The following is a 120288-nucleotide window of genomic DNA, read 5'->3' as shown; positions in this document are numbered from 1 at the left end:
TCCATTTTCCCTTACGATCCTCATAGGGAACGTTAATTATTGTATCATCACCTACAAATCTTACAATCTTTTTCATTGCATTATATTAATCCAGAGTAATCGGGTAGAATCTTTTTTACAAAGAAAATATCAAATTTGACTCCTCTTATCAGAACATATAGCAAATATATTTTCCTCCGACTTTATTACACTTCATACTGACATACTCTCGGAATACACATTAACAAATTAATTCAATGAAACTTGACTGTTCTTATAAACCCGAAGATAAAACATTACACGACATTTGTCGAAATGGTCCCTACGAAAATTATCATTTTATCAAAGTATTTTAATATGTAAATATTACTTCTATGAATTGATGAACGGATTAAGTTGTTAAAAGGATTAAAACTTTCGTGTTATTGATCTATTCATATCCGATTTTTGACTTCCTGATCTTGTTATCCTGGTATAATACACTTCCGTGATCTATCGTAGCCTCCTCAAATTTGGTGGCTCCTCAAATTAGCACGAAATGTCCCTCACTATACTACTGTTTTACGTTATTACGTATTTTTTTTTATATTTACTGAAAATTTCGGTAAAATTGATAGGTATGCGGACTCCTGTGCTTGAATAAATCTTATGCAAGAAAAGAACGGCGAACGAGTTAAATAACCAGAACTTTACACATTTGAATGATTTTTCATATTTATGTGAATTTTCGTAAAACATAACTTATTTGGGAAAAAAGAGAGATAAGTATTTAATATTGGTAAAACTTGTTTTTTTTTTCAGTATAGAAAACAACGGAAAACGGAAATTTATCCCCCCCCCCCGGTGAAACTCCTCTTTACAGTGTTCAGACTTGGGGTATTGGTAATGTGTAATGGTAATGCATTGTAATCATTACATTTTTTCAAAGTAATGGGATGTAATGTGTAATGGATCCATCTTTTCATTACAAATAATTGTAATGTAATGCATTATTTTTTTTTTAAATGTCAGTAATGAACATTACTTTTCAATTACATTTTGTAATTTAATCTCTTTTCGTCATTGAATCTAAAACAAATCAAGGTGGCACAGAGAGGTTTTGTTTATTTATAATGCTACAGTTTTAAAATTAAAAACTTATATCTTACCATTTTAAAAAAAATGTTTATTCAATGGTGATTGCTAGACATACTAAATAATTGTTTTAATAGAAAACTTCCTGACAGGACAGTTATAAAATCAATTTAGGACAGACAGGGAAAAAATATTGAAAGAAATCATTAGGTTCAAAAGATAACCACAAAACAAGTGACATCAATACATGTATACTGTGACTACCAATTAAGATACAAACTATATTTTTCAACTTGAATCTTTTTCTTTTCACAATGTTCATTCTGGTGAAATGGACTTGGTAAGCAAGATTCAAGATCAGTATGATCTTCTTGAAGATACAAAGGGAAAATAAGGCCAAATTTAAATATTGATATTGTACATCACTCATTTTGTTTTTGGTAGCTTATAGTCACCTCTAACTTTAAACCCTATATCTAGATACCGGTAATTATGCACCTTTGATTGTGTTAAATTTATATGCCTGTCCTGCAAATTACAAGTGCTGATTCATTGAATTATTAATACATACTCATTTTACAATTATAATATTATCTGTTAATTAAATAACACTTTTCATACAACATATAGTATGAAATAGTTATCAGTTATTAAAAGAAAAAAGCTAATTACAGAAACTGAACAAAACTATTCCGATCCATTTGCTTTGTTAAAAAAAGCTTTTGAATTATTTGCCTGCAAGGGAATCAGATATTTTGTATTTGAGAGGAAATACTCCTTTCTCCTATTTATTCCTTCCTCACCTTCACCGTTTAAGAATCCCTGAATCCACCAATTTTGTTTTATTATTGTAATATCCTTGTTATCACAGGGTTATTCAAGCATGCGTATTAAAGATATTTAACAAAATATGCAATATCATCTAGAATCAGTGGCAGTTGGCAGTAAGCAACTTGCAGTTGGCAGTAGTATATAGAATTCCATACTTTTCTGAGTGTAGAAATGAAAAAAAAAAACATCTCGTTTAAAATAATCAATTTTAAACACATTTGTCTATTTTTTAGGCCACATGAGTCACCCAGGTGACCTATTGCTATCTGTTTTCGTCAGGCGTCGTCGTGATGCCTTACATTTTCAGCTTCTCTGGAACCGCTCAACCAATTTTGGCATAGAGCATCTCCGAGTGCAGGGAAACAAAAAATTTGAATTTCATGGCCCCTACACCCCTGGGGCCTGAGGAGTGGGGCTATAACCCTCAAAATTAATCTTTAAAAATCCTTCTTCACTCCTGGACTCAAGTAGTTGAACTGTTTCCATGTTGTAATAAGCATTAAGCCCTCTACCAAAATTGTGAAATTTATGGCCTAGATCAGGGCCAGAGGTTCTGTAGTTAGGGTGGGGACTAATGATCATGTAGTGAAAATGCACAAATTCATTAAAAAATCTTTTCTTTCTCCCGCTGTATATTTAGCAGATAAAAGTGCATGGTAATGATGAGTAAGGGTGCCTCTTCCGAAATTGCGAATTTAATGGCCCCTGGATAGGGGTTCTGGTGTTAAGGCGGAAGTCTTATGATTATACATCTATAGTGAAAATGCATTAATTCTTTAAAAGTCTTCTTCTCTGCTCCTGGGTATTAAGGGGAAAAAGCAAGTGCATGGTTATGATAAGCAAGGACGCCTCTTCCAAAATTGTGAATTTCACGGGCCAAGGGTCAAGGGTTGGGGAGAAATCTATGAACTATATAGTGAAAATACGTGGTAATGATAAGCAAAGGTGCATCTTCCAAAATTGTAGATATCATGGCGACAGGATCATGCAGGGGTTTTAGTGCTAAGGTGTGGCTCTCTTATTATATAGTGAAAATGCATTATTTCTTTTAAAAATCTTCCTCTCTGCTCCTGGGTATTAGGCATTCAAACTAAGTGCATGATTATGATGAGCAAGGGCACCTCTTCCAAATTTGTGAAATGCATGGCCTTAAGGTCAGAGGTTTGAGTGTGAGGGAGGGCTCTAATGATAATATAGTAAAATTCATTTATTCTTTAAAAATATTCTCTGCTCACGAGTATTTAGCGGATAAACTAAATGCATGGTTATGATAAGCAAGGGTGACTCTTCCAAAATTGTAAAATTCATAACCTCTGGGTCGGGGGTTCTGGTGTTAGGGCGGGGCTCTATATAGTGAAAATGCATAAATTCTTTAATAAATCTTTTTCTCTGTCTCTGGGTATTAAAGAAACAACAAAATGCATGGTTATGATGAGCATGCAGGATGACTCTACCAAAAACTCAAAATTCATGCCCCCTGGGTTAGAGGTTCTGATGGTGGGCAGGGCTACATGTATATTGATTATAAAGTGAAAATGCATTAGTGTATTAGCACCTGGCAAGTACAAGCATAAATAGATCTGCTTAATGATTTGTAACTGAGTACTTGACTGATTTGTAACTGAGTACTTGACTAACTATTTTGATAACTCCTGGCCATCATATTTCTTTTGATTTTGACCATTATATCATTATCTATCTTTTTGTGTGTGTTTTATACTTTTATTGATCCTTTGCAGTGTATTATACCTAGGCCCTTTGGCCTCTTGATTTTATAAGAATCTAGTCTTGCTTAAGATTTTCGCCTAAGAAGACTACAAAGAACCCTACACAGATCGAAACTTCATTATTGAAGTTTATTGAAGTTACATGCATCTCTGCACAAGTCTAAAACATATAGCCAATTTCAAACCCATTTTTAAAAGCCGCCCTTTTCAATCATCGTGAAGAGAATATAACATTGTCATCTTCAAAACAGTTAATTGGGGAGGTGGGATTAAACTGCGCAAGGGAGTAGCAATTCGGGTTTACAATATGACGAGAAACCAGAAGAAATGATCACATATAAAAAGACCGCTAAAGGTGAAGCTATACTCGTCATATTGTAAACCCGAATTGCTACTCCCGGTTTGTTCCCATTTCGCCTTAACCGTAAAATTTGCCATTCCCACTTCGCCTTAGTACCTTCTGGGGTTTATTAAGGCGAAATGAGAACTTTTGTAAACATATAATTATGCGCATAAGCATTGTTTGCATTGCATATCCGTCCACTCGCACATTATTTTACTAATATGTATCTTTGAGAATAAAATTTTGAAATCCAGATGAGTTGTACAACTCAAGGGTGATAAAGAGTCACATTAATCGTGACGGATTGGAAGAGAACAGTCTTCTCGGAAGGGGGGGGGGTTATCTCACCAAGGACAAGAGCGAATCACTTTATACCACCCAAATGCAGTACGCCGTCTTCATCTCCGTGGTGCCCGGCGATCCCTTTCTAATTAATTAACAAAGATTTTCTATAGATGTGTTATATCCTTGCGAGAGGTAGAACGATTTTTCCCCCAGATTTTCTAGATGTGTTATATCATTATAAGAGGTATAAAACGATTTATCTTAAACATTTTTTAGCTCAAAACATTTTCATTGAAATGGATTTAAATTCTAGATATTATAGTATTTGTTCTATACTCAAGGTGGTGAATTGGTGTGTTCCCCGAACGTCTACGGGATAAAAACAACATCTAATTATCATACTCAATTAAGGGGCCCTCTAAGGGGTACGGGTAGAGTTAACTGTGCCTGCATTTATTGAAGGAGGAATTCTACAGCAACATTTTTTTTTATATCTTTAATGCATCCCTTTTGAAACATGGTTTCAGCATTGAAAGATTGATATATTTATTATTTTACTTGATTTTTTTCAGATGAAATGTATAAATCTTTGAAGATTTTATCCATTGGTTTAAAAAAATACTAAAAATAGTGTGTTTAATTTTCATAAATAATTTTTTATCAAAAATAAAAACGTGTCTGAACTTTGATGTAAATAAAACGGTGCTAACATACAGATATTGCTTCCAAACAAAGAGGTAGCTACATGTATATATGGTTTAAATAGTGAGAGAAGGGACAACCTCCCAAAGAAATCTGACAAGTAAAATTAAAATAATAATAAAAAAAAAATCTTGAAAATCCTATTTTGTGTGTTCGTGTGTGGGGAGGGGTGGAATTTCTCTGTCTGTAGATTTTTTTTCAAGTGCTGAAATTCGCCAGCGCTCGGCCTTACAGCAACAAAAAGTAGAGGGGGACCAGCATCTAAATGAAAATTAACATGTTAAATCTAGAGAAAAGTCTATACTACAGGAAAAGTTTATACTCAGAAAAATATGCCCCCTTTCGTCCTTTTTCCCTGGAGTTGAAGAATTCCAATACTTAAAGTAATTTGTATATCTATATATGCTGTTGTACCCTTCTTCTAAAACAAGTTTGGATAAACAAAACATCTAGAATATGTGTTTAGTAATTTTTGTGTATTTTTCTTTGAATTATAGAAGAATTTTCATCAATTGATATCTTTTCAAAACCCCTGGTAATACGTGCATCTGATGGCACTATATCTTAAATTAAGAATATTTTGAAAAAAGGTAAGGTACGTTGCGTATGTCCTTAAACAAAGCTTAAAATGTGATGCAAGTAATGCTTCAAGTGCCAAGTGTTAGGTTAAGAAATAATGTTTAAAAATAATGCATAAACATGCAATCTATTAATTTACATGTCTTGTGCAGTAATGTTTCTTTTTCGAATTTTAAATAAAAATGTTTATTCTATGAACACTTTTCTGTGCCTTCAATTATAACAAGTATTTAATCAATAAATATGTGCTTCATTACACAATTTTACCAGTAGATTTTAAATTTAGACTAATTTGTTAAATCAAGGTAACACAGGTAAACTCTACCTGGACCCCTTAGAGGGCCTCTTAACTGAGTGTGATAATTAAATAGTTTTTAGCGAGTAGACGTTCGGGGAATAAACCCTCAAGGTCATGCCTTAAAGGCCAAGGTCAATGAGATTGAGTCATGGTGTTCAGACTTTAATTTTGTACCTGTCAATTAATTCAAACTAATTAAATGGTGACCTAAACGAATATCGAGTTTTAAACCATTATTACGGAGTCATTGAATGGAATGATTCCAACCTGAGTATCTTGATGCATATAGCATAAATTTGTCACTGAAAAAAAGTCAATCTCACTCAAGTTGACAAGGAGATGCTGGAATTTGATGCAATTCTCATCAAGTCAAATTAAATTTTCTCTCATGTTAAATGATAATCTTTGCATTATATCAGATTTTATATTGTTAAAAACATGTTGTTCAGTGTCATGAAGTACTAATTTAAGGGTTATGACTAGAAAGAGAAAACACCCGTTTTGCCAATCTCCCTTGCAGAGTTGTTCTCTCTAACACACATAACGTATTACACATGATATCCCAATTGTTATTTCAAATTAAACTAATAGTTCTAGATCTATGTAGTTAATATCTATCTTAAAGGGCAAACATTATCACAGACATTTAATAATAATGAATTAAAACAAACGCACCATTTCTCGTGCTTATCATTGTAACGACGGAGGTGAATGTAAAGTGCCGTTTTGCCCCCACCTCACCATCAACACCCTTGCACATTCACAGACATGCACTTGAGGGTTTTTTTTCAAATTCTCTTTATTGATGATTTAAAACGTTGGGTCCTTGTGGCTGTAAAATCGTGAAATTAGGGAAAATGTTGGGATTCAATTATAAACACTTGTGTTTCTGTTGTAGAGCTATTGTATTTGCAGTTCTAGGCTGTTAAAATATAAACACGTATGTTGGAGGAAGACACTGAACTAAGTACAATTGACTCTAAGATACATTAATCATAGGAGACTCACGTCTTTTACGATGAATGAACTATATCTAATAATATATCTACTTAAAAGAGGAAATGTACTACTTGACTAAAGCTGTGACTGAATCAACACAAGGAAGACCATCGGTACATCCTTACCCAGATCAATTTTACACAACTCAGTTTGATTATAAGATGCAAAGTTCAAGCAAACACTAGACCCCAAAAATTGAAGTACAATTCTGTACGACAATATATATCACTGAGATTGCCAGGCCCGTTGCTTCGGTTTCAAACGTGAGGGGGGGGGGGGGGCTTCCCCAAAATCTGACAAAAAAACCCTACACTGACCAAAAGTGGGGGGGGGGCAACTTCCCAAAATTATCTGACAAGTAATAAATAAATAAATAATTAATAAATCAAAAAAATTAAATAGAATTAAAAAAGCTTATTTACTGTCCAAATCCTGGAATTTGCCTGTGTTCGACCTTTCAACATCAAAAAGTGGGGGGGGGGACCAGCATCTAAAGGAAAATTTACTATAGCAAAAACTATACTCAGTCTGATTGCCAAGTATCCGATGGTAACAAAATATACATTTCAAAGTATATTTAGTACCGAAACTTTGAAAACCGCGGCAGAGAATTCAAAATTATTGTAAATTTTCTAATCCAATCACTATATACATGTATTAAAAAGGTATACTTTTCTTGGTGAACAAAAGGATTCTCTTTCTAATATATATATATATATATATATATATATATATATATATATATATATATATATATATATATATATATATATGTATATATGGATTTGGTACACTAGCTGTAAGATCTGTACAATTTTTAGTAGGTAGAATTTCTGTACAATCATTATAAGATTTAATTAACCTCTACGTATTACAAAATTACCAAACATTAATGGATGGAAACGGTGTCCTTTAAATATAACTAACAAAATCGTCTTTTGTTCTATTTCTAATTGTTTTATTTTCGTCTTTACATCCCACAATGAAATTAAGCAAGCAAATATTTGCTGTGTTCTGAGACAAAAGACCTCCTTTTACGAGTTTATGCTTAAAATAAAAAGATCGGTGAAAACAAACAAACGTTAATTGAACTTGTACTGGATTTGGTACTTAATGTAAAGTACAGAGTTCAGTCAAAGTCATTTTAAAGAGATTACTTCATTGTTTATAGACGTATAATCACAGAAGGTGGACCTTTGACCAAATACGGCTAGCGAGCCTCTCTACTTCCCACTGTTCATAAAGTTTGTATCACATGACAGCATAAACACTTTTCAGAATGTATATATATAATCTCCTTGAGCTCATTGTAAAATGCGCCAAATTTTTAAGCTGAGTACATATGTTTCCTGCTACACTGCCCCTCTCGCTCTCCATTCATTAATAATTCCTGGGAAATGAAAATCACATTATTTTTTAATGTAACGGTGTTTTGTTGTGTCCTATGCGATTTGGACCCAAAGGAATTTCCTAATAGTTTTCAGGCTCTCGAACAAGAGTACTGCATGAGCACCTACAGGTGTGGAGGGAACGTCACCCTCCCGGACAACTGTCGGTGTGACACTGATTGTGTCGTGTACGGGGATTGTTGTCCTGGAGATGTGAACGAAAAACCGGAAAAAGCCAAAGTGATTCCTAAATTCACGTGCGAGTATCGAGAGGATATTGACCCTGAGAACTTCATATACATTGTCAATTCGTGTCCCCGTGGTGCTGATACAGAACTAAAAAACAAGTGTGAAAATGTAAGCGGGAGTGATGTTTTTGAACGTATTCCAGTCAGTGGGCAAAAGTCGGGATTTCTATATAAAAACATGTATTGCGCGTTGTGTAATGTAGATAATTACGTAATATGGAACCCTGGGATCCTATGTAAATGGAAGTATACTTTGCCAGAAAAATTAAAAGTTTCGTTATTATTAAATGATACCAATTGCCGTGTAACTTATTCCCCTCCTAAGGGAAACTTAACGCAAAGGACTTGTTTTCCTATCACAACGGCAGAGAGTTGCCAAAATGAAATTCTAATGACGTCATGTAAATTCGGAAATTATGCACCGGTATTCGGATTGAACATAGCCTATCGAAACACCGATTGTGCAAGATGTCAAAATTTTCCTGAACTTAACCTGACATGCAACTTTAAGTCTTCACAATTGATTCCTAGTAAAACAAAACGAAAAATTTACAACTTCAGTTACAGAGTTCTATTTGATTTGAATAGTAAGCAGGAATTGTCAGAGACGCGATTCAGATCTTCAGTACAGAACGAAAGTACAAGCCCCCTATCCTCCATCTGCGACAGGAACCATTTGCTGGATCCATTTACCGACCAGTGTTACAAGATTGTGTGCAAACCTCCATTTATTTATCAAAATGGTAAATGTTTATTGAAGGAGGGATTCACAAACGACCCAAACATCACCTCGTGCATCTCTAGGCTTTTTCGCCAGAATGAGTTTAAAAAAGTAAATTCTTCTTCAATTTTCGTTTTTTCTCTGAGTAGAACGATCACTAATTTTACCTTGGAGAAAAATGAAACAGTTGCATACGTTTGCATAAACGAAAGCAAAATTGATGATCCATTGATCAACACGAGACTGACAACCGATTTTTCAAAAGAGGAAAGCCTTTTGTCTTTCATTGGTGGAATTTTGTCTATAACGTGTCTTTTTGTATGCCTTATTGTTTACTTTTGTTCCTCAAAATTACACAATGTACCTGGTAAAAATCTCATGTGTCTAATGGCATCCTTGCTCGTGGCTCAATTGTTATTTCTACTGGCGCCATTTATCTTTGAGATAAAAAATCAAAGTTTATGTGAGGCCCTTTCAATTTTTACACACTTTTCCTTTCTTGCAGCCTTTTTCTGGATGAATGTCATGTCTTTCGACATATTTTTCACGTTTTCAAAGGGTTTTATAAATTTGGGTGAAAGGGGAAGTACCTCGAAGCGTTTCCGATTCTACTCGATCTATGCGTGGTTAGGTACTTTCATTGTTGTTGGGACTGCGACCTTGGTTAATTACACTTCAGATTCCAGCCTCAGACCCGCGTATGGCAGAGGCTTCTGTTGGATTTCAAACAGCCGGGGTCTGCTTGTTTTCTTCTTGGTTCCTATTGCAATTCTGTTGCTTTCAAATATCATTTTCTTCATTGTGTCTGCTAAAAGCATACACACTTCATCTAAGAAGACGTCACGAGTTCTACAGAAAAAAGATGCTTGTAAGTTATTTATTTATATTAAGCTTTCGGTTGTGATGGGGTTAACCTGGTGTTTTGGATTCCTTGCATCAGTAACAAACCACGTGGTGACATGGTATTTGTTTATCTTCTTTAATACTTTACAAGGCTTTTTTATTGCGGTGTTTTTTGTTTGTACAAAAAAAGTATTTCGAATTGTACGAGATGGTGCCACTTCTTTTTATTCAAACACCAGGTCCTTCACTTTGACAAAATCTATGAATTCTAAGTCAGAGAGTGAAGAGTATAGGAACCATGTGTTACGGAAGTACAAAGCTACAGAACCGATCTGATAGAAACATATCCTGGAGGAAGTGATTCCAGTATTTAAAATGTATTTTGAACTTTAAAATATGTAAATGAAAACAACTCCAAAGTAAAAATACTTATTATAGTCATATTTTTTGTTATTCTCGCAAACATGTTGTGATTTTTCTTTGTTATTAAATAGAAACATAACTTTGTTTCTTAATGAACAGTCTTAATTGTAAATCATGGACATGCATCGAACAAGTCCAAACAGTCCAAGCGTTTTTCGTCCTATGATTTAAAAAGAAATATTTGATTTTTAGATAAAATATGAAGATAATGAACAGCAATCAAACTCAAAAGTCCACTGAACAATACAAATTGGGAGCAGAGAAAATACAGACCTCTTAAACATGAGAGATGGGATCAGGTGTCATGGAGGAGTAAACATCCCTTAATTTTAATAGCAATGGCAACAACTCTAATAATTCGTATGCCTTTTAATTTAACAGCACCCTGCCAATATTGAAATTTTATATTGATTATTTGAAAATTTAATGATAATAATGGCTTACTAGTATATCCATATTTATTCATTTAATCATTTGCTTTTTTAAAATTTGACCATATAGACAGTGTGATTTTAGCTTAAATTAATCTTTATATTGATTGTTAATACACAAATCACCCTTGCAGATCAACAAGGTAATGGTATTCTTTAATATGGATTTTTAATGAATGTAAATAGAACATAAATAGTGCTGTAGCTATAGCTTGCTGAATTCGATCAATTCTTACAAAAGCCATAGTGCTGCTGTAACGCGCCATCTGGTTAGAGACTGGTATTCTCTATCCAGAGTTGTCGTTCCCACATACACCTCTGTCAATATTCTCCTCTGTGAATTCTTGGTAATATTTTAAATTATGAAAAATAATATTTCAAATAGTTTTAATAATTGTTTTAATCTATCATCCCTTGAAAGATTTTTTTCTCAAAGTTTTAAATTTTTAGACCGCAAAACAAAATACCCCCCCCCCCCCCCGTTTTAAGGGATAACAGATTTAAAATAAACAAACATCATCTTAATCCATAATTATAAAAACTAATAGCGATTTAATTAAGATTTTTTTCACCGTTTGAAACTTGTAGAAGAATCTTGAACAGGCCCGTACTTGCAGAACTTGCAGAATTTTTGCACGGATTTGATATACTTAATTTCTTAATCCTTTTAAAGATGGGTTCGGGAATCAGAATGTGGATCCATTTCAAGTTTTATGGTCGATACAATGACCTTGTCAGCACATACAACCTATCATTGAGTCAAATGCTGACTGACGTTTTTCAAACTAATTGTTAGGCCATTATTTATACACCGAACTGTCTACGGATTTTTCAGTTTTCCCCCTATCATGACAAAGAGAACATGGCGAGTGTGACCGATCGGCAGGGGATGCTCACTCCTCCATGGCACCTGATCCCACCTCTAAATTTTTAGGTCCGTGTTTGCTCTGCTCCAAATTTGTATCGTTTCATTGGACTTTCGAGACTGAATACTGATCGTTATCTTCTTATTTCATCCAAGTAGTACCAGATACCTGATATGTCTATACTAGAAAGGTAATTTTGACCATGTACCCGGTAGTACCAGATACCTGATATGTCTATAATAGAGAGGTAATTTTGACCATGTACCCGGTAGTACCAGATACCTGATATGTCTATACTAGAAAGGTAATTTTGACCATGAACCCGGTAGTACCAGATACCTGATATGTCTATACTAGAAAGGTAATTTTGACCATGTACCCGGTAGTACCAGATACCTGATATGTCTATAATAGAGAGGTAATTTTGACCATGTACCCGGTAGTACCAGATACCTAATACCGGTATTTCTAAACTAGAAGGGTAATTATGACCATGAAATAACATCGACTCGTAGAAAAGCAGTCAATATGCACCCCCCCCCCCATAGATTGAACATAGATAAATATTGAAATATTTCCCCCTACAGTACCACCATCTTAAGAAAAGTTCAATTTAGATCTTTTTGGTTTGTTTTTTAAATTCACACTTTCTAATGAAAGAAGCTAAAAGACTCGCATTCTAGCATCTAAACATGATTTATACCGGTATTATGTAAATAAAAATGAAAAATGTGAAGTTATGTTTTTCGAGCATATTTTAAGAAAAATTATGGATATTTATTAAAAATTATATATAGTAAAAATTGCGTGTAAAAAATATGATATTATCGTGATATTTTTAGGGAAAGTCGTGATACGATGACCAAACTTAAAATTAAATGGATGATGAGAATAAGGATGCATATTTAGATTATGATTAAGATACCATGTGATCCATGTTTTCTGGACGAATTATCAGAAGGATGTTTTTACACTGTTTAGTAAAGGTCCTACCTTGACCAATGTACACTTGTAGCATCTAGGGAGATTTTACTGTCAGTCAAACTTTTGATTTGTATTTTCTGGATAAGTAATCAGGTAGGCTAGATTGTAATTATAAGCTTTGCCTATATAGACCATACTTGCAGGGATGAGGTATCTAGGGATGCTTGCTACCAATCCTTCCTGACTCTGACTATGTTTTGTTGATGAGTGATCACGTAGTTGGGTAAATTGATCAGGTCCATTCCCAAGGAAATGCAAGTCCTATACCTTCAGAGCAGTGTGTCATAAATTTCGCGTCTTGAGATACATTTTACCACTCATGTTTCGGATGATGCTTGTGACCTATACATTTTCTGAATGAGTGATCAAGTATATGTTTTTGAAGTTCGTAAGCAATCTAGAATAGATATCCTGCAAATCTTACCTTGACTAGTTATTCATAGATCGATGTTACATCTTGTGATGCATATTGTCAATCATGTTTTGGATGGCATCTAATCCACGTGCACTGCATGGAATTTAATGCATTATATTGAGTATCTGCATGTATAAAAATCATGTGTGCACATGTAATCATGTGTGCACATGTGGGCTATGCTTTTTAACTCTTGCAAAAAAATAATAATAAATAAATAAATAAATAAATAAATAAATAAATAAATGAATGAATAAATAAAAAATTAGAAATAATTTAAAAACTACATGCAGGAAACTCTAAAGTCCCGTTTATATTCACACATTATTTTTGCACCCGATGTATTCTAGCGCATGTATAGCGTATATTGACCTTCTGTTGTATCCATAAGTCTAGATATTATCTTAAGTATCAGTTGTTAATAAGTACTTAATAAGTACATGGGGCCGGGAGGCATTCATCGTCGCAAGCCACGGGTTTTGTATCCATTCTATTTCCACAAACCGGGTTTGTGGAAATAGAATGGACACAAAACCCATGGCTTGCGGCGATGCATGGAAGCATTGAGTTGCAGAACTATTAGAAAACCTAAACAAGTACAATTCAATTCGTTTATTGACCAATTAAGGGCCCTCATGGGGCAAAAAGAAAGAACATTGTTAAAATGTACATAAAGATTATGATCATACACACGAAATACAATATACATATACATAAGAGGGAAAGAATTGCTTGATTGATAGAAAAGACATACAAGTAGGGGAATACCCAAAATATATTTAAGACTTGTTTTATAGGTATATATACAGTACATCATATATATATGCATACATTACTAAACCATATACTTGAAAGTATCATACTTTTACATAATTAATAAAAAAAAAAAAAAAAAAAAAAAAAAAAAAGTTACATTCCTAAAATTTATGGTAATGTTTTTTGTAAAAATCTTCCAAGAGAGTTTAGTATATCTAGTTCTTCGCAATTTAGAATCCAGAATATTTTTTGTTTATCAGGCAAATCTGTAAAATGTTTTACTTTAGATGAGATCAGGTTAAATAGGTCTTCTTTTTCCTTTGTAAATTTGCTACAGTGAATAAGGAAATGTTCTTCATCTTCAATTTGATTAAGCGTACAATTTTTACATATTCTTTCTGATCTGGGTGTGTTATTATATCTGCCTAATTCTATGAAAAGTCTGTGCGCTGATACACGTAATCTACATATTGGTTTTCTGTATTCAGGTTTTAATAAAATTAGATATTTTTCCAATCTAAAATTGTTCTTCAGAAATAAATAAGTGACAAGTTTGCCCTCTTTTAGTGTTTCATTTGAGTGTTGCCAATCAAGTGAGTATTTTTTATTCATGGATTGTTTTAATGAATTCATAAAATTACTCTTAGTATAGGACATTATGTTTGGGATATCAAGAATTTTTAGTAATTTTTCTATTGAGGAGTACCAAGTTGTTTTTTGGGCGAAATGAAGTTCCTTACTACATATAAATGCATCTTTTAGTAAAGGGAAATCTGAATTTAAATTTTCTAATCTGTAGCAATATTTAAGTAACATGTTGATAATATCATAATGCAAAGGATATCTACCTAATTCTGAAAGAGAGGCATGGTTCGTACTTTTCCTATTCAAACCTAGTATAGTTTTACAGAACTTGATGTGTAAATTTTCTCCTCTAAAGTTTTTATAGCATAGTTGCATCAATATTTGATTAGATTGCTTTATTTTTGAATTATTAACATTAAATATTCCCCATATTTCTGAGCCGTAAATTAATATAGGCTTAATTGTGTGATCAAAGACATTGAGGCTAGTGGATATCCCAGGATTTAAGCTAAGGATGTCTTTTCGTAACTTGAAAAAAGCTTTAAGTCCCTTTTTGTATAACTCATTTTTTGCCATAGAGAAAGTCCCCGAGGCTGTGAAATAGATGCCTAGATATTTATAACTAGATACACATTCAATATTGAAATTTTTGTAGTGAAATTTATGATTGATTGTTCTCCCAGCTTTGTTAAATATAATAATTTTCGTTTTATTAGAATTTACTTTCATACCCCAATCATCACAATACTTTTCTAAAGAATTTAGCTTTTGCTGTAGTCCTTCAGGTGTTGATGAAAAAATTACTATATCATCTGCATACATCAAACAGTCTATACTTTTCGAGTGTAACATGACAGAGTCTAAACAGCCTTGTAAATATGATGGCAAATCATTTATAAACATTTTAAATAAAGTTGGACTCAAGTTATCTCCCTGACGTACACCTAATTTGATAGGAAATGAAGAAGTAAGAAGATTTCCATACTTGACACATGCTTCACTTTTCATGTATACATATCATTTACAATGTTATAAATTTTATTTCCAACATTGTATTGCAGTAGTTTCAATTTCAAACCATTATGAACAACACTGTCAAATGCCTTATGAAAATCATGTATTGACATAATACTTGGAAGTTGCCAACGTCATACCGATTTTCATACAGTTTGATATAGTGCATGTACAAGGCCGTCGGTGCTAATGCATCTCCTCATAAAAGAACACTCGAAAATCATTGGGGAAATTTGTGGATTTTTTTCGATGAACTTAATCAAAGCGCAATTTACGGCAAATAATGTCAGCAGCTTTGAGGAAAGAATCAAAAACTTGTCCAGATTCCAGATTAAAAATAAAAACTAGAAGTTCCAGTTCTTCACAGAACAATATTAAGGGGCCTTTCAATTTTTTTTTAAATTTTATTTTTAATTTTTTTTAAGGTGGGGGTGGTCTAATTCTGTATACTCCTAATAATCAATATGAAATAAAATACGCAATAAAAAATTAACTATAGTAAATTAAAAAAAAAAATTAAAAAGCACAATAAAATGAAATTAAAATAAATATTCGAAAGTACAACTCTTATTTCGATGTTAGTATGCAAAAGTATGCCACAGGTTACTAAGTTTACGCAAGTGGTGCCAGCTTAGAAATCTGGGGATGTATAGGAGGTGGAATGGGCCGTTTTTAGGGCAAAAAAAAAAGGAAAGGGTCTGGAAAAAAATATATAGCTTGAGGACGGCCCTGGAAATACGACTGACATTTACACAACAGGAGTAAAATTTGCATATGTGTGAAATTTACACCTGTGAGTAAATGGGCACACAAGAACGGGGCTTCAGTTACACGATACTCACTCAGTGATTATTCCTTTGGTTGTATATAATATCTAATGGATGTCACTCATTGGTCATTTTGGATTTTTTTCATCACAAATTTTGCATTCCGACGTCTAGTCTGAAATATCTGACGTTTTCCTGGCTTTTTTACTATTTTTATATTTTACGTGCCTGGCTAACACGTAAAATATAAAAATAATAAAAAAGCCAGGAAAACGTCAGATATTTCGGACTATCCGACGTCTTGTGATAGCTACTGTAAAAGTTCTGAGCCAGAGGTGTTTCGAACACTGATGTATACTAGAAAGAAGTTCAATATAGTTAATTAGTTTAGGATATTTTTGAGGTATAATTAATTAAAATGAAAATAAAAACTCAATGTCTGATTAAAATGATACACGTTCTAATAAAAAAAAAACTTCCTTAAATGGCAATATCACATAGTTTTATCAGGGACCATAGTATATAGGTCCCTGGTTTAATGATTTTTTTTTTTGAGTGGGGGCACTTGCCCCCCTGCGACTACAAAAATTCAGGAGCTTTTAAAAGGGGTACACCATCTTATTATTTTTATTTTACTTTCACATCAATTTCTGGTCGTAAATTATGCTGGTATTATGTGTATTTTTTAATTATAAACTAAATTTCTTTTCGGGTAAAATCATTAGAGTTATAGCAAAATTTCATGTGGTTATGAGTGGACAGAGTGAAGATTTACCTTCAGTGCCCTTCCTCTTTGTTTATGGCTTTTCGGTGTTTAGTGCCCCTCATCCGGGTTTCTTTCATACTTGAAAGCGAGACTTAGCGCGAGGATGCGTGACAGTTTTCTCGAAGTTTGAAATTTTAGCAAATTGTAGGGAAAATATTGGTAAGACACAATAATAAATCATATGCATGTTTGAATATAATTAAGGTAATTAATTTTAAACTGGGTGAAAATACTATTTGATGTAAATTGATGATAAATATTTATTTTTGCAGACGACAATATTGTGAAAGGGTTGCATCTGTATTTATTATAAAAATTCATTCTTTTCGTAATTATTAATGTATTTAGAAGGCAGAAATGGAGCATTTCAACGTCTCTGTTTCTGGATGTATGCAAATATCATGATGTAGCCGTGTAAAAAAAACTTTAATTTGCTCCAAAATCGTTGTGTTTATATTAGTTATTTATAGATTCTATAATAACTATAACACGAGGTGCTTCTATTCCTTGTTTGGGTTATAGTTGTGTGAGTAGTGGGAAAAATATGTGATAGTAGACATAAAAATTAGCCAGATAGATTAAAAGTGGTCAGTCATTACAGAGCTGGGTAATGCAATGTAACTGTTATGCAATTTATTGAATAAAAGTGATATTCTGTCACAGTGTGAAAGAATATAAGAAGTGCGGCAAAACTCAAGATTTTCCTTCCCTTCTGGCTTCATAAACAGTTTCTAAAAATATACTCCATGGTCTGTTATAAGAAGAGAGAGTAAATAAACCATCCTGACAGAGACTTCATCTGCCAGTTTTTCCCAAGTATATTGTTGAAATGCATATTTACAATGTTTTCAATCTCTCAATCGCCTAATTAGTTATGACATCTCAACCATTCAGCAATGATGCCGCAGTCTATGACACTGTGTTGCAAAAAGACTGAGGCAAAGAGAAAAAGAAAAATGTAATAAACAGAAATTTTTATGTTTTGTAGTAGCTGCAATAATGTAGCCCTCTCCGATTTTTTTATCTGATATTTTCTGGAGAGGGCTACAATTCCACAACATCTCTGTAATGGTGCAAAATATATTTTTTAAATACGGGCGAATGCAGGCAAAATAAATTGTTTTTACATTCAACTTACTTCTAAAAAGGCGAAATTTTTATTCACTGTCACTGCCCGTTAAACGCGAAAACCAGATAAAATAAATCTGCTCGTTTCCCAGTCGCTCTTATCAGAAGCCATGACAGTTCTCGCGTGATGCACTGAGACTTGCGCTTGAAAATTATAAATTACTTTGTAAAGTAGTTTTTCGGGGTTAGGCTACTAAATGATTGTGCTGTATGGCATCACTAAATATTGATAAATAAAACTATTCCATGTGACATTTTTTCGTAAACAGCGATATTTTTGCTTAAAATAAGGTAATTCCTACAGAGATCCGCTCCCTAAAGATCCCTAGTCTCATTGGCTGTCCCAAAATAAGATCGATCAAGGTCAGTAAACATGGCGGATAAATTCAAGTTGTGATGTTGACATACACGAAAAATAACCGATATATGGATTGTTCTGTGTATGTTTGGATTGATTTATGTTTTGCATAACTACATTTTTGGAGTTCAGGTAAGAAATGTTAATTAAATAGCCATTTACTGATAATTTAATCCGAAATCCGTGCGGGAGTGAATCACTCCCGCACTTGCACCATTACGGAGATCCTAAGGAGTTGTAGCCCTCTCCCAGGAAAAAAAAAAAAAAAGGGAGAGGGCTACATTATTGCAGCTAGTTTTGTAGTTGAATGTGGATTATTTTTAATGTGTGAGAGAGGATTTTTGATATTTTCACTTGTGCTTAGCACTTGTGAAAATATGAACCAAAAAATCCTGTCCCAGTGTCCCACTCATGAAAAAAATTCCATATCCAACTACAAAACATTGAATCTCCTCTCTGAATTTTGTAGACACAGATAGAAAGTTCTAATGTTAAAATGATAATGTCCTACTAACCCTGTTTCATAATAGAATGGGTGCTGTGTATTGACAATTAGCAAAATAAACAAGGGCGATAACTCAAATAAACTATCAACAATAGAGTTTTGAATTTCAACATGGCAGATCAATTTGAAATGGAAGAAAAAAAACATTGAGAAAATGTGTTGAAATTTCCATTTAATATGTGGGTTAACTTTTTGAGTGGATGGTATCCAGATTCTCAAAAAGGTTTGTTATAATTGATTTGGTGTTTATTTTCAATACCATTTCACTTGTTTCCCCCAAAATTGTTTGGGAGCAATTCTGCAATTTCCAGATTCTCAAAAAGGTTTGTTGTAATTGATTTGATGTTTATTTTCAATGCCATTTCACTTGTTTCCCCCAAAATTGTATTGGAGCAATTCTGCAATTTTCTGCTACATTGAATATGGGAGCATCATATCTGTGTTCAGAGCCTGTGAGCTGTCCTAAATACACAGATTATTCTAGCTATTCCATAGAATATTTTTCCCCTTTAAATGTGCTGTTTAAGGAAGTACACTATATTTTCACATGCATATATGATCACATGAGCGATTAATAGAATCAATAAAAAGACACAAATTCCAAAGTAAGCTGAAATTAGTATTCCTTGAAAAAAAAAGGTTTAAGAAGTTTTTAAAACAGTTTTATTTTATAGATAAAATATTTTGTGAATTAATGTAATATTGTTGGTACATGCATTACAGTAAATTGCGAAAAGGGGGCGGTTATTTTAATGTCATATTTTAACTTCAAGAAATCTTTTGAAAAAAAAGTTTAATTCAGAGAACCACTAAATATTTGTCTTACTCTCCTTTACCATAAGATAATCCACCCAAATTATGCTCAATGATTTATTTTTCCACTGAAAAAAAGTAGAGAATACACAAGGAGAACAAATAGTAGATAACTCTCACTTTCAGAAATACATAATGTTTAGATGGTTTTAAGAATCTTTCACTTTCCGAAATACTTTATATAGGAAATACCCAATAACACTAACAGTTTTATTTTCACTTTCTTCAAATTCTATATGTTTCTAGATATTTGTAATCGCAGTATGGGGGGCTCTTATTGCTCGACAATTGAAAAAGTCCTAGAGGGGCACTTACAGGGTCATGGGTGGTTAAAAGGGATTTTACAGTAATTGGAATTAATATGGTCATTTGATCAATTTTGAAGTAATTATCAGTAATTTGGTGTGCTGACTGGTGAGGTAATGTCTTCATTTTTGAATGTCAACTTTGATGTAAGAGTTTATTATAAAGATACAGAGATTAATTTTTGCCAAAGATTGTGAGTAACATTACATATAACATTAGTTTGATTCAAGTTTTTATTGCTTAGTGAATGGCAACAGGATTTGGAAGAGGCGGGCGAGGTGCAGCTCTTCTGCAGGCACTAAATCAGCCTATCAGAAAGCCAGGAGAACAAGATGAGGTGAGTGAAGAACAAACTTATTTTTTTAAACAATATTTTATTATGATTATACATAACTGGATTGAACAGCAGGCACTGCCTATACAGTACAATGCATTTATTATCAAACTTTATTTGTCAGGCCAAAACTTTATAATAAGCGACTTTTATAATAACCATAGTCGGCTGAAATTCATGTCAGACGTCTGACATGAAATGACGTTTGTATAAATTATTGGATGTATTTATATTATACATGTTATGTTACATGTAATTTCAATTTTTTGTAGTTTTTTTGAAAATCATTTCTCAATATTTACTTACTGTTTAACTTTTTGTAATAAAGAAATTCACTTAAATAAAGCTTAATACTCTTCAAACTCTCTAGAACTAAAAGAACTTCGACCTGTCTTCTAGATCTCTTGGCATCCATCTTGTTTATTTTCATTTTGATCTACTTTCATTTTTAAATATATGATCAATTCAAACTACCAATATTTCATTTTTTTATTCATTTCTTTTATTCAACTAAAGTAGACATAAAAAAATCACTTCTTAATTAATGGGGCAGTTTTATAAATGTAATTTATTATGAACATTGATCAGGCAACAAGCGTAAGAAAGCTTGGGTTAATCAGGGACCAATATATACTAACGTTAGTACATAGGTCACTGGGTTAATTGACACAAAATTTAGTTTCAACACATTTGGTAAAACACATTTATTATCAATGTACAATTCAGGATTTTAACAAAAGAAGAAAATAAGATTGCGAATGGTTTTGTGTTGTTATGTAATCTACTTTGTAAAATAAACAAACTTCGTATCAATCACTCAGGTAAGTGCACTGAAGTGTGACTAATCTCCCCAATCAAGCTGTTGTGTATAGACAAGGGACAGTGCATGAACCACAGGTGTAGATAGGTGTTATCTTTTGTTTTGTTGATTGTCCCAAGGTGTGAAAAAAATATTACGGACGATAATTTTCTATTATAGTAAGCGAAGTGTACACTTTTATCTATGATAATAACAGACGAAATTTACAATGAATTATTAAGAAATGGTTTTGTGTTTCAAATATCTATGATAAAAAAAAGAAGTATGATATAAAACCGGTATGATAAAAAACGACTTGTACTGTATAAGTCCTCTCCACAATACAGGACAAACTTACAAATTCAAAACAGTCAGTTGCTAAAGTACAATGGGGAATTTGGTAAAGTAAAGCACTTTTCATATGAAGCACAACCCTAAATGGGAAAACAAACTTCAAAGTGTGGAAATAAAAGCTAAAATTTGTATATTTAGATCCTTGCATTCTTTGTCAGGGGATCAGATGCCTACTAACCGAAGCAATTCAAAATTTGCTGAATGCACAATCTATGTAAGAAAATCTCTGATGTAATGTGTAAAAGTGTTAAAATTTGTTGATGAATGATTTAAAGGAACTGTCTTAAAGTCTTTATTTATGGTTTAGAAGAAGCCAGCACCATCAGGTGATGCCCCAGCACCTCCTCCAGCAGTACCCACCACAGTTGCTGGTCCAGGAAGTATACCTGTGGGCAGAGGATCAATGGGGCGTGGGGCTTTTTTACAGGGCCTTCTGCAAGGTGCTACAACTCCAGCCTTGTCTAGAGGACAATCAACAGGTAATGCAACTTCTATTCCACAGAAAATGAGGCCATAAAAAAATGTTGAGTCACTCATTTTTATACGCCCGTCTTTAGATGGGCCGTATTATGGCATTCATGTCCATCCGCCTGTCTGACTGTTAGCTTTTCTCGTGTCTGGCTTATAACTTAAATACTGTTAGGCCTAGGATTATTAAACTTTGTCAGCTGATACTTCTTAGGTAGAAGGTGTGTTGGGCACTAAAAGTAGTTCGTTCTGACCTTTAATTAAGATGCTTTGGCCAAATATTGAAAAATCCTGTCCGGCTCATAACTAGAAAAATTTAGACTTAGAATCATCAAACTTGGCCAGTTAATGCATCTTAGGTAGAAGGTGTGTCGCAACCTATTTCAAGGTCACTGTGACCTTTAAGTTAAATTTACTATTGAAATTACACAGTCCCAAAAAATGTAAAAGTGTTGCAGTATCCTTATTAAAAAATGTTAAAATCAAGAAAATACTTCTTTTTTTTATGCCCCGCCATGAATATGGCCAGGGCATATAGTGTTTGTCATGTCCGTCTTCCGTCCTTCCATCCTTCTGTCCTTCCGTCCTTCCGTCTGTCCTTCCGTCACACTTTGCGTTTAGCTCTGTTCAAAGCTCAGTTTCAAAGATACCATTCAAGATATTTTTATCAAACTTCATATGCTGATAGATATTGATGAGAGCTATGCAACTGCATCAACATTTTTTGACCTTGACCTTTCCTTTGACCTTGACCTCACTTTTCTTAAATTAGTGTTTAGCTCAGTTTTAAAGATACCATTCAAGGTAGTGTAATCAAACTTCATATGTTGATGCATACTGATGTAAGCTACTCAACTGCATCAACATTTTTTGACCTTGACCTTTCTTTTGACCTTGACCTCACTTTTCTTAAATTAGTGTTTAGCTCAGTTTTAAAGATACCATTCAAGATAATGTAATCAAACTTCATTTGTTGATACATACTGATGTAAGCTATTCAACTGCATCAACGTTTTTTGACCTTGACCTTTCTTTTGACCTTGACCTCACTTTTCTTAAATTAGTGTTTAGCTCAGTTTTAATGAAAGCATTCAAGATATTTTTAACAAACTTCATATGTTGATACATAATGATGAGAGCTATTCAACTGCATCAATATTTTTTACCTTGACCTTTCCTTTGACCTTGACCTCACTTTTCTGAAATAAGTTTTAGCTCAGTTTTAAAGATACCATTCAAGATAGTGTTATCAAACTTCATATGCTGATACATACTGATGAGAGCTATTCAACTGCATCAACATTTTTTGACTTTGACCTTTCCTTTGACCTTGACCTCACTTTTCTTAAATCAGTGTCAAACTTCATATGCTGATACATACTGATGAGAACTATTCAACTGCATCAATATTTTTTGACCTTGACCTTTCTTTTGACCTTGACCTCACTTTTCTTAAATTAGTGTTTAGCTCAGTTTTAAAGAAACCATTCACAATATTTTTATCAAACTTCATATGCTAATACATACTGATGTAACCTTTTCAACTGCATCAACATTTTTTGACCTTGACCTTTCCTTTGACCTTGACATCACTTTTCTTAAATTAGTGTCAAACTTCATATGCTGATACATACTGATGTAAGCTATTCAACTGCATCAATATTTTTTCACCTAGACCTTTCCTTTGACCTTGACCTCACTTTTCTCAATTTGTGTTAAAATGTTGCATTACTAATATACCCTCGGCGGGGCATTCATGTCCTATGGACATATTTCTAGTTTCATTATATACTTTACAGCAATCCATAACAAATATAATGTTACAAGAGAAAATTCCACCTCTCCCATGGGTGTAATTATCAAGCAATTCAAGGAGAATTTTGATAACAGAAAATTGCATGTCAAATTAGAGAGAAATTAATGAGTTTAGTGTGAGGAGCTAACTGGTAGAGCATCTCTGATCAAGCAGGTGTTATCTATATCTCTTGGGAATTGGGCAGAGGAATCAGCCATGTTGGATTAAATAGTTTTTGTGGGCTAGCCTAACTTTTAAAATGAATTTGGTGAAAAGTGATTTAAACTAATTTGATATTGTATAATAAACTAATTTTATATCGTATAATAAACTAATTAATTAAAACTAATTATACTGTTGGGGGGGGGGGGCTAATATTGGAATTAGCATGCCCCTTGTCCATATGAATTGCAGCTTGAAGCCAGTCTGACATTGAATCTTAAAAAACGAAAGAAAACATCAAGTATTTAAAAAAAAAGTTTTAATTATGGTAGATAGTCCCTACAAATCTAAGAGTCAAACAGAAACCTTATTAATGTTGCATCAAGATTACAATTTTTTTTTCTTTTTATAAATCTTTGTTTTCAAATTTAATTTTAGAATGACATAAATATGCATTTTAATTGAACTACAAAGCAGATAGTGCAGATCCATTCATCCATTGGGAGTAATTAGTGGACATGCATCCAGTTAAAGATTAATTAATAAGTTCAGTGTAGGAAGGCTAGCTGTCTCAATCATTTCTCTTATGGCATCTCTGATCAAGCAGTTCTTATCTGTATCCTTTGGGAATTATACATAAGAACTGCTGGTCAGGCCACAATTAAAATATTGTTGGTTTGGTGTCGCCGACTTAGTCTTTATACGATTGGGTCGGGTCGGTAGGTAGGGAAAATATTTTTTTTTATTTAAATTTCAGAAATGGTACATGTTGTTAGTATCCGAATGTCATGGGTTTCCAATAGTTTAACAACAACCACAGTCCGAATTGATTTTCAGTTTTGTCATTGATTTTCAAAACCTATTAGTTTTAAACCTTTAATACAATACCGTATATACTAGCCTATAAGTCGGTTTTTTGGGATTTAAATTTTGGTCCAAAACTCTATGTCCGACTTATAGGAGAGTCATAAAAAATTGGCATTATTTTGAACGGCAACGTAGTATTTTATAAACGTATCTGACGATTATTGTTGAAAAAAGTCTGGATATAGTATATCATTTTTGTATTCTAAGATTATGCATGAAGTACAAGTATTTACATATTTCAATAATTTAATTTTTATTTTAAGTGTGCATTACTTATTTTTTTTTCATCTTTAAAAAAAAAAATTACTTAAACCAGGTAAAAACATCATTAAAACACTGATTTGAAATTGTCAGCCGGTTCTTGCAAAAAGTTGTACAGACTTATATGCGGGTCAATGGCAAATCCCTCCAAAATAAACTAAAAAATTACATCCGACTTATAGGCGGACTGACTTATAGGCGAGTATCTATCTGCCCACACAGATTGCTACTCAAGGATCTGTAGGAACACCATTCAGTGTCATCTCAGGGTGACCTTTCAATTATCCAATCAAACGTTTGCTTCAATGAATTTAGAAGTATCTTGGAATTCAGTTACAGAAGTAAAATCCCCACTGATACACGAACGGTAAATCGTGACCTGGTTTCCGTAGTCTGTCAAAAAAAAAAACAACCACAGCCTTTTCTGTATACAGAAATATATTAAGTATTTGCTTTTGCCTTGATTTTTAGCTCTTTGTTATGTAAGATCTTCTCCACAGCTTCTTTCACTTCTACATTCATTTTCCTGAATGTCGCATAAGTACCATCTCTGATTAGTCAAAATTTTAATGAACATTTTTATTAGAAAGGTCGCCAGGAGATGACCCTGAATGAGGTTTCTTCAGATCCTTTTGTAGTGATCTATGTGAGCGGATCAGAGGATCTGATTTTAATCAGATTGTGTTGCATCCTACTTAAAGGTCACTGTGATCTTATATTAAGGTGAAATTTAAGAAAAATATGTTTTTAAGTTACACCATAGCAGTAACCGTATTAAAAATTGTTAAATGAAGAAAATGCCTTTTTTTCATGGTTAGGTACACAGTATTATATAAAAAATATAATACTTCTATTGTGTCAGTAGCAAGAGAAATTCCACTTGTCTCAAGGATGTAATTATCAAGCAATGGTGTTTCAAGGAGCATTTTGATAAGTCTGTCGAATTAGAGATTAATTGATGATTTTAGTGTAAGAATATTTCTGATCTCTATATCTCTTAGGAACTGGACAGAAAAATCTGGCATCTTAATTGCAGTTGATAGTATCTGTCAAATTAAATAGTACTTATTCAATATTGGCTAGTCATTCAAAATTCCTTATTAAAATTAATTTAATATTGTACAATATAGTGTTTCAATTTTAATCTTATATCTCAAAAACAAATTTTAGAGTGTCATGTCTCATTAAGATGACAGTTTTATAGTCTAAAAACAAAAATAATGATTAGTGTTTTGATGTTTTATTAGGTTGTAGCATTGTTCATTATTCATAAAAAATACAATTAACAGAACTGCAGATGGCCATTTGTAAAACTCTTTAACACAACCAGTTAAGGAATATTTGATGTATTATTCATTCTAATTAATTACTACAGCACAGGAGAGGCACTTTTATTAAACATTAGGATAGAAAAATTATTAAAATCTTTGTATCAAGGTTGACTTGACTTTTTCCTTGCACTCTAATCTGTTTATGAGGATTGAACAATATGTAAGGGGCATATCATGTGCTGTGGTGGTGCACTTTATTTTCATTATAACCTTGACATTTCCAAGGTATTCAAGGTCAATTACCTTAAAGGCTTCAAATTGTATAAATGTTTTTGCTAAATGCTTTATGCTTAATAGAGACATGTTTTTGATATCAGAAACATTTAAATACCAACAATTAAGCATTTATTTACATTCAGTTTTTAAAAAATTCTTCTTTCTGACATAAAACCTTTTTTCTCTTTAGCACAACAACTTACTCTTCCTGCTTCCGGGGGTAGAGGAGTTGCAAATCTTCAAGCTCTAATAAAGTAAGTTGAGAAAGCAGAGGTATGTATGTTTAAATTACAGATTTAGTTAACATGTTTTAAAAATCCAGGGTCTAGAATTACATTTTCCCATAGCCCGGAATGTGGAAAATTGTCTTGGAAAGTAAGTTATTGTGCCAAACTAACCTGCCTGTGAAAGTAAGAAAACATAGGAAAAAAACCTTAATATCTTACTTGTAACAAAACATGAATAAAAATCTTAGCAAAAAATGATCAACTACTTCAGCAACTTGAATCTACGTATTAAACAGAGAAATGATCATTTATAAACACCATTTCACTACCGGAAATAGGATTGGAAAAATAAAAACTAACCTGATCAACACTCATAATTCTGGATTGTGAAATGTTTCTTAGTAAAAATATACATGTGAAAAAAATCCTTTTCTCTGTTTTGATGAAAACATTTTACCTTGAAAAATTAAACAAACAAATATGTAACGAATTTTAACTCTATTGGTTAGAGACTAGAAGAGCTGATACAATAGTAAGATGTCCATTGTCTGTCTCTAAACAGGTTTTCAAAACTGCTCCTCATACAGTTTTAAGTCCCAATTTCAATAAGACTTGTTACACAAGTACACTGTACTAAGATTACATAATTTTTTTTTTTTTTTGATTTCAGCAATGATGCCAGGCCAGTAAAATGCTATTTGTCTTGTTTTATTTTCTTGTATAAGTGAATTTTTGAGTTGGGCAAGTAAAATTTCAGGCAACACTTTCCAGTGAGCAAATTGCTCATTCTAGACCCCAATCACTAATCTGTGTCTGAGATTTTTTCCCCCTGTGACTGCCCTATAAAGTTCAAAATTCAGCAATCAAGTATATTTTCAAGACATGTTTTTTTTTTTGTATAGACTGAGAAAAGTGACCTGTCACATGAAAATGTACTAACTTGGATGATTAAAATTCAGACGATACAGTATTGAAAGATAACTCCAAATGAATTTGGATGAACCATGGCTCACAAAGGGAATTTTCTGTTTCAATCAGTCTAAAATCTACTATGCAGGGCTTATTAACCTTCTCATCTAGGTCCGATAAAAGAACCCTGTCCCAATTGAAAATTTGTTCTTTTTCCCAAAATTTAGGTAAAAATTCCCAAATGACAAGCAAATTGAACATTTCAGTGCTTTTTATATTTAAAAAAAACTTGAATTTTGAGATTTTGGTGATTCTGAAAATGTTAATAGGGAATAGGCCTTCAATTTTACTCTTTATTCAACATTAAAACTTAATATTAGACATCAATATTTCCAAATTTTGCCACTTGTTCAATTTAAAATCCCCATTTGAAAGGGTACAAGACCCTGTACCAGAAAGGGTCAATTAAGCCCAGTACTTCTCATACAGTTTTGGTTTCATTTCAATAAATCATAGAACAAGTTCAGAAAACATCAAGATACTTAATTCTGGAAATGTATAATTAACAAGCTAATTCAGAGAACTTATGTTACAAGCATTCTTTAGAAACTTTAAGAGTAACCCAATAGAGCTATGGTTTTGTGAGAACGTTTGAGTGTATTATGTGTACGTCACATTACATCTTTTTTTTTATTTCCACCAGAAATGCTGGAAGAGGAGGGGGCATAACAGTACCTTCACCAGCACCACAGATGCCACAAGTTAAACCACCCCCACAGCCTCCAGTCAGTACCTCTCAGGAGTCCACACCTACTCCCTCAGTCACATCTCAGTCAGGAGTGGCACCAAGCAAAGGTTCTTCAGATCCTCCTAGTAGCAGACTCAGCAAGATGGCTCTGGATCGCCCACCTGTTGTACATAAATCAGGCACTGCAGGCAAACTGTATGTTGATAGAAATAAATTTATCTCACTCTGAAGTATAAAGGGGTTTTGATAATGTCATTTATTAAATGGTCAATGAAAAAATACATGTATATAGGTTTTTAGCTCTGCTGGTCAGAGACCAGAGATTTCATTAAAATTCTTTCAAAACGCTGCCTCTCCTACAGTTTTGGTCCAATTTCAATAAGACTTAGTACACAAGTACACTATACTAAGGTACATAATTCCATTTATTATACCCACAATCTGAAGGAGAGGGGGGTATACTGTTTTACCCTTGTGTGTCTGTCAGTCTGTAACAATTTTTGTCACAGTTTTCTCAGTAACTACTCATTGCAGATGCTTGAAATTTTAGCACAGTCTTTGTTTATGCATACCATATGGTGGGATTCATTTCTGTTTGAATCCAATGTTAACTTCTTGTTTATCCTTGTGTCTGTCCGTACCAAATTTCCATGCAGTTTTCTAGGCAACTACTCATCGCAGATGCTTGAAATTTTAGCAGAGTGTTTGTTTAGGCACAGGGTTCTCCACATCTGAAAATTTAACCAATGAGGAAGCTGCACGAAAGTGAATTGCGATTGAAAGCAGAAAGGAATGTTTGAGCCCATCTAGATTTCAAAATCAATGGTTGATTCACAGATTAATTTATTTACCATGGCAACAACAGAAGTTAAAATAAAAAAAAAAAGCAGAATAAGTTTATTAAAATTGGACCAACAGAATGGAAGATGAACATTTTGATAGAAGTTATTCACAGAACGATTTTTTTGACCACTGTAACAATGATCAACAACCATTTACAGAATAAATATTGCTCTTTTTACAAGTTTTATTGAAATCAGACCAAAATTTTTGCAGTAGTATTTTTAGCTCACCTGAGCCAAAGGCTCAAGTGAGCTTTTCTGATTGAAATTTGTCCGTTGTCTGTCGTCATAGTCGTCGTCGTCGTAAACTTTTCACATTTTCATCTTCTTCTCAAGAACCACTGGGCCATTTCAACCAAACTTGCCACAAAGTATCCTTGGGTAAAGGGGAATCAAGTTTGTTCAAATGAAGGGCCACGCCTTCTTCCAAGGGGAGATAATTATGAATTCATGAAAAATTAATGGCATCATTTAAAAATCTTCTTCTCAAAAACCACTGTGCTTGAAATTATGGAACTTATATGGAAGCATCCTCAGGTAGTGTAGATTCAAATTTGTTCAAATCATGACCCCCGGGGGTAGGGTGGGGCCACAATGAGGGATCAGAGTTTTACATAGGAATACATAGGAAAAATCTTTAAAAATCTTCTTCTCAAGAACAGCAAAGCCATTATGGGTCTTATTTATATGGAAGCATCCTCAGGTAGTGTAGATTCAAGTTTGTTCCAGTCATGACCCCCGGGTGAAGGGTGGGGCCACAATGGGTGATCAAAGTTTTACATAGGAATATAAAGGGAACATCTTAAAAAAATCTTCGTCTCAAGAACAGCAAAGCCATTAGTCATGTTAAAATGGAAGCATCATCAGGTAATGTAGATTCAAATTTGTACAAATCATGACCCCCAGGGGTAGGGTGGGGCCACAATGGGTGATCAAAGTTTTACATAGGAATATAAAGGGAACATCTTTAAAAATCTTCTTCTCAAGAACAGCAAAGCCATAAGTCATATTTAAATGGAAGCATTATCAGGTAATGTAGATTCAAATTTGTACAAATCATGATCCCCTGGAGAATAGAGGGGCCTTAACAGGGGATCATACAAAGTAATATAAAGGATATATCAATCAAAAATTTCTTAAGAACAGCAAAGCAATTATTTGTCATATTAATTCAAAAGCATCCCTATGAAGTTAAGATTCAAGTTAGTTAAATACCCCCCCCCCCCCACCCCACCCCCAAACCAGTTTTATATTTAAACTTTTCAAGACTGAACTGATTTCTGCTTTTTCCTAGCCAGAGTGCTCAGGTGAGCAATGTGGCCCCTGGGCCTCTGTTAATTTTTTTAATGCAGACACAAATACACGAACAATTGACATCTTATTATGGTATAACTTTGAAAACTTACTTATGATAATATATTTATCATGACTAATATAACCAGAGACATAATTCTGCTTTAAGTCGCTATCCTATGTTTACTTCTCCACATGCTCCGGTGCTAAAAATGTAGAAGACTTTATATACAAATTGGAGGTAACTCTAAAACATTGATGAACATGCAAAGACGTATTAAAAGAACCAAAAAAAAAAGAAAGAAATTTAAAAAAAAAAAAAAAAAAACAGAAATGGGAGGGACATTTTAAGGGAAGAAGAGAATTATACATTTCCTTTGGTCATACGTCATGGCCTGCTGAACTTATCTGAAACTGGTCATTACGAGACGTCATTACTGCACACTGAATCTTTATTTTTTGTAAACTATTTATGACAAATTTACATGTACAGAGAATTTAATCCTTATAAGGAGATCATCTACTCCTAAATTGATCATCAGTTGATTGTCCACACTGAATCGTCATGCTTCACGGCGTGTTTTGGGCTGTTGTGGAATGTGATACGGAAAAGGGTACATGTTTTTTTTTTCTCTGTGTACGTTTATGTGAATCAGAACTCACTCTGGCTCAGAATCTAACGTCACAATTCCCAGTAAATTGATGAGTTCTTGCATGTACATGGTATACATTTATGCCAAGATGCAATGTAGTACTATATTGTGATGTTTCCTTGTTTTTCTCTTCAACTTATGATTTAGTTGTGTTTTCTATTTTGCAGAATGAGTTTATCAGGAAATTACATCAGGATCAAATGTGAGAATGCAGGAGTGTATCAGTACCATGTATCTTTTTCTCCAAGCATTGACTCTAAGAATATGAGATTTAAACTAGTGAACAATGTTCGGGATGTCATTGGGTTCACTAAAGCATTTGATGGATTCATTCTGTATTTGCCACATCGCCTCTCAGATCAGGTGAGTTGGCGGTTGCATAAACTGAGGACACGTTTTAACAAGAATTAAAAATTTCAGGCAATTCTTAGACAGTTGAGACGTGTGAAATATGTCATAGAATTTGGTGTTTAGGAAAAAAAATGTGCATTTGTTTTTAAGGGAGTATTACTTTTGCCAGTCTAGTTCTCAGTCAATTTTGGGAAATTTTCTGTTTCTAGGAGACAGTGCTGCAGAGTAAGCGGCCAACTGATGGCGTTGATATAACTATAACCATTAGATTAACGAAAGTGATATTGCCAGAGCAATGTGTTCCTCTGTATAATATCATATTTAGAAGGTTTGTTATTTTTGGAACATGTCTTAATTTGATCTACAGATTCTACAAATTCAACAAATTAAGCTAATTAAGCTAATTCGAAAGTAAATCCTTTGGAAAATGAATTACTTGCTTAATGAATATGTTTTGTAAATATATATATACAGGGTATCCTGAAAAGAAAAATAAGTGACAAGTTGTAGTAAACTTTTTCATTGATTTTTTTTAATCTTGTAAAGCATATTTTTTTTTCTTCTTTCAGAGTGATGAACATTCTTGAAATGGTTCAAGTTGGTCGTTATTACTACAACCCCAAAACGCCATCTGTTGTTCCACAACACAGGTAGCTTATTATTGACCTGTCAAAATGTTCTCTCAGATCTTCAGGAAAGAAATGTAGAGTTGTTTAATTATGCAGTGGAAGATCTTTGTTTGTGCAGAGAATGTTTTGAACCAATCATGTTCATGTATTTGTACATTGTGTTTTCAGAAAGTCAATTTTGTTTTTATGCCTTGCCATGAATATGATGAATATGACTGGGTTATATAGTGTTTGTCATGTTCGTCTTCCATCCTTCCAACACTCCATCTATCCATTTGTCACACATTGCGTTTAGCACAGTTTCAAAGCAACTATTCAAGATGACTTTATGTAAACTTGTACAATGATACATATTGGTGAGAAGAATTCAACTGTGTCCTTTTTAACCTTGACCTTACCTACATGTATGACTGATCTTACTATATTATTTTGCATTTGGCTCAGTTTCAAACTATTCAAGATATTTTCATTAAACTTCATACACTAATGCAAAGTGGTGAGAGCTATTGAACTGTATCATAATATTTATAACCTAAACCTTCCCTGTGAGATGACCTCACTATTCCTCATTTACCCTTGTGTTAGATCGAAAGAAGCAAGGTACATTTCGTTTCATGTTGCATTACTAATGCACCCTGGGTGGGGAATACATGTCCTATGGACATATTTCTAGTTTTTATGATGATTTAAATGTATTCATTGTAGGCTGGAAGTCTGGCCAGGGTATATCACATCTGTGTGCGAAAATGAAGATGGTCTCATGCTCCTAGTAGATGCTAGTCACAGAGTTTTAAGAACAGAAACTGTACTCCAGTTGATGTAAGATCTGTACAGATTTGCAAAAGTGTAAAGGAGTAATGAATGTGATGAAGTGACATATTACTAAAGTGAAAATATTCATATGTGTGTACCTATGTATTATTTACAGGAAAACGTGTGTGCAGAAAAATCCTAATGGCTTTCAGGATGAGTGCACACGGTCTTTAGTAGGAACAATAGTCCTCACACGTTACAATAACAAAACTTACCGCATTGATGACATTTTGTGGTCAAAAACTCCACTCCACACCTTTAAGACAAGCCAAGGATCAGAGCTCTCCTTTGTAGATTACTACAGGTAATACATATTGTGTCCTAGTAATTTTTGTAGACTGCAAAATTGCAAGTAAAAAATATTTCTGGTTTTGAACTCATACATGTATTTCAGGCATTGTCTAGCATTCTTCATTTTGGATTAGGTTTAAAATTTGTAATAAATGTTTGTAAAATTCCATTCGGACATTTCTAGCACACTTTAGATTAAGTTGGGAAGGGCTTTTTGTTCTGTGATTGGATTCACTATATGTGACCCAAATTAAAGTTACTCTCTTACATGGGGTCTAGAGACAATCTAACTTGGTATAGTATGATAAAGGAGTTCTGTGAGAATTTAAACAAAAAAAACTGGTATACAGTCCAACCTCATTATCTTGAACTCTATGGGACCAAGAAAAAACAGATATTGGAGGATTCGAAATAATCAATTCTTTAAGTACATGTATTTTACCCTCAATATTTAATATTGAGGGTAAAATACATGTACTTAAAGAATAAGCTGTTGGAACTTCAAATCACTTCGACATATCCATGGTGTTTGAGATATCAGTGTGCGAGATACCAAAGTTCAACTGTATAGTAAAGTATAGTAGTGGAGAAGGGATGCACAACCTTTACCTCTACTGGTCAGAGACCAGAAGAGCTAATGCGAAAGCAAGGTGTCATACAATTTTACTAGTGTTGTCAATGAGTACCCGGTTATCGGTTAATCGTCGAACGATGCGAGTATCGGTTAGTAAAACTGCTACCTGGTTACTCGGATATATTGAATTACTAGGAATAATGTATTTTTACTTAAAATGTCTCATTTTATTTACCATTATTTAACGTTAGTCTAGTCTAGTAAGACCTAGCGTTTTACAAATGCGATCCATTTTTTTAAATTAGTATTTCACATTTTATCTAATTGATGGCTTTGATTGCCAAGGGGTATACAAGTTTTAGGATTTGATTTAATTATAATTACCTCCCATACACCTGTGCTAGTCCGCAGTACAAGATTAAAGAAGATGCCGCCACATGCATCGAAAGCATGGAAATATTTTTAGAAGAATTGCTGAATATGAATCCTTGAGGTGTTAATTATGTGAAATGGAATTAACATACATTGATTGGATAATTTTAAAATACGCTTAACCATCTCAGACTGACGTTTAACTTTGAAAGCAGCAATATATAAAACGCAAAACAGCCAACGATTACGGGGTGTTCGAGATTAAATTTATTTAGTAGATGTTTTTTGTTTGTAATTATAAATAAAGTTCATTTGCAGTGCATTTGTGTTTTGTATATACTGATATACAAATGATGAGATAAAAGTAGAAATTGTAACAATTTTATATACAATATGCATATACTGCGAACAAGAATGTTTTGATATCTCAAGAAAAATCATGCGAGTAACCAGTTACTAAAGATCGTCCGATTTGACAACACTAAATTTTAGTGTTAGAGTCACTGTAACCTTTAATTAAGATATGACCAAATATGGTAAAACCTTGTCAGGCTCATAATTGGAAAATTATTTAAGATATCATTTGTTGAAGTGAGCTTTGGGAATAGATATACCAATATTTTTGTCTTCTAGGAATGCTTATCATAAGGAGATTACTGATCAAGAACAACCTCTACTGCTGCATAGACCAAAAAAGAAACAATTGCCTGGAGTAAGTAAACTGTAATAAGATAATTAAACCCATATAATAAGATAATCAAACCAATTTTCACTTTTTAAGTTTTGACCCTGCATTCTAAACAATGTTTCAAGGGTTGTCCTGCTAAATTGTAGATGTTACACTTACCTAAAAAAAATAATTATGACTGCATTCTCTTCAAATCTTATTAACTGTTAATGACTTAAATTTATACATTATTAATTTCAATCCAATATTTCATCAAATAAAAAAGTGACAAAGGAATTTAGTCACCCAGCTTATTGAATTTAGCGTTGTATAGTTCTTGGCCGAGGTCACAGAAATTTCTACAGCTTGCAAATGTATTTTTGATGGCAATATACTAGTACCCTTTCAGTTTAATACATTTTGAATGAAACAGTTAAGTCATTATATTCGAACCTCTCTGATGAAATTTGCTGGACTATGGGCTTACCACAGCCAACCCAGTCTACTATTTCTCTTTTTCAGTTTTCTGACTAGTTGAATTGCAGTAATAAGGTTTCTATCTTTGTGTTTAGGTGGGGTGCTTTTTCAAATAGTTAAATATTAAACCTTTGATGCCACTTGTAAATAAATTATTTGGAAACTGTTTGTTCTGCATATTATTTGTTAGCATTGGTATTGACATCGTTTGAAGTTAAACAGAAGTTTTTATGGCATTCCTGTGTGCTTTACGATCACGATGAGTTGTCATTATGTCCTCCTTTCCACTATAAACATGAACTATGATTTAGTGGGACAACCCTCAGGGGCTGACAAATTCCATTGCCCAACGCCTGGGGCGAGTGAATTTTTAGGGTTGGCAAGTGAAATTCTATCAACCACTTGCCCGTGGGCAAGGTACTTGAAATAAAATAAAATCCATATGCAAGTCATAGATCTTAAGCTTTGTATTTTAAAGGTTTGCATGATCTACTCAGTACATGTATTGTCTTCCATTTTTTTTAAATACATGTATATATAAATATGAAAATAGTTTATGGTGGGACAAGCAAATATTCAGGTAGGGAAAGTGAATTTTGACCATGCACTTGCCCTTGGACAAGTGCCTAAAAAAATCTATTTGTCAGCCCCGAACCCTCACACATGTATACAGTAAAATACAATAACAGCAAACAAACTTGCAATGAATTCACACTAACAGTAAAGGGATTTACTTCCTGTAGTTTTAAAACATACTATGAATTTATTTGTTTTAATGAAGTACATTTTTAACAAATCAAATTTGTTCATCCCTAACTTTTGTAGCTATAAGCATGTTTTAATGGGAAGAGAAAGGTGAAAGGGGGGGGGGGGGGGCTTGGCTTTCTATCATGTTTGAATGAAGAGAAATGGATTTGCTTCTCTGAAATAAGTTTACTTTTAAGACTAATATTGTAGGCAAATTATATGAATTTATCATGATATAATAAATCATACATTACACTCTATATAAAAGATTTGATAGCAGGCATAAGTACAATATAATCAGATATAGAAGAAAATTCTTATCACACATAATTGTTTACCTTTATAGGGGAAAGTGCCTGAAAAAAGTGAAGCAATTTGCCTTATACCAGAGTTTTGCTATTTGACTGGGCTTACTGATGAACTGAGGCAAGACTTCAGAGTAATGAAGGTATGCTGACTCTCAGATTATCTAGTCTTGATGCATTTATAGTTCAAAGGTTCAGTGTTTAGAGTGATGGTTCTGTTAAATAATTAAATGTCAATTTCATGTAGGATCTTGCCTCACACACCAGAGTTACACCAGAACAAAGAGTGGCCACTATGAGGAAATTTATTAATGCTGTCAATAGCAACCCAGATGCCAAAAAAGAACTGACTAACTGGGGGCTGAGCTTTGCTGAAAATACAATAAATGTAAGTGTCATGGAGGTAGTGCAGACATATATATACATCACAAGTTAAATATGATGTCAAAAAATGAATTTAACATTTCAGTGAACTTGAATGAAAAAAGTGGATTTTACACCAAGAATTTGATTAGAAAATATTGAGCACAGGTCTGCTCTGACTTGATCTTTTCGTATAATATGTAGAAGGATAATGTGATTGAAATATGTGGTAGTAGCATTCCTAAGCAAGTTTGCACTCTATAAAAACTAAAGACAAAATTTGAATGTTTCCCCTCTTTTTAATAAAATAACGGGAAATCTCAGTAGTTAGTGATGTCACAGAGACATAATGCCTTTTTTTCCCCAATCAATAATACATGTAGATTTTATTAATCCAGATTTCTTCATACAATTTATAAAATTGTGCATATGTCTCAAGATTTTCAAAATATAATTTTATGGGGGCAGGGATATGCCTGTACAGTATATAGTTCTTTTGATTGAGCATTGTGAAGGAGTAAGGTATTGTACCTTTTGTCCTGTTTAAGTGCTTCATATAAAAGGAAATAATTTATTGGTATCTACTTTTATTTGATTGGTTTTAACCAGTGATATTTGTTACATTAAAATGACTGCATTTAAAACAAAGTAAAACTATAAAGCAAGTCCATAGCAAAAATTGCTAAAAATTGAATGCGCACTATGGCACTGCCAATTGTTGATTTGAAACACCATTTTTCACTTCAGTGCGACATGGCACATTTTGCAAGCCCTTCTCAATCACTATGAAGGGAGACGTATATTAAACAAATATTTCTCAATTTGATTTTGTTTTACAGATTGATGGTAGACAAGCTCAGCAAGAGAAGATCATCTTTGGTAACAATTACACGTGTATGGCAGGACCCCAGGCTGACTGGAGCAGAGATGCTACCCGCAACAAGGTCCTCACTCCTGTTGACCTGAAGAACTGGACTGTGATATTTGTTAAGCGTGATGCAGGCAAGGCCACGGAATTTATAAACATGATGCAAAATTGCTGCCGGCAGATGGGCATTCAGTGTAATAAGCCTACATGCTGTGAGCTTCGTGATGATCGTGTGGACACTTTGAGTGGGAGCCTTAGAGATAACATCAATCCATTGGTACTCTATGCCGCAAAAAAAAAAATCAAAGATAAATATTGGTTTCTTAACTTTTGTGCTTTTTAATTACCTTTATATTTTACTGATGGGGAAAAAGATTAGGCAAAGATAAGAGTTTTTTGACTTATTTTAAAGGTCCAGTGTATGGTGGTTATTTGTCCAACATCCAGAGATGATAAATACTCCGCCATCAAGAAAATATGCTGTGTTGAAATGCCAGTCCCATCTCAGGTACTTAATGTTTTTTACATCATTTTGTTTAAGCAAAGTTAGTGCCCCGTCATGAATATGGCTGGGTATATAGTGTCTGTCTTGCATCCTTCAATCTGTCTGTCCATCACAAAGTTTCAAAGAAAATGTTCAAGATATTTACATCAAACTTCATACTAAGATACAATTTGGTGAGAACTATTCAACTGTGGTAAAAGTTTCTGACCTTGATCCTCCCTATGACCTCAACCTCACTATCCCTAATTTTGCATTAAAATAATTTTCAAAGAAACTATTTGAGGTATTTTTATCAAAACTTATACACTGATGCATATTGGTGAGAATTTTAAACTGTATCATAATTCTCTGACCTTTACCTTCCCTATGACCCTGACCTTACCATACCTCATTTTGTATTTACCTTAGTTTCGGAGAAACAATTTAAGATATCAGAATTTGAAACTTGAGAAATTTTATTAGTCATTTGGTTTGCAACTTTCACATTTTTGAGGATCATTTTCGATTTCTATCGGACATAAAAACAAAGAGACCAGTCAAACCTCATTATCTCCAACTTGAATGGAACTTGAATGGGCCAAAAAAAAAACTTCAAGATAGATATCCAAGGATTTGAGATATCGAGGGTAAATTTCTTACAGAATAAGGGGTTGGGACCTTTAAGTATAAAAATTCCATAGGTTGTTTATTTTTAGGTCACCTGAGTCACTCAGGTGACCTATTGCTATCCGTTCTCGTCCGTCGGTGTGCGTCGTGCGTTAACATTTGAACATTTTTAGCTTCTTCTCTGAAACCGCTCAACCAATTTCAACCAGATTTGGCATATAGCATCTATGGGTGAAGGGGAACAAAAATTGTGAATTTCATGGTCCCTGCCCCCCTGGGGCCTGAGAGGTGGGGCTAAAACCACCAAAAATAATGCAATCTTTAAAAATCTTCTTCTTTACTCCTGGACATCAAGCAGTCAAACTGTTGGCATCATTGTAATAAGCATTGAGCCCTCTACCAAAATTGTGAAATTCATGGCCCCAGGGTCAGGGGTTCTGGCCCCAGGGTGGGGCTATATAGATCATATAGTGAAAGTGCATTATTTCTTTGAAAATCTTCTTCTCTGCTCCTGGGTATTAAATAAGGTAATTAAGTACATAGTTATGAAGAGCAAGAGTGCCTCTTCCAAAATTGTGAATTTCATGGCCCCAGGGTCAGGGGTTCTGGTGTTAGGGCGGGGCTCTATAGATTATATTGTGAAAATGCATTAATTCTTTGAAAATCTTCTTCTCTGCTCCTGGGTATTAAATAAAGTAACTAAGTACATAGTTATGATGAGGAAGAGTGCCTCTTTCAAAATTGTGAAATTCAGGGTCCCAGGGTCAGGGGTTCTGGCCCCAGGGTGGGGCTATATAGATCATATAGTGAAAGTGCATTATTTCTTTGAAAATCTTCTTCTCTGCTCCTGGGTATTAAATAAAGTAACTAAGTACATAGTTATGATGAGCAAGAGAGCCTCTTCCAAAATTGTGAAATTCATGGCCCCAGGGTCAGGGGTTCTGGTGTTAGGGCGGGGCTCTATTGATTATATAGTGAAAATGCATGAATTCTTTGAAAATCTTCTTCTCTGCTCCTGGGTATTAAATAAAGTAACTAAGTACATAGTTATGATGCGCAAGAGTGCCTCTTTCAAAATTGTGAAATTCATGGCCCCAGGGTCAGGGGTTCTGGCCCCAGGGTGGGGCTATATAGATCATATAGTGAAAGTGCATTATTTCTTTGAAAATCTTCTTCTCTGCTCCTGAGTATTAAATAAGGTAACTTAGTACATACCGTATAACGGGTATTTTCTGCGGTTGGAAATTTTTGCGATTTAACCCCTAAAAGATAGCAAATTAATTTCTGCGTTTTCAATTTCTGCGGTTGCATTATACCGCAAAAAATTATTTACTGGGTATGATCACCAAACTCTAAGAATTATCAGATAGCTGCCATGTTTACATTTCATGAATTTATTGAGACATATTGATCAAAGGTGCATGAGAACTGGTATTAAGCTATTAAGCTTAATAAAACTAATATCTTTTAGTTAGTCTTTGTAAAATTATGTCAAGTCCCAATTGAAATGAATTATTACAGTATCAGTCCACCCAAACAACAATAAAAATCTTTATTCTACATTGTTACAAACGTTTTATGCGATCTATTAAAATATTTGAATATATAGATAATTAATGCATCCGAGCCATATTCTAAAAATACACTTATAGTTAATTGCCATCAAAATTAACCTGGTGTTTATATTGTAAGCTCAAACAAACAGTTGCATAATCAAGTAACCTAAAGTTGACCGTTACAATCACAGGTGTCATGTGCAATGAGGCGTAACTAATCCTGTCAGTCTTATGCATTAGGTGAAATTCACGAGACAATCAAGCCACATTGTGTATACAAGCAGTAATTGTGGTCTCAAGATAAAACACAAGATTGAAAAAAAGTGTTAAAGAAAGAAGGAAAAGCTACTATGTGTTGTTTGCAGCTATCGGAGCTATCGGAGTTTGGACTAATAATTGCGATATCTCTTTTAGTCATTTACTTGTACATCTACGAGGGTTGTTCAGAAAGTTCGTGGACTAGCGCCATAAAATTAAAACCGCTTAAGATACATCAATGAATTTTTTAACGTTTAATTAGCATCATCTTTCTTATTTATATTATAAATTATACACCATTAGTTTTATTTTTTAATAAATTGTTGATGTTTTTGAAAGCATTGGTATGTCCAGGCTGTGCAACCTCGAAGATTACGTTTTTTCAACCTTAATCATGTAAATGTAACTTAGAAAAATCTCTTTTTTTTTATATGAACATTCGTCTTTCAAAAATCCCGTTAATTCACTCATGTGGTATGACACAATTGTACCGTAAAATTTGCAATTTTTACCCCATTCTGTAAGTTCTATGAAATTTTATCGTAAAATTTATATGAAATGTCCAAACAATTATGGGGTTGTAATGACGTCAGAAAGGGGGGTGGGTTTCTTTTTCCAATATTCTATAAAGTTTCACCCTCTGGAAAAACCGGCATAGACCTAGGAAATATTTAAATGGGCTAGTGAAAAATAAAATGCATTCAGAGTACTTGTTTTTAAACGCCGAAAAAGATTAGAGAGACGAGAGATATCCGTATAAAATAAAGAGATAGGTACAAGAAAAGATGTTTTTGTATAAAATTAATAAATTGATATTATCTACAGGAACGTTTTGATTTAATATGTTTTGGACAAATCCTGACATCTAAAATCTTCGAATTTCGATGACACCCGAATTTTCATGAGTCTGCGGACGCATCGTTTTTAAGAAGGCTGCATCCCAATTAATTTTGCTGCGTCCAGTACGCAGGTTCTTGCATTAATGAGAATCCTGTGACATACGCACAACTTATCATACTTGCATGTATAAATATATATCTGAAGAAATATTGAAAAATATTTTGCGATTGTAATTTTTGCAGATTTGTCCTATCCGCAAATTCCGCAAAAATTGGACAACCGCAGAAAATACCCGTTATACGGTAGTTATGATGAGCAAGAGTGCCTCTTCCAAAATCGTGAAAGTCATGGCCCCAGGGTCAGGGGTTCTGGTGTTAGGGCGGGGCTCTATAGATTATATTGTGAAAATGCATTAATTCTTTGAAAATCTTCTTCTCTGCTCCTGGGTATTAAATAAAGTAACTAAGTACATAGTTATGATGAGGAAGAGTGCCTCTTTCAAAATTGTGAAATTCAGGGTCCCAGGGTCAGGGGTTCTGGCCCCAGGGTGGGGCTATATAGATCATATAGTGAAAGTGCATTATTTCTTTGAAAATCTTCTTCTCTGCTCCTGGGTATTAAATAAAGTAACTAAGTACATAGTTATGATGAGCAAGAGAGCCTCTTCCAAAATCGTGAAATTCATGGCCCCAGGGTCAGGGGTTCTGGTGTTAGGGCGGGGCTCTATTGATTATATAGTGAAAATGCATTAATTCTTTGAAAATCTTCTTCTCTGCCCCTGGGTATTAAATAAAGTAACTAAGTACATAGTTATGATGCGCAAGAGTGCCTCTTTCAAAATTGTGAAATTCATGGCCCCAGGGTCAGGGGTTCTGGCCCCAGGGTGGGGCTATATAGATCATATAGTGAAAGTGCATTATTTCTTTGAAAATCTTCTTCTCTGCTCCTGAGTATTAAATAAGGTAACTTAGTACATAGTTATGATGAGCAAGAGTGCCTCTTCCAAAATCGTGAAATTCATGGCCCCAGGGTCAGGGGTTCTAGTGTTAGGGCGGGGCTCTATAGATTATATAGTGAAAAAGCATTAATTCTTTTAAAATCTTCTTCTCTGCCCCTGGGTATTAAGTAAAGTAACTAAGTACATAGTTATGATGAGCAAGAGTGCCTCTTCCAAAATTGTGAAATTCATGGCCCCAGGGTCAGGGGTTCTGGTGTTAGGGCGGGGCTCTATTAACTATCTAAAGAAAATGCATTAATTCTTTGAAAATCTTCTCTGCTCCTGGGTATTAAATTAAGTAACTAAGTACATAGTTATGATGAGCAAGAGAGCCTCTTCCAAAATTGTGAAATTCATGGCCCCAGGGTCAGGGGTTCTGGTGTTAGGGCGGGGCTCTATCGATTATATTGTGAAAATGCATTAATTCTTTGAAAATCTTCTTCTCTGCTCCTGGGCATTAAGGTGATAAACTAAGTACATAGTTATGATGAGGAGGTGGGCCCCTTCTAGAATTGTGAAAGCCATGGCCCCTGGGTCAGGGGTTCTGGTGTTAGGGCGGGGCTCTATTGATTATATAGTGAAAATGCATTGATTCTATGAAAATCTTCTTCTTTGCTACTGGAGATTATTTAAACAAACTAAGTGCATGGTTATGATGCATAAGGATGCCTTTTTAAAAATTGTGAATTTCATGGCCCCAGGGTCAGGGGTTCCGGTGTTAGGGCGGGGCTCTATAGATTATATAGTGAAAATGCATTGATTCTATGAAAATCTTCTTCTTTACTACTGGAGATTATTTAAACAAACTAAGTGCATGATTATGATAGGCAAGGATGCCTCTTCCAAAATTTTTAAATACATGGCCTCAGTTTTTGGGGTTCTTGAGGGGGGGGGGGGGGCTCTATTGATTATATAGTGAAAATGCATTAATTCTATTAATTAATCATTAACTAATCCTGTGTGCTCCCTAGTGTTGAGCTGATAAATAAATTGCTTAGCTATGATGAAGATGGGAGCTTCGAACAGAATTTTTAAATCTTGTGGTCCTAGGGTCAGGGGTTCTGGCATAACAAGGAAGGGGGGGGGGGCTTTTGATAATATAGTGGAAAAGTGTTAATTCTTTGAAGTCCATAGTTATGATGATGAGGGTAACTCTTCCAAATTTGTAACTTTCTTGACCTTTGGTCTTGGGTTCTGGTGTTAGGGTAAGGCTTTGTTGAGTCTGTAGTGAAAATGCATTGTACCTGTGAAATTCTTCTCTGCTTCTGGGCATATCGAAAGCAAACTGAGTAAAAGTTTAAATGATATAAGTAAGCGTATTTCTACCAGATTTTTGAACATCTGGACAATTCGTCTAAGCATTCTGGTCCTGGGCAGGGCTCTATTAATTTGTATTCTACAGAGAGAAGTTATTCCCCTTTTCCATTCATCTTTGATAATTAATCACTGTAAATAATGTTTTTGAAAGGTTAATAGAATAAGATAATTATGCAAGAATGTTTATTGTATAATTCAAAAAGTACTTTCTTAGTTTTAATAATCAGGTAGACCTGTAAGTAATAGATAAATAAAAACGAGACAAAAATAACTTATTAAAAGTTCTTCAAAGACCATAAGAGAGGTCAATGCTAGAGGTCTTAATATGGGTTTAAAAATAGTACAGAAGCACTTGTCTGCATGTTGATAATATTAAGTGGAGGACAGATTAGAACTTAAGTTATGAGTTGATACTGAATACTAGACTAATTATTTTGTTGATCCTGATCTTCCTACTTCTCTTGCTTTAGGGCGACAAAGCTTCATCTGTCAGTGTATTTAACTTCTAAATTGTTGTATTATACTCAGGTGACCGTTAAGGACCTTGGGCCTCTTGTTTTATTAAGTTGCAATATTTTATTTTTTTCTGTTATCTGTTGTTTAATTTGTTATTTTGAATGTATACCAACATAGTTATATACAGCTTAACTTCTAAATCTCAAACACGGATATCTCGAATACCCCGGATATGTCGAAGTAAGGCCGCGGTCTCGACGAAATTTGCTTTATAAATGATTAAAATAAACCCCTCTATGTCGAACACGGTAATGTCGAACACCCCGGTTATCTCGAAGTAAAATTGTGTACCCATTCATTAAAATCACATACGTTATCTCGAAGTCAGGATAATTTTCCGCTCTGATGATCAAGTCCGTTAGGTAAACTGAATGCTCTATTGATAACACCCACCTGTCTGTCACGCTCGGGTTACCTGTGTTCCTGTGATCAACAAATAATAGCGCGATAATTATACAAAGTGTATGTATGGCTTACCTTGATTTTAATTATGCAAGCCAAAGGTTGTGTGTATTAGTCTTATGCATACACGTGGATGACACGTTGTTTTGTGGCTTGGGTACGTTTATCTTGATAATCGCTATTTAATGCTATGTGAAATATGCGCGCATACAGAATTTATTTTTCCTGTATGAGCGTGCAGAATTTACAATCGTCTATACACACCATCATGTGAGCGTGTGTCTCAGTGAAAACTTGTGCTATAGTGTCCTGTGGTTCAGTGTTGTTCTATTGTTAGACAAAAGTGCGTGATTTTTCTTTTGCATTTGATTTTATTATGGTAAAATAATTTCTTTTAACTGACTATACATATATGAACATGGTTTTCTAATAATAGAAAATGTATATTTCGTTTTCTTTATTCTGACAGCGACCGGTTTTAAATTTACAATGCATAGATGATATCCGGTTATGTATACATGGGAAACGATGCTAGAGGTTGACTTGCCGCGTTGGTAGAAAGATTATACTTCTGTGCATATTATACAATGTTTTTATTTTGTGAATTATAAAGAGGATGTAAAAATCTTTTTATTGCTAAATACATGTACATGTATATATTAAAGAAATCGCATACAGAATTTCAAACAAGAAGGAATTTGACATGTTTTTACTATTACGTACATGTTCACAGCACTAAGTTTATCAGGGTTCGACACTAACTTTTTTAGGGTTTAGTCCGGCCGGACTAGTGCTTCTTTACTTTACTAGTCCGCATGCAATTTTATGAGTCCGTCAAAAAAAGGAAAACATCAATATTTTGTAACATTAATTTAAAAATAAACATTTCAATATACGTTTTTTTAATACTTTTATTAAAGAAACAAAGCATTTACTTGATAGGGTTTATTCCACAGCACGGATTCGTTGAAATCTCGTGATCAACGAATACGATCGTATTCCCGATCTCGTTCTTTTTCTCTTACATTACATCCAAAATGTCTGACATCTTTCTTTTATGTGTCATATAAATTATGATCGCTAAAACGTTTTACTTCATATCAATCAGTCGAAAAATTAAGCGCTCACTCGAAATTGTCTAACTACCTGCCAAGAAGCTAGAAAGCTAAAAATAAATGCGGGGTTTTCCAGTAAAAGTTGTGGAGAATCGGACATTGGTAAAATATTCATATTGTTTTCCAGGAATTTTTATTGGTCCGTTCGTACTAATTAGCCACAGATTTTATTAGTCTGAATAAAAATGTATTAGTCTGAGACTAACGGACTAACGTTAGTGTCGAACCCTGTTTATTTGAAGTTCATTTGAATTATAACCCTCGATATGTCGAACCCCCGGATATCTCGAAGTTCATCAACGGTCCCGCCAACTTCAAGATAACAAAGTTTAACTGTAGTAGATTAAATTGTATTGTATATCATATTAAAAATGTGCCAAGTTTTTCAAATCATTTATTGAAATCAGTGCCATGTGTTGTAAGACTACGGCATCCTAACTTCCAGACCAGACACGCCTTAAACATTTGACACCCTCTCTTGCATGTAATAAAGCACTCAGTCAATTGCTTGTATGAACTATGTGCCATGTTTCCAATAATTTTTATTACAGTAATATATTACCTGTTTTGTATTCAAGAAGAACTGAAGTGAAATTTGTAGGTCTTTAAGATGAGACCTTATAAACAGAGGCCCCATGTTACAGGAATCAAAAACAAAACACAACTGTACTAAGTGATGGAAATACACGTATATGAAAATTATCCCTTCATATCTTCCATTATAGTACAATTGATTCAGACAATGCTTTTTTCATGTTGCATTACAAATGTTCCTTGGATGGGGTTCATGTCCCATGGACATATTTCTAAATCTTAATAACCTGTCTGTTGTAAACCAGAATTCAAACATTTACGTGTATATGTATCATTCTTGTATCTTTTATGTTGAAAGGTTATCATAGCTAAGACAATTGCTAAACCAGACAAGTTGAGGAGTGTTACACAGAAAATTGCACTACAAATAAACTGCAAGCTTGGAGGAGAGCTGTGGGGATTAGATATTCCAATGGTAATATTAAGTTTATGAAAGTTTTCATTTTTTTTCTGCACAGGTGAATGCTTTCCTCTGATATCTAAAATATATTACATATTTTTTTTAATTCAACAAGGCACAGTAAAACACACTTATAGCGAATATGCTTTCAATGAATCTATGCTTATAGCGAAGTAATTTTCAAAATTAATAGGTATAATGAATTACATTTTGAACAAAGCACCATAAGCGTGTTTCAATGTCTTCTTTTTTTTTTTTTCAAATAGTCCAATCTGATGGTAGTTGGAATAGATGTTTACCATGATAAAGCACACAATAAGAGATCAATAGCCGGGTTTGTAGCCAGCACTAACAAAATGTGCAGTCGCTGGTACTCTAAGACAGTACTCCAGATGCCTGGTCAGGAGCTCATTGATGGACTCAAGCTTTGTTTGACTTCATCCATCAGGAAGTATCATGAGGTATTAGCTAGTTATTAAAACGTCAAGGGTCTGACAGGATTTAGCAAGTTAACTGACCCCTGAATGTCACCCCTTATCTTGGTGACAATAAAACACAATAAAACTGAAACAAAAGCATATGGAAAATTTTTAATTCATTGCTGACGAAAGATTGAGTGGTATAGACAGTCATTTAAACTTTGTTGGAATTTTTTTTGAATGAAAATGCTTAAAGTTTTAGCTAGTATAGAATAAATTCATTATTATACCCCCGCTCCAAAGGAGAGGGGGGTATACTGTTATACCCTTGTGTGTCTGTCTGTCTGTCTGTCCGTCTGTCTGTCTGTCCGTAACAAATTTTGGTCGCAGTTTTCTCAGCAACTACTCATTGCAGATGCTTGAAATTTTAGCACAATCTTTGTTTAGGCATGCCATATGGTGGGATTCATTTTTGTACGAATCCGATGTCAACTTCCTGTTTATCCGTGCGTCTGTCCGTTCCATACATAAAAAATTTTGGTCGTACTTTTCTCAGCAACTACTCATCGCAGATGCTTGAAATTTTAGCACACTCTTTGTTTAGGCATGCCATATGGTGGGATTCATTTTTGTACTAATCTGATGTCAACTTCCTGTTTATTCATGCGTCTGTCCGTACAACACATAACATACAACACATAACAAACTTTGGTCGCAGTTTTCTCAGCAACTACTCATTGCAGATGCTTGAAATTTTAACACAATCTTTGTTTAGGCATGCCATATAATGGGATTCATTTTTGGAACAAATCCGATGTCAACTTCCTGTTTATCCCTGCATCTGTCCGACACATACATAGCAAATTTTGGTCGTAGTTTTCTCAGCAACTACTTATCGCAGATGCTTGAAATTTTAACACAATCTTTGTTTAGGCATGCCATATGGTGGGATTCATTTTTTTACAAAACCGATGTCAATTTCCTAATTATCACTGTCTTTGTCTATAACCGAACTTGTGTATTCACATCAGAGCGGGGGTATTATTAGTGAGCATTGGCTCACAGACTTCTTGTTTTAATTACCAATTGGATCGAAACTTTTCTTAGCTACTACCTGGTACTTGCTACAAGAAGAGCATAAACTTGTAATATCTCAAATAATTTGGTGATCAACATCCCAGACAGAAACAAAATTGTTTTGTGGAGGAAATAATTGAAAATTTTTTACAGATATGTCTCCATTAAGATTACGTTTTCACAACGCATTTCCTTTGCAGTTCACAGATTCTTCTTGCATTTTTAGGTCACCTGAGCCAAAGGATTTATGGCTAAATTTTTTCAAAACAGTTGTCATTAATTTGAATACTGAGAGGTTTAGAATCATTAAATCTTGTAAGATGATGCATCTTTGGGCCATAAAACATATTTATTAAAAAGTAGGTCACTGTGACCTACTTTTTGTACTTAACAGGCATTCGATTTCAAAGCATTTAAGAGGCATTATTTGGACATTTTAAGGCCTATGATCATAAAACTTTGTAAGTTGATGCATCTTGGGTCCTCAAAAAAGGTCAACTGAAAAGTAGGTTCCTGTGACCTACTTTTGAATTTATATGACTATAATTAAATATTTCAGGTACTGATTGGCTTAAAATCATCGACCTTTGTCAGTTGATGCATCTTGGGTCTTCGGAGTAGGTCGACTAAAAAGTAGGTCACTGTGACCTACTTTTGAAAATTTATGGCTTTAATTAAATATTTTGGGTACTAATTGGCTTAGAATCATCAAACTTTGTCAGTCGATGTATCTTGGGTCCTCAGAGTGGAACAACTGAAAAGTAGGTCACTGTGACCTACTTTTGAAAATTTATGGCTTTAATTAAATATTTTGGGTACTAATTGGCTTAGAATCATCCAACTTTGTCAGTTGATGCATCTTGGGTCCTTGGAGTACAACAACTGAAAAGTAGGTCACCGTGACCTACTTATAAAATTTTATGGTTATAATTTTAAAAAATATTTTAGGTATTAATTGGCTTAGAATCATCAAACTTAGTTGATGGGTCCTCAGAGAATGACAAGTGATAAGTAGGACACCATGACCAACTCTCAGGTATTAATTGGCTTAGAATCATCTTGGGTTCTCAGAGTGTGAATTGGAATTTCAAGGGTTTATCTAAACATACAGGATACTTAGAGGCTTCAAATAGAAGTGATAGGTTGTACAGTTTATCAGAAGAGCAATTCAAGGCCCATGGGCCTCTTATAAATTCATTGATTAACATAAAATGAGATTTTCTTCATTTGTTCATATTGATCCCATTGTTGAAAACAGTTTCTATTTATTATACCCCCGTTCATATGGTGGGATTCATTTTTGTAGAAATCTGATGTCAACTTCCTGTTGATCTGTGCATCTGTCAATAGCATACATAACAAATTTGGGTGACAGTTTTCTAAGCAACTACTCATCACAGATGCTTGAGAACTACTCATCACAGATGCTTGAGATTTTGGCACACCCTTTGTTTAGGCATGCCATATGGTGGGAATCATTTTTGTACAAATTTGGTGTCAACTTCCTGTTTATCTGTGCATCTGTCTGTATCGAGCATAACAAATTTGGGTGGCAGTTTTCTCACTGACTACTCATCGCAGATGCTTGAAATTTTAACATTCTCTTTGTTTAGACATGCCATTTGTTGGGATTCATTTTTGTACAAATCTGATGTCAATTTCCTGATTATCAATGTGTCTGTCCATAACTAAACTTGTGTATTCACATCAGAGTTGGGGTATTATTAGTGAGCATTGGCTCACAGACTTCTTGTTAAATTTTTTAAATATAGCTGAACTTCACTCCAGAGTGTATTTGGATATTCCAGATTAACCATGTCTTCCCAGAGAAGATTGTTGTCTTCCGTGATGGTGTTGGGGATGGAGATCTGAAGTATATTGACCATGAGATTCAGCAGCTACAGCAGTGTTTTGGAAACTTTGGAGGAGAGTATACTCCCAAGCTTTCAGTGGTCATTGTACAGAAGAGGATTAATGCCAGGATTTTCCTGAAGGTATCAGCTCCATTCCAGTACTCAAGAAACTAATGCAGAAGTATACCCCTCCTGCAAGTATTCAGTTCTACATGTACATTTGGTATATAGAATTAGGATATGTCTGAAGTAAAATTGGATCAGTATAGAATTCATCATTTCTGTTACAGGGTGACAGGAACTTTGACAATCCACCACCTGGCACCATTGTTGATCACACAATAACTAGAAGAGATAAGTAAGAATTATTTTATATATTCTTCTTCTTTCTGTTGAACATAACGTGTGCACAGTATTTTGTAAAAGTGGTTCATAAGATTTCCCTTCTTTAGGCAAGAGTTTCTGATGGGCCATTGTACTCATAAACCTTTGGCTTATGATGACATTTAAAACTCTCAGAGTTGTTAATGTCAGGTGTGCTAATTTCAAATCTTACCCTATACCCATAGGTTTCATTGTTGACAAAATTTGTTTACAAATTGAAGTAATTGTTGAATATGCAACTAATGATAATTTGGTAGGATCCTGGGTTATCTGCAATGCAGACATCAGATCACATATCCATATTAAAGTAAAATGGCACCACTGCTATTAAAAGAATGATTTATATGTTATCATCATTGTTCATGTAAACTCTTAATTCCATAGACCTTTTAGTCAAGAAACATCCCAAACAGAGATTAGTACATGTATATTGTCATAGATCAGTAACTTTGAAATACACTCACTGATTTGTGGTATCAAATAAATTCAATTGCATCCTTACAAGTAAAAATCCTTAATTTTTATAGTACAATTTATAATTTTTATCTCACCCAAGCTGAAAGCTCATGTGAGCCTTGCTGGTCACATTTTGTTGGGCGTCTGTCTATAAACTTTTCACATTTTCAACTTCTTTTCAACAACCACTGGGCCAATTTCCACCAGACTTACCACAAAGCATCCTTGTGTGAAGGGGATTCATGTTTGTTCAAATGAAGTGCCATATCCTCTTAATTAAGGATATCCAATCCTCAGGCAGGAAGGATAACTCTTAAATTTATTATTTTATTTTAAAAGTCTCAAAATGAAGCTTGAAATTGATAACTTTTCGTGCAACAATTTTCATTTTATGCATCTTAATATGATTCAAGGTTCTTTGAAGTCTTAGAAATGGTCTTGTAAAAAGTTGACATTTGTATCCCACAAAAGAAAAAAAAATGAATTCATTTTCAGAGAAATTGAATTTCCTTTAGTCTAGCATTAGTTGCGACTGCTTATTAGTATGGTATGAAATTAGATGTGATATGTGATGTCTAGCAATGATAGCACAAGCTTTTTAGCTCTTCTGAGCCAAAGGCTCAAAGAGCTAATGCTATGGCCATTTGTGCGGTGTGCGTAAACTTTTTAGAATATGGGCCATAACTCAAGAACCCCTTGGCCAATTATTGTCAAATTTGTCACAGGGTATCCTTGGCCCAAGGGCTCCCTTTTATACTAAAACTGGGGTTGTGACCCTTTAACAAGGGGAGATAATTAGGAAAATAGAAACAAAAGTACTGGTTGCTAAAAAATCTTCTTCTCAAGAACCACTGGGCAGATTATCACCAAACTTACACAAAAGGATGAGGATATGTTGTAGATTAAAATTTGCACGGGGATTTACCCTGGGGCAAAGGGCGTGGTCTCAAGGTCACTTCAAAGTTGACCAAAAATTACATTTTATTAAAATGTTGATATTTTGCTTACTATAAGGACTAGGACCATCAAATCTTGTCAGTTGGTGCATCTAAGGACCTCATATCATGTTGACTCAAAAGTAGGTCACGGTGACCTACTTTTTAAATTTTGCGGCCATTCTTTTTCAAAATGATTTAGAGGCATATTTTGAACAATTTAAGGCCTATGATCATCAAACTTTGTCAGTTGATGCATCTTGGGTCCTCAAAGTACGTCAACTAAAAACTTGACCTACTTTTTGAATTTTATGGCTAATCTTTTTTAAAACAATTAAGGTCATTAATTCGAATACGGGGAGGCTTAGAATCATTAAATCTTGTAAGATGATGCATCTTGGGGCCATAAAACATATTTATTTAAAAGTAGGTCACAGTGACCTACTTTTTGAACTTTGCAGGCATTCGATTTCAAAGCGTTTTAGAGGCATAATTTGGACATTTTAAGTCCTATGATAATAAAACTTTGCAAGTTGATGCATCTTGGGTCCTCAAAAAAGGTCAACTGAAAAGTAGGTCACTGTGACCTACTTTTCAATTTATATGACTATAATTAAATATTTCAGGTACTAATTGGCTTAGAATCATAAAACTTTGTCAGTTGATGCATCTTGGGTCTTCGGAGTAGGTCGACTAAAAAGTAGGTCACAGTGACCTACTTTTGAAAATTTATGGCGTTAATTAAATATTTTGGGTACTAATTGGCTTAGAATCATCAAACTTTGTCAGTTGATGCATCTTGGGTCTTCAGAGTAGGTCGACTAAAAAGTAGGTCACCGTGACCTACTTTTGAAAATTTATGGCTTTAATTAAATATTCCGGGTACTAATTGGCTTAGAATCATCAAACTTTGTCAGTTGATGCCTCATGGGTCTTCGGAGTAGGTCGACTAAAAAGTAGGTCACCGTGACCTACTTTTGAAAATTTATGGCTTTAATTAAATATTTTGGGTACTAATTGGCTTAGAATCATCAAACTTTGTCAGTTGATGCATTTTGGGTCTTCAGAGTAGGTCGACTAAAAAGTAGGTCACCGTGACCTACTTTTGAAAATTTATGGCTTTAATTAAATATTTCAGGTACTAATTGGCTTAGAATCATCAAACTTTGTCAGTTGATGCCTCATGGGTTTTCGGAGTAGGTCGACTAAAAAGTAGGTCACCATGAAATACTTTCGGAAAATTTATGGCTTTAGTAAAATATTTTGGGTACTAATTGGCTTAGAATCATAAAACTTTGTCAGTTTAAGCGTCATGGGTCCTCGGAGTACAACAACTGAAAAGTAGGTCACGGTGACCTACTTATGAAAATTTATGGCTTTAGTCAAATATTTCGGGTACTAATTGGCTTAGAATCTTTAAACTTTGTCAGTTGATGCGTCTTGGGTCCTCGGAGTACAACAACTGAAAAGTAGGTCACCGTGACCTACTTTTGAAATTTTATGGCTGTATTTAATATTTTTTCAGGAATTATTTGGCTTAGAGTCGTCAAAATTTGTCAGTTGATGCATCTTTGGTCCTCGGAGTAGGTTGACTGAAAAGTAGGTCACCGTGACCTACTTTTGAAAATTTATGGCTGTAATTAAATATTTTGGGTACTTATTGGCTAGAATCATCAAACTTTGTCAGTTGATGTATCTTTGGTCCTCGGAGTACAGCAACTGAAAAGTAGGTCACGGTGACCTACTTTTGAAAATTTATGGCTTTAATTAAATATTACAGTTACTAATTGGCTTAGAATCATCAAACTTTTGCATCTTGGGTCCTTGGAGTAAAACAATTGAAAAGTAGGTCACTTTGACCTACTTATAAAATTTTATGGTTATAATTTTAAAAAATATTTTAGGTATTAATTGGCTTAGAATCATCAAACTTAGTTGATGGGTCTTCAGAGAATGACAAGTGATAAGTAGGTCACCATGACCAACTCTCAGGTACTAATTGGCTTAGAATCATCTTGGGTTCTCAGAGTGTGAATTGGAATTTCAAGGGTTTATCTAAATATACAGGATACTTCGAGGCTTCAAATAGAAGTGATAGGTTGTACAGTTTATCAGAAGAGCGATTCAAGGCCCATGGGCCTCTTGTTACACTGTGTATTATACCACAATTGAAGTAAAAAGAGGAACTAAAATACTGTATAAGCATAAAAAAGATACAGTTTTCTCCAAATGCCTGGACACCTATATTTTTCTATCCTAAATTATACTTGTTGATCAATTTTCAATTAGAAAATGCATAGCTGGTGTTTTATTCACATTTCCTGAAAATATATTTCAGATTAAGTTTGATAATATGATTAACTATAATGATGAACTTTGAAGAAAATCCATGGGTAACTAACTTCACATCATTATGTGAAATCAGAGACATTTTTGTGAGCATTTTCAATTACTTAAAAGCTGATTTTCAGAACCTGAGGATTGGACTACCTTAAGGGGGAGAAAACTAAGAATTAGTGAAAATTTTTATGACAGCTTTCAAAAATCTTCTTCTCAAGAAACACTGGTCTAGAAAGCATCATTACATAGTGTAGATTCTAATTTGTTTATATCGTAACTCTCGAGTCATGGGGATGGAGCCGCAATAGGGAATATAATTTTTACATAGGAATGTAAAAGGAAAAATCTTTATAACACCTCTTCTTAAGAACCACTAGGCCAGAAGAGTTGAAACTTAAATGAAAGCTTTATTACACAGGAAAAGAGAGGAAAAATCTTTAAAAATCTTTTTCTCAGAAAAAGCAATGGCATGATTAGTCGTAATGATATGGAAGCATCCTCAGGTAGTATAGATTAATGTTCGTTCAAATCATGACCCCTGAGTTAGGATAGGATCAAATTGGATGACCAAAATTTATATAGGAATATAGAAGAAAAAAAAAATCTTTAAAAATCTTCTCTAGAACAACAATGACATGATTAGTCATACTGATATGGCCTCCCCAGGTAGTGTAAATTAACGTTTGTTCAAATCATGAACCCAGGGGTTGGGTAGGGCTACAGTAGGTGATCAAAGTTTTAGAATATTTAGGATGAAAAAAATCTGCTGATGATGAACAGCAGGGCTGTAGTGTCTCAGGTGAGCATTGTGGCCCATGGGCCACTAGTTAATTTTTTGATAATTTATGGCATTGTAATAGGTGTAAGTGAATGTAGTGAAATTAGCGATTTGAAAATGAAAATTAACATGTAAGTAACTTATCAAAATAAATGGATTTGTAATGAAGACAAAATATTATAGGCTTTTTACCCTTTAACATGGCTCATGAAGAAAATTAGCTAATAGTCTATGTACATGAAGGTTTTATCATTTTGTAGGTATGACTTCTTTATTGTGTCTCAGCATGTGAGACAAGGCACTGTCTCCCCCACTCACTACATCTGTGTTCATGACAGTATTGGGATGAAACCCGATCATCTTCAGAGGCTTTCTTACAAAATGACACATCTGTACTACAACTGGCCTGGTACTGTCCGAGTACCTGCTCCATGTCAGGTATACATACATGTACACTGTTTTATGATTGTATGAAATTGTGTTATTCAGTACACAGAATGCAAAAAATTCTGTATTACTTGTAGATATTGATAATAGCTGAGAAAATTGAAAACATGGTTTGTCTTTCAAGTTCTTCCAATCCAGTCAATGTCCAATCAATGTTGTACCTGATATGAAGGTCTCATTTCTTTTTCAGTATGCCCACAAGCTGGCCTATCTGGTGGGACAGAACATCCATAAAGAACCCAGTGCTGAACTGTCAGACAGATTGTTCTTCTTGTAAATTACATGTACTTCCATCAAGATTCAGGGAGGCTTAAGAAAAGGCAGCAATTTAGATGATATCAGTGTCTGAATTTTGTTTTCTTTTGTTTCAGCAAAGTAGCTGAAGGTACATTAGTTAGGTGAAAAATAGTGAAAGCTATTTGTTTACATGGTTCCTTAATGGCAGTTCCTGTCTGTGTTATTTTGTAAAGGATACTTTTAGAACCTAGCTTTTACATAGACATTGTAATGTGTTTGTTCTTGTTTTTTTTTAAAGCTCTAGGTAAAGTCCCTTGCAGCACTGCCAGTAACTTTTTTTAAATATTATTGTGTGGATACATGTATTTTAATTATATTTTCTTATACTGTTTATTAAAGAAAATATAATAGGTTGTGAAAAGAATACTATGTACATCGATTTGCTAGCATATGTTTTCCTAGATTTGATCTTCATTATGTACACTACTTTCTAAACCCAATGTTTTCATCCTAGAATAAAGTAAATTGAACTTCAGACATTGACACTGGAATACCATGGATATGTTAAAGTGATTTGGAAGGCCCATCCATTCACTATTTTTTTATTTATATATTGTAACCTCCATTTTCAAACCTTTTGTTATAATGATCTTGTCAAGCTCAAGATAACAAGGTCTGGCTGTAACAATTGAACAACTTGCAATGTTCTTTTTTTAGTTCACCTGAGCCGAAGGCTCAAGTGAGCTTTTCTGATCACATTTTGTCCGTCGTCCGTCTGTAAACTTTTCACATTTTTGACTTCTTCTCAAGAACCACTGGGCCAATTTTGACCAAACTTAGTACAAAGCGTCCTTGGGTGAAGGGGAATTCAAATTGTTAAAATGAAGGGCCAAGTCCCCTCACAAGGGGAGATAATCAAGAGAAGACAAAAATAGGGTGGGGTCATTAAAAAATCTTCTTCTCAAGAACCACAGGGCCAGTAAAGCTGAAACTTATATGGAAGCATCCTGGGGTATTGTAGATTCTAAATTGTTCAAATCATGACCCCTGGGGGTAGGGCGGGGCCACAGTAGGGAATACAAGTTTTACATTGAAATATATAGGAAAAATCTTTAAAAATCTTCTTCTCAAGAACCACTGGGCCAGAAAAGCTGAAACTTATGTGGAAGCATCCTGGGGTAGTGTAGATTCTATTGTTCAAATCATGACCCCCGGGGATAGGGCGGGGCCACAATAGGAAATACAAGTTTTACATTGAAATATATAGGAAAAATCTTTAAAAATCTTCTCAAGAACCACTGGGCCAGAAAAGCTGAAACTTATGTGGAAGCATCCTGGGGTAATGTAGATTCTAAATTGTTAAAATCATGACCCCCGGGGGTAGGGCGGGGCCACAATAGGGAATCCAAGTTTTACATTGAAATATATAGGAAAAATCTTTAAAAATCTTCTTCTCAAGAACCACTGAGCCAAAAAAGCTGAAACTTATGTGGAAGCATCCTTGGGTAGTGTAGATTCTAAATTGTTCAAATCATGACCCCCAGGGGTAGGGCGGGGCCACAATAGGGAATCCAAGTTTTACATTTAAATTTATAGGAAAAATCTTTAAAAATCTTCTTCTCAAGAACCACTGAGCCAAAAAAGCTGAAACTTATGTGGAAGCATCCTTGGGTAGTGTAGATTCTAAATTGTTAAAATCATGACCCCCAGGGGTAGGGCGGGACCACAATAGGGAATCCAAGTTTTACATTTAAATATATAGGAAAAATCTTTAAAAATCTTCTTCTCAAGAACCACTTAGCCAGAAAAACTGAAACTTATGTGGAAGCATCCTGGGGTAGTGTAGATTCTAAATTGTTAAAATCATGACCCCCGGGGGTAGGGCAAGGCCACAATAGGGAATCCAAGTTTTACATTGAAATATATAGGAAAAATCTTTAAACATCTTTTTCTCAAGAACCACTGGGCCAGAAAAGCTGAAACTTATGTGGAAGCATCCTGGGGTAGTGTAGATTCTAAATTGTTCAAATCATGACCCACGGGGGTAGGGCGGGGCCACAGTAGGGAATCCAAGTTTTACATTGAAATATAAAGGAAAAATCTTTAAAAATCTTCTTTTCAAGAACCACTGAGCCAGAAAAGCTGAAACTTATGTGGAAGCATCCTGGGGTAGTGTACACTCTAAATTGTTCAAATCATGACCCCGGGGATGGGGGGGGGGGCACAATAGGGAATCCCAAGTTTTACATTGAAATATATAGGAAAAATCTTTAAAAATCTTCTCAAGAACCACTGGACCAGAAAAACTGAAACTTATGTGGAAGCATCCTGGGGTAGTGTAGATTCTAAATTGTTCAAATCATGGCCCCTGGGGGTAGGATGGGGCCACAATAGGTATTACAAGGGGGGAAGTCTGGTAATGAACAGCATGGCCAAAGTTACTCAGGTGAGCGATGTGGCCCATGGGCCTCTTGTTTTTTTTTAAAAAAAAAAAAAAAAGAAGAAGCTAATTATGCATATATTTCTCCCAGTCTTCTTCTCAAATGTCTTTTTATTCAAATGTATATTTCTGTTTATTTTTAGCTCACCTGAGCTGAAAGCTCAAGTAAGCTTTTCTGATCACCCGTTGTCCATACATCCGTCTAGCTGTCTGTCTGTCTGTCCATCTGTAAACTTTTCACATTTTCAACTTCTTCTTAAGAACCATAGGGCCAATTTTAACCAAACTTGGTACAAAGCATCCTTGGGTAAAGGGAAGTTTAAATTGTTAAAATGAAGGGCCAAGCCCCCTTCCAATGGGAGATAATCAAGAAAAGACAAAAATAGGTGGGGTCATTAAAAAATCTTCTTCCTAAGAATCACTGGGCCAGAAAAGCTGAATCTTAAGTGGAAGCATCCTGGGATAGTGTAGATTCTAAATTGTTCAAATCTTGACCCCTGGGGGTAGGGCGGGGCCACAATAGGGAATCCAAGTTTTACATTGAAATATGTAGAAAAAATCTTTAAAAGTCTTCTTCTCGAGAACCACTGGGCCAGAAAAACTGAAACTTATGTGGAAGCATCCTGGGGTAGTGTAGATTCTAAATTGTCCAAATCTTGACCCCCAGGCCCCAATAGGTACTTCAAAAAGGGGGGGGGGAGGGGAATCAGGTGAAAAACAGCGAGGCCAAAGTTACTAAGGTGAGCGTTGTGGCCCATGGGCCTCTTGTTTGTATGCATAATCTCAAGCACTCCACTTACAAATGTTTGCTGAAAGCAACCATTGTTAACCATACTTACTGCTGGTGAGAATGTTTAATGTATATTCATACTTCACTGTACATTGCTTTATTTTGTCATTTAGACATATTTGTATAATTTTGATGTACCTTGAAAGCAAAGTAAACTGGTATGGCAGAGTCAAATGAACACTTCAAAAGGGCAAGCCTAAGTTAGGTGCTTTAGTATCGTAAGATACATCCAACACCAAATGAAGTTATTCTAAACTTATATTTAGTCCAATTCAAACATAAGTATAAAATGTGGTTGATTTTCTCAAAAAGAATGAATGTGGATACTTCACATTAACTTCAGAATGTATTCTTTCAGATCTCTGTAAGAAGTTGAGTAAGTATGTCTATTTGAATCACTGGAATATAGTGCATGGAAAGCATATTTATCGAGTTGATGAATACATGTACATCTAAATGGCCATCAACTGAGCATTTATTTCTAAAATTCCATGGGCTGATACAGTGTACATGTACAAGCCATAAGATTCATCCACATTCAAATTCATTGCTCTACCCAACCAATTTATATTGCTTTGGCTTTACCATTTTCAAAATTTATATACACTTGTACATTGTAATAATGCAGTTTTAAATCTAGTCATGGCAGCTTATTAAAACAAGCTGTGTAGTTCAGATGGAGGTTGGTGAATCTGTTCTCATAAACTTTTCTGCAGCACAAAGGGTTCTCTTTATCTTTTGCCTAATGAAGTTGACAGCATACTTGATAGTATATTCAGTTTGAAGGATCTTTTTAAAAAAATTGGACAAAGTATTCAATTTTTAGGACAATGTTTATGGATATATGGATGTTTTACTGTAGATTAATTCTTTCAAAGATAAGCAATTTTATGTTGGAGGAAATTCAATACCTCAGTTGTTAAACAGTTCTTTTACTATTGTATTCACAAGAACTATTAAATGTATGTAGGCAAATAATAATTAATAGGGGCATTATTCATTTAATTTAGAAAAGTTGCTGAAGATTTAGTTGTGAGCATATCACCTTTAAAAAAATCATGTAAAGCGCTATGATTTTTGTCATTTGTCAGAACTCATTTATATTGCATAAAGACTATGATGCAATTAGTGTTTTCATTTTTTAGTGTACTCAAAGATGTAATAAATTGTTGATTATATTTTTCTTGTTTTTTTAATCCCCAACTCGGAACATTATTGAAGATGGAGGTGAAGATATTTAGTCAAAATACACTAAAACCTGATAATAAGTAAATTGTTAATTCACCTAAATATGCAGTTAGTGGATTGAATTTTAGTAATTTATTCTCTTAAGTTTACCTATGTAAACTATTCATACAAAATCTTCCCCTTGGCTCATTTTGTCTTATTCACCAACAGAGTGCCTTTAAGTGAAAGGTATACAGTGACCTTGATCAAAGTTTTTTTGATTTAAAAAAAAATGTCAGCATAGGTGTCTGTAAAATCCTTGTGCATAGCAAATAGTTCCCCTTAGCCGAGTCTGGATCATCACATGGAACATATTTTCTCCCCTTTACCCAGAGGTCTCTGCAAAGTAATTTTCAATTAGACTAAAATACTACGAGTGCCTTTATGTAATCAAAAAAATTGCAGCATATGATACGCCTGTCAAATACCATTCAATTATTATAAACAGTTGAGTCCAAGGAAGAAAAATATATCAACCTTGTTATAAAGATTTCAATGATTTTTCCATTCATAATGTTTGATGTGCATTTCCTATGGTGTAATTATTAATTAGCACCGATACATGTATTACATCATATATTTCTCAAAAGGCTGTGTTTAAAAGAGTTTATACAAATGCCCATCTGCGGCTTTGTATTTTTTATGAATGATGAACAATGCTACAGCCTAATAAAACATTAAAACACTAATCATTATGTTTATTCTTTAGACTCTTACTCGGACAGGCTTTGCCTCGGTTAATATTGATATTATTCTGGTGAATAACAAACCTTATTATATACCCAACTGTTTGTCACTCAGTTTTACTGTTGAATTTATGCAATTTATGACGGTGTGATCCGACGTTCCGGATCACCACACTGTGGATTTCTGAATCCATATCACCCCTCTCTGAAACTGATGACGTAGTACACAGATAAATGACGTTTTTATTCTCGCGCTTCAAAAAGTTCCTTGAAAAAATGGTTTGTTTAATGTATAAAAGTTATGTAATTTATCCAAAAAGTTACCTTTTATTACATTTTGCTAGTTGTAAAGGGGTACATAATAAATTTATCATTATAACAGTAACTTGATCCGAAGAGCCGTATCACGTCTCGTTGACAGGCGCGGATCATCAGATCAAACTCGACGCTTCGCGTCTCGTTTGATCTGATGATCCGCGCCTGTCAACTTGACGTGATACGGCTCTTCGGATCAAGTTACTGTTATAATAATATATATATATTCACCACCAAAAAGAGTCCATAATTGTATATTTTATTCAATATCAAATTAGTATTAATTACTTTAACCATATTTATTTTGACCTGCAGCTATAAGTGAACCATGTAGGTCAAAACATATCTTTGTAGTCATATGAGAAATAAGTTTTAAGCACAGATTGTAATGGCCCTGCTAAATATCTTGTATCAAATTATATTTCAAACAAACTAAGGGCAAAAAAACAAACAAAACAAAACAACCAAATGTTGAGAATATTTACTATCAAATAAAAAGTAAAGGATAGTCTGGCCTGCTGCCCATTTTTGCTAAAACCAAACAACAAACATTCACTGAAAATCAGTTTTTATCAAGAAAGCTAGTCACATGTAACACTAACATAATATACAACTGAGATGCAGGGGAAAAGCTAAGGTTACATTAGTCTCTGTCCTGAACATTTAGTTGAAATTTCAAAGCATTTTTCTCCTTTTGTAAAATATCTTGATGACTGAATTTTTAATTTTCAGTCTTTAGTCTTCCGCATTTTGTAGAATCAATGCTACCACACATCCACGTAGCTAAATCTTGGAATGTCTAATGCCACACAAGGCTTCAGAAGGAAGGCATCGCTAGCCAATAATGACTGGTTGTTGAACAATCAGCTGTTTGAGTCAGACTCGTGACTTTCACGGATGGATATTTCATGGTCCAGTCGTTCTTCTAATGCTGTTATGTAGTCAGCGGGTAAGTCCCTCTCCTCTCCGATTTTCTGGGCTATGGCACTTGCACTGTCATTCTGTTGTGATATATACCAAATCGGTTAATATTTGAGAATTAAAATGAAGAGCTATTCACTTTTACAATAAAAGTTAAAATTACTGCTCTGTTTACCAGTAAATATTGGATGATATATGAAAAATTGAAGAAGCTTACCTATACAATTGTAAACTATAAGTGAACAAAGTTTTATACAAAATAAATGTTCAAGATGATTATTGGTAATGCATAAATTTCTTAAATATTCTCCATTTAAAGGCCAACACATGCATATAACAAGGATGTCAAAGAGTACACTGTTAACCAGGCATTTATTCAAGTATGGAATACTAAAATCAGTACTCTGTTACACAGGTGTAATTTTTTTATATTTCAGAGTACATGTATTTGTTAAAAACTTCAATAATATAAATAAAATACTGAGTATTCATTTGTCCACTTATATACAGTAATTATCATCACTTACACCAGTTAATACTCCATTTATAATTATGTGTATAGTAATTGATATTTTTTGTATTTATTTAATATATGTACTATAAAGTTATTTTCATTGGGCTTGAGGTTTCTTCCATTATTAGTATGTATATGAATTTAAAAAATCATTGATGGGGGCTTAATTGGTTCCAATAAAATTAACAAACTTAAATTGTATATACATTTTTAACAAGTACTCAGGTACTTGATCAGAAAATCTGATTATCAAATATTGGTATTGACCAATAAGACATCCCTAGAACATAATAATCTAGAGAAGCTAGAATGCATCCTTGGAAGTATTATTCATAAATGTTTGATGCAGGTAGACATATATTTAACAATCTGCTCCTAAAACTTTTGCCTTGAAAATAAGACACTTATTAGCATATATCCCTAGATGCATTATCGATAACAATGCAAATATGGTCAACATAAGTATCTAAGTCAGAATGCTGATGGACCTGTTCCAAAAACTTGAACCTGGTCTTTGTGTAGAAAATATAGGTCAGTTACAGCATCTGAAGCAAATCTGATTGTATGCATCTTTGAGGAATTACCCATGCAAGTCTGGTCTAGGTAGAATTATTTTACCTGCTCTGAAGATTTTAAGCTGGTCAGTTACACGTATCTAGGAAATTTAGATTCAGACACAGCATCCACAACAAAAGCACTCCTCCATTGATGTATCATACCTGCAGGATTAGTCTAGGTAAGAGTATACAACCTGGAAATTTGACTTGCCCCAAAAACTTTACCCTTGGGATGCCAACAGTACAGCATAAGCATTTGCCCAGATCAGCTAAAATCTTTATTTATAGGAAAATAATCAGGCTGAAGTAAATGGATACCTTACACACAGAGGTCTTGTATATAGAACCATCCTTATCTTCAAATTCCAACAGAAAAATTTCTGAAAAGAATTGAATACTTAAGTGTAGATGAAGTAAGATGGAACATTTTTCTGTTGCTGATAAATTGGTAACTGCCAAACTTCATGCTTATATCATTAATACTCATTTCCTATTACTTTTAAAGTAAGTACATGTACAAGCCAATGCAATGAACAAGCAATTTCTCAGCATACTGGAAAGTACAACAGTACAATGTGACAATTAATGTTCAGCACATACATGTTGCTTTTTATTTTTTGCTTTAAAAACTGTCACTAATTTTTTAACTCAACTTTGCTGGCTGAAAGTGTTTCAGATACATTTCTCTCCTCACAAACCCTTGGCCTATTGAGCCATTAGTTTTTGACAAGATACTTGGTATTTTCACATAATTTTAAGAGATGTTGGTTTACAGTATTGATTTTAGTTACGGTTACCTTTCAACTTTGTAGGTGGGATATACACATTAAGATCAGGTTTCTTTGCTTTACTTTGCCTATGTCTTGGTTTCTCATTAAGTTTAGCTTTCACTTCCTTATCATATGTATCTCTAAAAGAGAAAAAAGAATATGCAGATTAATTAAAATAGTCCACAGTGCTGAGTAATTAAAGCTTTTTTTTCCCTAAACATGCTAAAGATGAACATACTGGTATATTAATGAATAGTCTACATTTACAGTCCATAAATTTGTCATTCCCCTTTGATATAAAAATTAGATGAAGACCTGTGCAAGCACAAGAAATAAAATTGATGCCCAGTTGACAATGCAATGACATATTTTTCAAATTTGTTTGTATTGAAAATTTAATGAAAGTCATTTTTACATTAAGAAAATTTATTTAAATTCACTTCAGCTGCAGTTCTGAAGCTCCCTGGTCTGAAAAAGCTGGGATCGACAACCAGAGAAGTACAGTGGCAAGACTATTTGGTCCAACGCTATTCGTGCAGATGTCAAGTAAGAGAGTTAATGATAGAGGTCTGAAGTATATTTTTAAATCTCCGTTGAGGTAAAAATTTTGGAGAGATAAATCCAGAACAGAGTGCAAATCTTTTGTGCAATATATATACAGTTTTTCATTTGGGTGGCACTGTAGCTCTCCGGTCTGTCAGTATTTAGAATTTAGAACTGTCTGGATTGCCGGAATTTGTTGTTTTGAATCAGGTTTTAGAATTTGCACTTGGTTCTAGGCATGTGAAAGCAAAGTTTGAAAAAGTGTTAAAATATCATGTTTTAGGAATTATTTGCAAGATGTGAAGGTTTTTACAGTAAGTAATCAATGTTCCGAGATGTCCGGTGCATAAAATTCAGTGGGTGCAGCATCGTTTTAAAAAAACAAGCCATCTAAACAAGCGAGTGGAGCAGACACCATCACTGAGCCTGCATACCTTTTTTTAACACAGGTCTGTACAATCACTAGATTAAGCTATGTAGCTTGAATTACCTACATAGCTTTATTACCTACCTGAAATAGCTTTATTTAGCTACTAAATCAAACTTCTTTCTTAAATTAGCATTTTCCCCAGAATGTGCAGAAAATTGCACTTTGATGCAGAGATAATTTTCAACTTTGAACTCATCTGAAAACAATTCATGAAAAAATCACTCTTGGAGATGTGTCTTTTTCTGCACAATTGCAATGAATGTTCTAAAAGTTTTGGGGCTATATACAACAGTTAATTTGTGACCTAACAGTTACTTCTTGAGTGAAATAACAAAGAAAACCAGTTTTTGTTAACATGAGCACAATGTGAAATAATCATACTTATCCACGCCTCATCACATACAAGGTGGTGTACAGTAACTCAAACAATGGAAATACATATTTTCCTTAAAAGTGTTCAAACCCAGCAATGTTAAAACTATCTCTGCTTTAGAGTGCTCTTTAAATAATACCTAGAATATTTACTTGCAGACTCTTTGTATTTTTAAAATAAAAAGAAGAATTGCAGGGCTCTTGATTCTCTATAATTGGGGCCATTGAACGGCCCCATTCCCAACGCAAAACATAGGTAATCAAAGATTATGAAGCTCACCTCGACGAATGTTATCTATAAATAAGGCAAATTTCACATCATATTTTTTTTCTAGTTAGGGAACATCCCAAGATCAATATCCTTGCAAGTTTGGTTTAAGTAGGACTTGTAGTTACTTGAAAATAGACCTGCTAAAAAAACTTTTAACCTGTTTAGTAATCAAGAAAATTTTGGTCAGTTCCAACATCCAAAGCAAGTCTGGAAGTTTTCATCCTTAGATGCACCATCTATGCAAGTTTAATCATAACAGGCCATAATATTACATAGCTACACCAAAAAAATTACCCTGGTCACTCATCTGGATAATGTAGGTCAGATTCAGAATCCAAAGCAAGTCTGGTAGTGTCCATCCCTAGATACATCCTCCATGCTAATTTGGTTAAAATATGGCTAAAATTCACTCATGTTGAAAATCTAGGTCAGATCCAGCATCCGAAGCAGGTTGGTTAGTGTCCATCCCTAGATGCATCATCTATGAAAGTTTGGTCCAGGTAGGGCTTACAGTTACTTGGGAACGGGACTGCTCCAAAATCTAAACCCGGTCTCACATGTGGAAAATCTAGCTCAGATCCAGCATCCAAAGCAAGTGTGGTAGTGTCCATCCATTGGATGCATCATCAATGCAAGTTTGGTCAAGGTAGGGCTTATACTTACCTGAGAACGGACCTGCTCCAAAAACTTTAACCTGGTCACTCATCTGGAAAATCTAGGTCAGATCCAGCATCCGAAGCAAGTGTGGTAGTGTCTATCCCTAGATGCATCATCCATGCAAGTTTGGTCAAGGTAGAGCTTATAGTTACTTGGGAATGGACCTGCTCCAAAAACTTTAACCTGGTCACTCATCTGGAAAATTTAGGTCAGATCCAGCATCCAAAGCAAGTGTGGTAGTGTCCATCCCTAGATGCATCATCCATGCAAGTTTGGTCCAGGTAGGGCCAATAGTTACTTGGGAATGGACCTGCTCCAAAAACTTTAACCTGGTCACTCATCTGGAAAATCTAGGTCAGACCCAGCATCCGAAGCAAGTGTGGTAGTGTCCATCCCTAGATGCATCATCCATGCAAGTTTGGTCCAGGTAGGGCTAACAGTTACTTGGGAATGGAACTTGCTCCTAAAACTTTAACCGGGACGCTGACGCTAACGCCGACGCCAGGGGTATAGCATAAGCTCATCTCGACTTCGTCGAGGTGAGCTAAAAATGTACCTTTTTCCCAAAAGCAAAGTGTAAATTTCCCAATTCTTTTATCATGTTTATGGCAAAATATTTTTTTTTTTAATCTTAATCAATGAAACTTAATCACCAACAAATGAGAGTGAAAAAAACTAATTCTGTGTTGAACTGTATAAATTAGTGCATGTCACCTATATATGTAAGCTGATTCGGCTTCGATAAGGAACCACGTTTTCCCAATTTTCCCCAAAATGACGAAAATTTTCCTAATTGGAACGGCCCCGGCCCCAGTCCCTAAAAGTGGTGAGAGAGCCCTGAATTGTGAAAACTTGCCTTGAAACAGCTAAATAAAGCTACCCGAGGTAGGTAAATAAAGCTACGGTAGGTAATTTTAGCTACGTAGCTAAATGTTCTGATTGTTTTGGACCTGTTACATATCAATAACGTACAGTACAAGACCAAAGTACCTGTGGCTGTGTTCAGAGTTCATAGGACTATATTTTAACGACAGAAGGTTCTTCCTAGTGGTCATTGCTATTATCTAGAATCAAAAATAACACTTTTTACCTGGACACTTGATTTTGTATAATACTTTTCATAAAACCATGTTTCATATCAAGCTTTGATCGAACGCCAGCAGCCATTTTATCTTAGGTCATACGTCATTTTTTCGTATATTTTTCAGAAGCATATTGTTTCTGAAAAAAATGCGTTAATTCAACTGTGAATGACGTATGTACAGTAACCATAAAACAAGAAATTTTAGTTTTCGATTTTTAGGCAACCATGTGCTGCAAAACTGATGGAATGCAAATATATAAAACGCACGAGTTGTTTAACTTTCTGCACAAAATTGATGACGTTTTTCACACAAGAAGCAAAGTATGGCGGAAAATGAGGACTCGAACGACCGAAATACGACAGATAATCCGATAAAAGGCATTCTGAAACGAAAAAAGAAAGAAGAGGAAAGTGCAGAAAATCCTGTGAAGTCAATTTTGAAAAAATCTAGAACTTCAAGTGAAGGTGACAGGGAGACATCTACTCCACAACCCCGTAGTATTCTGAAAAAGAGGTCTGACAATGCCGGCGATACCTCGTTAGAACAAAAGAGCACAGAAGACGAAGAAAAGAGCAAAGTCTTGCCAGTAAAAGTTAAAGTGGAAAAAGATTTTCATGAACCTGCAAAATCACCAAAAAAGTCCCTTGAAGGGAAACAACTGAAGAGTAAAGTCAAGGCTGAAAAGACATCACCCCCATCAGCCCCACTGAATGTTGATCTCTACAATGAGGACGACGACGATTATGGTACAAAATACATCTTGAGTTAATTTTTAGCTATGTTAACCGATTTTTATGCCCCACCATGAATATGGCTGGGGCATATAGTGTTTTATCATGTCCATCTTTCATCCTTCCATCTGTCCTTCCGTCGCACTTTGTGTTTAGCTCAGTTCAAAGCTCAGTTTCAAAGAAACTGTCCAAGATATTTTCACCAAACTATATATGCTGATAGATAATGATGAGAGCTATGCAACTGCATCAACATTTTTTTTACCTTGACCTTTCCTTTGACCTTGACCTCGCTTTTCCTAAATTAGTGTTTAGCTCAGTTTTAAGGATACCATTCAAGATAGTGTAATCAAACTTCATACTGATGAGAGCTATTCAACTGCATCAACATCTTTTGACCTTGACTTTTCCTTTGACCTTGACCTCACTTTTCTTAAATTAGTGTTTAGCTCAGTTTTAAAGAAACCATTCAGGATAATGTTATCAAACTTCATATGTTGTTACATACTGATGAGAGCTATTCAACTGCATGAACATCTTTTAACCTTGACCTTTCATTTGACTTTGACCTCACTTTTCTCAATTTGTGTTTAACTCAGTTTTAAAGAAACCATTCATAATATTTTTATCAAACTTCAAATGCTAATACATACTTATTTAAGCTTTACAACTGCATCAACATTTTTTTTACCTTGACCTTTCCTTTGACCTTAACTTCACCTTGACCTGTCCTTTGACCTTAACTTCATTTATTTTAAATTTGTGTTTAGCTCAATTTTAAATAAACCATTCAAAATATTTTTATCAAACTTAATATGCTGATACATATTTGTGAGAACTATGCAACTGCATCAAAAATGTTTGACCTTGAACTTTCTTGTGATCTTGACCTCACTATTCTTAAATTTGCATTTTGCTTAGTTTTAAAGAAACCATTCAAGATATATTTATGTAAGCTTTTGCACTTATACATAATTTGGTGAGAATTTATCATCTATATCTAACTTGTTAGATTTCAGTTTCAAAGAAACTATTCAAGATATTCTCTTCAAATTCCATACACTAATACAAATTTTCATGTTGCATTACTAATATACCCTCGGCGGGGCATTCATGTCCTATGGATATATTTCTAGTTTTAATAATCATGGGTAGACTTTACTTTACCGGTCCCCAGATCCACAAGATCTGCACACTCATTGCACTATGACGTAAGGTTTACATCACTCAACTAAAAAGGGTTAGTCTTGCACATTTTTCAATTGGTAAGGGTTAGTCTTGCACCCACCTGAAAGATTAGGGTTAGTCCTTGCACAAGTTTTCGACTGATTAGGGTTAGTCCTGCATTCATCCTAGAGATTAGGGTTGGTCCTAGCACATGGGTTATTCTAGCATCCACCTGGGACCTTTGGATTAGTCCTTGCATACCATCCGAGACATTAGGGTTAGTGTTCTTTTAGATTAATTAAGAAATTCAGTTGCTTCTGTATTTTTTGTAAGATCAAAATTCAGCTTCAACAACATCTCATTGGTTTGTTTAGATGAAAAAAGGCTAAGTATGAAAGAAAAGGTATTAGGCATGCCCCACATGCACTTCTTGACAAGTATTTTTTGTCTCCTTTTCACTGAATAAACAATATTAATTACTTTTTTTTCAGATAACAAGGTTAAAAACTTAGTTTAGGCCAAAATAAAAAATACCTTTGTTTCCCCTAACGCAACCGACCCAATTGAAATGCACCGACTGGAAATTTTTTTTATAAGATTATTTCAATAATTTTTTTTTAATGTTTATCAACTTTTATAAAATAGAATTCCATCAAAATCCGTTTTTATCAGAAAGTCTGATTTTATTCTGTGAGTGTCAAGCGTTTGTTGGAAACAAAATGGCACCCATAATATGTGGTCACGGAGGGTTAGTTCGTGTTTTAAAAGAAAGGTAACGTATCAACCTTATGCCTTCAGCATATAAGAATCCTACACTCTTGAAACACTTTGTTAATAAAGTATAATATACAATGACCTATTAAGAGAGTGTTGGTTGTATTTACTAACCTGTCTTAAAATTAAGGTACGTATAGAGAGCATGGTTAGACCCGTAGGCCCTCCTAATGACACCCTTCATGTGCAGACAAGGGCTCACATTGTGAACACACCAATCAATTTACTGCGTTTTATTTAATTTGAGCTTTGATCTTATAAACAGTTCATCAATATTCCTTTGGTTTGTCACAATTAAATAGTGTTAACATACTTTTTTAAAATAGATTTGAAATTGTGATACAAGCTCTGTATTTTTCTTCAAGGCCCTTGAAAATTGGTTGTTCCTTTGATTTGAATTCCTTTGATAATTATTGGGACAACAACATTTATTTAAACATTTGTCTAGTGAAGGGCTCCAAATTTAGAGTTGTACGCAACACTTTAGGCCATTGAGCTGTAAGGGATCTTTTTTGTGCCAGTATCTACTGCGACATTGGACCTAATTCTTTTTGGTCTCACTTGAAGAACAGGTCTCAACGTCCCCCATTGGGATTTGAACCTTCAACTTAGAAATAGCTCCTTACTTCGAGACTCCAAAACGAAATGCTCTGGAACCACTGCATATTTTGAAGCCCTGAAAAACTACATACATGTATATACTCTGATGTCCAGTCTTTGCGTACCCGAGAATCTTTTAAACAGATGTATTCAATTTCAACAAATTTACTCTGGTACGAGATATTTTTCGATTGAATAATAGCTGTGAATAAATGTATTTTAAATGTTGAGTCTAAACGGCATCTGTATGGTACTCTAGCTGTTTACAAATCGCTGTCTTTTTCAAGGTATCATTCCATTCAATTTTAAGAATGTATTTTCAAAGCTGCTGTCAAAAAAAATTATTTGCCTACCTACCTACCCAACTTGGGATTTTTGGGTCGGGTTAGGGGAAACAAAGATATTTTTAATGATGGCCTTAAAAACAAAGTTTTAAAACTAAACTTTTAACCATAGAATTCAATTTTGGGGTCAAAAAAAACAGTAAAACCTCATACTTTTAATTTTTTTTTTTCCCCGATCGCTCACGTGATCTCATATATATTGAAGTCGCTTGCAGCGACACTATATTTTAGCTTGTTTTTCTGGGAACCTGTAAAGTAAAGTTGTTCCAATAATTACATCATGTAAGGTCATTTCAAATAATTGGGATTTGATTCTGCTTTCTTAATTCTTTGCTTAGATACAAAGTGTTAGAAATAAATAAATGTCATATATTTAAAAGGACTTCAGCAGACATTTAATGCCTAATCTTGCTTAAGTCTAAAAATCTAAAAAAAAAAAATAGTTATAACCAGCCAAAGCTAATAATGGATTTCAAAACATGAATTCTAAAGGTCTGTCTTGAGATTTGTTGAAGACATCAGTCCAAATATCCAGCCAAGCCAAATCTCAGCAAAGTTTAATTTATGGCCAAATATTTACCAGGTGTTTCTGAATTGCACTCAGTCCTTACAAACTTAAGAATCTTTGAGGAGCAGACAGATTAAAAGTGCTAGTATTATGTCAATGTTATTGCATGTATTGTAGAAGCTGTTCAGGATCCTAAAGTTGACAGAAGTCGGTCCTGTCCTTATCTTGATACAATCAACAGGTATACTATGAAAAAAACTTACTTATCTGAGTACATCTAAGTATATGTATTTCACATTCATTTATTAATTATGCAAAATCACATTTAAAGTGTGACTTGTTTCATTACAGATCTGTCCTAGACTTTGATTTTGAGAAACTTTGTTCTGTGTCACTCTCTCACATTAATGTGTATGCCTGTCTAGTGTGTGGGAAGTACTTTCAAGGTATTTGTTCTTTTATAGTGTGATTTATGAATATGATTGTTTGTCTTTAATATATCTTTATATCCATACAAGTATTTATTTTGAAAGAATTAACAATACCATCAACACATTTCAGGTCGTGGAAAACTCTCTCACGCCTACACTCACAGTGTTCAGGAAAGTCATCATGTATTTTTAAACTTATTGACCCAGAAATTTTACTGCCTGCCAGACAACTACCAGATCATTGATTCTTCTCTGGATGACATCATTGTAAGTCACATGTTAGGTATCAGGTCATTTGCTTACATGTATGATATCATTGTACGTTACTTGTTTCATTATCAAATCATTGACATTGAATGAAGCAAAAATAAACTTTCAGATCTTTTTAATTTTGCATTCATTTTTTTTAAAAGAAAATATGTGGGTTTTTTTATTCCAGTATGTGTTGAATCCCACATTTAGTGATGAACACATTGCATCTCTAGACTCCAGCAGTAAGCTTTCTAGAGCATATGATGGCACAACATACCTACCAGGTATGAACATGAATAATACATGTATTTAAATTCTGATTTGATTTTAGATAAGTAACTTGCACTTTCTACAGAAAGTTTGGGTATATGTTTTGGTTATCTCCATCTATCTGTCCATCTCTCCGTCGCATTTTTGTTTTCATCACAACTCCTACATTTCTATTTAAGTATTCAAAAAATTCTTTTTACATGTTATGGGCCTGGTCTTGTAAATGTACAGTCTACCATTAAGTCGAATGTTGACTGACATTTTTCATAAGAATTGTTAGACCATAATTTTCACACTGAACTGTCTATTCCGTTTGCCCAATAATGACGAGGAGCACATGGCGAGTGTTACCAGTCAACAGGGGATGCTTACTCCTCTATGGCACCTGACCCCACCTCTGATGTTTTTAGAGTTCGTGTTTGCTCTGCTCCCAAATTGTGTTGTTCCAATGGACTGTTGAGCTTGATTACTGTTTGTAATCTTCATATTTCACTATATTTACTGGATGAATGGTTAAAGCAATAAGAGCAAGTCAATTCTCAATAATTGCAAGCTCAAAAATTACTGAAACATATTTTGCTTTGGGAGATACAACCAATCGTATTGAATTCTGCATGTGTCTGTGACCTATGTTTTACAGCTAAAGCATCAGTTTCAAGCTTTTTTTCTGAGTACCAGTATTCTCTTTTTAAGCAAGTATCTTTTAAATAATGGCAAAATTTGCATAATGCATAATCCAGATTTGATTTTCTACTGCAAATTGAATTTGGATTAAACATCAAGATTTTTTTTAATGACCTCATCATAGAGTCCAACAGCAGAGACTGTAATTCCTAATACTAATATTTTTCATAATTTTGGGATTGCAGATTTGAAATCAGATGATTTATATTGTGGATTTGATATAAAAATGACTGTTTGATTCCATTTTATTTTCATTTTAGGTATTGTGGGTTTGAACAACATCAAGGAAAATGACTATTGTAATGTCATTTTACAGGTAATGGTAACAGTTTTGTTTTTTTATTCTAAATCAGTGTACCTTCCCTTATCTGATGTTAAACAGTACTGTATGTTTTTCACTTTTGGCTTCAAACTTTGAAGAGGTTATGTATAGTGAGTTGTGTTGAAGAGAAGTTTATCAGTAAATATTTTAACAAGTAGTCACAAGATGTCTTTGAGCAGAGAGGGTTCAACTAAGGGGTAAAACTCTACGAAAAGAAAATTAATAAATCATTTAAATATCTTCTACAGACCCATGGGGACAAAAAAAAAGATTGAACTTATGTGTTTCTTAAATATGTAATGTTCTTGATGTAATTGGGCTCAGCATAATACATGTAACCATAATATTTGATTACTTTTTTTTTTTTCAGGCTTTGTCACATGTTACACCCCTTAGAAATTTCTTTTTACAAGAAGAAAATTACAAGAAAATCAAGAGGCCTCCAGGGGATCAGATGGTTTTACTTGTTCAGAGGTTTGGAGAACTCCTTAGAAAACTCTGGAATCCCAGAAATTTTAAGGCTCATGTCAGTCCACATGAGATGTTGCAGGCAGTTGTCCTCTGTAGTAAAAAGAAGTTCCAGATCACGGAGCAGGGTACTCTACTCTTTATATACTCTACTCACTGATGTTATAGAATAGTCAACAATAAGTTAAAATCCAACCATATCACTGAGTTGATAAATTTTTGTCTCTTGTCTAGCAAAAATATAAATTATATTCCCCTTAGCATCTAATTTTTGTATTAAGCATTTCGATTAATTGCTATATATATTATATGTAAAATATAATGTATAGAAAGATAACTGTTATGAATAAATTATTTTAAATTTATTAATTTTTACAATCATTTGCTTTTCTTCATATTTTCAAGAAAAGACACATTTATCCAATAAACAATGTTTACGGTATTAATCACTACTGGAAATAAAATATAAACAACTATAAAAACCCAATAAGGTCCAATATATGTAATTCCAATTCCAAATCCAATAGTTTTTATAATTTTTTAATAATTCAATCAATAAATTTAAAATATAATTTATAAATATTTCAATTGATGAATTTTAAAAATGATATTTTCAGGTTTAATATTATAAAGACATTATAATTTATTGTGTTTCAATGTTGAACTTGTAATCATTGAACCTGATTTGACATTGCTACCGTACACTCTTTAATTAAGACTTCAGTTGACTGCAGTTTCTGACTTTTGTCACTAGGTGATGCACTGGAGTTTATGTCCTGGTTTCTGAATGCTCTTCACTTGGCCATGAATGGAACCAGAAAACTAAACAGCACCATTGTGAACAAAACTTTTCGAGGAAAAATGAAAGTGTTCACAAGAAAAGTTCTGCCCATTGATTTGGTAAGTTGTACCTAAGAAAATATATTTCTTGTACAGATATATGAGTGACACCAAGTGCAAGAATTATACATTAATAATTATCTATCCTCATTCCTTTTTTGTGGGCTTAATTGAATACTGGATTTTTTTTTTTTAGAAAGAAGAAGAGAAAAAGAAACTTCTTATGACAGATGAATATCTAGGTATGGTTGCTTTAAAAAAAATTACTATTGCAATATTAAAGAATATCTCCTTATATCAGAGATGGAATTTAAGATAAAACCACTGTTTTGTGTTGGTTGGCAGATAAATGTATAATTTTTAAAAATATTTTAGAACATGTGGAGGAGATTCCTTGGTTGTACTTGACCTGTGACCTTCCACCTCCGCCCCTTTACCCTGATGAACTTCAGGAAAACATCATCCCTCAGATCCCATTTGCTACACTTCTCACCAAATTTAATGGTGTATCAGAGAAGGAGTATAAGACCCACAAGGATTCACAGCTGAAGCGATTCCAGATCACAAGATTACCAAACTTTGTCATCATTTTTATTAAGGTAATAATTGCTCTGTTCTGCTGAATTCAAGTTTGTTTGTTGGTTACATCAAACCTATAAATACATACTGTCTTTTTTTTTTTTTTTTAGAGATTTACCAAGAATTACTTCATCAAAGAAAAAAATCCTACCATTGTCAACTTTCCTATCAAGTATGTTTTGTAAAGCACAACTTATTTTTTTTTCTTCAAATTTTAGCTTGATCTTTAATCAGATTCTGTTGAACAATTAAAATTTCATCTTGCATCATTCATATAATGTAGATTACAGTATACAAGATAATACCAGAGTTCTATCTCTTAATTAAATTTTTTAAACACAATTTACTTGAATTTCAGAAACATTGATTTTGGAGATTTATTAGCCCCAGAACACAGAGTTTTACACAAAAACACTACGTATGATCTCATGGCCAACATTGTACATGATGGAGAGCCAGAAAGAGGAAAAGGAACCTACAGGGTCCATGTCCTACACAAGGTAAGGCTTTATTACACATTTTGTCTCTGTATGCAGTGGAATCATCCTTGTTCTTGGGAGACAAATGTTCATGGAATTTGTTGATCAACCTTACCCACGAATTTACATCCCCACAAATGATCTTTGTCAGAGGATTGATTCATTGAATCATCTGTTTAAAGTGGGTTTCCCACGAAATTTTGTCCCCACGAATCAGTAAAATTTTGCCCACAAACATTGATTACCTTGAATTCCATGGTATTTCATGATATTCCATGATATGCTTTGTATATCAAGGGCGCTATAGCTCTTCAAGAGTACAATATAGAAAATGATTTATTGTATCTAAGATGGCTTCCAAACTTAACACACAGCACATGCCCATATTTGGAAGAAGGAGATGCAAATGCATCAAGTTGACCTGTACTGATACGTGTGCTATTGATACCACCAAAAGTTTAACCAAGAATGGAATATTAAATGTTTGACATGTTATTAAATGTTTGACATGTTGGGATGTAAGGATGCCATTGTTTTACAGAACATAGAAGTTGTCAATGAATAATATCCTTTATTAAATGATATACTACATAAAGCCTGTGTTAGATTACAAACTATCATAGTGAAACATCAAAATAGGAAAATATGAAGAATTACACCTTTATCTCTGACATTCAACCAAAATGAGCATTTGGATTGCATCTCTGCAATGAAAGGAGTAGGCAGGTTCATTGTTTTGATACAATATTGATACATTGTTTGAGGATCAATACATTAGAGATATTTCACAATTAAATTGAAACTGTAGATCATCAGCTGAATTAATTATATTAAAAGTTAAGTATAAGTTATCTTAAGATGTGATATCATACAGGGAAAATGGCTTTGTAATGGACAGATTGTTCATAATGTGAATTGCAGCTTAAGCTGTATTGACTAATTTCTGAAACAGATTTGTACCTTATTTTATACCAGGTAGTACAGTAATTAACAATTCCCTTTTTACATGGATTTTGCATAACTTACTATTTTTGCATATGAAAAGTTTGTTTAATTATATGTTGGAAATGAAAACATGTTTCAGAGTTTTCAGTACTTGTACTCTAATCTTTTCATAAATTGTATCATTTATCATTGTTCTATGGATCTGGAATTCTCATCAATGACAGCTATGATACACAAAAGGAATGTTAATAATTGGATATTAAGTAGACAGCATATATTAAGATTAATTTATTATTTTTATCAATATTATTTTGTTAAAAAACACTCTGATTGTACACACAAGTACTCTGAAGTTGATATTAAAATGATGCTTGAGTTTCTGATTGACAACATCTATGTAGTTTTTGGAGACCAGGTCTTTCAACAATCTGTCGGAATTCCCATGGGTACCAATTATGCCCTGTTAATACCAGACTGATTTTTGTATTCATATGAAGCAGAATTTATTCAAAATCTTATACATGAGAAGAAAAAAACACTTGTTGTGGCCTTTAACTCGACATTTAGATATATCGACGACGTATTATCAATTAACAATAGTTACCATTCATATGTCGACTCAGTTTATCCCAGTGAGCTTGATAAAAAAGGTACCACAGAGTCTGACACATCTGTTTCATATTTGGATATTTTACTAGAAAAAGACATTAATGGTGGCCAAACAACAAAGCTTTATGATAATCATGATGACTTCAACTTTTCTATCGTCAACTTCCCTTACTTATATAGCAATATACCTATATCACCTGCATATGGGGTTTATGTCTCTCAGTTGATTTGATATGCAAGGGCATGCTCTACGTATGAAGAACAATTTCTACAGAGGCAAGCTATTGACAAACAAATTGATGAAACAAGAATATTAATAGTCTTGTTTAAATTCATCATATCACAAGTTCCATGGTCAATACAATGACCTTGTCAGCAAATACAATCCAATGATGACTGACATTTTTCATACTAATTGTTAGGCCATTATTTACACACTGAATTGTCTATGGATTTTTCCATTTTCCCCAATCATGACAAGGAGCACACGACGGGTGTTACCAGTCAGCAGGGAGCGCTTACTCCTCCATGGCACATGATCCCACCTCTGATGTTTTAGAGGTCTGTGTTTGCTCTGCTCCCAATTTGCATTGTTTGAATGGACTATTGAGGTTGAATACTGTCTCCTTATTTCATTTAACGAAATATGTTTTTTTTCACAGGGTACTCAGAAGTGGTATGAGATGCAGGACCTTCATGTAACAGACATTCTTCCTCAAATGATTCCTCTATCAGAGAGTTATATACAGGTAAGTAATTCATCTTATCAGTCAGAGAGTTATATAGGGTCAGTAATTAATCTCTACAATCAGAGAGTTATATACAGGTCAGTAATTCATCTCTACAATCAGAGAGTTATATAAACAGGTCAGTAATTTATCTCTACAATCAGAGAGTTATATACAGGTCAGTAATATATCTCTACAATCAGAGAGTTATATAGGGTCAGTAATTTATCTCTACAATCAGAGTTATTTACAGGTCAGTAATTAGTTATATACAGGTCAGTAATTCATCTCTACAATCAGAGAGTTATATAAAGGTCAGTAATTCATCTCTACAATCAGAGAGTTATATACAGGTCAGTAATATATCTCTACAATTAGAGAGTTATATAAACAGGTCAGTAATTCATCTCTACAATCAGAGAGTTATATACAGGTCAGTAATATATCTCTAAAATTAGAGAGTTATATAAACAGGTCAGTAATTCATCTCTACAATCAGAGAGTTATATACAGGTCAGTAATTAGTTATATACAGGTCAGTCATTCATATCTACAATCAGAGAGTTATGTACAAGTCATATTCATCTCTATTCATCTCTACCGTCAGAAAATTGTAGTTTATATCTACTGACATCTGTGAGATTGTAAGTTGTATATGCAGGACAGGAATTGATCTTTAATGTTAAAAAGTTTTACATGTATAAACAGGTCAGTAAGATTTCCTGTCATAAAATTTATAATTTATCTCAAGGTTCCATACAAGTTTACCAACACCCTTCTTCCATTCATGTTTATCAAGACCCTTCTTCCATTCAAGTTTATTGACCCTTCTTCCATTTAATTTTATCTAGACCATTCTTCCATTCGTGTTTATCCAAATCCTCCTCCTTCCATTCAGGTTTAAATTATTAAGCACTTTTATCAAGACCCTTCTTCTACCATTCAGGTTAAACAAAGCCCTATTCCCTCCATTCAGATTTATCAAAACCCTATTCCCTCCATTCAGATTTATCAAAATCCTATTCCCTCTATTCAGATTTATCAAAACCCTATTCCCCTCTATTCCGATTTATCAAATTCCTTTCTCTCTCTGTTCAGGTTCTATTTGGCTCTAAGTCCCTTCTCGTTTTGTTAGCTCCCCGAGCCGAAGGCTTAAGTGAGCTTTTCTGATCACATTTTGTCCGACATCTGTCTGTCTGTCCGTCCATTAATTTTTCACATTTTCATCTTCTCAAGAACAACTAGACCATTTTCAACCAAACTTGCCACAAAGTATCCTTGGGTAAGGGGAATTTAAGTTTATTCAAATGAAGGGCCATGCGTTCTTTCAAGGGGAGATATTAATGGCATCTATAAAAAAAATCTTGTCAAGAACCACTGGCCAAAAAATATGAAATTTAAGTGGAAGCATCATCAGGTAGTGTAGATTCAAGTTTGTTTAAATCATGACTTCTGGGGTCATGATGGGTGGACAATCAAAGTTTTAGATGGAAGTACACAGGAAAAATCTTTAAAAAACAACAAAGTCATAATTAGTCATGTTTACATGGAAGCATCCTCAGGTAGTGTAGATTCAGGTTTGTTAAAATCAAGACCCCCAGGACTAGGGTGGGGCCACAATGGGCAATTAAATTTTATATAGGAATACATTGGAAAAATCTTTATAAATCCTCTTCACAAGAACAGCTAAGCCAAAATTAGTCATATCAATAGGTAGTGTAGTTTTAAGTTTATGCAAATCATGACCCTAGGGGTAGGGTGGGGCCACAGTGGGCGATTAAAGTTATACATAGGAATGTTTAGGAAAAATCAATTAAAATCTTTTCTCAAGAATAACAAAACCATGATTAGTCATATTAATATAGAAGTATACTCAGGTAATGAAGATTCAATTTTGTTCAACTTTTGACCCCCAGGAGTAGAGAGGGGCCACACAGGGGATCAAAGTTAAACAAAGGAATATATAGGAAAAAACATTAACAATCTTCTTCTTGAGAACAACAAAGCCATTATTAGTCATAATAATTCAGAAGATCAAACATATAATTAGGAAAAATCTTGAAAAATCTTCCAAGGCCATGATTAGTCAAGGAAATATGGAAGCATCGTCAGTGTAAATTCAAGTTTAAACAAAGCCTTTCTTGTATCATCCAGATAGAGCAAAACCCTTTTCCTCCATCTAGATTTACAAAGCTTTCCTCCTTTTTTCCAGATTTAACAAAGCCCTTCTCATTTTGACAGATTTTACAGGGCCCTTCTCATTTAAATCAGTTTTAACCATGCTTTTCTCCTTACCAGCTTTAGCAAAGCCTTTCTTCTTCTTATATCCAGAAAACAAAAGCCCTTTTCCTTCGATCCAGATTTAATAAGTCCCTTTTCCTTCTATTAAGGATTAAAAAAGCCTCTCTACATTAAAATTTAAAAGCCCTTCTCCATCCAGATTTAGCAGAGCCCTGTTCCATTCAGGTTAAATATAGATCTTCTCCTTTTATCCAGATTTAACAATGCACTTCTTCTGTCAAGATTTAACAAAGCTTTTCTCCCTTCATCTAAATTTCAGAAATCCCCTCTCCCTTCCTTCATGATTTTCAAAGCTCTTTTTCCAATCTAGATTTTACAAATTCATTCTCCATCTATCCAGATTTAACTAAGCCCTTCTCCTATCCATATTTTAACAAAGCCATTCTCCCTCCACCCATATTTAACAAATCCCTTCTCTTATCATCCAGATTTAACAAAGCCCTTTTCTTATCATCCAGATTTCACAAATTCCTGCTCGTATCATCCAGATCTAACATCCTGCTCTTAGCATCCAGATTTACCAATGCCCTTCACCTTCCATTTAGATTTAACAAATCCCCTTCTCCTTCTATCCAGTTTTAACAAATCCCTTCTCCTTCTATCCAGATTTAACAAACTCCTCCTTCTATCCAGATTTAACAAAGCCATTCTGCCATATAGATTTCACATGCCTTTCTCCTTCCATCCAGATGTAACAAAACCCTACTTTTATCAAGATTAACAAATCCTTTCTCCTTCCATGTAAATTTCACATTAAAGCCTTCTTTCCATGTAGATTTAACAAAGCCTTAATGTAGACTTCACAAAGCTTCCTCCATTCAGATTTAATCAAAATCGTTTAGATTTTATTTCAGTGTGTCTTCTTCCATGAACTTTATTGGAAGTCTTTCTTACATCCAGAATTATCAAAGTCCTGCTCCTCCCATTTCAATTTACTGTAGGTTTACTTAAAAAAGCGGGCTGTGGGGTTGAAATTTTCTTGGAAAACCCACTAGCCCAGGGGCTTCTGATCAGTAAAAAATTACTAGCCCAAACCTCAAACTAACTACTTCAACAATTTTTTATGCGAAAACATCACAAGTTAAAGTTTCAAACCCTGTGGTGATTGACAGAGAAGCGAAAGTAAACTGATGAGAATATTTTTTCCGTTCTGCTAATCCGACAGATTATCATTACATTTTAATTGGCTAGCCCGAGTCTTAAAATGACTAGCCCTGGGCTTTGGGCTACTGTATATTTCAACCCCAGGGGCTTCATATTTTAGTGGCTTTGGCATAGACAACTTTGTGCTAATTCACGAATACATGTACTATTAATAATTTGTTAAATAAATACAACACATGGTGTGGACTTGAGTAGCGCTAATTCATGATTACATCATACACTCAATACCGAGTGAATGCGCTAAATTTTGAATACATCCATTTATATACATGTACAGTATCAAATTGATTCTCCTGATCCTGTAATTACAGATATTTGAATTGAGGAGGGATATACCTAACCCAGTATATGGTAAGAATCCAGAGGAAATGGTAGCACAAGAACCAGAATCCATGGAGCTGGACAAGTGAGGCTGGACATCGTTAAAAATAGGAGAGACTAAAGGATGTCGAGTGTCTGTCACAGAAGAATTAAAGATCAGTTCTGTATTTTAACTGTAGGATAATAAATTATCACCTATGTACTTTTTCATTCAAAGTACAAAATAAAACATTTAAACCATATTGTGTATTATTATTCATCAATGTTACTGCTGGAAAGAAGGGTGTATTTTTGAATTTTGTACAGTGTCATGTTTAATATCTTGCATTTGCATTATTTGTTATTTAGACTGGTGTACAGTAATGCTATGATTTCAAACTAGAGACAAAAGCTACTTCTATGAAAGAAGTTGCTTTTGAGTTCTTAGGTAATGTATTTCAAAAACAAAATAATTTTATTATACATGTAGTACAAATCAAGATAACGAAAATTATGAAGAATGTCCTAGACATTAGAATTAGCAGTGTTTCTCAGCTTAAGGATTTTTTATATATACGATATATAATAATAATAATAATTCTTATTGTTGGCCATTAAGTTTTCGTGTTTGAATACAGGTGTATTCATTGTGCAGCATTCTGCCCTGGAGATGAAATCCTAATGTACATTTTATCTCTGTATTTGCATGTAATAGGATTGAAATTCTTGCCAAGAGCTATGAGAGACATTCAAACCCACATTCACATCAATAACAAAGACATTGTTTGCTTTAAAAAAAGAATTGCCTTAAACAATAGGAATGGATTTTTATTTAATTCTGTAGGAATCTCTTTTCTGTTTGCATGGCTGTTTCTGATGTGGAATTGTTAATGGCTTTGTCATATATTGACAGGCTAACGTTGGAGGAAAAAATCAAACAAATGAAATTTTTCATTGATTTGTTAGATGTATGCAAACTATTATCTGCCATTTTCTCCTGTTAAGAATCTATTTAAAAATTTATCTATTAAAAAAATTGTTAATAACAGACAAATATCGAAGTCGTTTTATTGTAGAGTACTACCCAACCCTTCTCAACTCGCGGAGTTGTTTATTTTCGCTTCAATAAAATTGTCGACCGCTTCATTCAGATCTCTAAAAATATTGTACAATCTGGTGTAAAAATTTAAACCCTTAAATCTTACAAAGATTAGAAATTACAACCTGAAATATATCGGAAGGATTTAAATTTGGCCATTTAGCATAAGACTTATTAATTGAATTAGTGTGGGACTCGTCACCTGATCGATTCAATTTGCGTTTTTTCACGAAGCCCATTGAGCGGATGTTCTAATGCCGTGACATTTAATTTAGAAGTCTCCCGCAGTGACGGTGTAAGATGTTTGCCTATATAAATATGTAAGCTTTTAATGCAGATTAGGTGTAAATGTTTGTTGTCAGAACCCAGCTCTGGGTTGAAGAGGTTTGTTGAGCAATAAATGTATATAAATATATATATATATAAAAGTTTTATCTACTCGGTTACAGAATCAACAGCTTGCAATGTCCCACCTTTTGTAATCATTTGACAGTGCCAGAATTGCAAAAAATCCTGGCTGATGTAAACTTCCGAGCCATTTGAACAAAACTTTGATTGTTTCTCTAACCAAATATTGCTTGTAATTATCTTGCCCCTATCGATTCACTCTTCCCGATAATTCCACATTAAGTTTCCGCATTAATCTGTCTGAAAAGTTCCAGTGGCATCTTTACCTATAAACCATAATGAGATAATGATTTTCGTTTGCTGTCAATTCAAACGAAGTAAAAGTAATTAAAAGGAAGGGAATACAGTGTACATGTCCATTCGATTTAACTTGCATGGTAAATTCTTCCCCAAATCGATAGAAATTTTTAGTGTATGTTTGCCTCCACAAATGTTTTTAATGATATATGTACAATTGAATACAGCTTAAATATATAGTTGTGGATTATATGTTGAAGATATTTAAAGAACTATTTCCTTTTAACTAGGGCTTTAATGCCTGATCAATTCTGAATAGGTCTTGAACAAAAAAGCAGGGGAAATAATACCGACTTTTATCGATACATGCGCAAATTAATGACAAGTGTGCCGGGGTAACGGGCAATCGTTGCTAGGGACTACCCGGTTGTTTGAATGTGGAGTACAGGTCCTATATGTAGACTAGTGGCTTATACGGGTTTATATACATAAATATAATAATTGCTGGGAAAACTGTGACGGGAGTGAATTCTACTGGAAGAAACTTTTAAGCAGTAGACATGTCGCAGGTAGGGATACCTCGGCCAGCGTCAATTGGTCAAAAAATGGGAGTGAATCTCCCCCATATTGAGCATCCACTGTCTCGCATGGGTAACCCCACTAATATGGATGTGAGAGGGGTGTCCCGCTCTGGAGACAGACCTCTTTCTCACCCCACTGGTCGACCGCTGGCAAACGAGAACATGTACACTGCCAGAAAGAGTCTGAGCGCCCATGGCCGGGATAGTAGGGTAGCATCCAGACAGATGATGGCTCCTCTACCCATAGAGAGCATTCCCGAGGGGGTGGAGGTCACTTACGGAGACCCCACGAAGACCAGACTGCCAGTATTCGGTAAGAATTATTATTTGCTTGTTTGGGGGTTTTAATGAATAACTAAATCGTTTTCTTTATCTCAGTTTCAATTTTTGCAATTGCACCCCAATCTCGTATCTCATGGCAATCATTCTGATATCCTATTACACAGCTATTCAATGTTTTTCATATAAGAAACTTTAAATTTGAATGTATGTAATCATTATTTTGTCATTTTCCACTGACTCTATGATTCAAATAGAGATTTCTTCCATATGTCGGCGTAGGAATTTTAAACCATAGTATAATTACAATAAGAGAAATATATTTATATTTTTCTATTGAATGTCATTATCTTAATTAAATGCATGTCAAGGTGCAAAACACTTTTAAACTGTCATGTTTGGGTGATTAGCTTGATTAAAGACTAGGTAGCAGTACACATTCAGGAGTTATCTAACAGATTTGGCGAACGGGTAGATCGAGGTTCCTTCAAGTGTTAGGCACACGAAATATCTGTTTGCTTTGGCATAAACGCTTTAAATGAAAGACCAACAAATAGTTTACTCAATAATCTTTACCATTTAGAATGCTTCCTGTGCTCGGAAATGATCGTTTTAGCTTTAGTCCAGATTTCACCGGTCAGCGCGTGGACCCACGGGGTTAACAGCCCCATTCAAAACGATTCTAGACATCCAGCACTTGAAAATATTTAACATATTGGTGATGTCAATACACTTTGTATTTCTTTAAAAGTAATATTTTTATTCAATATTAATTCTTTTCAACCGACATGTTTTGAAAGGCAATTTAAATTCGGTAACGATTCAACCATTAAACCATACCAGTGGGGTGTAACTGAACACGACCCCGTCTCCAGGGCCACCGGTTAACACTGTACTAATTAATGAGGGTTGACCGCAGAGAAATTACTTATCGTATTTAGAATTAACATTTATACTATTGACATTCAGGAAATGTATGAAATTAAATCAGTTGTGATGATAAAATATTGATCATGAATGATGATTCAGTAACTATTCAGTATTGATCTTATCTAGTTTGAATTTAAGTCATTTAAAATGTAAAAAATGGATATCTGACCCCCTGATTCTATCATTAAACCTAGCCAATAAAAACCATGACCAGATGTCAATTTACATTGGTGTTTCCATGTTTATTACAGGACAGAGTAACTGTGAAGCAAAGCCGGGTAGATTCCTCTTTCTGATTTATTTCTTTTTTTTATATGTATATATCACTGAATAATTTCTTCCACGGATCATTAGTATTTTCTTTCTTTAGTCCTAGCATAAATTAACTTCGCTTGTAAAGAGAGTTTTGAATTTTTTTTCTTTTCTGCCAGTTTTATGAAATATAGTGTAGTATATTATATCACTTGGATTAGAGTTTTTTATGGTCTCGAGTTGTTCATATCGCACCCTTTCTTTTTGGAGTTTCAATAGGTTTTTCTCTGGTCGATACGTCATTTATCAATAACCATTAAAGGACAAACTGTAGACAGAACTTGAAATGTAAGAATGCATGTAAATCAATTTCTTGCATTGTAAGCAACCTTTCACTTTGATAAAATTTAAAACCACCAAATCATTGTCAAGTAGGGCGTATATCTCAATTTTATTATAGAATGTTTTTAGATAGTATTGCGGTTAAGAGGGCGATAAAATTTGTAAATGTTTACAAGAAAATATGAAGTTATTCATTTTATTTATCAAGTTTACTGAAATTCAATGAACACACTGATATACACAGTGACAAATAATGACACTTTCTTTACAGGGAATCGCGCCGATATGGGGAGCCGTATGGAGAACGGTGCCCCTCCCAGCAGAATGTCCTCCCGCCTGTCTCAAGTCTCCCAACAAGCCAGGCTAGAAATCGATGAAGTAAGACATCTACCGACAGACACACAACCAGCTTAATGTTCTAAGTCAATAACAAGTTAATAGTGAAGCCTCACAAAAAACAAAACACAGTGTATAGCTTGATGTTTAAAATCAAGTGCAAATTTGAATCACCGTTCAAATAAAGTTCGCAACAGACATAAATAGAGAGAGAGAGAGAGAGATTGAAAAAAAATGAGTGATTCAGCTTTCAATTGGAAGAAACCTGGCCTATCGATTTCATTTAGTTTTTGCCAAGCTTTGCAAACTGTACGAAAGTACAATAATAAACCACTATTAACCTTTTAATACATGTAAAAGATAAGTCGATTTGTAAAATTCATTTTTGTATTGCAAGTGACTGATAAATATGTAAACTCGGCTTTCCTGCTATCAGATTTTATTTTATTAATTTGAAACAATAGTTAAAGAGGAAACAATTGCTTTAAAGTCAAACCTATGTATAGGTGTCAAAAGTAATGTTGGGTAAAACCCTAGCTATGGTATGGTTTACAGACATACACAAAAGTCATTATATAACCTAGAGTTACCGTGGATTATACCTCAAATTTAGTTATCATCATTAAAAAAAAGGGGACATTTGTAAAAATACAGTATAGGCCTATAGTTTACAGTTCCATTAGAATCTTGCAATATTTAAAAAAATTATAGAATAGCTTCTGCAGCATAAAATACAAACATTACATATTTTTGTCGTGAAATATAATGATTTCAGCCTCCTAACATTTTCATAAACCGTGATGGAAACTTCCTAAATAATATTTGACAGTGTAAACTATAGTTCCTTTTCTCAAAATATTAGCCGAAAATCGAGAGAGCAGGTTTCCCAAATGCAGTTTATACCTGTTTTACTAATTTTTTTGGAAATTGGTGTGATGCATAAAAATTTCTATCCATGTCTTTAACAAGTTATGGCAGGTAAATCTTATCCTTTGTGATTTTATTTTACAACAGATAGAGACCATGCTAAGGCAGAGAATTAAGGGTAGTTATTATGAAATCAAGAAGAAGTTTAAGGACAACGATCCGGAACAGAAAGGAAATGTCTCTAGGTATTATCATATGGTGATTGACAAGCATCGAGTTCGAACACTCTTATAACGAAAATTGAAAAAGTTCTTATGTACCCGCTATGAAATATTTACAGCAATACTCCAAGATTTTCCAATACGTTCTCAATAAAATGAACTTGACTTACAGGGAGGCATTCTACAGAATTATGATGACCATACTAAACAGGAACCTATCTCAGAACGTGTTTAACCGACTAATGGACAGACTAGGGTTCAAGGACAAACAGATTATCAATTATAGCGAATTCTTCGCCTACTTCCACGAGGCACAAGCTCAGAATGACTATCCTCGCTGGATGGACCCTGTCCAGCGTATGTGGCCAGACAAGGCTACAATGAATTCGTCACAAGTCCACGCTCAACTGAAAGAAAAAGTTAGACAAAAGTGAGAAAAATATCTAATTGTACTCACCCGTTGTGGTTTTTTGTCGTCACCTTGTGTCAATAACCCAAACTGCACCATTGTTTTATTTTTTTTGTCACGGTCTAATTTGCGTGCTTTAATTTCAGGTTCTTAGATATTGCCGATTTAATACCTCAAATGAACCCAGGAGGAACGGGAAGAATTCTGAAACCCGAATTCAGACAAATGCTGAATAAATTAATGTTTTACATGGAAGACACAGAATTTGAAAAACTTTGGAAAAAGTACGATTTTACAGAAATCAAGGAATAAAAATAGATAAACAACCTGATTGAATGAAAACCATGTATTAGATTAATATTGTCAAAAGGGTATACTAGTAAATAGATGGACAGAATCAAAAATCAAATTATTAAACTGGGTGTTTTAATGTAGGTATGATCCTAACAATACTGGAACAGTCAACGGCCCACAGTTCCTGAACGCTCTGGGTATTCAGCTGGAGAATGGAGATGAAAGGATCAAATCTCCCGTACAAGGTAAGATAAAGTGCTTCACCACCGACAGGATACGATCATTTACAAAAATACCATATTCAAAGGATAACTATGTTGGTTTAAAATGATAGGAAAAGACTCCAAGAAGACGGGTAAAAAGGTAACGGTGAAGGAAGGTAAGACTAAGCGTGGATTGGTTGACTGCATGCAAAGGAGAAAGTGTTTGGGCTTGTAGAATTCTCCTTGTGTTTTGTAGTGCAATCCTTTTTAGAATAATTGATGGGAATCATTTTAAAGAGCTATTTACATCCATCATGGAGGGTAATCAAATCCACCAGCACTTTAAAACTTCCCTGTAGCACATAGGATCTGACAGAAAATTTGATTGGTATACATGCATTGCATTATGGGTTGCAAGGGAATTTTATATCTTTTGGATGATTTTTGGCATTCCAAAACACAATCACTGGGAATGGTAGTCAAGAGTTTGTTTATAGAAAGGCTGTAGAACCCTTTGTAGTTACCCTCCTGCAGAGCAATCGCCGAGATCGATTTTAGCATTATTGCAAATTAAAGATGAAGAAGAAAACTGTTGCTGTTTGTTTTTAATTTCCGTCCTACTTGTTGTTTTCTTTATTTTGCTACATTAACCAAATGCCGCTGTAAAATGAATCAAAGTGAAAAATAAACTTAATAATTATGGAACATCTGTCTTTACTTGATAGGACCTTCATCGAACAGAACACCAAGGAAGAAGGAGATTGAAAGGAAACAGTCCCTGGATATAGAGCGCTGGTTAAAGAGCAAATTCAGAGAGGGATGTCATCAGATGCAGGAGGCGTTTGAGGCCAAAGACTCATCAAACAAGGGCGTGGTATGTCATTTACAGCATCTTTTTGGGGAGAATTATGAAATAGAATTTGACATTGCAATAAATTCTCTGAGAGGTATACGTTTTTGTTCTTTTTTTTTGACAGGTGAGTTTTGGCGACTTCTTGGAAGTTTTAGCTCAGTTCCACCTGAAGCTGGAGAAGAAGCTCCTTGCTGCCTTCCTGTCCAGATGTGCCGTACAAGCCCACAGAGATGGAGTTCCCTACAGAGACTTCCTCCACCGATTCCAGGACCGCTCTGAAATTGGCATGACCCACAACATCCTGACCAACACAAAGCACAGGCTAGTCAGATTGTTAGTTATTAAATTTTATTCATACAGGTGTGCAGTAGATGTGCCGTGATTCCAGCTGTGTAGCCTCTTTAACTTTGGGCAGTAGTTGAGACAGGGATCTAAGCCTGATGGTAGTAGACACACATCCATTACATCATGATTCATTCATCAACCATCAACTCTCTAGCTCAACGGTTTTTCCTGTTTTAGAATGATTGCATTTCTTTTTTTATAGTCTTTCTGTCTCTCAAAAATCATGGTATCTCTCAATGTTGGTCTGATTTAGCAAACTTGTAGCACCTTTATTTAGCGAATGGATTTCTACACTTGGGTGATTTTCTCTGTGTTTCTTGAATAAAATCATTCAAGATATAAATTTGAGGAAGTACTTGTTTAATGTATGTCCACTGCTATTTACAGGGTAAATGACAGACCCGCTAGCCCCAGTCAGGTTTCTTCAATTAGTGGTATTGAAGTACAGTTAATGAACATGTTCCAGAGAGATTTCTTGGCTCTTCTAGGAACCTTCAAGTATGTCCTTTAAACCATTTACTTATAACAAAATTGAATATTCAGTTTTTTTCTTCAGTAACAAAAATTCAAAGGGTAATGTGCCAAAATTTTTCCGTATTATTATAGGAGCATAGACAAACTAGGTCTAAATGTAATCAGCCAAGAGGAATTCAGAGCGGCCATTGAGAGTCGCTTTAATTTCCACCTCCAAGATGACCAGTTTGAGGCTTTTGTGGACAGACTTCCTCTAGATGATGATGGCAATATCAAATATGCTGACTTTATGCAACAATTTGACACAAAGTAAGAGCATAAAAGAAGTTTTGCAGTCTTAATACTATGTTTTTCACAAACTTTACGATAATTTTACAAGAATAAATGATTCTATTGAAAGATTTTATGTTTTTTTTATTTGTTAAATCCAGAGGCAAAGCCAAGAGCCTTTTTGATAAAGAGAAGGATGTGGATACATCTGGTCCTCCTAAGGTACCAAGTCCGATCCCAGAAGTAGGTCCCCCAGAGATGCCAGAGGGTAGCCCAGTGGATAGACTTGTCATTGATGAACCAGTGATGGCAGATTACGCTCAAGTTCGCCGCACGCCACAGGAACTGTTCAAAGTCATTAAAGATCTTATGAACAGACGATTCCAAGATATAGAAAGAATATTTTATGAACTAGATGAAATAAATAGCGAAAGACTATCACAAGAAATGATGTATCAACTACTTAAGAGGTATTTGCAAATTTTTATGGATCGTTTTGCATTCTCGTAGATCTTTCTTTGAACATCTGAAATGGACAAATATACTAGTAATGACATTATTTTCTAGATTTGACATAAGACCAGAAGTTTCTCGTGGAGAAATTAGAGACCTTTGGAAGACATTTATTACCAATACAGACAAAACCTTAGACTACCATGAGTTTATCCGCCATTTTGGATTCTCAAAGAAGTCGGCTTCCTTCCCCAATGCTAAACTGAACCCACCCAAGAGAGGAGACGCCGACTACATGATCAGATCAAGGAAACTCAACTGTGCTGCCGACATGTTGGAGGACAGTTTGAGATCAAAGGTAACAATATAATCCAAGATCTTGTGAAGTGAATCAATTTTAAACTCCAGCTTTTTTGTTTCCTTATGTTTCATGTCTTTCCAGCTGCTTTTAGCAAATATTACCCAGATATGATCTGTTTGGGATTTATTAATTTTTGCCAACAAAAACAAAACTGATTCAGTCCTATCGTAAAAGACTTAGTTGGTATCTTTGAATTATGTGTGAAATCAACTACATGTAATTATTTTTGTTGACATTGGTATCCCTTATCTGTTTTTTAGGTTGATTACATGTGGGAGGACCTTAGAAAGGAATTTGTGGATATGGACCCCTATGGAACCGGCTACATTACAAGAGAAGAGTTTAAGGATGTTCTCACCGAACTCTGTGTACATCTCAGTGAGTTTGAGATAAACAAACTCAGTGACAAGTTTGATCTGAAAAGAGATGGACGGTATGTTTTTAGTATTTTTTTATGAATTAACTCTTTGGATTACTTCAGACATAACATATTGGCACTTTAATTTTATTCTAATATTATATCTTTTATAGGGTTTCTTATATCGAGTTCTTGAAGCCATTTGCCCTTAGAAAACAGATCTGGCGTCATGGTAACAACATGCTTTCTCTGCTTGCTCACCCTCAACCAGAACTGCCAATTCCTGATATTGTAGAACCTCCTCAGAAGGGTCTCCATGGTATCACTTCTAAACTGAGACAGAAGGTAAGATACTTGATAATCATTCCACTGGTGTAGTATTACTGAGACAGAAGGTAAGATACTTGATAATCATTCCACTGGTGTAGTATTACTGAGACAGAAGGTAAGATACTTGATAATCATTCCACTGGTGTAGTATTACTGAGACAGAAGGTAAGATACTCGGTAATCATTCCACTGGTGTAGTATTACTGAGACAGAAGGTAAGATACTTGATAATCATTCCACTGGTGTAGTATTACTGAGACAGAAGGTAAGATACTTGATAATCATTCCACTGGTGTAGTATTACTGAGACAGAAGGTAAGATACTTGATAATCATTCCACTGGTGTAGTATTACTGAGACAGAAGGTAAGATACTTGATAATCATTCCACTGGTGTAGTATTACTGAGACAGAAGGTAAGATACTTGGTAATCATTCCACTGGTGTAGTATTACTGAGACAGAAGGTAAGATACTTGATAATCATTCCACTGGTGTAGTATTACTGAGACAGAAGGTAAGATACTTGATAATCATTCCACTGGTGTAGTATTACTGAGACAGAAGGTAAGATACTTGATAATCATTCCACTGGTGTAGTATTACTGAGACAGAAGGTAAGATACTTGATAATCATTCCACTGGTGTAGTATTACTGAGACAGAAGGTAAGATACTTGATAATCATTCCACTGGTGTAGTATTACTGAGACAGAAGGTAAGATACTTGATAATCATTCCACTGGTGTAGTATTACTGAGACAGAAGGTAAGATACTTGATAATCATTCCACTGGTGTAGTATTACTGAGACAGAAGGTAAGATACTTGATAATCATTCCACTGGTGTAGTATTACTGAGACAGAAGGTAAGATACTTGATAATCATTCCACTGGTGTAGTATTACTGAGACAGAAGGTAAGATACTTGATAATCATTCCACTGGTGTAGTATTACTGAGACAGAAGGTAAGATACTTGGTAATCATTCCACTGGTGTAGTATTACTGAGACAGAAGGTAAGATACTTGATAATCATTCCACTGGTGTAGTATTACTGAGACAGAAGGTAAGATACTTGATAATCATTCCACTGGTGTAGTATTACTGAGACAGAAGGTAAGATACTTGATAATCATTCCACTGGTGTAGTATTACTGAGACAGAAGGTAAGATACTTGATAATCATTCCACTGGTGTAGTATTACTGAGACAGAAGGTAAGATACTTGATAATCATTCCGCTGGTGTAGTATTACTGAGACAGAAGGTAAGATACTCGATAATCATTCCGCTGGTGTAGTATTACTGAGACAGAAGGTAAGATACTCGATAATCATTCCACTGGTGTAGTATTACTGAGACAGAAGGTAAGATACTCGATAATCATTCCACTGGTGTAGTATTACTGAGACAGAAGGTAAGATACTTGGTAATCATTCCACTGGTGTAGTATGCATGCATCTAGATTGTCAGTTCTCAATTTTAACTGTAATTGTTATGTCGGTTGTCATTACCTGTTTCTTGTCTATTTCGTACAGCTTGCTGGAGATTGGAAGAATCTACGTAGGGCTTTCAGGAAACTTGACACAAAAAATGATGGTTATCTATCAGTTCCTGAGTTCCGCTCAGTCCTGAAACTGGCCAATGTCATTTTGGATGAAGATGAAGTTTATCATGTTCTTACTCAATTTGACCAAAACATGTCTGGCAAAATTCCATATGAAAAGTTCATTGATGAAACATTCAAACCTGCAACAAGACAGAGTGTACGAAAAATCTAACATTTTAACATATTTACTATTTCTTGTTTTGTGAGATGTGCCCCCATATGAGAAGTGAATGTACATGGTGGTAAACTTATGAATATTGAAGAAAAATACCTTTAAAACTTTGAATGTCAACAATATTTTTATACTTGTATACTTATAATTTTTCATATCATGCCGATTCATTCATCTTGTTCCCATTGTGAACTGTCCGTGAGCCTGGACTCTGATGTGATAACTTATTTTTGTGGTGCATCTACGTGTTTGCTGTCATTCCAAGTCATTGTATTTATATATATTATATAACAGTATTATCAGCTCTAGGTGTGCACGTGACTTCCGGTTTTGAGCAATAGGTACACTACAATTAGGATGTAAAGTAAAACCCCATGAAGATTAAAACTTTGAAGCACCCTTCTTGAATCCAATACTTTATAGCGTTTGGTTAATCATGAAAACAATATTTTGTGACTGTATTGTGTAGAAGACTGTGTTATTTAATTTTTTATTGAAGCGAGCGATGCTTTTTAATGCTACATTGTACCGTGATTTGTAGGGCTGCTCCACACCTTGTCCTGATGTGATGGAAACTGTGATATTTCTTTTGTCTGCATCTACGTCTCCACTAACATTACATGTATTTGTTACAATATCGTTTTACAATAAAATTGTAAAAATTTTAGTCACTTCTTTTTTCTTCTGTTTGAAACCACTACTCGATCAAAAGTAGAATTAACAATCTTTTTTTTTTATTTAGCTCAAATACATCTCATATTACTCTCCCAAATGAAATATATATAATTTTTTTTTAAATTTATTTACTTATATTTATTTTAGGGATGGCAATCGAATACAGAATTGCTAATCGGTTAACCGCAAGATGTTCCGACCGATTAACCGGTTAATCGTATCAAAATGCACATTTTCTTGACTTATTTTTTTTTCAAGTAGCGCTATACATGTAAACGCATTGTCAAGAAGACTAAAACAGACGTTAGAATTAAAGTTACAAATCTTCTGTTACCCTTATCAGGAAACGTACATGTATTTTCTTTCAATTTCAAGAGAAAAGGGAAAATAAGGAAACCCATGAAATATGCCCGAGAAATCAGGCATTGATAATTTTCCAGAGCAGATGTCACAGAAGTTCATACTGCATCGTCACTATAATCAAAATTAAATCGGAATAATTATTAACTTTCACTTAATTTACGTTGTTTATTTAATGCTTTAATTTGATGGATAACGGCAAAAGATAGACATATCAATTCAAAGTGCTCAACGATAATTTATTTAATATCATCAAAGAATTAGAGGACTGTCGTGATAACTACATGTACATGGTGTTTAAACTGTAATTAACACTTCCCCGCGATCTCAATCAGGAGAGTCATAATTACCGCCGAATCAGCTTAAATAGATATGTGAAAACGTTACGTTATCAATGTTTATGCAGAGGTTTCTTTTTAAAAATGAATTTGAAGGAAATTGCGTTCAAATTTACATATATTTTATTTTTTCCGACTAACCGATTACAGATTTTCTAACCGATTACCGCCGTTCCGACCGAGTAATCGGTTAACCGGTTACAAATTGACATCCCTAATTTATTTATTTATTTATTTATTGGCGCTATTATGCCTTTTGAAAATCACAATAATGCCCTTTTTTCGTGTTATTACGCTTTTTTGTATTGTTAAGCGTTTTCACTTTGCGTTATACCATTTATACATAAAAATTTTAATGACACATTAAGACGTAAAGATTACTAAGTAGAATGATGTATTGATATCAAAGAAATGTGGGAAACCATAGGTCTACAATATAAATGTAATAATTACTCATGAGTTTACAATCTTAGACAGTTCAAGGTCATTAATGATCAATATCTGGTATGCCCCCTACAAACACCAATGATAGCCTTAGACGTTATCCCATGTACACAAATGTGTGTATTAGAACTGTATTAGAATACTTGGTTCAGCTGTTGCAGTCTGGGGATGCAGATGTCTTTTACGGATATGCCTATTTGTCTAATGCAAGCTCAATGCGTTTAAATCTGGCGATCTAGATCGGCAAGGCAGGATTAGATGCTGTGGCTTTGCAAGGATACGATTGTCAGACGAGCCGTATGTGGCTCTTTATTTTCTGATTGAAATATGGCTCCAGGATGCTGCATTATTGGTAAGACATGTGCATGTAGGACATTGTCAGAGTACTGTTGTTCAGTCAAAGTCCAAATCAATCCTGTTTACAATACCGCTGCCAACATCTTGGCACTACCAAGACCAAATCTATCAACCTCCTGTAGGGATTTTTTTGCAAAACGTTCTTTACCAAGCTTATGCACTCTGACCCTTTCATCAGGCTTTGCAATAAAAAATCGGGACTCATAGCTAGTGTTGTTGTGGCCATACTCTGTTGTCAGAAACCTTTCAAGTCGATATTGGCGTTTTGTGGGATCAGAAAAATGGCATGAATAAGTCTTTGCTCTAATTCCAGCATCCCGTAGTCAATTGCAAACGATCTTGCTTGATATTTTGTGCAGTTCAGGGATAGCTTATGCTGTACACAATGTCATGATGAAGATGACGCAAATCAATGAAGCGATCCTGTACTGCTGATGTCACGCGTGGACTGCCATATTTTTGGCGATCATTTGTTGTACCATGCTGTTGGTATCTGTTTAATAGATGAGATATGGTGCTTTCTGCAAGATTAAAACCTCTTAACGACTGTGGTACACCTTGCAGTCGCCCAATTTCCTTTTTGTTATGCATCATTTAGATGGGCATTCTTAAATAGCGTCATTTTTTTTTTTAAAAATTGAGAACACCAGCATTTGACAGCCGTTTTGTACCTGAATGATGTGGATCAGAAACCAACAAAAGTGTTCAAAAACAAAATATTAGTATTTTCCAAGATCAGGTGCTTTTTGTCTGTGAGTTTTGTATACTGGCTGTCTAGTTAACAAAAGTCTTAGAAATCATGTATTTTACTCGAATGAATCATATTCATCTAAAACAATTGTACGACAAATCTATTTTATATTATCCAGCGTATTGTTCCTATTATGCGCTTCTTTCTTTCTTTTTTTAACGGTTTTCAACTTTTCATACAATATCACGTCACGACCTGCACAAAGGGGAAAAATACGAAAAACATGAGAATTAGATAAAGGCTACTATTATTTGACAAGCTCAAAGTGTTTTGCAAATTTCAAAATCCAGTAACATTGATTTTCGGATGAAATGCTATTACGATATTGCAACACTGATACAAAAAATCTATATGACATGTCGGTGTTGATAAGAACAAAAGGGATACATAAATTTTTGTCACATTCGTTTTCCATAACATCTTCCCTATTGAATGAAGCAGATATAGAAGTACCAAGGTCACTGAAATGTAAGGTGATATAAATCAGTCTACCTTATAAAATGTCCATTTAATATATATAAAAGATTTTTTAACAGTAACATTTCGTATCATTCTACTCATTCACTCTGAGACCGTTCACGGTAGCTCAGTCGGTAGAGCGCTCGCTCCGTGATCGGAAGGTCGTGAGTTCGAGTCTCGGCCGCGACTGGCCTAAGTCGATAAAAATAGGTAGCAACTGTTCCTTCGCTATGCGCTCGGCACTTTGAAGTTGCGGGTCCTTCGGACTAGACCTTAAAAACCGAGGTCCAGTGTCACGGCAGGCGATGGCACGATAAAGATCCCTCACTGCTCAATAGCCCTGAGTGCCGAGCAAAGGTCAAAATTTGAAGCCCTTCACCGGTATATGGTGACGTCTCTATATGAGTGAAAAATTCTCGAATGGGACGTAAAACAACATACAATCAAGCAATCAATCACCACTCTGAGTGATAACTTGGTTTTGTTTTCTTAAATTAATTTTTAATCTGTGATGTACAAATGTGCATAATCCAAAAGCAATAGCTGTGTACCACAACCTGCTAACAGAAAACTATCGAAGATGAATGTTGTCTGTTATTAATCTTTATCTCAGTCATAAAACATAAATAGATTAATAAAATGAACATATAACACAGCGAACGTACATCATTATAAAAATATACTTTTTGCTACTTGCATGTATATATTTCTGTGCTGATGAAGATTCTCCTTAATGAAAACATACCTGACTCAGACATATTTGCAGCTCAAAGTTCAAGATGTCAGAAATATTTTTAGATGAAATGTATAGAGATAACGAACAGTATTCAAGCTCAAAAGTCCATTAAACAATACAAAATAGGAGCAGAGCAAATAAGGACCTCCAAAACATCAGAGGTGGGATCAGGTGCCATGGAGGAGTGAGCATCCCCTGCAGACCGGTCAAACCCGCCGTGTGCTCCTTGTCATGATCGGGAAATAACGGAAAAATCCGTCGACAATTCAGTGTGTAAATAATGGCCTAACAATAAGTATGAAAAAACTTCAGTCTGCATTTGACTCAATGATAAATTGTATTTGCTGACAAGGTCATTGTATCGACCATAGAACTGAAAAATGACGTCATATCAACAGATAAGAACCCTGTCAAGTCGCCATGATGTAATTCAATATAGAAGAATATAGAAGACTTAAGGTAAGTACCTTAGCTAAGATATAAATGTAGTGTTAGATATATTACAAAACTTATATATTACACGTGCACTTTTTTGTTTATACACTAGAAACTAGAAAATAGAAATACACATCTACCGGAAATGGCGAGGACAGGTTTGTCGTGCTAGAATGAATGGCCAATTCATTACCGAAACAAACCTGCATGGAGTTTGGGACTAGCACCTGATGAGAGTTCCCTCACAAAATTACTGGCATACTAGCCTATATCTTTTGGTATTTTTGGCATATTTTAGAATAATATATACGCTATAGCACAAACTCAAAATTTCTAAATTTTATTTGGCATAACTCCTTCCTGGTCGTTTTCATTATTACAATTTTCTTTTTTGTTCACAAATACGCACATATACAAATTCCTATAAACTATCATAATCAAACAATGTATAATACTGTACGTTGGTTTTTTAGAATTATTTGTTACCTACTTACCAGAATAATAGCATGCTTTTAGAAATATGTATAGTATTATTTGCTAATTAAAAAACAACTTATAAAATCTACATTATTGTTTAACGTTGAGTGACCAGAATCGCAGTATACATTGAAAAATTTAGAAAGTTTGTTAACACCCCCCTATTTTCAGTTTTGTCTATAACTTGTGTTAAATATTTATTGAACCCCCTCCCCTTTTTTCGTTACTATTTAAATTGTATCAACTCTCATCTTTATTTTCCCTGTTTATTGAGTTGACATTATACTACATGTATGACCGGCCACCAAAAAATTGATTGCTTCAGTCTCCTCGGCTGGGTGACGTGGTGGTGTGTTTATTTATTTATAATTTATTTATTTTTTAAAAGATAAAAATAGATATACTAAGTATATCTATACGGTCATGCAGAGGCCTGCCCATCTCTACTTCACTAAGGAAGTGTTGAGGAGATGGAACAGTGATTTGAGGCTGGAAGCATAAGGTGAACAAATAAGAATAATAACAATTCTTATCACCAATGAACGATTTATCATAATAAGATTAATCAAATATATATAAATATACAAAATACAAAATGCAAATAACTCCCAAGGTGATTCACTGAATGTTACAGTAACTCAGACCTATGACTTACTCTTAGACGTCCTTTTTAATTTATTAATTTTTTCATTTTTTTTTTTTTTTTTTTTTTTTTTTTTTTTTATCAAACCTATATATTAAAATAATTCATGGTTATTCTCAATTCCCTGTAATTTGTTTTATTTAAAACAATTTGCCTTATACTATATCTGTAAATTATGGCTCCAATAACTGTAAATCCTTGGAGTACTGTTACGTCATACTGTGAAAAATGACGTCATATCAACAGATAAGAACCCTGTCAAGTCGCCATGATGTAATTCAATATAGAAGAATATAGAAGACTTAAGGTAAGTACCTTAGCTAAGATATAAATGTAGTGTTAGATATATTACAAAACTTATATATTACACGTGCACTTTTTTGTTTATACACTAGAAACTAGAAAATAGAAATACACATCTACCGGAAATGGCGAGGACAGGTTTGTCGTGCTAGAATGAATGGCCAATTCATTACCGAAACAAACCTGCATGGAGTTTGGGACTAGCACCTGATGAGAGTTCCCTCACAAAATTACTGGCATACTAGCCTATATCTTTTGGTATTTTTGGCATATTTTAGAATAATATATACGCTATAGCACAAACTCAAAATTTCTAAATTTTATTTGGCATAACTCCTTCCTGGTCGTTTTCATTATTACAATTTTCTTTTTTGTTCACAAATACGCACATATACAAATTCCTATAAACTATCATAATCAAACAATGTATAATACTGTACGTTGGTTTTTTAGAATTATTTGTTACCTACTTACCAGAATAATAGCATGCTTTTAGAAATATGTATAGTATTATTTGCTAATTAAAAAACAACTTATAAAATCTACATTATTGTTTAACGTTGAGTGACCAGAATCGCAGTATACATTGAAAAATTTAGAAAGTTTGTTAACACCCCCCTATTTTCAGTTTTGTCTATAACTTGTGTTAAATATTTATTGAACCCCCTCCCCTTTTTTCGTTACTATTTAAATTGTATCAACTCTCATCTTTATTTTCCCTGTTTATTGAGTTGACATTATACTACATGTATGACCGGCCACCAAAAAATTGATTGCTTCAGTCTCCTCGGCTGGGTGACGTGGTGGTGTGTTTATTTATTTATAATTTATTTATTTTTTAAAAGATAAAAATAGATATACTAAGTATATCTATACGGTCATGCAGAGGCCTGCCCATCTCTACTTCACTAAGGAAGTGTTGAGGAGATGGAACAGTGATTTGAGGCTGGAAGCATAAGGTGAACAAATAAGAATAATAACAATTCTTATCACCAATGAACGATTTATCATAATAAGATTAATCAAATATATATAAATATACAAAATACAAAATCTTTATCTCAGTCATAAAACATAAACAGATTAATAAAATGAACATATAACACAGCGAACGTACATCATTATAAAAATATACTTTTTGCTACTTGCATGTATATATTTCTGTGCTGATGAAGATTCTCCTTAATGAAAACATACCTGACTCAGACATATTTGCAGCTCAAAGTTCAAGATGTCAGAAATATTTTTAGATGAAATGTATAGAGATAACGAACAGTATTCAAGCTCAAAAGTCCATTAAACAATACAAAATAGGAGCAGAGCAAATAAGGACCTCCAAAACATCAGAGGTGGGATCAGGTGCCATGGAGGAGTGAGCATCCCCTGCAGACCGGTCAAACCCGCCGTGTGCTCCTTGTCATGATCGGGAAATAACGGAAAAATCCGTCGACAATTCAGTGTGTAAATAATGGCCTAACAATAAGTATGAAAAAACTTCAGTCTGCATTTGACTCAATGATAAATTGTATTTGCTGACAAGGTCATTGTATCGACCATAGAACTGACGAAATGATGACTTTAAACGAGACTGCTGATATTCTTGTTTCATCAACTTGTTTGTCAATAATTTACCTCGTTTTAGAAATTGTACATACATAGAGCATGCTCTACTGAGAGATATAAACCCTGTATGCAGGCGATGAAGGTATATTGCTGCATAAGTAAGGGAAGTTGAAAAGTTAAAGTCATCACGTATATCATAAAGCTTGGTTGTTAGATTATCATTAACTTTTTTTTAAAAGTAAAATATCCAAATATGAAATAGATGTGTCAGACTCTGTGGTATCTTTTTATCTCAAGCTCAGCGGGATATATCGTATCGACATAAGAAAGGAAATAACCATTGTTAATTGACAATACGTCGTCGATATATCTAAATGTCGAGTTCACGTATAAGATTTTGGTCAAATTCTGCTTCATATGAGTATAAAAATGGTCTGCTTTTTCATATAGAAAACGAAAAGTGTTGTTCAAAATTAATATGTATACTGGAGCATATCCATGCAGAGATCGAGATTTATGTGAATTATAATTGCTTTAATGTATAAATAGCCTCATTAATGTATATAAATATACATTTTCAAATGACTTTGTCGGAGATAAAACTACAAATAAGGTATTGCTTTATGTCCTCATATTACATAAAGCGATTTGCTCAGCACGTGACAGAACTTCATGCTTTCACGCTGTGCGTTGCTTAGTAATTCACTAGGTGGGACCTGCAGTTATTTCTTATTATAGAATAAAAATGGAATAAAGGATCAAGTGAAAATAAAGATATAAGGAAAAACTTTCTAGTTTTTGGGTTTTATGATGATGATCAAATAGGTTGCTCGCCTGATAATTTTATGCATAAAAGCGTTTATGCAAATTATCACGCGAGCAAACAGATTGATCACATCATAGAACCAAAAATTAAACAGTTATTCCTTAAACTGTTTCGCAGCTAACTATCAAGTTTCCTAAATCAATTGTTGAAAGGAAAGGGGGGGGGTTAAAGACCATAGGCGTGCTGAGGGTAGGTTCATGATGTCACATGCATAGTCACATACATAGTGTCATCCTAGTGTCATGACATCGGATTGTATACCAATCTCAATCGTTGATTTTTGGGTTGAATTTTAATAACTTATTTTTTGAGTAACGACGTCCCAGAAAATGTACATCAATATTTCTGTACTTACTTGACTTCAATTAAACCGATACATAGAAATTCCCTAAATTTGTTTTCAAAACTAACTGCTTCATAATTCAACGTGGGAAGCTGCTAATTTAAAGTCCACCCAAATTGCAATATTAATTACTTGAATCAATCTTTCGGAGATTCTTTTGTTAAAAAATGTACTTTTTAATAATCAATTTGATATTGAGGTATGATTGAATGAAACATTGCTTAAGAATTTAGTCCGAGTGATGATAAAGTGTGTTTTTATTTTATCCGATATGCATAATTCAAAACAGTTCACTATGACTTGTTTCTAAATTTTACTGTGAATCGTGTCGTCAGTAATTATTTACTTGGCTGATGATATATATCTTTTTCAATATCGATATTATTGCTATGGTGAAAGTACAATACAAATGTTATTTTAAAGTCATCTGCCAAACAGAAAAACGTTCATCCCAAAATATTTGGAAGGGTCCACATAAGGACCTCTATGAAGAAATTTTTTTCTGTCAGTCAATTTATCATATAGAAAGTCGTCCCCGGAGGATTATTTTCTATATAGAAAATCTCCCTCCTCGGTCATTTTATCACATAAGAAGCAATCAGCAAACCGGCGATGATTGTCTATGTAAAAAAATCTCCACACTTGATCAATTATCATACAAAAAAAAAAGAAATTCCTAGGAAGACGATTTTTTAGATACGAAATCTCCCCTCCTTGTAAAGAACATAAAAGGTGAAGATATCGAACAGTGATCAGTCTCATAAATCCACTGAAGAATGCCAATCGTGAACAGTACAAAAACACGGATCCCTGGAAACACCAGAGGTGGGTAGAGATGCCCAGGAGGAGTAAGCATCTCCTATCGACCGGTCACACCCGCCGTGAGCCCTCAGTATTGACGAGGTAAACGCAGGGTGTGACGTAGTTAAAATGGTATGAAACAATGGCCTAATAATTGGTGTCAGTTAAAATACTCTAAAGCGATAGGTTGTATTTACACATGTACAAAGATTAACAAGGTCATTATAATGACCATAGAATATGGGAAATGCTGACTTTAAATGAGATGTCGAAAACTCTGTAACATCAACTTATTTGTGAGCAGCCTGCTTCTATTTAAAGATTAATAGTACTCAGAACATGCTCTTGAATACCAAATCAGTTGGAAGACATACATCATATATATAAGAATATTAAAGTAGGTCGGCTAATAAAGGAGCAGTGTCCCTTTGAACTCCAACACACTATCGGAAGACCTGGTCACTAAAGGCTAAAATTATAAATATTGTCAATGACTAGCATCTTTTAATATAAATTCGGAGTACTTGTGTGTATAATCAGAATGATATTTAACAAAGTAAATTTGTAGATGACCTATCACAAGATATGAAAATTTACCAGTTCCATTTTTATTGAAGAAGCAGTTATCTGGTGTCTTTTTATCTCGTGTCAAAAAGGCAGCTCTTAATTTATCATGAGAAATGGTTGTAGGTGTGACCGGTCGACAGGGAATGCTTACTCCTCCTTGGCACCTGATCCGGGGGTCCGTGTTTTATGTCCTGTTCATAAATTTGTATTGTTTGTAGGGTTTTTTTTTATCGATCTCTGTTCATTTTCTTCACCTTCTTCATTGTATAAAGCGGAGAAAGTATACCTTGGAAGATGACTGTCTATAAGGAAAATCTCCTACCTCAGTCAATTTATCATATAGAAAGAAATCCCCGGGGGATAATTGACTATATAGAAAATCTTCGGTAATTTTATCATATAGAAAGTATTCCCAGGGGAAGATTGTCTGCAAAGAAAATCATTCTTCTCGGTCATTTTACGATAAAAAAAGTAATCCCTGGAGGATAATTGTCCATATAGAAAATCTCCCTCTTCAGTCAATGTATTACATGAAAAGGGGGATGATTAGTCTACATATTTAAAGAAATTAAACCCCGAGGTATGATTCTCTATAAAGAAAATCTCTTCCATCGCTCAATTTATCTCAAAGAAGTTATCCCTGGGGGATGATTGTCTACTTAGAAGTTTTTCATCAGTATAGGTTGATCGTATGGAAAATCAACACAGGGGGATGATTCTCTTTATAGAAATTCTCTTCCCTTGGTCAATTTATCATATAGAATGTGTACCCTATCTGTTTGCTAAGGAAAATTTTTCGTCATTTCTTCATACAGAGAATAATCCTACAGAGGAGACGATTCTCTACATAGAAAATCTTCCTCGATTAATGTTTCCCCGGAAGATGATCGTATTCATAGAAATTTTCTTTCTCTGACAATTTATCATACAGAAAGTAAACCTGGGGGATGATTCTCTACATAGAAAATCTTCTTCAATTCATATAGAAAGTAATCGCGGAGGACGACTGTCTAAATAGAAAATCTTCTTCAATTCATATAGAAAGTAATCGCGGAGGACGACTGTCTAAATAGAAAATCTTCTTCAATTCATACAGGAAGTAATCGCGGAGGACGACTGTCTAAATAGAAAATCTTCTTCAATTCATATAGAAAGTAATCGCGGAGGACGACTGTCTAAATAGAAAATCTTCCTTTATCATTCATCGTATAGAACGGAAAAAAGGTGAACATAACGAACAGTAAACGATCTCAAAAAAATCTACAAATCATACAAAACTGTGATCAGGACATAAACACGGACCCCAGAAAAATTCCAGAGATTGAACAGGTGCCTAGGAGGGGTAAGCATTCCCTGTTTACCGGTCACACCCGCCGTCATCCGTAAGTATTGATCATAAAAGAAAAAAGTCCAGAGGGATGATTGTCTACATAGAAAAATTATAAAGAAAATAATCCTACGTGAGATGGTCCTATACATAGAAAATTTCCTCCGTTGATCAATTTATCAATTGAAATATGGAGATAATGAATAGTTATCAAGCTCAAAAGTCGACTGAAACAAAACAGATCAAGAACAGAGCAAATACGGACCTCTAAAAGCATCAGAGGTGGGATCAGGTGCCATGGAGGAGTAAGCATCCCCTGTCGACACCCACCTTGTGCTCCTTGTCATGATCGGGAAAACAGAAATATCCGTGGACAATTCAGTATGTGTTAATAATGGCCTAACAATTAGTATTAAAAAAACATCAGTCTGCATTCGAATTAATGATAGTGAATCCTTGTTTCATCAACTTGTTTGTCAATAGCTTGCTTCGTTTTAGAAATTATTCGCTCTTGCGTATTGAATCAACTAGGAGACAAAAACCCCTATACAGGTGATAATGGTATATTGCTACATACATAAGGGAATTTGACGATTGAAAAATTGAAGTCATAACGTTTATCATTAAGCTTTATTATTAGGTTACCATTTAAGTCTTTTTCTAGTAAAATATCCAAATATGAAACAGATGTGTTTTATTTCAAGCTCACTGGGATATATCGAGTCGACATATGAATGGAAGTAACTTTTGTTAATTGATAATACGTCGTCGATATATCTAAATGTCGAGTTGAAAGCCACAAGTGTTTTCTTCTCATGTAGAAGTCATTGAATATATTCTGCTTCATATGAATACAAAAATAGGTTTGCTAATAAGGGGTTGCAATAGGTACACAGGGGAATTCCAACAGAATGCTGAAAGACCAGATCTCCAAAAACTACATGGATATTGTCAATCAGAAACTCAAGCATCTTTTTAATATCAACTTCAGTGTACTTGTCTGTACAATCAGAATGTTTTTTACAAAATAATTTTGCAAATGACCAATGACAAGGTAAGTAAATTTACTAGTTCCATTTTTATTGAAAAAGCAGCTGTCTATGATGTCAGAATGCCTGGACTTAAATTCATCGTGGGGAATGGTTATATAAAGTGTTAAAAAGTTGCTCGTTTTGATGTTATTGATTTTGGCAAAATTTTGTGATTTCAAATTTTCTATAAGTTCCTTGAAGTTTTTAAGTACCACATCTGATTTACACCACTTCTCAAATATAATTGTTGCACAGTACTCCTGAAGTTTCTCCTTAACTGCTGTTAATATTTTAGTGAGGAGTAATGAAAGAGGCTCGGTAGAACATTTACTGGAACCCGCTATGTATCTTTGTTTGTAAGGATTTTTATAGAGTTTAGGAACCCAGTATAGGTATGGTCATTCAAATTTATTTTGATTGTTTGGGAATATTAAAAATATTTAAAACTGGCATATGGTTTTGAAGAATATCCTCCTAATATCCTCCTTAGAAAGGGTCGCCGGAATATGGCTGAAGTATTGCCGACGCGGTGTTAAACAATAATAATCAATCAATCCTTACAAAGGGAGCTATGGGTATCAGTTGGATTACCACTTGCAGAATTAAATCCTAGTTCCTCTAAAATACAATTCAAATAACGAGCCTTACAAACAAGGAAAATGTTGTTACCTGCTTTGTCAGCGGGGACCAGTACATACTGATCGTGTTTGAACTATCGTTGGGTCGTGTTTTGACTGACATATATTCATACCAATTGTTAGGCCTTGGTATTTATACTAAATTTGACTACGGAATATTCCCTCTACCTAATCAATACATAGGGCTCACGGTGGGTGTGACCGGTCGACAGGGGAAGCTTACTCCTCGTAGGTATTAATCCCACCGCTGGAATGTTTTATGCCTTGTTCACAGATTTGTACAAATTGTTTGTAGGGCTTTTTTGAGATCGATCTCTTTTCGTTACCTTCACCTTTTTGTATGATCATACCCAAAAAGTGTTAGGTCGATTTAGAATTTTAGTTCCAAAGTTTTCTTTAAAAAGATATCTTTATAAAGATTCTAATTTTGAAAAAATTCATATTATGATTTAGTGCCAAAACAACTGCACGAACACCACATTTTTTTCACTACGAAAAGGTTCTAAACTATTCATGGTAAACTACATGTAGTTTTTCGAACCCTCACATTTTTTTCTTTTTTCCTCTTTATTGTCTTTTAATCAAACACCGATATATTGTTGTAAATTTTAAGAGAATGACATTTTCACCCTAGATCTAAAAAAAAAAAATAGATATGCTTATGTGAATTAGTGATTAAAATATAATAGATCGCACAACTCTTTGAAGGATGTTAATGAATGTATGAATATTTTGTATATGGTGCTCACTACAGTCTAAAATATAGAAAGTAATCAGTGGGGGATTATTTTCTATGTAGAGAAATCTCCTCCCTCGGTCAATTAATCAGTTAAAAATTGATTCCCGGGGATGATTTTTTATACAGAAAATCTCCTCTTTGGTCAATTTACCTTATAGAAAGTAATCTTTGGGGGATGATTCTCTTTATAGAAAAAACTCAACCTCGGTCAATTTATCAATTTAGAAAGTACTCTCCAAGGTATGATTGTTTTAAAAAAAATGTTTAATTTTTGAAATATAAGATGTATTACTTATAGAAAACCCCCCTATTCGTTTGGGATTCCATGTATCGGTATTATGCTTTGAATTGGAGACCACTAGTATTTTGTTTATGATATCTTTCAACCTCTACAAAAATTTCTGTTGTTGGTGTGACCCTTTAAACTATCACCAATATTTTACATATTGATAAACTTTAGTTTTTCGGATCTAGATGAATAATTTCACTCTCATAACGCCTGTAAGAACCTCCTTACTCTGACATTCTCCATCGGAGATAGAGAGAACTTTACAGAGAGTCCAATCAAGGAGATCGGAATTAATTCCCTTCAAATCACTATGGTAGAATCTAAGTCCGCATATTTTCCCCCTTTGATCCATCGATATTCCATGGTGTCTTAGAACTCAGGCATGGAGAGAGTCTCTTTACATTGTGGGTTGTCTCCTGGCTCTGATCCTCATACATCTTATCAGGAGGTTCTTCGCGATGGGTATGTTCATAATACGACGTTGGCTTCTTGTATGGTGTACCTCAGTCTTCTAATGTCATTACAAACTTACCAGATGTACACCTTGTTCCAGCTTCCAATCTATTTCCACCATGTAAAATATGAAGATCATGAACAGTGAATCTCACAATTTCTATTAACAATATAAATGTTAACAGGACAAATCATGGGCCCCTGGAAATACAGAGGTGGATCATATTATGTTATATCATATTATATTATAAAAATGGCGACAAAAAATTGTCTCACGAATATTTCGAACATTTCCAAAATATGGCTGAAATATTGCCGACTCGGCGTTAAACAATAATAATCAATCAACCAATCGAATATTTCCAACTTTCGTCTAATTGTTCAATAACGTCGAGGAAATTTGGGATGGGTAAAATTTTGTAATATTTAATTGTTATTGGTAACCTTCTCATTCGCGATAAATTTTGTCTGAGATTCAGATGTAAGCACGGGATGGGGAAATCAAAAATTTGTCAAAAAATCATCATGAAAAATTTTCGATGAGGTCTGTGTTTGAGGGGACAATTAATAGGTGTTTATTCAGAAAAAAAACACTATAAGCAGGTGACCATAGAACACTAGTATTACTACAAAATCAGAAAATGACGACGGAAAAGCTAAAGTTATCACATTTGTCATATAGTTTAGTGGTTAGTTTGCCATTACGGGGGGGGGGGGGGGGGGGTCGAGTCGACATGAATAATTGAAATGAACATCGCATTAATATGTTACTCGTCGTTGAAATATCTAAATGCTGAAATGATTTTCTTCTTCTTAGAATGAAAAGGAAATTAAAAAAAATGAATAAAATGAACGGGTTTGATTGAATATAGTATAGTATTGTTAATATCCACGAACAAATCTCGAGTTCCTTTCATAATTCAGGATGAATAAATGATATTCTATAACAGTCATGCTCTGATAAAAAGAAATACTATAATTAACTGTATATTACCCTTAAAGTATCAGTTTTTACTGACTATGAATTTCAAATCGTTAAATTTCATTTTCCTATATATTTTTTCATATTACCGGTAATAGGTAATATAATCTGTATATATTCAGATGTTATTACTATGATTTTAAACGTAATTTTATGGTTGATCTAACATCCCCTTCTCCCCACCCCCATCCCCCCACCCCCAAATGTTTAATAAAGATTCATAGTAAAACAATGTATTTAAAAAATTGCTATATTTTAAGACAACAGTTAATTTCTGTTAGGGTACCCATAATGTAAAAAGTATATCCTATCAAGTTTTACTCATTTATTCTCATTTTCATTTAATTTTATCTTAATAAAGGCACCCACAAAGGGTTTTGTTCAGTGTAATAAACTTTTATTTTCCCCTGTACGTCCATTGTTAAATTTATGTACGACCATTTCACACTCACTTATTAATAACACGTCTTAGTTTAGGAGGATCCTAAATCAGCTTTGATTTACATGCCTAAATTTGTCTTAGGATCATCCTAAAATTTTTCTAAGATTATTCTTAGGATTTTCTTCAGATAATTTTAGGAAAGTTTTTTAAACATGCTTGCAGGTGCCTAGGAAGAGTAAGCATTCCCGTCGATCGGTCACACCCTCCGTGAGCCCTATGTATTCATCAGATAAACGGAATAATCCGTCGTCAAATATAGTCTTAAAAATAGCCTTACAGTCGGTATGAAATTTGCAAGTAAAATAACGACCCAATGTTAGGTTGTTTTTGCAAACAAGGTCATAGTAACGACTAATAAAAACCTCCATTTAATTTGTCAGAAGCCAGCCAAGGCTAAAAAGTTTATAGAATGAAATATATGGAGATAACGAACAGTATTCAAGCTCAAAAGTCCATTAAACAATACAGAATAGGAGCAGAGCAAACACGGACCTCCAAAACATCAGGTGGGATCAGGTGCCATGGAGGAGTAAGCATCCCTGCCGACCGGTCATACCAGTCCTGTGCTCCTTGTCATGATCGGGAATTAACGGAAAATCCGTCGACAATTCAGTATATAAATAATGACAAAACAATTAGTATGAAAAACAACTGTCTTCAAACAACTTTTTTGTCAATAATTTACCTCGTTTTAGAAATTGTACATACATAGAGCATGCTCTTGCGTATCGAATCAACTGAGAGATATAAACCCTGTATGCAGGTGATGAAGGTATATTGCTGCATAAGTAAGGAAAGTTGACGATTGAAAAGTTAAAGTCATCACGTTTATCATAAAGCTTTGTTGTTAGATTACCATTAACGTCTTTTTCAAGTAAAATATCCAAATATGAAGCAGATGTGTCAGACTCTGCAGTATCTTTTATCTCAAGCTCACCGTATCGACATAAGAATGGAAATAACCATTGTTAATTGACAATACATTGTCGATATATCTAAACGTCGAGTTGAAGGCAACAGCAAGTGTTTTCCTCTTTTCACGTATAAGATTTTGGACAATTCTGCTTCATATGAATGCAAAAAAAGTCTGCTAATAACGGGGCGCAATTGGTACCCATGGGAATTCCAATAGATTGTTGGAAGACCTGGTCTCCAAAAACCATATGGATATTGTCAATCAGAAACTCAAGCATCTTTTTAATGTCAACTTCAGAGTACTTGTGTGTACAATCAGAATGTTTTTTAACAAAATAATTTTGCAAATGACTAATGACAAGGTAAGTACATTTACGAGTTCCATTTTTATTGAAAAAGCATCTGTCAATGATATAAAAAAGCCTGGACTTTAATTTATCGTGGGGAATGGTTGTGTATAAAGTTGAAAAGTCGTAAGTTTTTAAGCTGCTGATTTTGGTAAAATCTTTTGATTTAAAATTTTCCAAAAGTTCCTTGGAATTTTTAAGTATCCATATCTGATTTACACCACTTCTCGAATATATTGTTGTACAGTACTCTTGAAGTTTCTCCTTAACTATTGTTAATATCTTAGTGAGGAGTAAAGAGAGAGGCTGGGTTGAACATTCACTGGAACCCGCTATGTATCTTTTTTTGTAAGGATTTTAATGAAGTTTCGGAATCCAATATAGACATGGTGATTCAAATTCATTTTGGTTGTTTGGAATATTAAAAATATTCAAAACTGACATATGATTTTGAAGAATTTCTTCCTTAGAAAGGAGACTTTGAGTATAAGTTGGATTACCACTTGTAGAATTAAATCCAAGTTCCTCTAAAATACATTTAATATAATGAGCCTTCAAATGAAATATATAAAGATAACGAACAGTATTCATGCTCAAACGTCCATCAAACAATACAAAATAGGAGCAGAGCAAACACGGACCTCCAATCATCAGAGGTGGGATCAGGTGCCAAGGAGGAGTGAGCATCCCCTGCCGACAAGAAACAAAGACAATGTGTTACCTGCTTTATCAGCAGGGACCAGTACGCACTGATCATGTAATCTATCTAATTCTTTTTTCGATTCTGGATTATTGAATACAGAAGGATAGATGGTTCTCATATTGCCCCAAAATCTTTTAATGCGCGATTTTAACATACATCTGATACATTTAATCCATTCTGACAACGTGTCAAGGTCTTCTTTTTCATGTCTGGCCCATCGCCTGGCGTAATCCTCTACAAAATCCATAATATTTAGGAAATTCCGACGCCAGTTGAAGGATCGGGGTTCCCTATATTTAAGACCTTTTAAAATTAGTGATCTAAGGTCTTCATTATTAACTATATTTACGTCACCAGTAATGACGTGTCCAGCATGACTTCAGTTGAAGAGTGAAGAAGAACATGAACAGGAAGGAGGATTAGGTATCAGATACTCAATATCCAGGCTCTGCAAAGTTTTCCTGTAATTAAAAAGTTTGGAAGCAATAGTCGATGTATATTTATAGGAAATATATGGTATACTAGTAGTCTTCAATTTAAAATATGCTGGAATACAAGACTGAACCCTTTTGTGATTAAGAATATTACTTATATTAACCGCGTTATTTATATTAACGGCGGTCGCCCGCGTGCCGCAGTGATTAGAGCGTCTGCTCTAGAGTCGCGGAGTAAAGAGTTCATCCTTACTTCGCGGGTTCGAATCCCACTGTGGGACGTGGAGACCGGTCCTTCGGATGAGACCGTATAAACCGAAGTCCCGTGTTGCAGTAGGTGCTGGCATGAAAAAGATCCCTCACTGCTCAATGGCCGTAAGTGTCGAGTATAGGACAAAATTTGCAGCTCTCCACCGGCAAGTGGTGGCGTCTCCATATGAGTGAAAAATTCTCGAGAGGGACGTTAAACAACATACAAACAAACAAAAAAATATATTAACCGCGTCAATTCCTTTGTTGGCATATTGAAGTTTAAGGAACAACAGGTTGTTTTAGCTACATATTTTCTGTAAAACGGGGCGGTTTAAGAAGTCTATGATTTGCAATATCCATAACCACATATCATCTGAACTGTATTCTGGTGTTGAGGAATCAAAAAATGGACTTTCCTAAACTTTTCAAGTAGACTATTTAAAAGTTTCAAAGGGACAGAGTAAAGTTTCGTGCGGTTGTGATGAAGACCTAACTGTTGATATATATAAGGTAGTAATGAATCAAAAGAGACATCGTGTATTAAAGGTTTATTGTAAAACCGATGCCCATGACTACGCTTACGTCTCTATGTATGGTTAAAAAGTCCCATCACATTTACATTGTTACACTGTGGACTGGAAAGATTCCTAACTCTATCGACATTGTCATTGCATCCATAGGGAAAGGCCGTACCTTTCATCTGATCTGACTGACATCTGATGAGGTTTCCAACATGACCATGCTTCTCTGTTGCAAACCCATGATGATCCGAATTTCCACAAGGCATTGATCGTGAATGAAGATGCGTCTAGTTCTCGAATCTGTAGATCAGCAGGGTTGTCGTGTGTGGGAAAGTTTTTCCATGTGAATGCGCTACATAATTCGCAAATTTCAAATATTCTGTTTGACACGAACATTTTCAACAGTTTCTTGTTAAACAACCAGTGCAAGACGATTTGGCTGTCTGGCCAGTAGACAATATTCATTTCTCGTAATGAGTTTTGCAGGTGATTTCGCATTCTTGCAGCGATCAATGCTGCCGTCAGTTTTAACTGTGGAAGTGTGAGTGATTTACTAGTAAGTGGTGCCACTCTGTTTTTGGCCATGAATAATTTTAATTCTCTTCTATTACAGATGTATATGCAGCGGCTCCATAAGACTTGGTACTGGCGTCTGCAAAGATGTGTAGTGTTGTTTCACCGTCCATCTTGTTGAAATATTTCCTCGGAAATTGAACTGATGATGTGATGTTCTGATCATTTGCAAGATAATTCCAAGTCCTACAAATTTCATCTGATACTGGGTTGTCCCATTCATATCTTTGTTCCCAAAATGACTGTAACAATATCTTGGCTCTCATCGTGACTGAACTCAGAATACCAAGTGATTTGTGATGAGTATTGTAGTATCAATCTCTTTGTAACGGTCTCAAGTTTAAGTATTTCTCGTTTCGCAAATGACAATTTGTTGTACATTGGGTCCCAGCGTAATCCTAGTAATTTTATTACTTCGTCCGAGTCGTGCAATCCATGATAAATGGCTTCTGTGTGAAGTATCTGACTGTTCGATGCCCATGATCTCAGTTTCATTCCTGCATCCATCCATCATGATCTTCCTTGATTCCCGAAAGTACTCAATAGAATCAGTTTCGCTTGCAGAACTGGATATCCTCTGGTACCTTATCTATAAATTCTTTTCGTTCCTAGTTCTTGAATATCTCACTGTATTTCTTCAGAAGTCGCGGGTTGCTCTTAGTCTTTGTGCTTTGGGTTCTTTTCAGTGCAATACCATAATTCGATGGTAGCTAAGAATGGTCGTGTTTCCATGGCAATTAGAATTTGCCGTATCGAAATTCGATGCACTTATCTTGGTACATCTTGACTTTATCACTGGGCTCGTTCTTATCTGGCTTGTCCTTGATTCCAATGTTTTCTTGTTTCCAGAAGGTTCCAGTGCTTGTTCTACTGACGTATGCATAGCCATTACGTTGTATATTTTTACTGACATACGTTGTATATATTTACTGACACTGTCTGTACAAGATGACTGAGAAGTTGGTCCTGACAGCAGAAATCCAATCTTCACAGCAGATGGTCCTGATTCCCGGATGACTTGGTTTTCTCCAGTAATGATCTGCTCCGATTAAAATCGAAATTACAAATTCGCTATCAATTAAAACCGGCTGCGCTAATTTTAGTCCTTGAAGGTATGGAAGTCTTATCACTTCAGATGTGTGGAAGCTAGTTAGAGATTTTGCTATGGATGGTACTATCAGAACATTAATAGCGATCAATTCGCCTGAGTCGGTTATCAAATCGATGGTTGACTATCTAGATACTGGACACTTCCAGTTTTTCCAACGGTAGATAGTATAATTGCTTCAGATTTCATTTGTGTGTGATTTCTAACTCAAGTTTTTTTTCCTGTTATGAACGATCTTTGCGATCCTTCATCAAATAAGATATTAGCATCGGATGACTCACCGGAGCGATATAGCTTTTTTTCAGTAAAACACTTGTAGGTCGATGTTCAGTACTGTGGTTTCTGGCTTCCTATTCCTTTCTACGATGTTGACACTTGTTAATTTTGTGGGCATGTCTCTGTCACTCGTTAGTTTCACGTCGCATATACTTGTGTGGTGTTTCTTCTGACACTTTTTTACACCTGTTGCGGGATTTACAATCTGAGGCGCGGTGTTTTCCCAAGCAGTTGAAATACAATTTCTTCCGTCTCAAGATGTCAAATCTTCTACTTACGTCTGTAATGAAATATATGGAGATAATGAACAGTATTCAAGCTCAAAAGTCCATTAAACAATACAAAATAGGAGCAGAGCAAACACGGACCTCTAAACATCAGAGGTGGGATCAGGTGCCATGGAGGAGTGAGCATCCCCTGCAGACCGGTCACACCCGCCGTGTGCTCCTTGTCATGATCGGGAAATAACGGAAAAATCCGTCGACAATTCAGTGTGTAAATAATGGCCTAACAATTAGTATGAAAAACGTCAGTCAGCATTTACTCAATGATAAATTGTATTTGCTGACAATGTCATTGTATCGACCATAGAACTTACGAAATGATGACTTTAAACGAGAGAGCTGATATTCTTGTTTCATCAACTTGTTTGTCAATAATTTACCTCGTTTTAAAAATTGTACATACATAGAGCATGCTCTTGCGTATCAAATCAACTGAGATATATATATACCCCGTAGGCAGGTGATGAAGGTATATTGCTGCATAAGTAAGGGAAGTTGACGATTGAAAAGTTAAAGTCATCACGTTTATCATAAAGCTTGGTTGTTAGATTACCATTAACGTCTTTTTCAAGTAAAATATCCAAATATGAAACAGATGTGTCCGACTCTGTGGTATCTTTTATCTCAAGCTCAACAGGATATATCGTATCGACATAAGAATGGAAATAGACAACTTTCTTACAATCCCCTGGAAAATGATTCTCTGTGCAGCAATAGATGCATGGGCGGCTCTTCACCTCTGTTGTTTCAACATGAGACGTCGACTCTCTTTTTTTCTGATTATGTGAACGTTGAGTTGTTCCTTTGCGGCACTGGAAAGAAACATTGCTGTTGTGTGAAATCCATCCCTGTTTTCAATCTGGCCTGTTTCGAGAACTTTAACTTCTTTGATGATAGCTTTACAGAGATTTTGTAGTGAAATGTTGTCACCATCGTACTCATGTGCATTTTTTTTCTAATTTCAGCTGGTAGCTTGTTGGTTATGACTGGAATAAGCAAAGCTTTAAATATCTCTTGTCTTTGCCCTAGGCATACCAAGCTTCTGACATGAGATTCTATGAAGTCCCCATAATTTCTTAAACTATAATGGCGTCATTTCTGGGAGCATGAGAGTTGCTAATTTTCTGAGGCTGACCAAATCGTTCTTTGAGCAAGTTTATGGCCTTTTCGTAATTAGCATTTGTAAGCGCAAATCATTCTATGGTTTGTGCTGCTGTGTCGCGTAATTGAGCTTTGAGATAACTAAACTTTTGAATTGGCGTCAAAGTATGATTGCAATGAATCGTTAATTCGTAAGAATCCCAAAATGTATTCCATTCTAATACATCCTCGTAAAAATGCGGAAGATCTAACTTTGGCAATCTGTGATTATTCGTAGCGTGTTGGGGTGATAATGACAAAACATTTTGCTGGCTACTTTGTGTATTGAGATCAGAAGCAGGGAAATTGTTCAAAATATTCTCACTAACCATGTCACTTGACTTCATTGTAGGTGACGTGTTAACATTATTATCATAAATTTCTGTGGCAGGTATAAAACACTCAGCATTGACGTTCAAAGTTTTTCTGTAAATTTTTCAGTCTGCTTAATTTTACAATCTAATTCATGCATGTACTCATCTGTATTTGCGATTTCTGTTTCGATGTCCTCTTCAGATAGGGTCTCCAATATATGGTCGTTCAATTCTTGTAGGGTCTGCCTTTTCAGCGATAGACGCTGATTTCCTCGACGATTTCTTCTCTGACTGGATTTTCTTTTAGGCCCGAAAATCTTCCAAATAGTTTTGTACTACTGCTCTGTTGCCGACACATATAGCTTTGAGTCTTCCTTCCATCGTATGTAGAATTCCCTCGGCCATAGCACCAAAATGTTGTGGAATGTATAGAAAAGGTATAAAAACACGTCTTGATCGTAAAGTAAGTTATTTTGAGACTTGTTATTATCTATAGAAACGTAACAATCTAAAGCACTATGACGTTACAATTAAGTAAACGCTATATAAAAGCGCGGATAATCCACGACAGTAAAATTGTAGACCAATCACACGATATAACAATTTCCTAGTTCCATTTTTATTGAAGAAGCTGCTGTCTATGATGTCAAATTGAAACCTGATTTTCAGAAGTGCCATCATTTGAAAGGTCGCTGTGACTTTTAATAGGATTTCCAGATCTGTAATTCAAGCCATGTTTTAAAATGCCGTTGTAATGATGAGCCTTAGAAACAAAGACTATGTTGTCTACAAACTTTGTCAGCTGGATACATTACATATGGTTCTTATAGTATATCTTGTTATCATGTCCATTCTATTGATAATGGGAGGATAGATGGTATAGATAATAGTAAATTGCCTTTTTTAATTTTCAAATACGATACTTTTAATAAATCAGTACATTTTAAACTCTTTCTCTATCTTACCGACTTTAGAGGTTTATCCTTCATATTTAGCTCATTGTTTTGGCATGCTCCTTGGCGAACGCATCATTGAATGAACTTTTGTCGCCATTTGAACGATCAGAGCTCCCTGGATTTGGGATCTGTTTAAATGAATGCTTTCATAATGTCATTTTCAATAATATTTATAATGATGTGTCCAGCAGCACTATAGCTGGAAGAAGACGAAGAACAAGAACACCAAGGAGGATTTTATTTTGACTGGTTCAATATCTAGGCACTGTAGAGCTTATCTATAATTTGAAAAAAGGATGCAGCGGTTTGGGAATATCTGTAGGAAATACTCGGTGTAGAGTGTAGACTTCAACTTGAAATATTTTAGAATGCAACACTAGTCTTTTTATGATTAAAAGTGTAACTAAAGTATGTACACAATTTTGACGACAGATAATCAATACAGAAGGATCGACCTGTCGATAAGGGAAGCTTATTTATTCTAGATACCTGATCCCACCTCTGGTGTTTCCATTTCTTTTTTCGTGTTTGCGATTCGTATTGTGTTTGGGATTTATGAGATTAATTACAGTTCGTTATCGTTAAGCTTTTTATTGACGGTATCTATACCTTTAAACCTTTGGCTTAAGGAACCAAGGGAGTGATTCGGAAACACTACTATTATCATCCGTAGCAAGTAGCAAGTGTCTGTCCATAAGATCTGCCTGTTCGAACCTCTCATCCTTTTATCCCCTCGTGAGGCTATGGGGAAATTGATTTATTTTCTTGTCTCCTCCTAGCTCTTTCGGTGTTCCCTTTAAGTGACCAAGGGAACCTACTCCTTGGTAACCGCAACCAATCTGTTCCTGGATGCCGTCTGTTTTCCTAGTATCACCGCTCTTCCTTTATCGTCATCCTGTCTTTCCTGTGCAGTCACTCTTTACCCAGAAAATTTGTATTCACATACAGTGGATGGTGTTCTACTGATTAACGCTTCAGCATCAAAGTTTATGCCTATAACTCCTATTGTCTACCACTTGTACTCGTCTGTCGGTTCCTATCGTCATCAGATGATCTCCAACATACCTCAGATTTTTGACCCTGAACCAAAACATCCCTCAGTTGATAGGTCAGAATTGGTGGCTAATCCACTCCTCGATGATTCCTGTCTTCCGACAAAGATATTCTCTTCAGTGCAATGTCAGCGTGATGTTTTCTACGCAGCTTATCCTAGTCGTCTCAATACTTTCTTTTTGTTCTATTTCTATAAATGTTGGAACAGCTTCCACATCGATAATGCTGGAATCCACTCTACGTCCAGTCTTAACAAAGAACAGCCAAACACTCCATCCTCGATCCAGACATTCTGCTATGAAGTCTGCATACTCGAGACTCTTCCTTTCATGCGCCTCCTTGCACAGCTCCTCCCATGGTCAGTTCTATAACGATTATTGTCAATAAATGCCTAGAGATTAATTCTGCGTTTTGTTGCATGGATGCTTCCACCATTTCTGGGAAAACAAACAGCTTGTTTAGATTAACTTCCAGCTCTCAGTCTTACACTCTGTCCATCAACGATTCAGCTTTTCCTATGTTTTAGCTGTGGACTCCTATTCCCTACTCGTACTTCTCTGAGGATGTAGTGTACTCATCCACGGTAAATCGGATCTGTATCCCTTTCAAAGTAACTTTTGACAATCTGCTACACGTTTTCTGTGCATTGTAGAGCTCCAACGCAGTTTCAGAATGCTTATGTGGACGGATTCATAGGCATTGACTATGTCTAACCATACTTAAGCATGATTATCCTTGTCTTCTTTGGCCTCATTGATGGGCTGGCTTATCTTACATGCGCCACATACCAAAATAAAAACGATGTACTAGTATGCCTGCCTTCTGGATGGATGCATCTATATACTCATTGTTCAAAAATGTTCCCTTCGAAGTTCAACAGAGATATGGTCCTAAATTGGCTGATTATCTCTAAGTCCTTCTCCTTGGCACCCATCTTTCTCTCTCCAGGGTGATAATATTGTTCCTTTCCTCTTAACACATGTTAAACTTCCATACTTTACTCTGCAGTTTGGCAACTTCTTGTGCACTCTATACGGAATCCGCATTTGCCCAAGGGCTGAACCTGATTTTACTGTGTTTACTATATTTTTTACCTCCTTCCATGTTATCTCCTTCACATCCATCAACGTCTGCAAAAGATCTACACTTATCTCCTATGGATATGGATCTGGCGCTTTGATCTTCCCTTTTATCGCCTTTTTTCAGCATGTGTTGTATGCAAATAATCCGTACTAGCATGCCTCAAGTTCTTCCTTGGGACAGTGAAGTTTCCCTGACCTTATCTCACCCATAAGATAGCCACACCATTATAGAAGATCTTTTACAATTTACGGCTCGCAAATATGGAATGAATTGCCAGAATTTTTAAAGTGTAATCCCCCATTACAAAGTTTTAAATCAGCATATATCAGAAATTATTTTCAGTCTACAAACTAACTCAATTGTACCAAACACCTCATTGATTATGTTCAGTTTTATGGAATTTTTGCATTATATCATGTGTAAATATTATTTTTATTAGACCACGCTTTTTTCATATTCTTTAATATTTATTTGCTTCTGTACATACCCTTGCTGTCTGTATAAACGTTTTCAGGACAACAATGTAAACTAGTTTTATAAACTAATTGTGCTATCCTGTATAAATAAAGGACATTATTATTATTATTATTATTATTATTATTATAAGGCTTCTGATAAAGCAGATCCTGAAAAGCCCTGTTTTTCTACCTTTGCTTAATCTTCTTTCTCAAATTCTCTGTCCTCCTGAATTTAAAAGCTCTGAACTGATAACA

The 120288-nt window shown here is 34.5% G+C and overlaps 5 protein-coding genes across 6 annotated transcripts; 4 read left to right on the top strand and 1 right to left on the bottom strand.

The window, feature by feature from the left end:
- The first annotated feature begins 8162 nt into the window (after window positions 1-8162).
- On the top strand, window positions 8163-10443 carry LOC133199327 (adhesion G-protein coupled receptor G6-like). The gene has a single exon (XM_061335137.1). The coding sequence runs from the start codon at window positions 8215-8217 to the stop codon at window positions 10351-10353; it is 2139 nt and encodes a 712-aa protein (XP_061191121.1). The 5' UTR covers window positions 8163-8214; the 3' UTR covers window positions 10354-10443.
- Window positions 10444-17102: 6659 nt separating this feature from the next.
- LOC133199464 (piwi-like protein 1) lies at window positions 17103-56597 on the top strand. The gene is made up of 21 exons (XM_061335267.1): window positions 17103-17183; window positions 20379-20471; window positions 21935-22134; window positions 26925-26975; window positions 28561-28800; window positions 31561-31756; window positions 31954-32072; window positions 32314-32394; window positions 33079-33192; window positions 33302-33490; window positions 35057-35135; window positions 36661-36762; window positions 36867-37007; window positions 37822-38127; window positions 38263-38358; window positions 46855-46971; window positions 47223-47417; window positions 50261-50446; window positions 50596-50663; window positions 55459-55636; window positions 55836-56597. The coding sequence occupies exons 2-21, from the start codon at window positions 20382-20384 to the stop codon at window positions 55920-55922; spliced, it is 2835 nt and encodes a 944-aa protein (XP_061191251.1). The 5' UTR covers window positions 17103-17183; window positions 20379-20381; the 3' UTR covers window positions 55923-56597.
- Window positions 56598-61805: 5208 nt separating this feature from the next.
- LOC133199326 (UPF0561 protein C2orf68 homolog) lies at window positions 61806-67542 on the bottom strand. The gene is made up of 4 exons (XM_061335136.1): window positions 67466-67542; window positions 64130-64242; window positions 63651-63712; window positions 61806-62341 (listed from the first exon to the last, which is right to left on the bottom strand). The coding sequence occupies exons 1-4, from the start codon at window positions 67540-67542 to the stop codon at window positions 62204-62206; spliced, it is 390 nt and encodes a 129-aa protein (XP_061191120.1). The 3' UTR covers window positions 61806-62203.
- Window positions 67543-67758: 216 nt separating this feature from the next.
- LOC133199463 (ubiquitin carboxyl-terminal hydrolase 39-like) lies at window positions 67759-82219 on the top strand. Its single transcript, XM_061335266.1, has 14 exons — window positions 67759-68206; window positions 71762-71825; window positions 71936-72030; window positions 72146-72282; window positions 72455-72551; window positions 73482-73537; window positions 73914-74139; window positions 74766-74911; window positions 75048-75093; window positions 75227-75450; window positions 75541-75602; window positions 75789-75930; window positions 78126-78212; window positions 81968-82219. The coding sequence occupies exons 1-14, from the start codon at window positions 67783-67785 to the stop codon at window positions 82064-82066; spliced, it is 1905 nt and encodes a 634-aa protein (XP_061191250.1). The 5' UTR covers window positions 67759-67782; the 3' UTR covers window positions 82067-82219.
- Window positions 82220-84138: 1919 nt separating this feature from the next.
- On the top strand, window positions 84139-94304 carry LOC133199461 (EF-hand calcium-binding domain-containing protein 6-like). Of its 2 annotated transcripts, XM_061335264.1 has the most exons (17): window positions 84139-84594; window positions 85742-85768; window positions 86356-86462; window positions 87435-87532; window positions 87681-87938; window positions 88064-88201; window positions 88353-88456; window positions 88546-88590; window positions 89140-89288; window positions 89392-89588; window positions 90000-90110; window positions 90219-90395; window positions 90518-90826; window positions 90924-91167; window positions 91431-91603; window positions 91702-91873; window positions 93395-94304. In XM_061335264.1, the coding sequence occupies exons 1-17, from the start codon at window positions 84261-84263 to the stop codon at window positions 93635-93637; spliced, it is 2886 nt and encodes a 961-aa protein (XP_061191248.1). In that variant the 5' UTR covers window positions 84139-84260; the 3' UTR covers window positions 93638-94304. The 2 variants fall into 2 exon arrangements, with proteins under 2 accessions (XP_061191248.1, XP_061191249.1); XM_061335265.1 differs by lacking the exon at window positions 88546-88590 and having other exon boundaries at window positions 84141-84594.
- The last annotated feature ends 25984 nt before the right edge of the window (window positions 94305-120288 follow it).

This window comes from Saccostrea echinata, unplaced genomic scaffold, assembly GCF_033153115.1.
Source record: "Saccostrea echinata isolate AGI-Se365-2 ecotype Australia unplaced genomic scaffold, CSIRO_AGI_Sech_v1 ptg000034l, whole genome shotgun sequence".
In the NCBI taxonomy this organism is placed as follows: Eukaryota; Metazoa; Mollusca; class Bivalvia; order Ostreida; family Ostreidae; genus Saccostrea; species Saccostrea echinata.
Note: the sequence above shows the minus strand (reverse complement) of the source record. Positions and strands in the feature narration are given on the sequence as shown.

Coding starts and splice junctions, on each gene's coding strand:
- LOC133199326 (XM_061335136.1), bottom strand. CDS start 67,542: ATGGCTGCTGGCGTTCGATCAAAGCTTGATATGAAACATGGTTTTATG. Junction 63,713..64,129: donor CCCACCTACAAAGTTGAAAG/GTAACCGTAACT, acceptor AATTCTTTTCAG/AAATTTTTCTGTTGGAATTT. Junction 62,342..63,650: donor ACAAGACCTCTGTGTGTAAG/GTATCCATTTAC, acceptor ATATCACAACAG/AATGACAGTGCAAGTGCCAT.
- LOC133199464 (XM_061335267.1), top strand. CDS start 20,382: ATGGCAACAGGATTTGGAAGAGGCGGGCGAGGTGCAGCTCTTCTGCAG. Junction 37,008..37,821: donor TTGCTGAAAATACAATAAAT/GTAAGTGTCATG, acceptor TTTGTTTTACAG/ATTGATGGTAGACAAGCTCA. Junction 55,637..55,835: donor GAGTACCTGCTCCATGTCAG/GTATACATACAT, acceptor TTTCTTTTTCAG/TATGCCCACAAGCTGGCCTA.
- LOC133199463 (XM_061335266.1), top strand. CDS start 67,783: ATGGCGGAAAATGAGGACTCGAACGACCGAAATACGACAGATAATCCG. Junction 71,826..71,935: donor TATCTTGATACAATCAACAG/GTATACTATGAA, acceptor GTTTCATTACAG/ATCTGTCCTAGACTTTGATT. Junction 75,931..78,125: donor GGGTCCATGTCCTACACAAG/GTAAGGCTTTAT, acceptor TTTTTTTCACAG/GGTACTCAGAAGTGGTATGA.
- LOC133199461 (XM_061335264.1), top strand. CDS start 84,261: ATGTCGCAGGTAGGGATACCTCGGCCAGCGTCAATTGGTCAAAAAATG. Junction 85,769..86,355: donor TAACTGTGAAGCAAAGCCGG/GTAGATTCCTCT, acceptor CTTTCTTTACAG/GGAATCGCGCCGATATGGGG. Junction 90,111..90,218: donor GCTCTTCTAGGAACCTTCAA/GTATGTCCTTTA, acceptor GTATTATTATAG/GAGCATAGACAAACTAGGTC.
- LOC133199327 (XM_061335137.1), top strand. CDS start 8,215: ATGAAAATCACATTATTTTTTAATGTAACGGTGTTTTGTTGTGTCCTA.